This window comes from Rutilus rutilus (assembly GCF_951802725.1).
Source record: "Rutilus rutilus genome assembly, chromosome: 21".
In the NCBI taxonomy this organism is placed as follows: domain Eukaryota; kingdom Metazoa; phylum Chordata; class Actinopteri; order Cypriniformes; family Leuciscidae; genus Rutilus; species Rutilus rutilus.
This window is the reverse complement of record NC_140226.1, coordinates 32546609-32690787: the sequence shown is the minus strand read 5'-3', so window position 1 is coordinate 32690787 and position 144179 is coordinate 32546609. Positions and strand designations below refer to the sequence as shown.

Here is a 144179-nt window from a genome sequence, read left to right as displayed (position 1 = left end):
TAACACTGACAACTGATGTGGCTTTAAAGAAGACATGAGGAAAAACTAAACATTTCCTCAGACCAGTTCTGCACTGTTGTATGACTGAGAAATATCAATATTCATGTGGGCAAGTCAGTTATGTGATGTAATTATGCCACTTACAATGTTAGTCAAGTTGCTTATGTGCATTTAAGATGTTTCGCATGTAGAATAAAGTTTCTAACGGTCACGTGTTGATGTTTGCATGGGTTTAGTTGCAATAAATGTGTTTTGAAGATCAATGAAACTTTTGATAGAAGATATGAAGCGTTGTATTTTTTTCCCTCTGTAAGTGAAACTCATAATGATGCTTTCTCTAGTGATAAATGTGTCAGAGTAACTGGTTCGCTTGTGAGCAGATGATGGTTCATTATTGCAATAGCTGTCAAAAAACCTGAGCAATAATGAATAGCGCGGTCGTCAAATGTAGCCTACTTTTAATTTGATGTTAAACTTTTTCCCAGCACAGACACACTAAAACTTCAAAGTAGATTAACAGCAAGTACACTGCAGTATTTCTAGTGTTTATAATTCAGTTCTTCAGTGTAATCAGTACCGTTTTCCTCAGTATATGATGTAAACTTACCCACATGAGCCGTTATATTCAAATTTGCCTTGGTTGAGCTGCATCGCCAAATCTACAGAAAACAACAATCAAACTGAAGATCAGTACAGTGTTAACCCCAAATGATGTTTGCTGAAATCAATTATAAAATCATAATAATAATAATAGTAAAAAAACAAATAAAATTACAAATTAACCTAATATATTGCAATGCATGTATTAATCTTTGTAATATTAGTCTACATTTTATATTTTACTTCAAAATCAAAAAGACAGAAATAAGTATTATCAGTTTTAAATGTCTGACATTTAATTTGCTAATGAATAAGATAATAAAATACATTATTGTAATAAATAAAAATAAACTCACTAGTAATAATAATAATAAAACCAAAAGAATGAACCTCATTTTTTATACTTTATTATTATTATTTTTCTAAATTTCATATTTTACATCAAATTAAAAAGACAGAAATAAGTATTATTGGTATTATAAATAAGCATTATAATAAGTATTATTGCTAATAAAATAATTATATGTATTGATTTAATAAATACAAATAAATTCACTAATAATAACAACAAAACAAAATAAAAATAAAACATATCATGCATTTTTGTATTTTTTGTTACTTTTTTAATATTTCATATTTTACTCAAATCAAATAAGTAATAAGACAGAAATAATCATTATCAGTACTGAATGTTTGACATTTAATTTGCTATTAAATAAAATAATGAAATGTATTATTGTAATAAATAAAAATAAACTCACTAATAAAAATAATAATAATAATAACCCCCCCCCCCCCCCCCCAAAAAAAAGACCTAATATATTACCATGCATTTTCTTTTGACTTTTTTATTATTATATTTCTAAATTTCATATTTTACACCAAATTCAAAACACAGAAATAAGTATTATCGGTATTATAAATAAGTATTATAATAAGCATTATTGCTAATTATTAATAATATATATTTATGTAATAAATAAAAATAAATTCACTAAATAATGAAATGACAAAAATGGAATAAAAAATAAATTCACTAATAATAACAACAAAACATAGTATCATGCATTTTTTTGTTACTTTTTTTAATATTTCATATTTTACTCAAATCAAATAAGTAATAAGACAGAAATAAGTATCATCAGTATTAAATGTAATAAAAAAATGGCACACTTAGAAGGGCTGAGACTTATTCTCATTATTAAAATGCTAGTTTATTTGAGTGATGTGGAACTGGGATTAAACTGGACATCATGACGGACACATCAAACCCTCTCCAGCCGACAGCAACAGAACAAACCAATCACTGACGGGTGTTTGAGGAGGACACACACCGCCAGAGTCTCCACGTGTGTTCAGATCACACACAGATCTTCAATATTTCAGCAGTGTGAAGACGCAGAATCACAATAACTGAGGGAATCCGATCAGTGAGAATCGTCACATCCAAATATATCCTCATTTTTACTCCAGAATTCTGTGATTTTTACATTGTTCAGTCGATTGCTCTCACAAAGAGACAATTAACAAGTTTGGAGTCAGTAGAATAATAAAAAAAAGAAACTAATATTTTTTTATTCACCAAAGATGCATTAAATTGATCAAAAGTGACAGTAAAGACATTTATAATGATTCTGTTTTAAATAAATGCTGTTCTTTTAGAACTTTCTATTCATTAAAGAATCCAAACTTTTTTTTTTTTTATGGTTTCCACACATATATGAATCAGCACAACTGTTTTCATCATTGATAATAATCAAATGTTTATTGAGCATCGAATGATTTGTGAAGGATCATGTGACCCTGAAGACTGGAGTAATGATGCTGAAATTCAGGTTTGATCACAGGAATAAATTACACTTTACTGTATATTCACATAGAAAACTGTGATTTTAAAGTGTAATAATATTTTACAATATTTATGTTTTACTTTTGATCAAATAAATGCAGCCTTGGTGAGCAGAAGAGAAACTTTTGAACAGTAGTGTACATTTATATTTGTTGTAGATTCATTATTTGTTGTATTTTTTCATCACAACCACAATGTTTAAAAATCTCTGTTTCAGTGTATTTTGTGTGTGTGTGTGTGTGTGTGTGTGTGTGTGTGTGTGTGTGATGGGTAGGTTTAATGTGTGTGTGTGTGTGTGTGTGTGATGGGTAGGTTTAGTGGTAGAGTTAGTGTGTTGTCTGTGTGTGTGTGTGTGTGTGTGTGTGTGTGTGTGTGTGTGTGTGTGTGTGTGTGTGTGAGAGAGATGGGTAGGTTTAGTGGTAGGTTTAGTGTGTGTGTGTGATGGGTAGGTTTAGTAGTAGAGTTAGTGTGTTGTCTGTGTGTGTGTGTGTGTGTGTGTGTGTGTGTGTGTGTGTGTGTGTGTGTGTGTGTGTGTGTGTGTGTGTGAGTGATCGGTAGGTTGAGTGGTAGGGTTTGTGTGTGTGTGAGTGTGTGTGTGTGTGTGTGTGTGTGTGTGTGTGTGTGTGATGGGCAGGTTTAGGGGTAGGGTTAGTGTAATGGGAGAGAATATACAGTTTGTACAGTATAAAAACCATTACGTCTATGGAAAGTCCTCATAAAACATGAAAACACAAAAAGTGTGTGTGTGTCTCTCTCTCTCTCTCTCTCTCCCTCTCTCTATGTGTGTGCGTGTCTCTCTCTCTCTCTCTCTGTGTGTGTGTTTCTCTCTCTCTCTCTCTGTGTGTGTGTGTCTCTCTCTCTTTGTGTGTGTGTGTGTGTGTGTGTGTGTCTCTCTCTCTTTGTGCGTGTGTGTCTCTCTCTCTCTCTCTCTCTCTCTCTCTGCGTGTGTGTGTGTTCCGCAGTACCTGGGGTCTGGAAGTTCAGAGACACCATCTGGCAGCCTGCGTTCCAGAAGATCTGTGGCATGTAATTACTGGAGTCCACTCGTCCTCCTTTCGGGTAGATGCGACTCATCTGACGCTTGTTGTAGCTGCGCATCTCATTCAAGGAAACTCAAACGCAAAGCTTTCGGGGATTTGTGGGTCTTAGTGCTGCGCACTTTAAACTTCATCCTTGAAGGCGTCCTCACACTGTAGGTCTGCTGTTTTCACAGTACAAACGCTCTTTGAAACACACTCTTCTGGATGAGAACAGAGATATGACGGATCTCTCATTATAAACCTCTAGACCCTCAGTCAGGCTTCTCATGTGTTTCAGAAGCTTTCCTCTTAGTTTCAAGGACCCAACACACACACACACACACACACACACACACACACACACACACACACACACACACTCACCTCACAAACGTCACACTGTCTGACTTCATACATCTGCTAAAAAAATCACCAAAACACCAGCTGATTAAAAGACATCGAGATCAAAAAGCCATTTCTTCAACAACCTCTTTTCTTCATAATTCTGAAAGATGATAAAAGATCCTGCAGCGTTTGAAAACAGATCATACTTGATTTATTCTTGTGTTCTCTAATGATCCAGAGAGATTCGGTGTGACTTAAATGTCCAAGTAATAGTTTGGCCACTTATTAATGAACAAAATACTCTAAAAAGAGCTCAAATCTAAAGGTGAATAAAAGTCATTAAAACTTTAGGGTTCAGTATTAAATTTATAATATTTAATTTGCTAACAGCTAAAATATTTAATAAATAAAAATTAATTCACTAATAAGAAAAAACAAACAAACGTAATAAAAATAAAAAATAAATCACAAAAAAAAGGAGAAACTATGATATTTTATTTTATTGATATGATTTAATTTGTTAATAAATAAACAAAACTATGATATTACCTCAATATTTTATTCACCTCTAACCTCTAAAATCTAGAGGTGAATAAAAGGAATTAAAACTTTAGGGTTCAGTATTAAACTAAAATAATTCAATGTAATAAAATAAATGTAATAAATAAAAATGAATTCAATAATAAAAAAATGAAATGATAAAAATGTAACAAAAAATATATAAATGAAAATAAATTCAGAAATAAAAAAGTAAAAAAAAGAAATAATGAAAAAAAAGAAAAGAAAAAGATAAACTATAATATTTTATTTTAATCACGATTTAAATTGCTAAAAAAATATATAAATAAAATTAACATTTACAAACAAAATAAACAAATCTATGATATTACCTCTATATAAATTCACAAATAAAAAATAAAAATAAAAGAAAAACTATGATATGATAAAATATTTTATTTTAATGATATGATTTAATTAGCTATAAATGACAAATAGATGTAATAAATTGAATAAACAAAATTAAAATTCACAAATAAAATAAATGAGACTATGATATTACCTCTTTATATGTTATCCCCCTCTATGATATTGCCATGTATTTTTTATTTTTTTTTTGAAAATCAAATAAAAAATCTAGAGGTGAATAAAAGGCATTAAAACTGTACTTGCAAAAAAAAAAAAATAAAATAAAATTCTACAAACTGTTTCCAACCATCCATCTTATTTTTTGCACCCACACGCCCCCTGGGAACAGAGAAGTAAACTACAACTTCAACAGCAAAAAACTCATGAAAGAAAACTAAATATAACAAAAGTTAAAGGTGCACCATGTCAGATTTACAACTGTAAAAATGTTTAAAAAAAAGACATGAATAATACCAAATAAATGTTTTTAAAATGAGACACCTGTTTTATTCTATGGTGCGGCCAGTCACATAGCTAAATACTTTAACTCTTATATGAGACACTTTAATGCAGAATACATTATTCATAAGTGACAGATAAGCAGATAAAGTTTAAACGAGACCCATAAGACGGACATTTAGATGTTTTAAAGGCAGATACAAGAGCATGAGACATGGCTTAGCATGCAAAAGAAAGGATACTTCACGAATTCGATGGCGTTTGTCCTTAAATATCCCAAACCGACAGACTCGTTGAAGGAAGACATGTTGTGATGAATATTGTTTTCTGTGGACAAACAGAGAAGAGGTGGAGGTGATATAACAGTCCTGTGTGATAGAAACACTCTTGTAGAAAGAATCTGTATTCACTGGGGATATTTATCCTCAACTAAAAATATTTAATTCATTCATTTAATATGAAATTCTAGAACAATATTTGAAATCAAGATGAAATAAAATATAGCAATATCAGATGATAAACTTCAAACAAAAAATAGAAATGTTAAAATAGAAAAAAGCACTAAAAATAACTAAATGCAATTGAATAAAACCTAAAACTGAACAAAAGCTAAAACTGTAACAACCTAAATGTCAATGACAGAAGCACATAACATAATTAAAAATTTTTTTTAACAATTTCAAATGAAAAATAAAATGTCAAAAAATTCACTAATAAAAAAAATTAACATTTAATAATAAAAAAAGTATTCACAAAAAAAAAGAGAGAAACTATGATATTTTATTTTAAATATATGATTTAATTTGCTAGTAAATAAACAAAACTGATATTACCTCTATATTTTATTTACCTCTAAAATCTAGAGGTGAATAAAATGCATTAAATCTTTAGGGGTTAGTATTAAATTTCTAATATTAAATTGTCTAACAACTAAAAAGTTGTAATAAAAAAATTATGTAATAAAATAAATGTAATAAAATGAATTTACTAATAAAAAAATAAATGATGAAAATGTTATAAAATAAATGTAAATGACAATAAATTTACAAATAAAAAAGTAAAAAATTATGAAATTATAAAATAAAAAAAATAAACTGATATTTTATTTTAATGACATGATTTAACTTGCTACTAAATATTTCATAATTAAAAATAAAATTTACAAACAAAATAAACAAAACTATGATATTACCTCTATAAATTCACAAATAAAAAATTAAGAGAAACTACATTTCGTTTTAATGATATGATTTAATTTGTTACTAAATAAAACTGATACAATTTAATAAATGAAATAAAAATTCACAAATAAAATAAACATATCTATGATGTCACCTCTATATTTTATTCATATATAAATTATAATAGTACATAAATGATACTTGTGTAGAATGTTTCAGGCCTAACTATCAATATATTTCCATCCACCTATTTTTATGCAATACAAACTATTTTAAAAAGTGCTGGATGGAAAAGCCAAGATGTGGATAAATAGAAAAAATGTGGATAAAAAGTTTAATTTGAGGTGGATCTTTTTTTTTTTTTAATCTGATATGAAGTCATGTGCATAAACTAGGATGGAAATACATTTACTGATTAAATCTGGTGACACTGCCTCAGCGGAGGCTGTGATTGGATAACTGGACTAACCAGTGGACCAATGGCGGAGTCAAAGTCTGTCATCAGAATGATTTGGTTTAACTCCCTCCAGAAGCGTCTCACATGACTGTGTTCCCAAACACCAGCATCCGAACGCAAGAGAACACGACAGTGTTTATTGTGTTTCGTCTGACGCTCGGAGAACTAACATGAACAATGTAATGTATTGTTATTTCATGTTACACTCATTTATGATGGAGGGAAAAGAGCCCAATTGCAGCAACTTACATTTTTATTACAGATATTTTGCGCCAATTTCCCAGGAAGTGATGATTTTGTTTGAACAGATGAGATGGAAACGTATCGTTTTATGCGATATTCCAGTTAAAATTCACAACTTTGGATGGAAACATGGCTAATGTCTTTTTAGTGCAAAATGTACTTGCCCTCGGCTTCATCAAAGCCTATGAACTTGACGGCCTGAGCGTAGTTGACTATACTGGACAGATACGGGTGGATGTTAGTAGTGGCCGCCACATACGTGTACGACTGAATCAATGCGAGTTCATCTGCCACATTCGTCTCGCCCGCCTGCAAAACAAACACCAGTGAATGCATGACAACAATACAAACTAGAATGTACATTTCCTGAAGAAAATGTGAGTGGTGCTTGCAGTGGCAAAACTCGCCACTCGCTTGCTAGGGTGTTGTACATGATTGCAAACGAGCCAACAACCATGTATGTACGATGTTCTGGTGCTGAGATATAGCTTATTCATGGGTTTGTATGGTTACTAGGGTACTCTATATGGTTGCTATGGTGTGCTTATACAGTTTATGGGATGATATTTAAAGACTAGTCTTTTTCTAGTCTGAGTAAAAAAAAAACTCCATGTTTCTACAATTTTCTGGAGTTGAAATATGGCTTGTAAATGTTGTTTTATGGTTGCTAGGGTGCCCTAAGTGGTTGCTAGGGCGTGGCTATGAAATTGTTATGTCACTACTTATTGGCTACTTGATAGGCTGAGTCAAAAGAGCCCAACCCCAAGTCTCTATTACCTTCTGAGCCAAAGATATGATTTTACAAATTTTGTGCCAATGTTAAGTCTATGGGACATTTTTCGGCTGATTTTTCGCCCCCGCCGGACGAACATCGTACACCCGATCGCTTAGAAAAGACATAGCTCACCTCTCCTCAATAAACCAGTCGATTTGACACCTCATTCATGGGTCTACGAGAAACGGTGCGGGAGGAGTAGCGTGCCGAAGTACACAATACAGAAGAAGAAGAAAATGTGTGTGCTGTGTACGTCCAGGCAAATCTCACCAGCTCAGAAGTGGTTGTAATTCTAAGTTAGACTTATTTAGACTTATTTTCTTTCTTTATGCATGTAGATGAGAGTGTGTCTGCGAGATTCCCATCATCATAAGTAAAAAAGACAGTAATGGGTAAATCTGGCAGAAATATAAACGCTTCTCCAGCCCATTATCATGATAAGAGGCTTGAAGTGAATTGTGTGTTAGTTCTGAACTCTGCGTCACATTCACGACAATCCTCACCAAATCACAGAAAACACAGACTGTCTCCATTCCCTGTTCTGGATGACATGATCTTTGAAGAAGAAAAGAACTGCCAGAAGCTTTGATGTAAAATTCATTAAGCAAACAGGGGCAAGTTTTAAAAATGTATTTAAACCATATAGCAGTAATAACTTCTTTAAAAGCAATAGTTCACTCAGTGGAAAAGTTCTTCTGTGGAAAAAAAAGATGTTTAACAGGATTTTTCTTTACAATGATTTCAGTTTTCATTTTTGTTTAGTTTAACTTGAAGTACTAAAAATAAAATTTCCTAAAAACAATATAGACATATAAAAATATATATATACTAAAACAAACTAAAATTAAAATGAAAACTAATTCAATATTAATAAAACAATTATTAATATTGAATATCAATGATGCTAAAATAACACTGATAAGCACCATAAAAGCAAATAAGTAGATATTTGTATTATGATATTTGTATTACACTACACAACAAATAACGGCACTTGTTCATATGCATTGAAGCAATAGCGAAGATTAAAAAGAGTTTGGTTAACAGAAAATACATTGTTATTTTCCAACATCCCTAATTTTATGATGTTCTTTGTACTGTATTGATCTGTCCACCTAAAACATATTTTTGGTGAAAAGGATGAGGATGAAGATGAAGGGAGGAGATGCTGGATGACAGGATTTTGTTTGAATAAGAAATGAATGCATGAAATCCAAAAGTTATAATATATATAAGCTTTGACGTAGTTAATCTGGTTCTTTTATTTTCTTTGTTTTGACTAGTAGAATTTCTGAATGGCCGGGAACTTAAAAATGTAGTAGCCAAATTGGCTGGTGAGTGAAAAAGATCATTTCAAACCCTGGTTGTAGATGCACTAAGACTCTTTTTGAAAAATGCCTTTTTTCCCATCAAAACAAATTACAGCAAACCGGCAAATGATACGAGTGTGAGTAAATGTTGATTAGTGTGTGAATTATCCCTGTAATGGTCATTATGTAAGAATGATGAAAGAACCTTTCTGGGTCTGAGCAGAACCTCTTCCTCCCGATTCTCTTCCTCCGTGATCAGACATCCGTGAATCCGCTCGGGATGAGCTTCGTTTAACAGCTCTGCTAAAGATGAAGAAAATACATTACTCAAAAAAACTGAATGTGAAATCAATGTACAGACTACAAACAAAAAACAAGAGTACTTTAAGGTGACATGATAAAAAAAAAAATATTCCAAATATACCATTATGCAAAGGATAGTCATGGTGGAAAATATTTGCATACAGTACAAATCCTCCAGTTAAACAGTTCTGAGACAGTGTTATTTTAATATTATTTACATACTATTACAGTATTTATTAATATTTTGAATTAGCTTTCATCTTTACATTTTCCTTTTAATTTTTATATAATAAAATGCTGAATATATATTTTCAGTTCTAATTTAAGTTTTGGTAAATTTGTTATGTGCTCTTTGTAATTGTTATTAGTTTTCCTTATATTTCTATTTAGCATTAATCTATTTCTTTATTTAGTTTAAGCTTTAGTAATTTTATTACTGAAACTTATTTTATTTCAGTTAATTGCCAAGGCAACATTTATAAAGTTTTTCAAGTTTAAGATTTTAATCTCAAATTTATATTTTATTTCTGCTTTCTTTCAATTAACGAGCATTATATGTAATAGTTTTAGTTACAGATAACAGCATGTTAATGAGAGAGAGTGAAAAATAGTCATGAACATCTAAATTAAATGTAGTAGAATATGCAGAAATATATCACCCTTTTACACCTTGTAACTAGAAGCTTTTATAATAGTTTAAAACTGCAAAGCATTATATATGTAAATAGGGCATTGGGGTCGATTGACAGGGAATTAATTAATTGAAAAACTGAATAGCCTGAATGTAATTTAAGACACTTTGGATAAATGTAGTTATTTGTTATTAGTATGCAAGGAAACAGATTATAGACTACCTCTAGTTTAAAAGTATTGCCACCAAGCAAATAATTACATTATATCATCATAAATGACAGCATATGATGATTGTATGCCCAGGTACAGACTTAAATAAGAGGATGTGCTTTGCATTTTTATGCAAAATTCACTTTTACATGGTGTTTGAACATAATGTGTCGGCAGTGTTACACAACCACCCTATAATGGTACAAATCCACCCACACCTTTTTATATTCCCATAAATCATAAACAGTGTCTCAAAATACATGTTTTTTTATACAACTGTTAGCTTAGCTCCTCCCCTGAGTTGCACAAGGCCCCACCCTCTTCTGAAAAGGGGGTGGGGAGCAGCAGCTCATTTGCATTTAAAGATACACATGAGAACAGTGTGTTTTTGCTTTCAGCCAAAAAGGGGCATTAACAACATGCTATAATAAATTTTTTGTGGGGTATTTTGATCTGAAACTTCACAAAGACACACTGTGGAGACACCTGAGACTTATACTTCATCTTGTAAAAAGGGGTCACAATAGGTCCCGTTTAATGGCTCTTCCTCACCGGTGGACGTCTCCTCCTCATTCTCATCTTCAGACATGTTTGTGGAGATGCTGGGCTCTCCGGCCTCCATGTGCTTCCTGAAGTGCTCCAGCTGTTCTGTGGATTTAAAACCACGTTTGACAAAACTCATTAAATACACATCAGTTTTTAATGAGGACCTTGATAATTAAGTTTGTAACTACTTCTTCCCAAACAAAAATCCACTGAACAAAATTATAAACGCAACACTTTTGTTTTTGCCCCCATTTTTCATGAGCTGAACTCAAAGATCTAATGATCTAATGGTCACACCAGATACTGACTGGTTTTCGAACCCCCCACCCAATACAGTAAAACTGCATATTTTAGAGTGGCCTTTTATTGTGGCCAGCCTAAGGCACACCTGTGCAATAATCATGCTGTCTAATCAGCATCTTGATATGCCACACCTGTGAGGTGGATGGATCATCTCAGCAAAGGAGAAGTGCTCACTAACACAGATTTAGACAGATTTGTGAACAATATTTGAGAGAAATAGGCCTTTTGTGTACATAGAAAAAGTCTTAGATCTTTGAGTTCAGCTCATGAAAAATGGGGGCAAAAACAAAAGTGTTGCATTTATAATTTTGTTCAGTGTACAATTTACCATGGTTTCTGCCAAAATACCATACTTATGCTGTATTTACGGCATGCCGTCGTAACCACATGACAACCCGTGACCGAGCTCTCAGAAAATTCAGAGTTTACAAGTTGTAATTACAAGTTCTACGAGTTCTAAGTCGGAATCTGATAATTACGGTAATTCCAACATGGTGTGAACACAGCTTTACTTCAGTTATGATGACCAGAATTTCAGAGACTTTTGCATAAAAAAAAAAAAAAAAACACTTTATGTTTTCTTCAGAAAATATAAAAATATATTTGCTACATTCAACTTTTTTCAAAGTTTAAAGAAAAAGATGCCATATTAATTACACGTAGTAACTATGGTGTTTTGGTAGAAATGAATATCACTACTTTTTTCAACGTCAGGTTTTAATCTTCTGTTCTTGATGAGGATTTTTCCTCGGAGTTCATTTGGAGACGGCAGCGGACATCCGGCCTCCATCTGAGAGAGCATGCAAGAAAAAACATTAGCAGGTAACTGTGTTACGAGCTCTGGAATAAACACACACACAATGAAACACAAACACACTTACTGGGAAATCATCTAATGGTTGTTTAAGGAGAAAATCTCCAAAAATGTCTTCACAGTAGCGCGCCAGTTTATACTGCTGATGTTTCCTGACAGAAAGGTGAAATTACAGTGTGTTTATTGAGCATTTCTTTATATAGTTTGTGAGATATTAATGAGGACCTGGATAAATTGTTCCCATTAACAAAGCGCATACGTACGTGCAGTGGTTTTCGAAGGACAGAATCACAGGGTACTCAGATGTCATGAAGGCCGTCTCTTTAATTCCCTGAATGACGTCCTGCATATAACATACTGTAAATGTTTTTCAGTCTAAATATTAACAAACAAGGCATTCATAATGACTGGTATAACTGGACTGGATTTACTTGACTATTTAAAGCTCCAGAGAAAGGGATGATATCACATAAGATTGTTCTGGAACATTCACTGAAGAAACAACACAAGAGGGGAGTGTGTGTGTGTGTGTTCACCTTGAACAGGACGTCTGTGCACATGGCCTTGCCGTGAGTGATTATGGGCTCCTGATCTTCACCTTTTCCATCCCAGCAGTCCAGCTCAACACACCTGCCAACACAACAATACACACACCCTCACACATTGGCAACGATATATTCAAAATGACAGACGTTACTTTGCATCAATTTTAAGTATGGTTTTAAGTATGGCTTTATAACATATGCTGCAAAAATCACATTCTCTATCAGTATTCAGTATATCAATATTGACCTACACATCAACAACCTACAGTAAAATACAAAATTGCAAAGTATTGTTTCATGTTCTGTTGAGAGAATTATTACTAAACATCCACTTTATATTATTTCTTATTTTCATGTAGCCATTATTCAAAATGTACTGTCAGTAAAATATCCTTGTTCACTTTCTAATTTTTGTAAGTTATCACTTTTCCAATTTATAATATTTGATAATACTTTGTAATAACTCTAACTGATAAGGCATTTTTTTCAAACAATATATAATGCTTTACAGAATAATAGATGTATCAATAATGCTTAAAAATATATGAATCAAAGTAGATTTTTATTTTATTTTATGTATTTTATTGTTTTGTTTTTTAACAAATGATCTCATAATAATGCAATGTTTGTTTTTAAAGAAAGTTGTAAGTGTTACCCATTTAAAAATACCCAAATAAATAAACAAACAAATGATATTGTAAATGCAACATAAACAGACTAACATTTTACATTAGCATTCTCATTTTTGTTAGAATCTGTATTTTATCAAAATGGTATTTTCAAATAATATATTATTATGAATCTAAAACATATGAATAAAAGTTGATGAGTGGTATTTTTTGTCATTTAAAAAGCTCTAACAAATGATCTCACAATGATGAAATAATATTTGTTATTGTTATCACTTTTAATGTTTGTTAATGTTATTGTTATTAATGAAAGTTAATTTGATACCAGATAAATAAGTCATGAAGCGTTGTGGGAAATATGCACTGTATACCTGCATCCGGTCAGCAGCACCTGTCTGTACATCTCCACTGAAGACCTTCCTCCAAACTGTCTGCCGCTCAGGTAAGTGTTGTGAGACGAGTTGATGAAGTAATGAGACAGCGGATGATCCATCTCCTGATAAACCTCCAACCGGTCCAGAAACACAGGAGCGTTCTCATCAGACATCAGATACCGACAGAATCCGTCACATGACATCAGACCTGCACAAACACACACATTCATCCACGCATAAACAAATGAGATCATGTTTAAGACAGTCCTTTAATATCTGTAAGTTACTGTACTTCGACACTAGAGGGTGCTGCAAGATTACAAAACTGTATTTACATAATCAGAAATGAACTATGAGAACATGACAGTAAATGTTATATTCTTAAACAGCTACTTGTAAAATAAATAAATAAACTAGGCCTAAAAAGTGTTTGCCTTGAACAACTGTCAGTTATACTTGGTAACACTTTATTTTACAGTGTCCTTGTTACATATGTTACATGTACTTACTATAGTAATAACAGCAAATTATGCATAATTACATGCAAAACACCCTCAACCAAACCCTAACCCTATAGTAAGTACATGTAATTAATATTACTCAGTACTTAAATATATAATTACACTGTAACAATGACACCTTAAAATAAAGTGTAACCTTATATTTATATATTATGTATTGACTGTACAATGCCAGCCCTGACCAATCACAATCAAGTATTCAGGAGAGACATATAATAAATAGCAATAATATAAGACATGTTGCACAAAAAAAGACATTAGTCACATATACAGTAAACATAACACACACCTTTCATCTTCAGTGTTTCATCAGGTTCATATCGCTCTATGATTTGGAACGCGCATTTACAGTCAAAGAACGGGAAGAGGATCTCATTCAGACGTGGATCTCTCTGATTCTACACAAGAGGAAAAACCCTGCAGGTTACATTAACTAGATCAAGGCTCCCGAGAAATGTGTTCTCTCTAATATACACATGCTCAAAGTTAAGCAAAAGGAACAAGCAGCTTCTTTGAAGAAGTGAAGAATAAAGACTTCAAAGAGCAAGAGTTAAAATCATATATGATCTGATGTTTATTGTTCCTTCAGGATGCATAAACTCTAATGACATGCAGGATATTAAAAGTTAATAAAATTGCTTACTTCATTCAAAAAGTGGACTAACCGGTCGACACTTATATAGTCGCTTTTGTCTCCTTTGCTGAAAAGAAAAGCAGCGCATGCAAAACTTCAGAAATGTTTCTATTGTTCCAGTGAATGATTCATCCGTGACGTCACTCCATTCACAGCTCACTCGACTACATGTTTCTCATTCAGTCTAGTTAGATTAATGGTTTAATATTACAGCTCCTCAGGCAATGCCTGTTGAAATATAACAGTGTTTAGTTTAGTGTTGTGCGGCTCGTGGGAAAAACTCTCGACCCGACATGACAGAAAACTACTGTACGTCACTGAAGAGGTTTTCATCAGGGATATCTTTCTTAAAACCATTCACAAACCATTTCACTTACATAATGTGACATATTTACAAAGAAAACAGTCATTTTGCAGGTTTAAGTTATTACATTTCAATAAAAAGATTATAGAGATATTTGATATACTGATAAATTATGTATTAGAGGTGTGGTTACAAGTGCATGATATAAATGTTAATTTTCTTTTTGGAGATGAAAAAAATATTTTATAAATATTTTTATTTTTTTATTGTCTTTATATTTGGTGGTGGGTATTATTAACACAAAAAAAAGAAAATCAAAAGAAAGGAGAAGAAAAAAATAATACTGAGGGAAAGAATACAAATTTTAAATCACATAATACTAAGACTTTTCTTAGGAATAAAATCCCATGTGTTAAGAAAAAGAGGGTCAATTTAACTTCATAATGACTATAATAGATATTAATAACAGATAAAAATCCATATATTACTATTTACAAATCATTTATCAAAATACTAAAAGAAACTTCATTTGTTTGGACGAGCAATACGCTCACAATACCTCGTATGATTTCACACGTTTTGAATAATAAAGCTTTATATTTGTTGCTCATATTTCATTTAATATACTGTATATTTAAAATAATTAAAAATTAAAAAGCTGATTTAGGTAATTTACCTCAAGAGCTAACAAAATCAGAGAAGTATCTTCTGTCAATACTATTAGCTGGTGCAAAGAAAGCCATAACACGCAAATGGCTGTGTGAAGATGTTCCCTCCAAAACAGACTGGTTTCAGATCATCACAGACATTCGCGAAATGGAAAGACTCACATTCTCAATAAGGTTGGCCTCGGACAAATGTAAACATTATTGGAAAAAATGGGACAGTTATATGAAGCAGAACTCTGCCTTAAGGTATTGACAAGTATTACTCTAGTTTATTATGCTGAAATATTAAGTGTAATAGTCTAATGGTATTGTGTGTGTGCAAACTAGATGCTCTGTGTTTCTGTTTTTGTTTTGTGGTCTGCTGTTTTGTTATTTTTGTAAAATAACATTTGTGAAAAATAAAGTTAAAAAAAAAAAAAAAAAAAAAAATTTAAAAGCTAAAGTGCAGGTTGCATGCTTACAATTTCCTGAAGAGTTCTTCAATATCAGTTCTGGGACAAATCTTCTGCGTCAGGCTGTAGAACTTGTCAAAGGTGAAGATCTCATGCTCAATCTCATCGTTCTGGTAAAAGACATGAAAATGAATCATATGTCAGTCAATCAGAAACAAACCAGCTGGATGGGTTACAATTCATTAGTACCAGATATTAGTAAGCATAATAGCATACTACTACTCAAACTATTGCTGCATGTATGCATGTTGACAAAGAGAGAACATGGAGCATCAAGAGGTCATGTGACGACAAATGTAGAATATAATCATTGCATATTGCGTGCTGTGCAGTATGCAGTAAACATTAATATTCATTTCATCGCCATCATGCTAAAACAGGGTTTAATAACAGGTTTTTACAAAAACAAAAACTCACATTTCAGCCTTTAAAACATTTTTATATATTATTGTCATAATTGTTTGGAATTTAAGAATGCATTAATTATCTTTTCAAAAAAAAAAAAAAAAAGCAATTCTACTTTCTGACAGTAGGTGGCGCTTATGAAACAGCAGAAATATAGCGGTTACCCTGGCATCGCTTTTTAGAAATGCGATGTGTTTGCAGGTCTGACATAAACACCATAAGGTAAACATTATCATAATTCATCAACAGTAGATCAATAAACAATCTATTGTGAACTGAAAGTGCGAGCCTGTAAAAGCCTGTTTTATTATTACCTTAAGGCCTGGTTTCACAGACAGGGTTTAGATTAAGCCAGGATTAGTTCAACTAGGACATTTAAGAAGCTTTTATAAACGTGCCGTAGAAAAATGACGTGTGCATCTTGAGACAAAACAATGCACTGATATATTTTAAGATCTGTCAGTGCAAGTTGCTTTTAGTTAAAACAGCTCAAACATGCATTTAATGTAACATGTACGGTCTATGTAATAAAAGTAAACTTGAGACTTTTAAAGACTTTTTAAGCACCCACAGAAAACCTGTAAAAACAATCTAAAACAACATGTGGCTCACATCAACATCTGTACAATTATATCATTGTTAATATCTCTATCCTGGATCTTCAAAACCAGTCACGAGTCGCACGGGTATATTTGTGGCAATAGCCAACAATACACTTGGTATGGGTCAAAATTATCCATTTTTCTTTTATGCCAAATATCATTAGGATATTAAGTAAAGATGATGTTGCAAGAATATATTGTGTAAATTTCCTACTGTAAATATATAAAACATTTATTTTTGTGAGTGAATGCAGCACAATCGTGAACATAAATGAATAACTTTAAAGATTTTCTCAATGTTTCGATTTTTTTGCACCGTCAGATTCCAGATTTTCAATAGTTGTATCTCGGCCAAATATTGTCCTATCCTCAGACACCATACATCAATGGAGAGCGTATTTATTCAGCTTTCATGCGATGTATAAATCTCAATTTCAACAAACTGACCCATGTGACTGGTTTTGTGGTCCAGGGTCACATACAGTATGTGATGATATCTGAGAGAAAGTAAGTGCTGTTAAAAATTACCTTTCCGCTGGGTAAACCAAGATCCTTCAGTGCCTGGAAAATACCTTTCTCCGTTTTGCCCGAGGCAAAGGTTCTAGTGATACTGAAGAAAATCAGACACGTTCAACACTTATTAAAGATAGACTTCACTCTTTTAAATATGTGAATGTCCTTCAGTAGATCCAGTGTCTGGTATCAGTATCAGCATCTCTCAAACACAGCAGGATTGTTTCTCTTTATCAGATCTATTGATTTATTTCAAACTGAAAATAATTATGTTTGCTTGTGCATCTTCATGTAGTGTATAGTGTATCATCTAAACACACAGAGATATAGAAATGTGCTCACATTTTAGTTTAGGGTCCAATTCTCTTACCTAACTATTAAGTTACAACTTTTAATAATAACTTTATTTTTATATAGCACCTTTAAGCAGCTTCTCAAGGCACTTAACATAATAGAACAAGCAAATAAAAATACAACACAGAATTTTAAAATAAAAGATAAAAAAAAAAAACAGATTAGAATATAAAAATCAGGACAAGCAAGGAAAAGCCAAACTAGATTCATTAGATTCATCTAAACAACTTTTTCCTCAAACTCCTAATCACTGCTTACTAATAGTTAGTAAGGTAGTTGTTAAGTTTAGGATTAAGAAATGTAGTGTGTTGTCATGCAGAACAAGGCATTAATATGTGCTTTATTAATACAGTACTAATAAACAGCCAATATACTAGTAATATGGATGCTAATAGGCAATTAGTTAATAGTGAGAATTGGACCCTAAACTAAAGTGTTACCAGAAATGTGATATTTTGTTATCAAATTCACCGTTCTGACATTTTTAAGTGGAACTGAAGTCTATTATTCACTGTATGAACAATAATCACTGTAATATATACAGATATGTGATCTCTTACTGTGCAGAAAGCATTACTAAACATCACCAAAAGCATGTGAAAACCTCGTCACATTAATGAGAATGCTGGAAGTACCTCCTGACGGGGATTTTTCCATTCACGTTGGTCAAAAATGACAACCGCATCCAACTGCAGAAAATAAATCAGAACACAAACAATGGACAAACAAGAACATGAAGGTGACGAGACACATCTGCATTACACAAACCGGTAACACTGTATTATCATATTACACTGTAATAATGACACAAAATAAAGTGTAACCTAAAAATCTTCTAGATTGTCATAAACAGTTCATTCAGATACAACAGTATTCACACCGCAAAAAAACTGCCGTAAATAACATGTATTTTCCTGTGGAATTAATAGATGCTTCATATTTCTGCTTTGAAACCATCTTTAACGTCTTGCCTCATAGACTTTGACTTTAAGAGCATTACTCTTGTGCTTGTTTATACAAACTGAGGGATCAGAGAAAATTATTTATCAGTGGTATTTTTCAGCACACTGACTTCAACCAAGAATATACTTTAAATAATTTTCTCTTTAAATAATGTTTTTCTGGGTAATTAGCTTATATAAGTAATTAGACTGAAATACGGCTGCCGGCTGAATCATTTCCTTGAATACTTCATGCAATCTTTAAAATGACTTGACAGTGCATTAGCCGGCTGAAACTGCTAACGGCTTGTATTAGCTGTGACGTATTAGCTGTGATTTAATAGCTGTGATTGATGTATTAGCTGTGATGTATTAGCTGTGAGGTGTTAGCTGTGATGTATTAGCTGTGATTTAATAGCTGTGATTGATGTATTAGCTGTGATGTATTAGCTGTGATGTATTAGCTGTGAGGTGTTAGCTGTGAGGTGTTAGATGTGATATATTAGCTGTGATTGATGTGTTAGCTGTGATGTATTAGCTGTGATTTAATAGCTGTGATTGATGTATTAGCTGTGATGTATTAGCTGTGAGGTGTTAGATGTGATATATTAGCTGTGATTGATGTATTAGCTGTGATGTATTAGTTATGACTGATGTATTAGCTGTGCTGTATTAGCTGTGCTGTATTAGCTGTGATTGATGTATTAGCTGTGCTGTATTAGCTGTGCTGTATTTGCTGTGCTGTATTAGCTGTGAGGTATTAGCTGTGATTGATGTATTAGCTGTGCTGTATTAGCTGTGATTGATGTATTAGCTGTGCTGTATTAGCTGTGCTGTATTAGCTGTGCTGTATTTGCTGTGCTGTATTAGCTGTGAGGTATTAGCTGTGATTGATGTATTAGCTGTGCTGTATTAGCTGTGATTGATGTATTAGCTGTGCTGTATTAGCTGTGCTGTATTAGCTGTGATTGATGTATTAGCTGTGCTGTATTAGCTGTGCTGTATTTGCTGTGCTGTATTAGCTGTGAGGTATTAGCTGTGAGGTATTAGCTGTGAGGGATTAGCTGTGAGGTATTAGCTGTGATTGATGTATTAGCTGTGATTGATGTATTAGCTGTGCTGTATTAGCTGTGCTGTATTAGCTGTGAGGTATTAGCTGTGAGGGATTAGCTGTGAGGTATTAGCTGTGAGGTATTAGCTGTGATTGATGTATTAGCTGTGATTGATGTATTAGCTGTGAGGTATTAGCTGTGCTGTATTAGCTGTGAGGGATTAGCTGTGAGGTATTAGCTGTGAGGGATTAGCTGTGAGGTATTAGCTGTGATTGATGTATTAGCTGTGATTGATGTATTAGCTGTGAGGTATTAGCTGTGAGGTATTAGCTGTGAGGGATTAGCTGTGAGGTATTAGCTGTGATTGATGTATTAGCTGTGATTGATGTATTAGCTGTGATTGATGTATTAGCTGTGAGGTATTAGCTGTGAGGGATTAGCTGTGAGGGATTAGCTGTGATTGATGTATTAGCTGTGATTGATGTATTAGCTGTGATTGATGTATTAGCTGTTATGTATTAGCTGTGATATATTAGCTGTGATGTATTAGCTGTGATGTATTAGCTGTGATGTATTAGCTGTGAGGTATTAGCTGTGATGTATTAGCTGTGAGGGATTAGCTGTGATTGATGTATTAGCTGTGATTGATGTATTAGCTGTGAGGTATTAGCTGTGAGGGATTAGCTGTGATGTATTAGCTGTGATTGATGTATTAGCTGTGATTGATGTATTAGCTGTGATGTATTAGCTGTTATGTATTAGCTGTTATGTATTAGCTGTGATATATTAGCTGTTATGTATTAGCTGTGATGTATTAGCTGTTATGTATTAGCTGTGATGTATTAGCTGTTATGTATTAGCTGTGATATATTAGCTGTGATATATTAGCTGTGATATATTAGCTGTGATGTATTAGCTGGTGGCACTCACTGTTTTCTCAGGCAGGTCATCGGACACACGTTATTCGCTCGAGAGTTCTGAATCAGTGACCGCAAGCCGTCTGTCCATTTCTGCAAACATGCACAAGCAAATAAGGGTAAAACTTAAAATGTCACTGAGTTTCCAGTCTATTCATGGCCAAAATGACTGAGACAAACAAAAATATGAAACCAAAACAAATGCACGGTTCTACTGAGCTAACACGACGATCGATTTTTCGATTCAGATTTTAGTTTCTCGGAAAGACACATCAGATGTATTGCTCAAACAGTAGAGCATGACACTATAGCTTCGATTCCCAAGGAAAGCAAAAACTGATCAAATTTCATGATATTTCAAACCCATATTTCTTTCTTCATTCAGTGGAATGCATTACATTTCCATTTATGCATTTACGACTTGCATTGCTAAGTATATATTTTATCAGTTCATACATTTCCTGGGAATCAAACCCATGACCCCGGAGTTGCATATTCTTAAGTGTCATCATACTTTTATGATGCTTTTTTGTTTATTTTCCATGCTTTGTTGCTTTTTAGAGCTTGACAGAGCCTCTTTGATTGTATTGGAAAAAGATAACAGAATGATAATAGGGTAAATGAGTAAGTAATGGAAGAATGTTGATTTCTGGGTAAACAAACCTTTAATAATGCACTGGGGAAAACTCATAAAACGATTGAGCCTGAAAGGTTGCATGAATGAATGAATGAATGAATGAATGAATGAATGAATGAATGGAAGATGTGCTGTTTTGTAAACATGTTTTTCTCTCTTAGCGTTTTATGAGTGCGCTATTTTTACACCAGATTCCAGGACATAAAGGATGTCACTTCTAATTCTCTCCTAATGCAAACACTCTTGCTTCCTGGAAATCTAATAATGAATCAAGCACATGTTTCAGACAAAACATGAAGCCGAGACCAAACAGAGTCCCAAAACAGCAGATGCTTGCTAGTTCAACACAAGTGCACACGTCCCAGGGGTCATGAGCGGACCCTCGAGAGGAGCCGATGTAAGTGGTGACGGCGGTGACAGGCAGACGTCAGGAAATGGAATTAGATGTGAGTTTGATGACCTTCCTTCAGCTGAAATCCTTCAGGGACAGCTGAATCATCAGATGGTCAGATTTTCTATATATCATTTAACAGATTTTAGAAATATAATGTAAAACATTAAAGGGGTGGTATAATGCCCTTTTCACAAGATGTAAAATAAGTCTCTGATGTCCCCAGAGTGTGTATGTGAAGTTTTAGATCAAAATACCCCACAGATGTTTTTATATTTTTAAAATTGTCACTTTTTGAGGGTGAGCAAAAACGCACCATTTTGTGTCTGTTCCTTTAAATGCAAATGAGCTGCTGCTCCCGGCACAGGGGGCGGAGCTACAACAGCTTGTGTCCTTTTACCTCACACACACATGCACTGAAAATTTCAAAAACTTTTAGCCTTTTATGTTCAAACCGGAGTCAGACAATGATGGAGAGACTCAAGAAGAAGTGACAACATGTAGAAGCAACAGGACATTTCTGAATGGATTTATGTAGCTTATGTGTAGTTATCTTCTAGATAGCAACATTACACACTAACTAAAGTTAGAAAAGTCAAATCATAATCAACCACCCCTTTAATATTTATATAAATATAATATATATAATATATATATATATATGTGTGTGTGTGTGTGTTGTAAGATATATTTTATATATGTGTGTAAGACTGTTAGCAATTAGTTTGCAACAATCTTGTATTTTAAGTCGCTTCACATAAAAGCGTCGGCTAAATGAGTAAATGTACATTCAAATTAACACAGTTCATGCTAGATTTGTTAATATTTATAATGAAAATGTTACACATTATTTTGATCTCTGTGGTGTTAACGCAGTGAGTGGAAGTCAAAGAAAACACATTATGTACTTAAATATATAATTACACTGTGACAATGACACCTTAAAATAAAATGTAACAGGGGTTGGTTAAGGGTTAGTTACTTGTAAGTACGCATTTCCTGTTATTACTATAGTAAGTACATGTAGTAACGTGTAACTACTGTACATCACTTTAAAATAAAGTATTACCTGTAGTTTTGGTAACCTATAATAACCCTGGCCTGCTCACAGCGAGCGTTACCTTGGCAGCGTTGACGTTTTGCGTGACCATGTACATGAAGCTCAGGTTAACCAGGTCTGTGCCGCTGCATATGCAGATGATTCGGCCCTCCAGGTTAGTTTCGCACTTTCCCGCGGCCTCCAACGCTGAGAGAATCTTTGGGTCCTGCGGAGAGTTTGGGAGACGAGAGCACTAAAAAACCATCATCATCATCATAACCACTCAAACCACAACCTCGTCAAAATGTACATTTATAATGTTCATTAAAGAGCTGTGAGTTTTGTGGAAAATTGTATTTATTTAAGAACACCTGCGTGATGAACGAAACTAGATATTTAATGAAAAAAAAAACAGAGTAGCACTTAATTTCTTAAGAGCTGTTATTAAGATGACAAAGACAAATCATTTTTCTTTAGAAAAAAAGGTTTTACCTTTGGCACACTGATATCACGTATACTGTTGATCAGGGAAAACTCTAATACTTGACCCTCCTATATGAAAAAGACATGAAACAAATCAAAATTATGATAAGGCATGCTTTTTTTTGCACTATAGATGAAGAGTTTTCAATGTTTTAGAAAATCAAGCTTTTAATGTTGTTTATATGTCTATGTGGTGTTTTTAATATGCTTTACGACAAACCATGTGCAGATTCATAAGTCAACACTATTGCTGAGTATTTGCTCCTTAAAACTGCAGTGAACCAAAGCATGGGACGGGCCCAGTGGAGGTTAGGCCGGTTTACTCCTGGTATTAAGATGCGTTTTGGTCGATCGGATCACAAGTGGAGGACTCTAAATACAGGTGTAAACGGGGTCTAAAATGTTTCGAGCTTGTCCACTTCCAAACACTTCCAGAGGTCGAAAGCACTTTCGTAGAGTAAACGCTCATGTGTTCAAACAGGCAAAAGACCGTCTACTCTCCGCCTACTGACTTAATGCATGAACGTTATGGGAAGCGTGCTAGCCAGACGGGAGTTCAACTTTGTCGGCTGAAGACCCAAGTCATGTTTAAAGATGAAAAACGTAAAGCTCAATGTTCTCTATTCGGCTGGTCTCGCGGCTTCAGAGCAGAAACGAAAGTATGTTTTTCCGTCTTGTATGTAAATTGTGCAAGCTTATTTTGTCCTTTAGATCGAAAGATCTGAAAAAGCCCATACATTTACCCACCCATAGACCCTACTCTCAAAGAAATCAGAACAGAAGTGGTTGAAAGTGGACAGAAACGGATTAAACACTCTTAGGTCAGTCCGTTGGCGATTGCCTTCGGGGTGGAGGGGGGCTGTTAATGTCTCGGAGTGGGTTCCCCTCGGTCTGTTCGCGAGCGCTTTTGGCTTAACCCTTTTAAACCGGCTGTGTCGTCGCCGACACATACCAACAAGCTGTATTCATTCCGTAACTCTTCAACCGTCTGCACTATCAAAACCATTCAAATTGCCACAGGGTTAGTTTACCCAAAAATGAAAATTCTGTCATTAATGACTCACCCAGCAAGCAATTTTGCGTTTAAAAGACGTCTGATAGCCGTCCAAAGACAGCCCTGACGTCTAGGCTAAAACAAGGCAGAATTTGGGCTGTCATTGAAAATTGAATAGAAGTCCACAGACCATAGCCCAAGAATAGACCAGTCACCAATTAGATAACAAAGAAATGAAATGAGTGAAGAAATAAAACCAAACACCTTGTAATCACTGTTTACTTTGCTTACACGATGGACGATCATACATCTCGCAAGTTGTTTTGGCAAAACCAACATGTAACCAAATTCAAGGTTATTTTGGCAAGAAGTGCGTTATTCATAGCTGGACTATATCGGGTCTATAGTTAACATAGATGGTGAAATGACGGCTATTGCTTGCTAGGAACCCTCATGTCGTTCCAAACCCGTAAGACCTTCGTTCAGAACACAAATTGAGATATTTTGATGAAATCTGAGAGCTTTCTGACCCCCCTGTTGGCCTCACTATTGGCCAGCTTCTGCATCAGCATCACACGCATGTGTCGTGGTGATCACATGACCAGCGTCAGAGACCGAGTGGATCAGGTAATCTGATGTGTGGGAGGCGGGGCTAATTTGCATATTCATGGACTGCTTATACTACATGAAGCAAGGGTGGAGAGTTAAATTCAAGCTTTTTGAAGGCATTGAGAAATTATATTTACAGGAAAAAATAACATTTTGATGATCAAAAATGATAAATTATTGTCTGCAGTGGGACTTTAATGCAATGTAATAATGTGATGCGTCATACTACATACTCAAACATATGTACGTTTATAATAAATGTTGTTTATAATCAGGGTTTGAAATGAACAGCCGCCAAATGCGGGTAAAAATCACCTGTATCGGGTAACGCTGTAAAATCACTGGACAATTTGTTATGTGTTACTTATTATGTTCACTCACTTTGCTGGAGAAGTTTGTGTAAGCCAAATCTGTGCAGATTTAGAGCAAATACTCCACTCGTGATTCATCATGATATATTAAATACAGCGTATTGCGCAGAATTGTTCATTTGCATTGAAGATATAGAGAAGATTAAAAAGCGTTTGCTTAACAGAAAAGACAGTGATTTTACAACATCCTACATGTTCTTTGTACTGTATTGATCTGTCCACTTAAAACACATTTTTGGTGAAAAGGATGAGGATGAAGATGAAGGGAGGAGATGCTGGATTCATGAAATGAATGTATGAAATACAAATTTTATTATATATATATAATCCTATAAACTGTGACGCAGTAAATCTGGTTAATTTCTTTTTTTTTTCTGGCTAGTAGTAGTTCTGAATGGCCGGTAACTTAAAAATTTAGTAGCCAAATTGGCCGGTTGGTAAAAAAGTTCATTTCAAACCCTGTTTATAATGAAAGCCACTATAATTTGTGTTTGTTTTATACTTATATTTTTTATTCCTGTTCTGTTCTGAACACTGTTAAATTTAAAGTATTTGTTGTGAAGTGAGGTGAACTAAAATCCATGTTTATAAACGTATTTCACATGATTTCTGAATGTACAGTAATAGTAAAACGTGACTTATCCACCAATGCGACTTATCTATGTGTTTTTTTCTCTCTCAACATTGTAATTTTGACCCAGTGTGACTTATTTTCCAGAAAATATGATGCTTTCACGTCACCAGTGAAGTACATTACTATACTTTTAAAGTACAGCACATGCAGTGGAAACGACTAGAATGCATTACATTCTCATTCTCACACAGGTTGTACCTTTCCTTCACTTTTCCACGTCAGGAAGAATCCGAAAGCATCCGCTTTGAAAAAACAGTTCGATTCAAAGACAAACGGATCCTGCAAAACAGAAGTAAAGCAGAGGCATAAACACTGTTCCGGGTCAGCTGAGATTGAGCTTCATTTGAACACGTTTGCATGTGACTGTAATATTTATAGCACTTTATAATCTTGTTTTATAAATGTATAAACAAGCACATCATATTAAGGATCACTGAAAGAGCTGCTATTAGAAACTCCACATTAGAAAGAAAGAAAGAAAGAAACTCCTTGTTGCATCTTGGGAAGAAATAAACATAGTAAAATAAACCACCTTCATAATGTCAACATAATAAATTTCAGTATTCAAGAGATAATGGCAAAGATATTATGATAACAAACAAATAAAGCTGAATTTCATCTCATTTCAATAGAGAGGGAGACCTCCAAGTGCTCTGAAAGCCTCATGGGAAATCTGTACGCTGGTTTAACAGCTCAGATCCCGTCTCTGACACGTCGTTCATGAGAATACATCCTTTCAGAAAACTTTTATTCCAAGATAAACTTCTCCAGCCCGAGCGAATGTTCCCAGGGGACGAGTGTCTTTGAGAACACAGATGTTCACAATATCCTCTGCGATTCAAGTCGCCATGAGCATCTTCTTAGCGAATGAATGATGACATTACTTCAAACGTAACATAAAACATGGTATATTTAGAGCGGCTACGCTATTCTGTTTTCTTTGGTATCTTGAATGAATCCGGGTACCAGAAAAATGTAGAAATTAATAAAGCACATTTTCCCTAACGCATTCTCTTCACTGAAATGCTTCGAGGAGATTTAAAATGGTAGTTTTTAAAATGACTAACTTTTTAGTGCATTACCATTAAAACAATGCAATATAATGAACCTTTTATTCCAGTCAGCAAAACAATAAGGCAGTGCAACACAGGGTTATTTTAGTTACACTAAAAATAAAACCATAAGAAACATTTCCGTTACTTGAAACTCATTATGGTCCCTAATGGTATAAAAATTAGAAGAAGAAAAATATTTTTCATTTTTATCATTTTAAAGGAAATTATATATTATGCATATATTTATATATCTCATATAATATATAATATATATATATATATATATAAAATATCATGCATTTATATATATATCACACACATATAAATGCATGATTATATATTCTTGGATTTAGTACCTTCCTCTTCTATATATCTATAACTATATTCCATGATTTAACACATATTAATAAACACATTTTTCAGCAAACAACAAAGACAATGAATCTGAGAAATATTCATACCTCATCAAATCTGTCAAAATATGCCCCTTCCTGCATGAAATGAGGAACGGACCTTTGCCAGTTGAACTTGTACGGTTTCGCCATTTGACCTTCAGGATGGAGAACAAGACAACAGCGTTCAGTGCTGGAGAATGAGGAGAGGAGATCTCTGTCCTGTATAAACCAGCCCGACTACATCTCAGAAGACCAGCCCAAAAGTTATCCGACCAACAGAGCATGTGCATTTATTACTATTAGCATTATTATTTTCAGAAACTTCAGAATCAATATTGTTATTATCGCTCATTGCAAGAGTTTTGCACGGTCACATATTCTACTGAATTTTTTTTTTTTTTTTTTTTGCTGTTCCACGGATCAGAAATATCTTCAACTTTAAATAATTTCATCTTAAGATCTTCCCAAATAAAAATAGCCAAACAAATTATCCATAACATGCAAAAATAACACTCTATCAGTCTGTTCTCACCGTTTTACACATTAAGATAATGAGACTACTTTATTTTTATGGCAAATGGGTTTAATTCTCGTAAAAAATATATAATATTCTCCTAAATACAATATAAAACAAACAGATCAATTCCAATACGGTCTTCACACCATCAGTGCTCTGGCCCTAAAAATGAAAAAAATATTGTTAAAATTCATTATGATATTTAATGGTCTATAGGGTTACACAACAATGATGTACTGGAACGGAAACGGTTTTCCTTTTTGAAAAGTTTTGCGTACAGACGACAACGTTGTTGTTCAAAGTGGATCCACAAAAACATTATCATTTTAAGGGAATGATGCACTTTTGCAATTATGCATATTTCTCAGGTTATGCAAAATTCTCAGGTTTAGTAGTTTGTTTTTTTTTATAGAAGAAAAATAGCACTCTGTTCTCCTGAAAACACTCTGACACTCAGGTTCTCATGGTTAATGAATCACACGTTAAGGATTGCACACGGAAACTGCTCATGTCTGCTTGAAAATCATCAATGAACAGCAGCTGAGCTCAAATATCTCCCAGAAAACACCACAGATACAACACAGAGACCATCACAGAGAGAGAGAGAGAATGAAGAAACAAATCCCAAAACATGTCATGACTTCAGAAAACACATGGACACAATTACACGAGTATCTTTACTCTTGTTCAGATCTTTATGCCATTAAAGCACAAGATTTGTAAATTTGGCAGTAAAATGTTATGTTGATAAAATGATCTGTATTTGGGTAATCACATTCAGTTCTAAAACTATTATAATCTAAAACATCTTTATTCTTTAGCAAAATACACACGCAGTATTGCGGAGCTCTTTAAATGACAGTGAACTGAATGAATAAATAAATCCACACTCACACATTCAGACAGGACTCATTAATGAAGCCCGTGTCAATTGAAATGCTGAACTTTGAACTCTGTACAAGAATAATTCATATTAATGGCAGGGCGGGGCAAGTTGCCACATGCGTTTTAAATGTTGTACACTTATACATTTTGTTAACTACAATATTTGTTCACAGATGTTACTTTTTACACTTACTTCTTGTAGCATATTTGCTTTTCTTCCAAAATGTTGCTGAAAATCCTATAATACACTGTTTAAAGTCAGATTCCTATTGTGACAACATGCCCCACTGTTAGGTTAAATATTTTTTTATTAATTAATTAATTAAAGGAAAATATAAATGGAAATGTAAAAAAGTTTTTTTTTTTGTGCATATACTCTCACTAAAGTAAAAGTGTGACAACTAGCCCCGGTGTACCCTACGGTGTGGGATCTGATGTTTACATGTAACTTATGTAACGCAAGACTTTTGTAACGCAAGACAATTACTGATACATTTACTATAACTTATAATGTTCTGCATTAAATCGCTTTACAGCATAAAACAAACAAACGACAGATTCACAAAAAACGCGTGAATAAAACGCTCTGATTGAATCAGTTTGTCTCAAATCAGATGATTGACGGACAGATGTTGTTGTCGAGTTGATTTAATCGCAACAATCCGAACTAATCGAGTAATTCGTCGGATATTTAACAGATGATGTCTCATTGTTAAGAGTTTACATCATTTAATTTGGTAAAAGTTGAGTTTGAGTTCACTCACCCGCTGTCCTGCTGCTCCAGTGGGATTGATTTTCCCTTTAATGCCTGATGGGAATGATGCCCGTTCATATGACTGAACAGCGACACCCACAGGCCGCATTCTGCATTACATCTACACACTGTACAAATCATATAATATAGACCTAATCCTGGTTTCAGCCCTGTCTGTGAAACCATGTTCTTTAAATATCATTAATAACACTTTATAATAACCAATTATGGTAAAAAAAAAAAAAAAAACATTAACCATCATATAGTGCCTTAAAAGGTCAAAGCAAACTGTATCAGCCAGACTGCTGACTTTTCCTAATCTTATGATAAATGATCATAAACAAGAATGCAGTTTGATTATTCGCTTGTCCTCCATAAAATTGCTTACTTGATTTACTGTATCAGATATTAAATATATGAATAAATTACATTTTCTCAGGCTCTGATACACTCTGTAGCAGAACATCCATCCCGGCTCGCCTGATGTCATTTTATTGTTCTTTTTCTTGTCTTGTCTTTTTTTGCATTTCTGATGCTTACCCGTTTTATATAATAGGGTTGAAGCTTCAATAATATCTGAGAACAGACGCGTTTGAAGCCATTGTCAATTACTCTGTGACCTCATTACATCAGTATTACCAAAGTTCCTTTCAAATCATATTTCAAATCAGCAACAAATTCTGACACGAACTGTCCCATAAATGTTTCTTATGCTAAAAAAAAAGCTATTTTTTTCAGGCTAGACTAGTCAAAGCACATGTGTAGGTTAGCGCGAGTCGCACTTAGTGACGCAATGACTTTACCAATCAGCGATTGGCTGTTTTAATTAAAAAGCGGGACGTTTTCCGCCATATTGCGCGTTGCAGTTTCTCCTACTCATAAGTAATAGGAGTGAAGTTTGGCCACTGCAATAAATATTAAAATACATATATTTTATGGACCGTTTTATAAAAGCAATAAGCTCCAAGAAACCATGGTTATAAGGGGAAACTAATAGGAAATAAGTATAAAAGGAAATAAAAGTAAATCTCAACAGAACATTTAAATAATTCAATTTAGTAGGGCTATACTGTAAAAAATGTGCGGACTTAAAATTTTTGTACAATCAACTAACATTTTTAAACTAGGTACATTAAACTGACTTAAAAATAAGTTGAATCTATAACTTACAACATTTTGTTAAAGCAATGTAAAAGCATGTTGTCATAACTTATTAATCATACAATTTTTTTTACAGTGTATTATGAAAGTTTAATACATTAATGCACATCATCAGTGAGAGTGACAGTCGGTAAAATAGGTCTGAAAGGCCATAAAACCTTTATTTCACACTCACAACACATTAAAGTTATGACCAAAATGAGCATTATTGTTCAAAGCCCAAAGTTCACAAGAACAATTTTATTAAAACCAATGCACAACACGAGCACAACTTACATTCAACAATATTTGTCTTCCAAAGATCTTGATATTTGTCAAACTAATAACAGAAGTGGACAAAATCAAATGTCATTCAATGTTAAATAGGGATCTTTTCTGTCAATAGACGTTGAAAATAATAAAGTGGCATTCAGTATAGCATCCATGACCAATAGTCTGACACGTCATATCTAGCCTATCTAATTCTGTAGTAGTATAAATATCTTAAAAGTGCGCTTACGGTAAAGGTTTATACAAAAAATGAGCTCTATTCATCAACACTTTTTACATTCCACATCTAACATATAGATTCAACATTCAAAGGCACGGGACTTCACTTCAAAACGATCGAAAATATTCTTGAGTCATAAAAGTAATTCAAGTAATCTTACATTGCAAAAAAGATTTTGGTGGAAAGGAACCGATGGCACAGAATCGTGTAGTAAAAATTCAATTACACTACTGGAAGTGGATATACAAGATTCATGTCACATGTAAACTAGTGATTATGGGGAAATGAAGTGGTTGAGTAAACCATAAACACGCTTTAGCTGCAACTGCTTCCCAATGATGATCCAGACTCTTTTCAAAGCAAAGTGATATTATGCAAGGTTTCAACATTTGTGTTTGAAGACGGTTTACTCAAAGCAATCTGTCCCCGGCTTTGAAAAGAAAGTGAAAGGAAACACATTTTGGCCCTTTGTAAGTATCTCACGTCGATCCGATTGAGCATAATAAATATCGAAACCTTGCAAATATACAGAAAACGAAATCCATTACTTACTTGGAAATACATAACTAACCCAATTGGAGCAGATTAAAAAGATATAGTTAAAAAAAGTAAAAATTCTTAGTTAAATTAAAATCTAGAAGTAGCAAGTAGAAATAACAGATAAAGAAATAATTCATTATAGACGAATGGCATAAAGTAGAAAAAAAAATGAACAATCAAATATCACTTGGCATAAAAATCCTTAAACATATCCTACATCCAAAACTGAATATAATAAAAAGGAAATATTACATGCTTTCTGACTTATGTAGAAAGATTGCATAATACCTCGGGACATCCAAAGTGCATATCCATTTTTTTTTTTTTTTTTTTTTTTGCCTTCATCTGCATTACTAATTTTATTTATAACTAAGGTGAATCTCACGAAATCCACGTCCAGGTCACATTTTACCCCAAATAAATAATGACTATAAAAATATTACGTAACATTTTCATGACATTAAAGCACATCGTCCCCTGCCAAGAATGTCATTACCGTAATGCAAAAAAAATAACAATAAAAAATTATGTATGCATCGTTTTTGACTTTATATAATGCCTTTTATACTGAAACAAGAGTCTATTCTGGTCATTTCAATTTGTCATTGATTTTGGGGTGAAAAGTGTCCTGGTCATGTTTCGACGAGATTCACTCAGTGATTAAAGTGACCTATTGATGCTAACCGGGAAATTCTGCCCGTACGACAAACTGTAGGAGCAAAAGACAGAATTAAAGCAGTTTCCAATAGACAGAAACTGGAGGAAATGAAATGGTCCCTTAATACAGCAAATAAAACACTCTATGCATTTATACTTTTTTTTTTTTTTAAACGACCTATGGGTTCAAAAAAGAAATAGAGCTTATAACTTGAAACACGTCTTCACAAATTGATAATAGTTCATCACATTACAACACAAGCTATATTGCTGACATTTACAAATGTGTAGAAGCACGAACGCTGGGCTGACTGCAAGCATGCATCCCTGAAACTGTTCCAGGTCAGTGTTGGACAGGCTTACAGCACCTCAGACCAGTGTGTTTCATCAGTACAGGTGGACAAATCAATCCTGTAATATATATATACAGCAAGCACTCAGACTCAAACCAAACCAACAGCAGCAACTTTAGCAAGAAGATGAATCCAATAATCATCATCCGTTTCAGTGCAAATAAACCACGAACCTTTCAGAAACTCTCATGTCTGTTAAAGGCCCGTTCAAACCAAGAACGAGAACTATAAAGATAACGATATCGCTCCGAGCAGTTTTGTCGTCTACAGCTTTAAGTGCTCTAGCTCTGAAAGCAAGATGGATTATGATTGGCTGTAAATATTTGAATCCTTCAAAGATCGTTCTGAAAGTGATTCTTGCGATATTGTTTCTGTGTGGTGTGAACTGTGGTTTTCAAACTAAAGATGCGTCCCAATTCACATATACAAATGCAATATGTCAAAGCCATTTCGTAGGATAAATAGTGTATTGTGTTCACACGGAAAATTCCAAAAGGAAAAAGTGCACTTTAAATACCCGTATGGTGCACTTAATTAACCGAAAATACACTGGAATCACGTACTTCCCTACTATATAGTAGGCCAATAAAACAGTATGTGACAAAAGAAGTATGTCTGAATTCACAGTACTCATAAAAGAGAAGGCAAAAAGTACCCAGACGATCAACTTCTGTCGAGATTCTGAAGTGTGCATACTAGAGATGCACGATATATCGGTATCGGCTGATATCGGTTCATTTTTAATGTTATCGTTATCGGCCCGATAAGATTTGGCCGATATATTAAAGCGGATAAATAATGGATTATGTCCTTCAGCTGAGACGCTTCAGATGCGCACTGTTCAACATGATGGCTTTGATTTGCTTGAAATATGATAGGAATAATTTCAAAAAGGAAAATACAGTAAAGTGCAACATGTGCATTATAAAATTATAACGAGAACATTATAATTGTGTGTTTGGGACATGGCTTTTAATGGTGAGACTATTACTTTTGTAATCAGGCTCTCAAAAATTATGTAAAAATTTGGTTTTAGATTTATCGGCCAATATATCGGTTATCGGCGTTCAAATATAAAGAATTATCGGTTATCGGCGCATCCCTAGCGTATACGATGGACACTTTACTATCCCATGAGGACACGGGAGAGGGTTTATGAATGCAACTAATGCTGGATGGTCACATGATAATGACATCATGGCGAATGTAGCGGAGGGGGAGGGGCTTCAGACTCAAATGTTGAATGACAAAATAACCTTATAAAGTTCATTCAATACAGTAAAGTACATACTTTATAGTGCATCATTCGGGACACATCTTAAATCTTTATCGTTACGGCTATCGTCCTTGATGTGAACGGGCCTTAAGAGTGAATCTCACAAAGCCTGTCGTGAACACATCCGGGTCATACGTCATCCCAAAAACTCCAAGGCTTTGTCTGAAATCGTCCCTTTTCCCCTAAATAGGGCATTACTTGAGGGAACAGCCATTTGTAGTGGTGTCCGAAACCAAAGAGGACGTTATCGAGTGCACTCAATCAATCCCACAATGCACTGCATTAACGAGTGTACAACATTCAGTACCCATAATGCACTGTGAGAGAATTCCCGTGTCTGACCAGAAGATGGCGTCGCAGCTCAATCATCCATCCATCCATTTTCCAAACCGCTGGTCCAATGTGGCTACAGTGTAATATCATACATGTATAACTTCCTTTATAAATGATTATTAAATAGTTTAATGAAGGTTTATACATGACAGAGTTCAAGATAAATCTTTCCATTACTACTGAAGCTGCAAGTTTGCTAAGTTTCAAATGATTATTATCAAGAGGACGATATTAGTGGATTAACGCAGGGAATATTGAACAGAATGAGGTGAAATATGACTCGGATTGTTTTGATGTTTTTGTGAGATTCATCTATTAAAGATAATTGGTCGCTACAGAATCATGACCTGCATTCTCTTCCATTTTGTTTTCACTCATTATTATGCGAAGCACATCAACAGGACATTAGAAATAATTCATATTTAAACTTTAGTGTGTACCCAGCCGAGTAGAATACACAAACTGAAATAAAATAACTCCCAGCGTGACATTAGGCCATGTTTCTCCTCCATCAGCTGTCCGTATCTCTCGGAGCGAAACTGAAAGAACGTAAAAGTGAAGTGGGAAGAGATCCTGAAGGTTTGGGACAGGGTCGGATCAGTCTTTCTTCTCCTCTTCTGTGTCGTCTTCAGATTGTGCGCTCTTCTGCATGAGTTTCTCCAGCGTGGAAGAGGAAGAAGGAAGAACTTCTTGCTCTACATCCTCAGTCTTTCTCTTGGTGCTTTCCTGCACGAACTCCTGGATCTCCAATGGAAGCCGCCGGAATTTATCCTGGTATTCCTGATCCAGGTCGTTCTGAAGCTGAGAACATAGGTCAAAATATCAGTCTACAGGAAATCAAAACTGATCATTAGCGCACGTTATCCAAAATAATAACAGTCCCCGAGAACGCTCCCAAAATGTTAGTTTTTGGTTCCCAGAACGTTCTTCATGGTTTGTTTTTGGTTAGTCAGGAAAGATTTCTTAACGGAAATAGTAGGCATTTTGATTGATCTAATTTCTACATTTTTATTAAATGCTCTATTAAACTAATTTCAGAGCTCTGTATAGGTCATTGCACAAAAACATCTGCAACGTTGTAATTGGAAGGTTAGTTTACATGGTTTTAAAAAGAACCATTAGGGAACGTTCTGCATAAGTTATTTACAAATAACCTTTCTGCAAAGTTCTGGGAACGTTATTTTATGGTTGCAAAAAAATAAAACCTATAACGAATGTTCTCGGAACGCTATTATTTGGTTCTCAAAAACCAAACAGGTTAACCAACAATAAGAAACAAATAAATAATAAAAATGTGGAAATGTCTATGAAAGAAACAAATAGCAGCATGTTTAATTGCAAGAGTCAGAGAGAGGGTGGAAAAAAATGTATATAAAAAAAAATCACCTGTTTTTGGTGCAAAAAACAAACAAACATTGATTTTTATATATATATATATACATACAGTATACAGTATATATATATATATATATATATATATATATATATATGTAAGCAATAGCATGTTTAATCGTAGAGTCAGAGAAAGGGTGCGGAAAATGATCCTGAAAAGAAAACAAAAACTTATAAATAATATAACTTAAATGATAATTATTTTAAATTAGAAATAAATCTAATGATACATTTAAAATAAAATATTTTTTATGAGAAACAATAAAATGTGGGAAAAGTCCATGAAAAAAGCAAATAACCGCATGTTTAACTGTAAGAGTCAGAGAGAGAGAGAGAGAGAGAGAGAGAGAGAGAGAGAAATGAAAATGATCCTGAAATATTTGTATTTATTTATTTAAATATCATTTAATAATAATATTAAATGTATTATAGACTGAAAATAAATGTAACGATAAATGTAAAATAAATTTGGTGCAAAAAACTAAACATTATTAGAGGACTAAAAAGTAAATTGAAAGAATGAAAAATAATGATATGATGCCAGTAAACCTCATCATTGTAAACATGCTTTAATAATAATATGGTCATGTAGCAATACTAATATCATAAACTGCAAACGTGCTGTGGTTCAGTGAGTGAGTGTGTGTCACCGTGAGCGAGGAGTCGATGCTATGAACGGGTCAGTAGTGTGACATGTGATGGTATTGACAGATCCGGATCAATATTCACTAATGCTGCAGCAGATCCGGGCCGATCCGGGCCGATCAACAAATGCATGGAGATATCTCCCCAGATTCCTTTATAGATACGAATGCACTCATATTAATTTTGTTACGCACATAAAACACTGAATTTGGAGAGTTATAAGCTTGGGGAGGGAGTCTTGACTCCATGTAAAATGATTGGTCAGGTCTGAAGTGAGTGACAGTTCGTAAGCCAATCAAAGAGCTGCAGTTTTCACACATCTGAATCCAGTCGGATCTCTGTGTTGAACATTAAAAAGCACATTTGTTCTGTTTCTGCATCTAAAAATGTGCCGCATCACAATGAAATTCTCCAAATCATATAATCCTCCTGACAGCTTATGAAATATTCAAAGGGCTGAATTGAAACGGTCATCATTTACTCGCGCTCATCGCAGTGCAAACCCGCAGAAAGTCTTAACAGGACTTAATGGACTTTCGAAGATGAGTGAGAGAACTATTCCTCAACCTCATGAAGCCTACTGTATCATATTTGATATGCACATATTTAAGGCCTCTAAATGATCAGCATGATCTGAAAAACCTTTCACACAATCGGCCTTCTGTCGCCTGAGTGATAGTTTTACTTTTGCAGCATGAAAAAGCCTTTTAAGTGTAATTGTACAAACGTCAAACCTTCAGCTCGTGGGTTGCATGAAATCTGCACTGATTTTTAGTCAGTTAGTAATATTTCAAGATTAACACTTACTGAACCGAAGTATCTTAGGTTTACATGATTATCTATGCATCATTTTTTAGTAAAATCATGTTCATATGTGAGACTCAAATATGATCATCAGGCTTTTGAGGCTTATTAATGTGCATTTTATGTTAGTATCTGCCATAATGTTAGAAAGATCTCATTGATTTAAATTACAATCATCAGAATTTCATTTCAACAGGAATTGTTGTCCACATAAATATCAGAATCTGCATCAAATTGCATATTTTTGCTCAGTTTGAGTCTCTGAATAAAACTGAGGCGTTTTATTCTGTCATATTCTCACTTTATCATATATGAGACCGGATGGATAAATATAAAAACCTGATCGATCAAATATGAAACTGAACGAAAACCTTTATTTTAGTTAAAAAAAAAAAAAAAAAAAAAAAAAAAAACATTATTTTTTTTAAATCTGTCAGGCTTTACACTACAGGGTTAAAGTTAAACAACTGATGCTGAGCATAAAGGCATGATAGTGAATGACAGATGCAGAAAATCAATGACGTTTGTGAAATATGTATTGATGCGACACACTCTACAGACGCTGTAAGTGTATCAGACTGTAATGTAACTTCCCAGAAAGCAACAGCACACACATTCACAGCAATAACAGTGACAGCGCTAGTAATAATAATATCTCTCATTCTGCAGTGTTCATTTATGTGACGTTTGAGATGAGAGATAAAAGCGCTCTAGTACCATGGTATGTATCCAAAACAAGGTATTACTATGGTACCATATCATTTTTATTTGTTAAGTCTTACCTTGGGTTTCTCATCTAATATCTGTTGCAGAATGCTTTTATGGGTTTCAACAAGCTTCTCGTGTCTTTTAGTCTGAGCGTCTTCCAGCTAGTGACGAAAAAGACAAAAAGTGTGAAGATTCATATTTATTCTCATGTATGATCTTGAGAAGTGGGGAAACTCTTTTACCCTCTTAATGTGCTGGACCACGTCGTTCACATAAGACCGGTTGATCTCCAGTTTCTCCCTGAGAGAGAGAGAGAGAGAGAGAGAGAGATACAGAGAGAGTAAAAACATTTATCAGTGTTTTATTGCCCTCTAGAGGCCAGTTTTATAAAGAATAATATAATTCTTTCCTTTCCTTTAATTGCCTCCCAGAACATTAATGAAAATAACCTTAAATGAATCTTCTTTTTTGTCTCCAAATCGATTCATGATTAGTTTGGCGTAAGTGGATATCTCGAGGGTCAATGATGTAAGCATCTTTATAGCTTACAGTATTTTTAATACCAATGATGCTCACAACTCCCCTCACAGAATCACCTGAATGAAACTGTGTGTAGTCAGTTGCACACTTTACTCATTTGACACAGATTTTATATAAGCACTTCACTTTTGAGTCTGCATTATTTCTTATAAATCCATCTCTACTGATATGAACCCAGATCTTTTTGTGTCAAATTTGTGCATTTTCATGTATGCATTTGGCAGATGCTTTTATCTAGAGTGACTTGCATTGCATTCAAGTTATTTATTCTCTTATTTTGAAAAACACACCAATTTTAAATCTCTATGATGTGCTGAAGTGTGTATTTCTGTGGAAATCTTCACTCATTCACTGCATCTGAACATATTGTTCAACATGTTTAGGCTGCGACTACATTTGTTAAATGTGTACAAATAGTAGGCACACACCAGTATAAATATAGGATATAATATATATACAGGGCTTAAAGTTATCAGTCAGCAAGCTGCAAATGCGAGAAAAAAACTAATCTGTGTTGGTGAGTATATGAAACAGTATTAATCACCAGTTAGCTTTTTGCAATTTTATCAATGCAATGTTGTGAGAACATGAACGGAATCAAACATCCACGACACTCGTGACATTGTGACATCGTCGCAAGAGTTTAAGCCTTGGTAATTAAATATTCAAGTGAAATATTCAATATTCAACTAACGACACCCAGTTCCCGGAATGCACTAATATTGTGTTGGTCGTACCAGTTTGCAACAATTATTAGTTAACACTAAGTTGTCAACACTTCGGGAAAAATAATAATTCGTCGTTACACTACATCCTTATGCATCGCTTTCTGCCAGGACTTTTACCTGCTTTTCCCAAACCACTGAAGTGACGTCGACGTCCGGGTTAGCGGTAGCATGAGCCGTCAGGCAAGTGTTATTTACATAAACTCCTGATGTACTTACAAACTTTCCAATGCCTCGTTTTATGAGTACAGAACCTATTTGTACTACTGTAGAAGTTTGGTATCATTCTGGGCATTATTAGTGGGGTAATTTACGAGATATAGCCTTGGATCCATTAGCGCCTGCACTAAGCCATCCGGCTGATATCTCTAAATAAGCTCTAACTTTAATAATGTTCAACCAAGGGAAAAAAGGCTTCTGGGGGGTGTTTGGCTCGAGGTCATGGTGCAAAGGACCCTAGGTTGATTTTACTCCGAACCATCTCTTTAAGTAACCGGTCATTGGCATGTGTGGCAAAAACTTAGTTTTAGGCCCTGAATATATATCTATTGGTACATTATGTGTCACATGACTAAACATGCGTCATCGTTTTCAAAACCTCTGTTTTCAGACTCTACACTACAGTGAGGAAACAGCGTTTTCAAATTTAGCCATTCTTCAAAAATCTCAATTTTTGAAAGGCAAAACGCCGTCTCAGTGCGGACAGAAGTCCAAAACGTGGAGAAAGATGTGTGTTTTCAAATGTATCTGGATTAGTGTGGATGCTAGAAGAATTATTTCAACCAAACACACATTTTATCCAGGAAATGATGAACAGATGAACTCTTACTCTTCAGTCAAGTGCTTCTCCTTTGATTTGGCTTCATTGATCTTCTCTTGTCTCTTCTTGTCCATTTTCTTTTTCAGTTCTTTCTTTTCTCTGTAAACACAGACGGAACAGCGAGGTTGACGCTACATGACCTCATGAATTATGAAAGGACGCTTGTGATGTTGGTAACGGACTCACTTCTCACACAGCTCCTTGATTTTCTTCATTTGGTTGCTCTGACTTTCCTCAGCGATGCCGGTCAGCTTCTCGATAACCTGCGAACACGCCATCAGAACACACCATCAGAACACACCATCAGAACACACCATCAGAACACGCCATCAGACCACGCCATCAGACCACACCATCGGAACACACCATCAGAACTCACCATCAGACCACACCATCAGACCACACCATCAGAACACACCATCAGACCACGCCATCAGAACACACCCCCAGAACACACCATCAGAACACACCATCAGAACACACCATCAGAACACACCATCAGAACACACCATCAGACCACACCATCAGAACACACCATCAGACCACGCCATCAGAACACACCCCCAGAACACACCATCAGACCACGCCATCAGAACACGCCATCAGACCACACCATCAGAACACACCCCCAGAACACGCCATCAGACCACGCCATCAGAACACGCCATCAGACCACGCCATCAGAACACACCATCAGAACACACCCCCAGAACACGCCATCAGACCACGCCATCAGAACACGCCATCAGACCACACCATCAGACCACACCATCAGACCACGCCATCAGAACACGCCATCAGACCACGCCATCAGAACACACCATCAGAACACACCCCCAGAACACACCATCAGAACACACCATCAGAACACGCCATCAGACCACACCATCAGACCACACCATCAGACCACGCCATCAGAACACGCCATCAGACCACACCATCAGAACACACCCCCAGAACACGCCATCAGAACACACCATCAGAACACACCATCAGAACACGCCATCAGAACACACCATCAGAACACACCATCAGACCACACCATCAGAACACACCCCCAGAACACACCATCAGAACACACCATCAGAACACACCATCAGACCACGCCATCAGACCACGCCATCAGAACACGCCATCAGACCACACCATCAGAACACACCCCCAGAACACACCATCAGAACACACCATCAGAACACACCATCAGAACACGCCATCAGAACACACCATCAGAACACACCATCAGACCACACCATCAGACCACGCCATCAGAACACACCATCAGACCACACCATCAGACCACACCATCAGACCACACCATCAGAACACACCATCAGAACACGCCATCAGAACACGCCATCTGAACACGCCATCAGACCACACCATCAGAACACACCATCAGACCACGCCATCAGAACACGCCATCAGACCACGCCATCAGACCACGCCATCAGAACACGCCATCAGAACACGCCATCAGAACACGCCATCAGAACACGCCATCAGACCACGCCATCAGAACACGCCATCAGACCACGCCATCAGACCACGCCATCAGAACACGCCATCAGAACACGCCATCAGAACACGCCATCAGACCACGCCATCAGAACACGCCATCAGAACACGCCATCAGAACACACCATCAGACCACACCATCAGAACACACCATCAGACCACACCATCAGAACACACCATCAGACCACACCATCAGACCACACCATCAGACCACACCATCAGACCACACCATCAGAACACACCATCAGAACACACCATCAGAACACACCATCAGACCACACCATCAGACCACACCATCAGACCACACCATCAGACCACACCATCAGAACACACCATCAGAACACACCATCAGAACACACCATCAGAACACACCATCAGAACACACCATCAGACCACACCATCAGAACACACCATCAGACCACACCATCAGACCACACCATCAGACCACACCATCAGAACACACCATCAGAACACACCATCAGACCACACCATCAGAACACACCATCAGACCACACCATCAGAACACACCATCAGAACACACCATCAGAACACACCATCAGAACACACCATCAGACCACACCATCAGAACACACCATCAGACCACACCATCAGAACACACCATCAGACCACACCATCAGAACACACCATCAGACCACACCATCAGAACACACCATCAGAACACACCATCAGACCACACCATCAGAACACACCATCAGACCACACCATCAGAACACACCATCAGAACACACAATCAGAACACACCATCAGACCACACCATCAGACCACACCATCAGACCACACCATCAGAACACACCATCAGACCACACCATCAGAACACACCATCAGGCTTCATGACCCATTCATTAAAAACAACTTTAAAGAGGTTTTCTAAAGTTGTATATCAGAAATGTGTACATTTATACTTGATTTCTCACATAAAGTAAGCAAAAAATAGCTTATTTCTAGATGCAGACATTTACATTGCACATTTGGCTGGTTTATATTTTTATATTTACATATTTATATTTTTATTTTTATCAAAAGCAACTTAAAAAAAGTGAAAAACTTGCTATGATTTGTTTATTGAATTACTATCTGTATATGTGTAATATGTAATATTCATATAGTACATATTCATATATTATTACATTTTTTATATATTTATGTTTATATTTAAGATATATATAAATTATATTAAACTGACTTGAATCTTGTATAATTTATTTTTAAAAAAAGTTTAAAATTGCTTAAAAGTTGAAAATGTAAAAAGCACAAGTTGCAATGACTTACTGAGTTATTTGAGAGTCTTTAAAGAGTAATTTGCAAATAATTTAGTTTGAGTTGTGTATTCCCGCTGTTCACCTGTTTAATGTGTTCCTTCTTCAGATATTTCTCGCTGTAATACTGTTCCTGCCGGAGGTTCAGGAGCTGCTGTTGCTGCTGCTCTTTGAGGTCGGACAGCTTCTGTCCGCTGTCCTGATCCAGAGTGTTCAGTTCCTGCTCGAAGAACGAGGGTCCGTGTTCAGGACTGGAGGACAGGCACCTGACGGCAGACCCAGTGTGTGAGACGTCTGCTCAGCGGATGTTTGGACACACACTCCCACACAGCAGTCGATCAGAGGACGTCTACCTACCTCTTCTTACCGTCTCGTTTTGCAGATTTCAGCAGGACGGCCCGTTTGCGGAGGTAGTCGTGCTGGATCTCGTTGTATTTGGCCGTGTGCTCCTTGATCATCTCAGTGGTTTTCTTGTGATGTTTCTTCACCAGGTCCTTCATCTCTTTATAGTGTCGTCTCTGCTCTCGAACGAAGCCCTTCTGCTGTTTGAGCTCCTCCACGGTTTGCGCCTCCATCTCTGAGGAACAGGGTTTTATGGACTGTGAAATTACTCCTTTATATTCCACCTCCATATTTTTATTAACCTTTTCTGAAGCTCATGTCAATGGATTTTCTAAATCTGCACATCAGAAGTGTTTAAATAATTTATAGTGAACCTTCGAAATGATTTAGACTCAACAGCCTAATAAAACAGAATTTTATTTGATGTCTCATATAAGATAAGCAAAATATAGCTTCTTATTGCACACTTGACATTATTTAACATTTTAATATATATATATAAAAAATAACCTGCTATTGTTTATTCTTATATATATATATCATTTATATATATATATATAAATATATATATATATAGAGAGAGAGAGAGAGAGAAAATTTAGTCTATTATTTTATGTTAATATATTTAATTTTTTTTAAATAACCTGCTATTGTTTATTCTATTATTTATGTTTACAAAAACAAAATCATATGTATTAAATTTCTTATGTTATTTTATGTTAATATATTTTAATTATTTTTGAAATATTGTTTATTCTAAAATGTATGTTTACAAAACACACACACACGCACACACACACACGCACACACACACACGCACACACACACACACACACACACACATGCCGAGACACACACATACACATATATATATGTGTGTGTGTGTGTGTAGAATATTATTTACATAGTATTTATATTTAATATTAAATTTGCCATGGATTGTTTATTCTGTTATTTTCTCTATATGTGTAATATGAAAAAAACATCAGTTCATCATATAAAATTATATATATTAATATAAACCATGCAGTTACTTCAGATTTTTATTTCACTGAATCGGGTCTCTTTCACATCTTTTAAACAGGTGATAAAAAGCCATTAGAAGTGTTTAACACTGACCGGTGAGGACGCTATGAATGAGATCTTCAGTCTTTGCCGCTGGTTTCGTTGAGCCTGAAACATATCCAGATAAGATCTCATCAGATATGATTCATGCATATCTAATAACATTCATCATGTTTCTGTCCTGTCTTGTCCGATGTGTGAATGTGTGAAACACCTTAAAGCTACAATATGTCATTTTTTTCGCCACTAGGGGTCGCTAACCTCTTACAATAAGGTAGGTTGATGACGCAGTGATAAGCGGAATTATGGAACTTGTCGTCATGCCGATGGATCTAATAATGTTTATGGATGAGTGAAAACATTGATGTTTTGAACATGACTGTGGTGTGAAGCAGGGCGCGATTGCTAATGAGAGACAGATATCAGCGCCACACGCGAGTCCCGCGGATATAAAGGAATGAGGACATTTCATTCTACTGAACACAAGTGCTGAATAATACTCACACAGGTCAGTTTATTAAATGAATGTGAGGTAACGCAGCGCTGTTTCACTTGGTCACACTAAACTGCATTCGAGTGTGTTGAAAGTTATAAGGTTATTCTATGTGTTTGTCTGTATGAGACTAGCAGTGAGCGAGATCAACATTAGAATAACATACTGATCATATTCTAACATTTCATCATGTTGAGCTATATAAAATTGATTTGTTTTATGTACATTTGCTCACCTGTCTAATAAAGCTCATCGCCACACCGATATTGATCCTCGTTTTATTTCTCCTTTTGTCCCAAAGTCTGCTTGCCATCGTCCATAATGTTTGAACGAAACAACAGCGTGAGCGCGCCGCTAGACGTTACGCAGCTGTCCACGTCTGTCGCCATGGTTACTACGGCAGTACGAGCGGAAACCAGGGATAACGCGGATATTACGTCATTGACAGACGACAATGAACAGTGATGAGCCATTATTTAAAATTGGAATTTCTCTGAAATTAAAAATCTTTGGGAACTTTTGGGATATTGTAAGCACACAACTGCAGGAAAGATATCACTGTGCACGTGATTTTTGGATATTTCATTACAAAAACCGTACATATTGTAGCTTTAATACAAACGACAGTAATGATGTGTAGTTCAGATCACACCTGTAGCAGATGAGAAGGTGTGTGAAGGTCTGACCTGTGGACTGAGGCTGTGTGCTGATCTGGGACGCTGGTTTAGGAGCCGCGCTGGGAGCGTGACTCACTCCGTTCTCAACCGGGGCGGGTTTGGGTTCGCTTTTAACCTCCGAGGGGTTTTCAACTCCTGGATCCGCCTGAACAACAAGAAACATCACCAAATACCATTCTCTGCCAAACACAGGCCGTTTGACAGCAAGCATGAAGGAAAAAAACTCATTCGAAAGATGACTTAATTCATAAGTAAATGAATGGGAATGTGATTAGAGTTTACACAGAGTAATTAGTGAAGTGATCCCATTATAAATCTAGCACTAACTGATGCTCATGTATATTACATCTGAGGTTAATTAATTTTAATATATGACATTTACCTCTTTTAAAGCGTTTTTTCTTATACATTTTTAAGGCTCTTTTCTTATATAATTGAATAAATAAACACGCGTGCGCGCACACACACACACACACACACACACACACACACACACACACACACACACACACACACACACACACACACACACTCACTAGTGGCCAAAACTGATGTCTGGCTTAGGAAAATTTTCATCTTCAGCCTTTATTCAAATATTATTAAAAAACTGTTAAAGGTTTTTAAAGCACATTGCGTAGTTGTGCCTGGAGTTGATCATTTTATTTATGATAACTCTATGAAACCTGCCAAACTGAGCCGACATAATTGCTTTGTCAGGCTTTCATTCAAAGAAATTATGAACACATGAAAAAAAAAAAAAAAAAAACATGCAAGAAAGCATCCAATGAAATATTAATAACAGATTAAGTTATAGTTTTTTCCAGTGAGATTTTTGTTTTTCTATGCATTTCTTTTTTGCATTCTTGCATTCTTCCCTCATATTTAAAAAAAATATAATGCATTTCTTCATATTTTGATGGTTTAATAGAATTTGTAGGGTCATAATTTCACTCTCCAACGTTCAGGTCTGAAGATTTGTAGTGCGAATCTGAATCTGAACCTCTTTAGTGTCCTTCTCCTCTTCTCCTTCCTCTAAAGTGAGCGCTGCCAGCTGTTTGGATCTCTGCTCCATTAAGTTGACGTATCTGATGGGATTGGACAGCGCTTCAATGACATCTGTTCAACACAGAAACACACCGTCAGTCACGTCAAACACACATACCAGTCTCTGCTTTAGATACTGTGAGCTAAAGTCACTTTAGTTAGTTAACAACTGTAATGTTTTCACAATATTTTGCAACTTCAATCTTTTTTTCTTAAACATGCAAAATAATAACCCAAGAAATTTGAATAGATATGACATTATGCTGTGCCCTTTTTAAAGACCTTCTTCTTGCAGTGACATTTCACTCTTACATCTGAAGTTTCATTACAGCTAGAAACCCTTAATTAAGAGACATTTTTGATGATGTTTTGTTGTCTTGGCATTTTATAGGTCATTTCATCTTTTAAAAAGGCCTTCATACACTGTTAGATTCAATATTTTCTAAAGAAAAGTTTCTGATGATTAGTTATTAACATGAAATAAAAGTTGTGACATCTTCTGTGGGGTCTGTATCACTTTGTATATTTGCATATTTAACAAGTGATGCTCCATTTTAGCTTTAAATAGATGAGGTCACTGTTTTTATGTGGCTTTAATAAGGCAAAGTTTCCATTTAAAGTAAACAAAGGAAAAAAAAGTCGTCTCTAAAGATCGTCCCATCAGTGTTTGTGTCTGACAGGAAAACAGACGAGTAGAAACAAACGTGTGAAACGCTGCTGAGAAGGTCAGTGTTGTTGTTCCTCTGCGCTGTAACACTTTTTAACACAAACAGGAGCTTTCTGGGTATTGGAGACGTGAATCGGTCCCAAAATCCCCCATCTCATAGTTTCGGTATGCAAATAAGCACAAAACCACCGCTGGGATGACGATGGAAAAGCTCCTCACATAAAGCACAAGGAAGGTATCAGACGGCAATACCACGGTACTCTGATGTATGCCACGGTACTGGTGAGTCAGAATTCACACTGAATATATTTGTCACATATGTTGTAAATAATGCAAAGCAGCTTGAATGCAAAGCACTCATATTTACTATGGTATTCATATGGACACCACAGTAGTACTGTGGTAATTCTAGCGCTTTTTGCGAGTAGCAGATGCTAAAACAGCCAGATGTTTCAGATGGCGGGTGATTATAGTAATGAACTTCTTACCAGCGAATGTATCCGGTACGTAGTCTTTGACCTCGATGTACACGAATATAGCAGGAAGAGTTAGAGCTTGATTCTTTTCATTTCTCAAACCGATGTAACGATAACCTGTGAGAATATGAGAAAATTATTGTTTAATACAATAAACCCCTCTGCATTTGCATGTTGCAGCCTTAAATGTATCTAAAAGAATAAATTACTAATTATATGCTAAAATATTCTAACTCTAATCTACGTAAATTCAAATAAATGTTTTTTTTAAACAAAAAAATAAGATGAAATCATATTTCTATATTTCCTTCAACAACTATTATTTAATGAAAAACATACTGTAGGTAATTAAATCAACACTCAGCATATATGGGTTAAATATAGCCTATATATTGAATATTGTGTTCGACCTTCAAGTCAAAAAAGTTGAGAACCACTAGTTTAAACTGTATAAAGAAAATGCCACATCATAAATGCCATTTGATGTCGTGATGATGCAACACAACACCATTTTTGCAATGTAAAGGCGACTAAATAAATGCAAGAAAAAAAGACCAATCACATATCAGTATGCAAATACTATGATGAGATCACGGTTTATAAAGAACAAAAATGACAGAACATCTCAAACTGGAATTAGTCTATAAGTAAAGTGTTCAGGCTAATTTAATGTGCCCTGCTATGCTTTTTAAATATTTCCTTTTATGTGGTGTGTAATAGAGCTGTTTGTGAATGTAAAACCTCTGCAAAGTTTCAAAGAGTCTCCTAAAAGAAAGAGTCGTCAGTAATTCAGTCTCACTTCCTGCTGAACCTGCGTAGGTTTGTAACTAATTTGCATAATGTCACCCCATTGGCTGCCGGATGAACAGCGTCTCTTTGCCCGCCCTCAAACACTGTAGTTTATCTGAGACTGGAAGAGTTTGGTTCGTGTTGTTCATGTTGAGAAGACGCTGTTTTCTGCTGTTAAAGAATATAAACTGATGAGACTGATATGGTAAAACCCACGCCGTCGTTACTGTTCGTACCACTGTGTATCAAGAGCTGAGATTCAGATATGATAATGAGCGTTTGGTTTCTGACCAATCACAACAGACTGGGTCATCTGACCAATCAGAGCAGAGAGGCGGAGCTTAGAGAGACTGAATCCTTAAACGAACCGTTTCAGACACTGAGAGAAATGCATGTAAATCTATTGCAGGAGACTCCAAAACTCAATTAGGGACCTTTAACATAGAATAATAGGGGCACTTTAATAAACATGACTGAGATTCTCACCGGGACGAATGGCTGAGACGGGAATGATCCGATGACCAATGAACTTCCCTCCCTCCTCAAACACGGCTATCCTCAGGGAAGCGAGGGTGGGCAACACAACCTGACAAACAAACAACACAAATATAGATCTCATGCTCTCCGGCCATCTGATGATTATAACAGCAAAAACATCACATACTTTTTTAAAGACGATGGGCTCCTCGTCCCACACAGGGTTGATGGCGTTGCTTTGGGACGTCTTTGTCTTGAAAGCTTTTCGTCTCGTGTCAACTGGAAGTCCAAACATGTCAATCTCCACATAAACGCCCACCTTCTTGTCAGTCAGGAACTGTCCTGATATGATCTAATGGAAGACGGGATGACATTTTTCTTGCACAAAAACATCAAAATGCAACATATATATTAACACATAGGGCCCTATCTTACACCCGGCGCAGTGCAGCGCCAAGGTGTTTTTTGCTAGTTTCAGCCTGAAGCAGTTATCATTTTCACGTCCTGCGCCACGTTTTTTAAATAGCAAATGCATTTGCGCCCATCTGTGTGCCCATGGGCTGCTGGTCTGAAAACCAGGTGTGTGTTCTGGCGCATTGTTGGAGCGTTGCTATTTTGAGGAAACTTAAATAGACTGAGCCATTGACCAACTGAAACCTGCTCTAAAGTCAATGGTGCAGTATTATTATTTTTTTGTTATTTAAAGAGCGCGTTAGTAATGTGCGCCTATAGGCGGGTCCTTACACTCTGCTTATTACACACACTCTGCTTATTACACACACTCTGCTTATTACGCACAGCACAGCACACAAACATGCCTAATATTAAAAATAAAAGGATTACAATGTAAAAGATGATTATTGTGTACATAAAGATATGGTGAATCCGGCTTGTCCTGTAGATGTTCTGCTTGTGCTTTAACCTCACACACACACACACACAAACAGCTTTAACGCTTTAGCTTGCGCACGAGCAGATCCATTTGCGCTCTGGAGACGTGTTCGGTTTTTCCACTATCAAATTCCGTCATGTAAATAGCGAATCTGCCAAGGCGCGAGCGCAACTGGCTTTTAAAGGGAATGGGAGGTGACTCTGATTGGTTTAACGCATGTAAATTCCAAAACACATCGATTACTCATTATGAGAATAGGGACATGCGCCGCGAGCGCCAACCATTTTTCCCATCATTCACTAGTTCACACTTACAAATAAGTTAGATAGAATAAATGCGTATTTGGCGTGCTGTCCGAGGAGAGGGCTCCGGGCTCGGTATTCGGCCCGAACCCAGAGTACTCCCCCCGTATTCCTGGCTGTAAAGATTAAGCCAAGAGTGAGGAGTCGGGGTGGTGGAGGGATGCTGAAAAACTGTCAAGGAATATTAGGTGAGTTGACAGTGTGGATATATATATACTTCTAGTCATGCTGATTAGGGTAGACATAATTGTTTGATGACGAGTAGATTGGATTGCTTATTTGAACGTGCTCCTCCCGAACTTTGTTTATAAAACATCATTTAAACTAGCAATTCGGACATGACCTAAGTGCACTTGCGCCCTGCACTTTAGACCATGAGCTTAGATCCTTAAAATAGGGCCCTAAATGCATCAAATTAAAAAAACAAGCAGATAGATTGCATCAAAATAGTGCATTGCAAATGAGTTTTGGCAACAGTCACATGTTCCAGCTAAAAGTCATAATTCTAGTGAGTGTAATAAACCTGACCTTCACTGATAAGGTATTGGCTACGATCCCATCCACTGTGCTCTCTGTGAAGGGGTCAAAATTCTTGTCCGGTCGCCTCATGAACTCCGGCTTGAGTCTGTAGCCACTTTTCCCGTTGTACTCGTACATGCCGAGGTTCAGCTGCATGGACAGATCTGAGAGAGCGAGTAAAACACAAAATTACACTTGACATTTCATATCGCAGTTAAGCCCTATTTGAACAAGTCTTGTTATTGATCTGCTCACCGATGGTCTGAAAGTTGAGTGCGACGAGCTGACAGCCGGCGTTCCAGAACACCTGTGGCATGTAGTTGGAGGAGTCCACTCGAGTTCCTTTAGGATAGATTCTGCTCAGCTGAAATTTGTTGTATCTACATGTACATAGTTAAGGGACTGACGCAATGAACGGCACCGATAAATCTAGAAATCACAACTAGCACATACATCCCCAAAACAGAGTGAATCTGACAACACATGTCTGTGTAATATTATAAAAAATGTGAAATATTAAAGATATTATTTTTGTCATAAAGACTTTTTCGCTATGTGACATTTTTTTATTGGCATGAGAAATAATCATATTCGTCTGGATGTGTGTGTGTGTGACTGTGTGTATATATATATATATATTACCCCAAAATATATTACATATTTAGTTTGGGATATATTATATATTATGGATGGATGGATGGATGGATGGATGGATGGATGGATGGATAGTGAAATTAACACTTTTTTTCAGCAAGTAAAAAACAAACAAAAAAAGTAAATTAGAAACATTGCTTTGACAACTAACTGAACTAAGTTATTCTAAAATGACTGAAATAAGAAATAAAATGAATAAAAAATACATTGAACTATATAGAAATATTAAAAAAGCAACCCCAATTTTTTTTTCCCATGTAGAATTTGCAACAAACTGAAATAAGTTAATTAATTAATTAATTAAAGCTTTGTAGAAATATAAAACAATATAATTTAAAATAATTGTAAAAATCAAAAAGGTTTCTATTTCAAATAAAGGCTCTCAAATAAAAACGTTCTAAATAAAATAAATGAAAAAGTAAAACAATAAATGTGAAATAATAATAATAATTATTATAATAATAATAATATTATATATATATTGATATATGAAAATGATATATATATATATATATAGATAGATAGATACCGGTATATATACACTTTGCAATTTAAATAACACATTATTGTTTTTCACAATATATTGAGGGTGAAAATGTACTTAATTGTCAATAAAAGGCCCTAAAAATAGGCTTTGTTTTGTTTAATCCAAATGTAAATTTCTTATTCATTTATTTAATTTGTATTTGTGGTGAAATGTGACCCAGACATGTATTGGCAGGTTTTGTGAGACGCACTCAAAAAAACAAAAAATGGCATAAAATGGAAACAATATCCTTTCATAAAAGAAATCTAATTCACTCTTCCACACATTCGAGCCTGTCGTGACTCGTGATCGCTGTGTGTCGTTGATGATCTGATATTGTAAAGTCTGAATATGTGAGCATTTTCAGTCCATTCTTCACACAAACCTATGAAACAGCTTCAGAACAGTCATATGGACTAGAGTTCTGCAATGTTCCTGACAGATGTGATTATTTGGGTCATAAGTTATGGCATTAATAATAGATGCACTTGTCCTGGTTTCCTGTCATGTGTCTGACGGGTTATGTGGGTTGTGTGTGACGTCGCTACAGAACGAGACACACTCCTCCCGGAGGATCTCGGGTAAAGGATGCTCCACAAACTCCACCGGGGTCTTGGTCAGCTGCTCCAGGGCTTTGGTCTCCACAAACGATGACATCTGATAACTGCGTTTGGTTTCTGAAAGCAGACACGGCGAGTGTGAGCGAGATCTTCAAGTCAGCGCATGTTATCGCGTGCAGTCGTACTCACTCTTGGAAACCTCGAAGGAGTGGAACTTTGTGGGCTGGATGTAATTGACCAGCGTGGACATTTCTTCAGTGGCAAAGGCTTCAGATCCTGCTGTACCCTGAGAAAACACAAACACACCTCACACTTTTAGGAAAAAAAATATTTTTGTAACAGTTTCAAACCCTATTTTGTACTAAATTGGTGGCAAAGTATACCTGGAACTGACATTTTATTTACACAGAAATCAGCTTCTGCTGAATTAAACAGCTCGACTGATTTATCCGAGTGTTGTTAATGTCAACTAAAACTATAATTTTCAGTCTTTTTAATAAAGCTGAAATAAAATGTAAATATAAGCGGAAAAACTTAAATTAGAAATGAAGGGAATAAATGGAAATTTTGCCTTGGCAACTGACTGAAATAAAATTAAATAAATAAATAAATACAATTTAATTTAAATTAATTAATTTAAAAAAGAATAAAACCTTGCAGAAATGAAAGCTACATAGAAATACAAAAAAAAGAAGACGACAAAGGCACATAATAAAATTCCTGAAACTTAAACAAAAAATCTAAAACTGAAAATAAAAATTAAGCCATACAGAAATATAGAGGGAAAAACAACATAAAAATAGAATAATTATTAAAAATAGAAATTGGAAACATTGCCTTGGCAACTAATTGAAATAAGTCTAAATACCAAAATTACTAAAATAAAAAGATTCTAAAATCAATAAATACATTGAAGCTATATATAAATATTTTAAAAGAAACCAACAAAAACTAGAAATGAGAAATATTGCCTTTGCAACACACTGAAATAAAATAAAATATAATAAAAAATAAATAAAAACTAGAAATGAGAAACATTGCCATGGCAACTAATTGAAATAAGTTGAATTGCTAAAATGACTAAAAAACAAAAAATATATAAATAAAAAAATATTTTAAAAGAAACCAACAAAAAATAGAAATATTCCTGTTGCAAAAAAACTGAAATAAATAAATAAATAAATAAATACTAGAAATTAGAAGCATTGCCATGGCAACTAACTGAAATACGTTTAAGTACTAATTTATTTCTCTATTTATTTACTAAAATACCATGTTTTTATTAAATTAATAAAAATATTTTGACGCTATATAAAAAATATATATTAAAAGAAACCAACAAAAATACAAATGAGAAATGTTGCCTTTCCAACTAACTGAAATAAGTTTAGGTTGAAGCTCTAAATAAAATTACTAAAACTAAAACTGAAATAAAAATAAATTAAAGCTAAAACTTCTAAACTAAAATGAAAACAGAAAATCTAAAAACAAAAGCAATTATAGCATTAATAAATACTATCATTGTACATAAATAACACTTATTTATCGATGCACATCTGTCAATAAAAGCACAAACTCTTACTGACCTCGTCCATGGACTTCTTACAGTCGTCATCGTCATCATCTTCATCCTCGTCTTCCTCAGCCTCCACCTCTGCAGGTGCTAAACCACACAAATACAATTATAAATCCCAGAGCAAACATGCGCATCTAAAGCAGACGGCGGAGAGTCAGTTCTGCCATCGCCAATATAAGCAGAGCTGGTGTGAGATCAGATTGAGACCGGTTAATCTCATGATAAAGAGTGAGTGTGTGTGTGTGTGTGTGTGTCTTTAAGATGCGAAGACTTAATCAATGAGTCTGAGACACACCAGACCTTCACGACCTGCTGGTTTAAAGGGACAGTTCATGCTCAACTAAAAATTCACTCATCATTTACTCATGAACTCTTTCAGCAGACAGTTTACAAAAAACACCATGGGCCCTATTTTAACGATCTGAAACGCAAGTATCAAACGCGAAACACAAGTAACTTTGTGGGCGGATCTCGGCGCAAATCTAAAATGTGTTGGTCTGAAGTCGCTTCATTACTCATAGGTGTGGTTTGGGCGTAACGTGAAATAAACCAATCAGAGCGTCATCTCACATTCCCTTTAAGAGCAGGCGCGCTTGTTCCATGGCGGATTGCTATTATAACGGCGGATTTGCCAGACGCACGCCAGGAGCGGTTCACAGCCGAGGAGACCGACGTTCTCGTCAGGGCCGTAAAACACAGAGAAGTGACATTGGGGATGGAGAAACACACCCAAATTAGCTTCGGTTAAACAGGCGTATAATAATTTGGGTAAATGTGTAAGCTAGATTTATGGCTATTTTTTCACATCTTCATGGACACCACAATGATTTCCCTCGTGTGGAATATTTTTCTTTGTATTTATGTATGGTTTGCAAAAATGTAAACTGCTTCTGTGTAGATGAGAGAAGCAAAGTGTATGTGCGTTGTGCACACGCTACATTATGGCCAAGCATGCACCCTTAAAATAGCATCTGAACGTGCCACTGACTTTAGACGAGGTTTCTCCTGGTCTGTGGAGGAATTGTTTTCTGAAACTGCAAAATAGCACCAGGGAACGTTTGCGCCGGAACACGCCTCCTCTTTTCGCTGAACCGCTCCCGGGAGCGCAAGTTCATTCCCTAATTTACCGACGTGCGTCTGTGGAGGGAAAAGTCCGCTGTGTGTCGGGTGCAAAATAGGAATGAAACATGCGTCGGTGTATGAAGTCAATTGCGCTGGGTGAAAGATAGGGCCCTTGTGTTCCAATGAAAATTTCCTACAGGTTTGTAACAACATTGTCATTTTTGGGTGATATTCAAAACACCAGTCAAATGTTTGGTTGAATTAAGATTCTTGAAAGAAGTCTCTTCTGCTCACTGAGCCTGCATTTATTTGAGCACAAACACAGTAAAAACTGTAATATTGGGAAATATTTTTAGAATTCAAAATAGCAGTTCTCTATGTGAATATATAGTAAAGTGTAATTTATTCCTGTGATCAAAGCTGAATTTTCAGCATCATTACTCCAGTCTTCAGTGTCACATGATCCTTCACAAATCACTCTAATATGATGATTTGATGATCAAGAAACATGTCTCTTTATTATCAATGTTGAACACAGTTGTGCTGATTCATATTTGTTTCCAAATCGTGATACACTACCATATTTAAAGTAATATAAAAATAAAAATAAAAACAGAAATGAACACTTTTATTCAGCAAGGACGCATTAAATTGATCAAAAGTGACAGTAAAGACATTTATAATGTTACAAAAGATTCTAATGCTGTTCTTTTGAACTTTCTATTCATTAAAGAATCCTGAAAGAAAAAATGCATCACAATTTCCACAAAAATGTAAACATTAAAAATAAAATAAAAAAATCCTCATATTAGAATGATTTGTGAAGGATCATGTGACACTGAAGACTGGAGTAATGATGCTGAAAATTCAGCTTTGATCACAGGAATAAATCACACTTTACTGTATATTCACATAGAAAAAAGCAAATTTGAATTAAAAAAATATTTTACAATATTACTGTTTTACTGTATTTGTGATATGCAGCTGTGGTGAGCAGAAGAGGTGACAGGTCTTGTAACAGGTGTATTCCTCTACCGATGCGTTTTTAAGCTTTATTTGGTTCTGAAATGATCATGTGCTCATTACTCTCTGCTTCTGAAAGGCAGTGTGGTCGTGAACGAGTCGAGCTCAGCATGATTTCAGACGTTCAGGTTCAGGTCTCTGCAGGAATCCACACCCAGCTGTTCAACATCTGCTTTCTGCATGAATGCTGTCTGGATTCAACCTTTACAAACCTCTGGCATCCATCAGCGGCTCCGACGCCTCTGTCAGACATGAACACACACGTCTCTGACCTGCGGAGGGTCTGTCGGAAATGAACACACACGTCTCTGACCAGCGGAGGGTCTGAAATGTCAGACGCTTGACTCTCCACATGAGGCTGAACACAGAGACCGGCTCACGGCGGACCTAATCGAGCTGATGACGAGTTACTGACGTTTACTGGGCTTTCTTTCTTTCTTTCCTTTCACTAAAGATAGATGTGTGACATATCAAGGGTTTTCATTTCACTTAAGAGAAGTTTCAAATAAGAAGGTTGAGTATACTGCATGCTGTTACACACGTCAGATGTCATATTCATTTACTTGGATCCAGTTATAGACTTACTGGTGTCTGTGGCATTATTGTTCAACATCTATCAAACCATTATCAAACAGTTAATATACCAAACGAACCAAGCTATTGTATTATATTATATTATATTTTTTAGAAATGACTAAAAATAATTATATAAATAAAACAATAATGTAAAAATAATATAATAATGTTTTAAATATTATATAATAATAGAAAATTATAATTTATCAGCAGAAAAGCATTAAAAAAAAAGCCCGTAAAAGTCCTGCAGAAAGCGATGCATAAGGATGTAGTGTAACGTCGCCCAGTTCCAGGAATGCACTAATATTGTGTTGGTAGTACCAGTTTATAACATTTATTAGTTAACACTAAGTTGCCAACATTCGGAAAAAATAATAATTTGTCGTTACACTACATCCTTATGCATCGCTTTCTGCCAGGACTTCTACGTGCTTTTCCCAAACCCCTGAAGTGACGTCGACGTGCGGGTTAGCGGTAGCATGAGCCGTCAGGCAAGTGTTATTTACATAAACTCCTGATGTACTTACAAACTTTCCAATGCCTTGTTTTATGAGTACAGAACCTATTAGTACTACTGTAGAAGTTTGGTGCCATTCTGGGCATTATTAGTGGGGTAATTTACCAGATACAGCCTTGGATCCATTAGCGCCTGCACTAAGACATCCGGCTGATATCTCTAAATAAGCTCTAACTTCAATAATGTTCAACCAAGGGAAAAAGGCTTCTGGGGGGTGTTTGGCTCGAGGTCATGGTGCAAAGGACCCTAGGTTGAAATTACTCCGAACCATCCCTTTAAACTAGCAAAAGTGGATTCGGACACGACCTAAGTACACTTTCGCTTTAGACCCTGAGCTTAGATCCTTCAAATAGGGCCCAGTGAGTTTTCTGGACATGCAGATTTGAAGGTACAACGATGTGTAACATGAGCAGTACCTGCAGGTCCAGCACTGGGTGACGACGGCTCAAAGACGCTGGACGAGTCGCTGTTGGTGTTGGACACTTGCTCGGACAGCTTCTTCTTCGTGCTCCCGTCGGACGGTTTCGGGTGAGATTTCTTGTTCTTGATGAGGATCTTTCCCATGAGCTCTTGAGGGCTTGGCAGAGGAACTCCTGATTCCAGCTGAGACAGAATTTCTCATGAGAACATTGTCTCGACTGCAAAGAGAGCACCAGTGGATGTGGGAGTGATGAACTTACAGGATATTTCTCAAGCGGCTCGGTCAAAAGAGCGTCCCCGAATATCGATCTGCAATATTCGGCCATTTTGGCTTGCTGTTTGGGGCTGCGATTCAAGATCAACAAAATTAGAGCTGTCATAAAACAACCATCACAACAGCGTTTGCATGCATCTCATTCCGGGGAAACTACGAGTCCTTCTGCGACTGATATGAAATTCCCAGACTGCGAAACACATCATGTCATCTTTGATTTTCAGAATATAAAGCCGCCACATCTCAAACAATGATGACTGAAAACAAATTATGCGTTTCAGAGACGGTTATAATCGCTGTCCTCCGTGTTGCCATAGTTGCAGGCGCTACGGGACGAGAGTATCAGAGGAACGTGTGTGTGTGTGTGTGTGAGTGTGTGTGTGTCTTCACTTACGAGTCCACATGATTCTCGAAGGACAGGATGACAGGGAAAGGAGACGTTTTAAAAGCGCACTCCGCTATGGCTTCGATCACTTCCTGCAAAACAAGAACACATTGAACTGAATTTAAATGTGTAAATATTTAGATATAGTGCAATAGCTTTATTTATAGTGATTATTTATAATATTTTATTGCACTTATAACAGTGAATGCTATGCACACTGACTTTTTATTATTGTACTTTCTATATCACTTGTTATATATGTTATTATACATTTTGTGGAATTCTGCAGAACAAATTTAAATATGGTAATTAATTAAATGTACTTAACTCTTTAAATATATATATATATTATTAAATGTATAATAAAATTGAACAAGCACTAACTTCTGCAGACACACTTAGCATTGATTGCGTATCAGTCAGTGAAAAAATGACTCAGTAAACCTTTTGAATTATTGGTTATTTTTTACAGAAACCAAGGTAAGCACCACTTAACTGCAGGCCCTGATGAAAAGCAGTGTGAAAACTCAAGACTGACCCCAGGCTCTCGTGTGTGTGTGTGTGTGTGTGTGTGTGTGTGTGTGTGTTGGGCTGCGGTCACCTTGAAGCAGATTTCCGAGGTCATGGTGAACCCGTGTGTGATGACGGGCTCCTCCTCCGCTGTTCGGCCCTTCCAGCAGTCGAGCTCCACACACCGACAACCAGACAGAAGAGTCTGACGATACATCTCCACTGAGGAGTTCCCCGCGAGCTGACCCGCTGACCACACACACACACACACACACACACACACACACACTTGTTTTTATATTTTTACACAGACTTTCCATAGACGTAATGGTTTTTATACTGTACAAACTGTATATTCTCTCCCATTACACTAACCCTACCCCTAAACCTGCCCATCACACACACACACTCACTAACCCGACCCCTAAACCTGCCCATCACACACACACTCACTAACCCGACCCCTAAACCTGCCCATCACACACACACTCACTAACCCGACCCCTAAACCTGCCCATCACACACACACACTCACTAACCCGACCCCTAAACCTGCCCATCACACACACACTCACTAACCCGACCCCTAAACCTGCCCATCACACACACACACTCACTAACCCGACCCCTAAACCTGCCCATCACACACACACACTCACTAACCCGACCCCTAAACCTGCCCATCACACACACACTCACTAACCCGACCCCTAAACCTGCCCATCACACACACACTCACTAACCCGACCCCTAAACCTACCCATCACACACACACACTAACCCGACCCCTAAACCTACCCATCACACACACACACTAACCCGACCCCTAAACCTACCCATCACACACACACACACACACACTAACCCGACCCCTAAACCTACCCATCACACTATCTATCACACTATCTATCACACTATCTATCACACTATCTATCACACTATCTATCACACTATCTATCTATCTATCTATCTATCTATCTATCTATCTATCTATCTATCTATCTATCTATCTATCTATCTATCTCTCTCTCTCTCATCTATCTATTTATCTATCTATCTATCTATCTATCTATCTATCTATCTATCTATCTATCTCTCATCTATCTATTTATCTATCTATCTATCTATCTATCTATCTATCTATCTATCTATCTATCTATCTATCTATCTATCTATCTATCTATCTATCTATCTATCTATCTCTCTATCTATCTATCTATCTCTCTCTCATCTATCTATCTATCTATCTATCTATCTATCTATCTATCTATCTATCTATCTCTCTCTCTATCTATCTATCTCTCTATCTATCTATCTATCTATCTATCTATCTATCTATCTCTCTCTCATCTATCTATCTATCTATCTATCTATCTATCTCTCTCTCATCTATCTATTTATCTATCTATCTATCTATCTATCTATCTATCTATCTATCTATCTATCTATCTCTCTCTCTCTCATCTATCTATTTATCTATCTATCTATCTATCTATCTATCTATCTCTCTCTCATCTATCTACCATCTATCTATCTATCTATCTATCTATCTATCTATCTATCTATCTATCTATCTCTCATCTATCTACCATCTATCTACCATCTATCTATCTATCTATCTATCTATCTATCTATCTATCTATCTATCTATCTATCTATCTATCTATCTATCTATCTATCTATCTATCTATCTCTCATCCATCTATCTATCTATCTATCTATCTCTCTATCTATCTCTCTATCTATCTCTCATCTATCTATCTATCTCTCAATCTATCTATCTATCTATCTATCATCTATATTCTCTCCTCTTAACCCGACCCCTACATTAACACACCCATCACACACACACTCACTCCCACAAACCTCAAACCTCATCAAATGATGGGAAGAACACTGACTTAATGCAGAAACTAATATGCACTCAAACAAGTACTTTGCTTGACCCGTATGAACTGCGTTATGAACTTTTCAAGGGATTTTTTGTCTTTTTTGAACTTCACTCCTCATGCTTTTTATGGAAGAAAAAACAATACATCAGCTATATCATCTTGGAACAAGATAAAGGTAAAAAAGAAGAAGATCTGTGTGTGAGTTGTGTCATGTGGTGGAGTGTGTTCTCCAGCAGATCTGCACTCCTGCTCCGGCTGAGCTTTAGATTGATACATTAGCAGGACATTCACTGTAATTGCATTTATAATTCATTTCTGTGTGGTTTTTGAGGCCTAGCTGAACATGCGCCGTATTCTCAGCTCTCTCCTGATAATTGGCTCTTACGTGATGTAATGCACTTTCCCGTAAGTAGGCTTAAATGTAAATGTACTAATTTGTGCAAAACATTGCCAAATGAGGAAATATCATTATAGAGTTTTCAAGGCAGCTCTGCTTCTGTGCAATTTATATTATTCATAGAATGTTTCGATCAGTCAGTCTTAAATGTCTATTATGAAATTTTGCAACTTTATGCATTAATGAATTGAGTTCGGTATCATTTCTTGCTTATTGCGCGTGCATGCGATGTGTTTGACGTGAGTATGGCGCTACCTGTGAGGTAGGTGTTGTGGGAGGAGTTGATGAAGTACTGGGAGAGTGGGAAGGTCATGTCTTCACTCTGGTCCAGTTTTTCGGCAGGAATGACGCTGTTCTCTTGACTGATCAGATATCTGGAGAAGCCCTCCACTGAGATCTGCCCTGTTACACAGATATCACAACACATCACAACACGAGGAGCATGCCTGCGTGCAATTTAAATCATATTTGTGGGTAACACTTTATTTTACAGTGTCCTTGTTACACATGTTACATGTACTTACCATAGTAAATTATGCATAATTGCATGCAACTAACCCTCAACCAAATCCTAATCCTACCCTAACCCTATAGTAAGTACATGTTCTCAATTAATATTACTCAGTACTTAAATATATAATTACACTGTGACAATGACACCTTAAAATGTAGTGTAACCTATATGCAATTTAAAATATCTGTTTTCTATAATTGTCATTTATTCCTGTGATCAAAGCTGAATTTTCAGCATCATTACTCCAGTCTTCAGTGTCACATGATCCTTCACAAATCATTCTGATATGTGACCCTGGATCACAAAACCAGTCACATGTCACACGGGCATATCAATAGCCAACAATACATTGTATGGGCCAAATTTCGATTTTTCCTTTATGCCAAAAATCATTAGGATATTAAGTAAAGATCATGTTCCATGAAGATATTTTGTACATTTCCTACTGTAAATATATAAAACATTTATTTTTGTGAGTGAATGCAGCACAAATGCAAACATAAATGAACAACTTTAAAGGATATTTTCTCAAATGCACCGTCAGATTCCAGATGTTCAATAGTTGTATCTCGGCCAAATATTGTCCTATCCTAACAAACCACACACCAATGGGAAGCTTATTTATTCAGCTTTTAGATGATGTATAAATCTCAATTTAAAAAAATTTACCCATGTGTCTGGTTCTGTGGTCCAGGGTCACATATGTTGTTCAAGAAACATCTCTGATTATCATAAAATTTGAAAACAGTTGCGATTCATTTTCTTTTAGGATTCTTTGATGGATAAAACATTAAAAATAACATTTATATGACGGAATTCTTACGGAACAGTCATTTTTAAACAATTTAATAAAGAAAAAAAAGCTTCTGAACGGCAGTGTAGTTTTCCGGCGGGATCATTATGGCACCAAAGTGACTAAATAAAGAGGGCATTGTGTTCTATTCACCTTCATCTGCGAGCAACAGAGGTTCTTTCACCTCGGAAAATTATCCCTCTCTTTCGCACCTAAACTAACAACTTGTCTCATCGAGTAAATTAGCACTGCAACTGCAAACAGACTTCAAATTAAAGTGGAGCCGGAAGATCAGTGTTCCCTGAACAGCACTCGCGCTCGGAGAGAAGACACTGGGGGACGAGCGTCCTCTGAGACTAATTCTCATCAGCAGTTTACATTCATTAAGCTCATTCTTTGCTGAGCTCCAAAGGTAATTAACCGTGGCCCTTTTTTTCCGGCTGGAAGACACTGCTCGGGATCGCGATCGGGATCTGTCACTCCAAAGCAAACAACCTTTGATTTGCACACCGAAATAACACGAACCACCTCGCTGTCTCCAAAGGGGAGTCGAAAGCTTTCTAAAGACTACAATTACCGCACACTGCTGAAATTCTGCAATTGTCTTGTCGAGTTAAATGGAGAACGAACGAACAGGAACGAGATAAGAATGTAGATTGCATCTGTTGTCACAGTCCTGCATCCTAAGGTGCTGTTCTGCTCGTTTTTACACTGGATTGGTCAGGCTGGAAGACTAGACGCTATTACGTTAAGAGTTGAGCAAAAATAAGCTAGCTAGTGGAAAATCAGTCTAACTTTTCATTCTCCAATTTGGCCAAAAGAAGATTTTATGCAAGTGACTTTTAAAGAAAAATCTTTAAGTGTAATTGTACAATTCCCCATCAGCTTGTGCTACCAAGTCTTTTTATTGTGTAAAAATCTGATTTTTATTAAGTAAACATAACTTTTATATCATTAGTAATATTTAAAGATCAACACTTTCTGGACTGAAGTAGCTTCGGTTTACATGATTATTCATACATCATTTTATAGTAAAGTCATGTTCAAATGTGAGTCCTAAATATGATCATCAGGCTTTTGAGGAAGGTTTATCTGTTCATCTCTCAGTCATCATTGTGTTGCATTGCATTATATGTTTTAAAACTACAGAGATTTGATCATAAAACTAAGCATTTAAATATCATCTTACTAAGACATATTGACAGATATAGAGAGATGACTGATATTTACATGCATTTTATGTTAGTATCTGTTACACTGTAATAAAGATCTCATTGATTTACATTACAAGCATCAGAATTTCATCTCACTTTTGGTTCATATAAATATCAGCATTCATATTTTTGCTAAAAAAATACATTTGAGCAGTTTTCCCCTCCATATTCTCACTATATTAAACAATATGAGCCATAAAAGTGTATCTGATGTATCAAATATGATGCTCAACAAAACATATGCAAACTCTTTTTCCATTTCAAAACACTAGATTTATCTGATCATTATTTCATATGTATAGATGATAGTTTATGCAACTGGTCCCAGATAAAACAGCTAAGACCAGCAAACCGTTTTTTAAAGAAAAGAAACATGATTATTGTTTTTTTAACAGCCATTTCTGTCGAACAACGAATGTCTCTCAGACACAGTGCAATCCTGCGTTACAACCCAGTCGTTCTTCCAAATCCACAATCAATACTATGCAGATATCAGCGTGTGGCTGGCGTGGGCGTTCGACTGTCCGCCGCCTGTCTGTGAGATTACACTGAGAAAATAGAGTCGTAATCTGTATGACAGCGGCGTGTCGTGGCAGAACCGCGAGCTAAAGAGCCTCATGATCATCCTCATCTATCGCCATCACTGGCTGATCAATCTCCTGTCACGGACCCGATCTCCACTTCGCCCGTGGAGCCTTGTGCTCGCACAGATATAAATAAACCGGCGCGACTGCATCTCGGGAGTTATTGTTGCTATGGCAATGAAAAGTGGAGAACGGGATGGAGGTTTTGTTTTCTTTCCATAGAATAAATATAAGAAAACTCAAAAACTCAAGTGCACTTCTTTGCTGTCTACCTCCTACTTAGGCAACATCCAGACTGACAGACAGACCCCTGTGAGTTAGATAAATACATCCTGCACAAAAAAAGTTTGGTAATTGTATTAATTATACTTTTCCGTATAGAATGATTATGTTTAGAATGAACATTAATTAGTGTATTGATATACTTATTATAAAAGATACTTATTGGGGCTGTCAAATCGATTAATCGCGATTAATCACATCTAAAATAAAAATTGTGTGTTTATGTAATATAATATTATATATATACACTCTAAAAAATGCTGGGTTGTTTTAACCCAATGTTGGGTCAGATATGGACTAACCCAACGTTGGGTTAAAAATGCAATTTAAAAATGGACAAACCCAGCCGTTGGGTTACATTTTTAATGTAACCAATGCAATTTGTCCATTTTTTTATTGCATTTTTGTCCATTTTTGATTTTGTCCAAAATGCAATTTGTCCATTTTTAAACTGCATTTTTTAACCCAACGTTGGGTTAGTCCATATTTGACCCAACATTGGGATAAAACAACCCAGCGTTTTTTAGAGTGTATTCTTTTGAGTTTAGCATGAATTAGTACATTAGTTTTAGTATATTAATTAGTATATTTATATACTAATTACATACATAATTTACTAAAACCGATAATACACTCATTAATTAGCATATTAAATCAGTGAATTTACAGTTGCCTTATACAGGCAATAACTCAGACTGAAACAGATCATTAAAAATGTGAGATTGTTTAATTAATATTCATGAGCCTGTGTGCTGATTCGCTGACAAAAAGCAAATCTCCAGAGGAGGGAAAAGACGTAAACAAACAGATGAATGACTGAGAATATCTGATGAAATGTACATTTTTATATTTGGTTGTTGCTATAATGTTTCAGGCCTGATTACTAAACATTTTAATGACAAAAAGTAAAGTTGTAACTGTTTTTAGGCCTCCCAACGGTTTCTGATATGAGTGTATCAGGCATTTAAAACTGATGGGATCTATAAGGTGTCTCTTTTCCTGATGCTGAGGTATTTGCTGTTTGAAGCGACAGACAACACTGAAAAACACTGTTTAATGCTGCTGTCACTCAACAAGTTGGGTGGAAAAATTAATGAGGGATTATATTTCATATTAGTATGATGACAGGAACTGACGGCGTTCTGTTAGAAAGCCCTCATCAAACCTCATGGGAACGCAGGGCCGAAACCTCCCACAGAATCATCAGAGATAATCAATCACACTCCAGCTGTCTATCAGCGATCGATACATAAACTGAGCTAATTCTCGTCTGATCGCCGGGGATGATGGGATACTGAGAAAACCTGATCCTGACAGTGGTCTGAGCTGCTGGATTAAAACATTTACTGACGGCAAAGTTCACTCCCACTCCCGTCACCGGTCGAACAACGATTGCCGTGCATCTCAACATCAGATGTTCAGTGAATAATGACTACATTTGGGTCTTTCTCTCACACAAAGCGTCATGTGACTTCAGAGGATTTAGGATAGCGAATGAGTCATATGAACTTCTGTTATGGTGTTATGAATGATGAATCTAAATGAAATCAATACTGAGATGCGGCTTAGTGCGATTTAATTGAATAAATATATCGGTTTTGGAGTGGAGCGCGGCACTGTGTTCATTTACTACTTCAGTTTGAAGCATTAATTAAGCATTTGTACCTGTAGCCAACAAAGGAGAGAATATGAAGACAGAAATATTAGTATTGTAATTTTACAGTTGTATTATTATTTTTTTCTGCTGCAACAATATGTATTGTGAAAAGCGCTATGTGAAATGTGAATTGTAATATAAAATTATTATTCATTATTTTACAGTGAAATAATATTAGAACAATATTAATATATTCCTTATTTTGTCATTTTATATTTATTAATAATAATAATAATAATAAATAATAATAATAATATTATTATTATTATTATAATTTTTATTGTTGGTTTTAGTCATATTGATATATAGCCTAATCACATTATGATTTTTTTTTTATCCAAATTGTGCAACCCAACACATAATTACAGCAAACTTGGAGCTCTTTATATATGTATTTTTTTTATAAATAATATTTTTCTTTTTGTCATTTTACAGTTGCTTTGTAAAATAATAATAATCATTATTAAATTCTTGTTTTTTTTATTTTACACTGAAATTATACATTGTAACAATAGTAATATTTTCCTTTTTTTATTTATTTGTTTTATAATACATATTTATTAATACATTTTTACAAATATTTTATTTAATAAAAAAAAGATTAGGTTAAAGCAACATACAAGCTTTGCAAACTTACTTGGAGCTCTTTTTATATAATCACTTTTTAAATCTTGAAATTATCAGATTTTTTTTTTTTAGTAGATTTTTAGTAGATAATTAGATTTTTTGGTGACACTTTATTTTAAGGTTACATAGTTACATTGTAATATATATATAATATATTCATTAACGACATGTACTTACTAAAGAGTTACAGTTAGGGTTTGGTTTAGGGTTAGTTACTTGTAATTATGCATAATTTACTGTTAATAAGTACATGTAATAATATGTAACTACATCACCTTAAAAAAAGTGTTTTTTCCCCCCAAATCGTTCAGCCCTACTGTGAACGTAATGTGAAAAACTTCATCAGTGTTCTCCTTTAGAGTTTGCAACGAGCTGATGGCGATTAAAGGATGGCATTAGTCTCAGACAGACCTTTCTGAATCATTCCTGGGTTGGGCTCAAACTTCTCCATGAGCATCTGGGTTTGCTCCGGCTTCAGCGGCGGGTACAAGATCTCGTTCAGGCGAGGGTCTCGCTGCTTGTTGTTGATGAAGTCAGTCAGCTCATCCATGGTGAGGAAGTTTCTGCTCTTCGCTCCACTGGACAGAGACGGCGAGAGATGTGTGCGAGAGATCGTGAGACACAGAAAAAGAGTGAGAATCATGACAATAAGATGAGCAGAAACATCCCAGTGTGCAAATGACACAATGACTTTCAGGAGGGTTGTTTTTGTTTTTAACGTCTCGGTTATGATCAACGCTAATTATCTTTCATTATTATTATTTTTAATTGTAACATGCGCTCATGCGCTCGTCTCATACAGATCATTCCAGCATGACTTGAAGGCATCATTAGCTATACATATTAAATAAAATAAAAAACATGAAAATGATAAATAAAAAGAATGTATTAGAAAATAAATGTATAAATATATAACAAACAGATAAAAATACAATAGATAAAACACTTAAACATAAGAAATAAATACAGATAAAATTAGAAAAAGATAAATACAATTAAGATAAATAAATAATAAATAGTTAAAAACAGAAAAATAATAAATAAAAACAGTGTATAAAAATGACTAAACACAAATAAAAAATAACTAAACAAATAGAAAAAATAAAAGATAAAAACAGATAAATTAAATAAATAGATAAAAACTAAAAAAACGGTAAATAAAAACAGTTTATAAAATAAATGTATAAATAAATAAAAAACAGCTTAATAAATAGATAAAAAAGATAAAACAATAAATAAATAAACTGATAAATATGGAAAAACAGATAAATAAAAAATGATAAAGATAGAAGTATAAAGAAAGAAAGAAAGAAGGAAAGAATACATTAAATACATATATAAAAACAGATAAATAAAAAATAAAGTATACAAAATAAATAAATAAATAAATAAAAAGATTAAAAAGTAAATAAAATAAAAAAAAAATTTTTTTACTAAATGGCTAAATAAAAACAATGCATAAACGATTAAATAAAATAAATTCGAAAAAAAGATAAAAACAGATAAATAAATAAATAAATAAGAAACAGATTAAATAGATGACAGAAAAGACGACAAATAAAAACAATGTATAAAAACAAATGTATGAATGAATAAATAAATAAACAGATAAACCAATAAATAAACAAACAAATAAATATTTTTGTATTTTATTGAAGGCATCATTAGCTAAAGCTTCATAAGGACTTACAGATCAGCAAATATCTGGTTGATCTCAGATCGCGGGCAGAGATGATTGATGAACACTTTGTAAATGTCAGGGGTCAAATCCTCCAACGGGATGGAGTCATTCTGCAGAGACAACCAAATAATGAAATACATATTCATATATTTATTACACAGCATCCATTAAGTCCAGACAGAGTCTTTAACCATGAGTCGAAACAATTAATCACCTAAAATAGAGGAGCCAAACCAGCTTTTAATAACATGTGCTCTCATATTAATAAAAACAAATATAGTCTACTTAAGCTGGCCTCCATATTAATTAGTTCTTTCCATCCTAAGAGAAGCATCTAGTCCGAATCAATTGGTTTGTTGCGACAAACTCAATAACGGACATCAGTCAATGTCATCCGCACGCTGTTAGACATTCATCTCCCGCAGGAAACATCCGAAACACTGAGTCTGGAAGGCCACGCCGGCGCCCGAGGCTGATGAATGCTTTGTTGGTCAAAATATAAAGCAGCAAACAAAAAAGAGAAAGGCATGAAAGGATGCGAATGCGAGTGAGTCAGACGAGGAGGGCAGCGAGAGTAAACCCATGATGATTTCTCATTAGCTGCACACTTTTTTCCCTCGCGAGTCTCCCGAGGCCTTTTAACATTATGGATTTTGAAAATCTCCCTGTGTCCGCCGCTCAACCTTTATATTTGCCGTTAAAACGACAAGGCAAACAAATTGACTCCCCTTGTTGCTGGGAATGAAAAGGCAAGATGTCATTTGTCAGGCGTTTAGAAAGGCGACGCGCTTCAGTCTGAAACCGCAGGTTTTCTGGTAAAATCCCTCACTGGCTTCCTCTCTGCCAGTGGGTTTCTGGAGCGATTAACCCAACATATGCTCACCCGGCCTGACGGAAGATTACAGCTCTCCAGTGCCGTTTCCACACGCTTCCGGTCAGTGGAGAAAATGCGGAATATGCTGCAGAACGAGAGGGAAGCGTTAGGATGACTGAATCTGTTCGTGTTTTATCAGGTGGAAACGGTCGGTGTCTTACTTCTTCACTGGGACACGACCCTCTTGGTTGGGCTGCAGCTTGAGTCTCGTGAAGCTGGTGAGAAACACAACAAGTTCATTGAAAAGTTACATCAGTCATTCTCTGGGAACGATGCCATTGTTTGGACTCGTGTCTCCATATCTTACTATTGATGAACTGGATACTGAACTAATGTAATGTAAAGGTTTTTCACCAGAATGTCAGATCATTTAAAGAGCCCATTCATCACTTGTACATTTTTATTGGATGGATGGATGGATGGATGGATGAATGGATGAATGGAGAGATAGATAGATAGATAGATAGATAGATAGATAGATAGATAGATAGATAGATAGATAGATAGATAGATAGAGGGAGGGATGGATGGATGGATGGATGGAGGGGATGGAGGAATGGATGAAGGGAGGGGATGGATGGATAAGTGGATGGTAGGAGGGATGGATGAAGAGAGGGGATGGATGGATGATGGATGGATGGATGAATGGATGGATGGAGGAATGGATGAAGGGAGGGGATGGATGGATAAGTGGATGATAGGAGGGATGGATGAAGGGAGGGGATGGATGGATGCATGGATGGATGGATGGATGGAGGGGATGGAGGAATGGATGAAGGGGGGATGGATGGATAAGTGGATGGTAGGAGGGATGGATGAAGAGAGGGGATGGATGGATGATGGATGGAGGGGATAGATTGATAGATGGATGGATGGATGAAGGGGATGGATGGATGGAGGAATGGATGAAGGTAGGGGATGGATGGATGGATGGATGGATGGATGATGGATGAAGGGAGGGGATAGATGGATAAGTGGATGGAAGGAGGGATGGATGAAGGGAGGGAGGGGATGTATGGATGGAGGGAGGGAAGGATGAAGGGAGGGGATGGATGGATGGATGGATGAAGGGAGGGGATGGAGGATGAATGGAGAGATGGATGGATAGATAGAGGGAGGGAGGGATGGATGGATGGATGGATGGATGGAGGGAGGGGATGGATGGATGGATTGATGAAGGGAGGGGATAGATTGATAGATGGATGGATGGATGGATGGATGGATGGATGGATGGATAAATATGGATGGATGGAACAAATAAATAAATAGACAAAAAATAAATAAATGCATGTATTGTTTTTCGATAATACTAGGCAAGGCAAGGCAAGGCAAGGCAAGTTTATTTATATAGCACATTTCATACACAATGGCAATTCAAAGTGCTTTACATAGAAGAAATTAAAATAATAAAAAGAAATAAGAATAATTAAAACAGTTTAGAAAAATAAAAAATAAAATACAGTACAAACAGTCGGACGAACAGTGGCACAGTGCTCATTCAGTAATGCATAGCTAAACAGATGTGTTTTGAGTCTGGATTTGAATGTGACTACTGTAGGAGCACGTCTGATCTCCTCTGGAAGCTGGTTCCAGCTGCGGCTGGCATAATAGCTAAAAGCAGACTCGCCATGCTTAGAGTGAACCCTTGGTATTTCAAGCTGATATGATCCTAATGATCTGAGTGATCTGTTGGGTTTATATTCAGTGAGCATATCTGCAATGTATTGAGGTCCTAGGCCATTGAATGATTTATATACCAGTAATAATACTTTAAAATCAATCCTAAATCTAACTGGGAGCCAGTGTAAAGACCTGAGGACTGGTGTGATATGTTCATATTTTCTGGTTCTGCTCAGAATCCTGGCGGCAGCGTTCTGTATGAGCTGCAACTGTCTTATGGTCTTTTTGGGAAGGCCAGTGAGGAGTCCATTACAGTAATCCACCCTGCTGGTGATGAAAGCATGCACAAGTTTCTCTAGGTCTTGTCTGGAAACAAAACATCTAATTCTTGCAATATTTTTCAGATGATAGTATGCTGATTTAGTTATTGCTTTGACATGACTACTGAAACTAAGCTCTGACTCTAGTGTCACACCAAGATTCCTGACTTGATGTTTGGTTGTTTGACCCCTAGAGTGAAGGTATGCGTTCACCTTGAGAACTTCATCTTTGTTTCCAAACGCAATGACTTCAGTTTTGTCTTTGTTTAACTGAAGAAAGTTTTGACACATCCAACTGTTGACTTTATCAATGCATTGGCACAGGGAGTCAATGGGGCTATAATACTACAATAAGGTCTAATTTGTTAACATTATGTAATGTATTAACATGAACTAACCATGATGCATTTGTTACAGTATTTAATCTTTGTTCATGTTAGTTAATAAAAATAGTCATTAATTGTTTGTTCATATTAGTTCACAGTGCATTTACTAATACTAACAAATACAACTTTTAATTTTAACAATGCATTAGTAAATGTTAAAATAAACAATAAGATAATTAAATGCTGTAGAAGTGCAGTTCATTATTAGTTCATGTTAACTATACATTTCAAAACCTATTTATTAAAAACTATTATTCAACAATTAATTTCATGAATTTCATGAGTGATCTGCAGGTACTCACGCTTTCTCCAGACAGGACTCTCTGCCCATGTTCTGAGCGAGTAGGTTAGACGCCAGACTAAACAGCTCATCTGCCCACTCCTTTATCAATGACAAAGCACAAACAAAACATGCCATTTTCATTCAGAACTATTCAGGTCAAGTATCCTGACTGAAATGAATGCTGCACAAATATCTCACTGACAGAAATATATATCATGCTCTCAGGGCTTGACTTTAACTTTTTGGTTAAAAGTGGTTTTCCAAAGTTACGAGCCACTCCGCATTTTCACTGGCCACAACTTTGACAATGATACAATGGGGAAAAACCGCCATATAGATATTTTTAATATTATCTCATAATTTGGCAGCAGGAATATTAGGCTGCTGTCCCTTTAAGATCTGACGCACAGATCCATTACACTGTTACACATGCATTTACTTTCTCAACTGTTTATGTTCACTTAAAACATCACTGTGTTTACATGAATTACGTGAATACACTCCAAGACTGGTGTTTTTGTGGGTGTATTTGACTGTTTAAGTGCAAAAAGCAGTGAAAAAGAACTTAATTTAGTACTGAGAGGAGGCTTTATGTGACGCACTTTGGGTGTTTGAGCACAAAATCTGCAGGAATGAGTCAAATTATGTGCAATACTGAAATTCACGTCCTGGAACAGCAACAATATTCATCCGGAGCAAAAGAAAAGAGTGAGTGAGTGAGTGAGAAGAGGCGGGTTTGTGTGTCACTCGCTGTCGGAGATATTAGAGAGAAAGAGCTGCTGGTTTTGTGAATCAGTTCTGTGGGAAATTAATATAGAAAGCATTTCAGATATTTCAGTATCGACATGTATCGAAAAATCAATTTTTTTTACAACACTTTTGCACTGAGTTGATCATTTTCGATTGCCTTTTTAAAAGACCACAATTGAAAAATGTATATATAACCCGCCAAAGTGTGTAGTAGGAGTGACTGTAACTGCTGTAATACACCCGCGGTTGGTGTTAATGTCAAGCCCCGCATGCGCTACTTATTTATCAGATGTTCTGATGCTGATGAAACACCTTGGCGACTTCTTCTTGGAAGGCCATGAAGTTCAGGTACTGGATATTGACCATGTCGGGTCCCGTCACCACCGTCAGCATCCGGTTCTCTATCCGTCCCACCAGATTGCCCACATCCAGGAGCTCCCGGAGCTTTGCTTCCTGAGGGAAAACAATAATGAAGCCTCGCTGCCATAAAACATCTCAAGTAAGCCAGTAAGCCTCTTTACGGCTGATCTCGCCCACAACCGTTTCCCACGAGCGCTTTATCCGTACGATAAAAACTGCTGAACACCTGCTGATGATGGAAGAACATTCAACATATCCGCTGGTTTCACTTCAGGACCCAAACACATTCACATTTAGAAACCGGAACCCAAAAATGACATTTATAAGTTAAAACTGGATTCAGTTTGGATCTAGACCTGCAAAGACTTCAGATGATGCCAACTCTGGCTCTATTTAGAAAAAATTACAAAATGTTATCCTTTTATTGTAATATTATCTTTATATTGTAATAATTATTATAATCAAGGCCTGTTCATAACAAGGACGATAACTATAAATATTATAGTTAAAGATATTAAAGAATAACAGAGTTCACACCACAACTATAAAGACAGAAGCACAGAGAATCCATTGACAGCCAATCAGAATCCATCCTGCTTTAAAGAGCTCGAGCATTTAAAGTGGCAGATGACAAAACTGCAGTGCACTTATAATAAACAGAACAATATCAATATAGCTAATATAGTTATCGTTATAGTTATCTTTCTTGGTTTGAAGATTGTGTCTGCTTAACTGAATACATGACTTTTATTATAGATATAATACATGACGCCACTATTATAGCTGTAAATTACTGGCATTTGGACATTACCTTGACACACTTATCTCTGGCTGATTACAGAATACTATGAAAGCTAGTTTCTGCCAGGGAATGAAAAAAAAAAAATCTTTTAATCTCACAAGTTAGATTTTTTTTTTCTCCCCTTGCTATTCTGCTTTTATATCTCACAATTCTCAAATGTCAAAATTGCAAGTTATAAACTCAAAATTGAGAGGTACAGTATAAACTATACCACAATTATTTGTTTAAATCTCAAGAAATCTTACTTTTTTTACTCGCAATTCTGTGAAAGTAAAACAAGTAATAAAAACTCAGTGAGTGTTTTAGCGCAATTTTCTCACGTCATGGGATCACAACACTAAGAGATAGCAAATGAAAGAGAAAATAAGTTGCTCGAGAATATAACTTTCTCTTGAAATTCAAATGAACTTTCTGAAATCAAATCAGCAATGGATAATAAAAAAGGCACAATCACTTGACTAGTTGAACATTATTATTTTTTATTAGCTCATTATTTTTTACATCTTGTGTTCACTCAATATCCTCGATTTTCTCTGTATCTTTTCTGTTTTGTCCTCTTCAGATTCTTCCTTCTTTTCTGCTTGACTATTGGCTTGTGACTTTGTAAACTCTTCTGCTTTCGAGATATTTGCCAAAACATCCTCTGAAAGCCACGAGTCATCGTAGAAATCAGATACGCCTGATGAGGAAGCCGTTGGTGTGGATGTCGCCATCTTTTGTCGCTTTGCTGAACGTTCTTCCATTTATTTTGCAACAACCTCTTGTCGTTTTCTCATATATTCTTGCTCCTTCTCCAAATCTTGATCGATACCTTCATTGATTTCTTGCCGTAATTCAGTGGAATTAATTGTGCTCATGACTCTTGTGAATACCTTCCTTACGTATTTCTGTGGAACAATAGTTTTATAGGTGAAAAGGCAATATTTTTCTTATTTCCCTTCAAATAAAGTTTTAATTAATTTTTGAAGCATAAAGGAAAGTTTTTTGATCAATTCTTTTTTTTCTAATATTATTGTACATTTTAGAAGCTATCGATTGCAATTTGTTTCAACTCAGCTATTATGGTTGCCGAGAAATTTGCAAAAAACTGATTTTTTTCTGGAATTTCCAGGAAATCCAAAATCTTTTCCTGGATTTTTTTTTGTGTGTTCCCGAGATTAGACCTTCCTTAACAATAATGCCGAAAACCCGAAGTCTCTAGGTGGTCTGGTTGATGAGTAGATAGAAGTGCAAGATTGGCAGACAGAACAGAAATCATGAGTTGTTAATCGCAATTTTGTCCGGTGGAAAATTGCGCAAAATATTGCGAGATATACACTTGCAAAAACATTTTCTTCTAGATCTTCTATTCAGCCGAAACAAACTTTGTTGCATTATTTCCCTGTTATCACTGTAAAGCTGATTTGAAACAATCTGTATTGTAAAAAGCGCTATATAAATAAAGGTGACTTGACTTGTATCTCGCAATAACCTTTTTAACAGACTTTTTTCAGCAGAAAAATCTGCTTTGAGAGAAAAACGGTGCAATTAACCTTTTTTAGTTGTTTTATTCCGAGGCGAAAAACAAAAGTGCACAGAATACTTCCTAAATCGTGCCACTGAAAAACAAGCATTTTCTGTAAGGCTGCATTGGAACAATTTATATAGTGGAAAAGTGTTATGCAAATAAACTTGATGAAATGCATATGCTCACACAGGAATATAATTTCCTATAAATGTGAAATGTAAAAATAAAACAGTGTCTGGTTGCTTTGCATGCAGATCAGATGCTCTGTTCCCGTCCAAGTGGGCGTTTGTTGGCAAGAACAAGCTGCAATGTGGACCTGATGTTATGCCAAAAAAGCCTTCGCGTCTGTAGCTCTGATGCCTGGAGTGTTGCTCAGGTAGAGAGCATGTCTCTAGTTTTGGAGCTGATATTTCATCTGAAGCGTCGTCCAACAAGTGTGTGTCTGCGCGCGCACATGCAGCTGTGCAACAGGTGTGTGTGTGGCCTCTCAGCTGTCAGCAATTACAAGCCAAAGCAGTGACTCTCCAATCAAGCGCTGATGAGCGAGTGCCATCCGTGCCACAGCAGAACCAATGCTTCAACAAATATAATCCAGCATAAAAACACTCGCTGCCAAACGAGAACGAGAAACTGCGCACAGCAAATCCCATGAGCACAGGAGCACTTCCCCGAGAACAAATGGAAAAAGACACCCGACGGTTTTCCATCAAGAAAAATCTAATGTTTTATCAATTTCGGCTGTGACTCGCAAAAAACAATAAACCTACAATAACACACCCCAGAGGAAACCGAAGCCATTAAAGAGTCTAAACCCATCAATGCTCACGGAGAGCTTTGGTAATTTCAACGATGGTTCAATGAGTAATATTACATTTTGAATTGTCTTCTTGCCACTTGAGGGAGCGAATGATTGAATGGCGCCACCAATGTCTCGCTCCAAACTAGCATTTAGATGCATTGCTAAATGATGCTCGTAAATATTTGATTCGGTCGCATTCAATCGAAACGACGTGCAAACACTGAATAGACTTGCACACTCAACACAGAGTATATCAAAGAATCCAACGTAAAGGGATGGTTCATATAAAAATGGAAAATCTGTCATCATTTACACTCCCTCGAGTTGTTTCAAACCTGTATGAGTTTCGGTCTTCTGTTGAACACAAAATAATATAATGTTGGTAATGACGGCACACATTGACATAGTATTTGTTTCCTACTATGGAAGTCAATGGGGTCCATCAACTGTCTGGTTACCAACATTCTTCAAAATGTCTTCTTTTGTGTTCAACAGAAGACAGAAACTCACACAGGTTTGGAACAACTTGAGGGTGAGTAAATTATGACAGAATTTTCATTTTTAAGTGAACTGTTCCTTTAAGGCCGCTTGTCCAAAAACATACCAAAGAACTGAATGAAGCCTGTCAATGAAGGACCGAACAAAATAGAGCCGGAGCAAAGAGAATTCATGCAGGTTTGAAACAACATAAGGGTGAGTAAAGGATGACAATATTTTCATTTTTGGGTGAACTATCCCTTTAAGTTAAGTATTCAACTTCAGCGTGTGGGAGAGAGTTGTGCTGGTACTTTACTATGAAATACATGATTTTCACCTGCTGGACCATAAAACAGATTTAAATAAAATCCCACAGATACACACTGAAGGACCTGAGTCATAGAGACCAGAAGATTAATTCACGAGAACAACCTAGCAACTATCTCAGCAACCACTTAGCAACACCCTGGGCTGACCAATCTGTGAAATCTGTAATTGCGATTTTTTTTCTGATACAAACTGTGAATGTGTTTTTAAAAAGAAAATCCAGGTTTGCTCGGCTTGATTATAGGGATGTACAATTTGGCCAGACTTTTGTTATTATGTATCAATATGACTATACGATTATAGTTAATATTATTAAATAGCTCAAACAGTAGAGCGTTGGCGCTTGCAACACCAAGGTCATGCGTTCGATTCCCCAGGGAAAGCAAGAACTGATAAGAGTGTACATGTGTAGCCTGAAATGAAATGTAAGTCGCTTTGGATAAAAGCGTCTGCCAAATGCATAAAAATTTCACTGTAAAATAAAAACATCAAGTATTTAAAGGAGTCATAACCTGCAATTTTCACTTTTCCACGAGAATCAATGTATGTTATGATCGACTAACGATTATACACTGGCCGGGAAGCCGATATTTAAAAGTGAAGCGTTTGTTTACCTCAGGGTAAATAAACCAGCGCGCGTGCACGCGCACTCAAATACGAGATTTTGATTTCAGCTCCCTCTTGACGTCATGAGGTAGTAGGATATACCATATATGGACACCGCAGCAGGAAGTCCGCCCTTCCCCTCTCCCCCTCATATTCAGTTCAGTCGAGAAATATGGAGAAACCGAGTGCACACCGGACTTGCTCTGTGGTTGATTGCCATAAAAAACATGTAAATGTGTTTTATCTCCCAAAATCGGACGAAACTATCAGGGACCAGTGGATGAAATTCATTTTTAATGACGCTGTCCCAACAACCATTTCAACTGGCGTGCAGAGCCATATAGAGCGTCCACGATAGCCAAAACATCGCATTGATCTCGCGAGACAATAATGCCTTCAGAAATAAGGGTAAAAGTAGGTCTGTGTTTATTTTTTTTCCACTTTTCTTTTTTAGAAGGGCCTGAAAGACTATAATACAGCAGTAGGTATCCAATGTAATACTAGGTTATGACTCCTTTAAGAAAAATAATACAATACTAATTTAACTATAATGCTAAATGTGTGGCTGTCTTAATTTCTCCATCTTCAAATGTTAAACCATCAAACTTTTATTTTTAAATTGTATTATTCTTAAAGCTTCTCTTTTGTTAATAAGAGCTGCTTATTACAAGTACACTTAAAAAATAATAATAATAACATCCATAATTTCAAAAATTTGACATCCCTGAAGCAACCTATATAAACCAATGTATACCAACGTTAATTAACATTAGTTAATGCATTATTGTAAAGTGTTACTTAAATCAGTATGTGTTCAGTCAGCAGAAACAGCTCTTTAAGGTCATAATAGCAGGTGAAGCTCATAATGAGAAGCGTTTACTGAATCGAGCCGCTCTGAGACTCTGTGTTTATTTCCTAAAACTGTTTTAATTATTCTTATTTATTTTGATTATTTTAATTGCTTCTATGTAAAGCACTTTGAATTACCATTGTGTATGAAATGTGCAATATAAATAAACTTGCCTTTTCTTGCTTTGTAAATAAACACAGTGTCATGCTTCAACCTGAAACACGCAGCGCATATATTAATATCATTATCACAGCCTATACGATTTGATAATCACATTAAGCCATAAGGCGATTCCAGTTTGATTTCAATGAGTCGTGCAGCCCTACTGGTAACCATTCAACAACCTAGCGCTGTGGTGCCGACTTTTGCACGTGAAAAAAGAACAATATTTTTTAATAATAACACAATTTGCATGCAATACTTTTCTGTGCACATGTAAAGCTTCCAATAAAGGAGAACGAGTGTGCCGCACACATCCTGAAAAATGATCGCCCCCTGGTGGCTGGCAGCAGTATAGGTCATCAACCCCGTCCTGTCCGTCACATCGAATGCGACACTAGAGAGACTAAAAAAATCTAATTACACTTCAAATAATTTTTTCCCAAAGATGGTTTCTGTCAATTTAGGAAGTTTTTCCAATAAGTTTGGTTTTAGTTTGCCATTCGATGCTATAAAATGTTCCGAATGATTTCATCGGCAATGACCGTTTCTAGGATATGTTGGCTTCATTTTTCAACAACAAAAGGAAGTGGAAAAGTCCATCTTTATTACGGTCTGTGGAAGAGACACCTCTTGGCTTTGTTTCAGACGGGATCTTCCTGTAACCTCATGACTCATGATTGGGTTCGGGCCCCGGGGCCCTTACAGCCAGACTACCGTTACACTTTTATTTAAAGCAGTTTCCACCGACAGCATGACAGATGACACGGGTTCATTAGTGAAAGACTCTGTGTGTACTGCAGATACGGGCTCTGAATAGCACATGAATAATACATGCAGTTATTGAATATTAAATTGAATCTTTAAAAGGGGAGTTCTGTGTGAACTGGACAGATGTGTGAGAGACTGGCTCTAAAAAAAGATCAAGTCTGTAAATAGCCGACTCGTTGCATGATTATTTCCATTGCATTAAATTTTTCTGCGTTTTGCGTGTAGTATTTTTAACATTTTTGGTTTAGTGCGCAAAACTATTCTCACCACCGCCATGCTCTTATGCATTTCAACACGTCAAGCTCATGAACGCAGGCATTATTATCTCTGTAAACTCTCTCACGTGTGCATGTTTCATGCAAATCTGCGTTTTATATTCTCTGCAGGACGCCTGGGCAGAATGAAAGGTCCTGTTGAGAGGGAAATAAATTGGATTTAGATTTATCTGCACACCTGCATATATTACAGCACTCCAGCACACTGACAGATGCAGACGTGCAGACGCTCTTTTGTAATGAGAGACCTCTACATTTTCTATTTGTCTGATGGAATTCAGCGCTGTGATAAAACAATTCATCCTTGATCATCACAGTGAAAAATCAAGAGCGAGTTAATTGCTTTCGGCAGCAGAATTTAAACATGCTCTTTAAAAGAATAATATGAAAATAAGTGGTGCTTGGCCCTGCTAAATCATTATCATGATGTTACGGTTGCTACTGTAGGTGGTTGTTAAGTAGTTTTTGGATGGTTGCTAAGGTGTTGTTATGATGATCTGGGTGGTTGTTATGGTGGTTACTTATTACCAGCCAAATCCGAAAGAGTGTTTTCCCATCTGTTCAGTGCAAGTGGGATTTTATTGTCTGCTAATTAGGGCTGCATGATTCATCACAATTAAAGTGAAATTGCAATATGGCTTAGTACGATTACAAAATCACAAAAGCTGGGATATAATAAGTGAATATATGCGCTGTGTTTTTCAGAGTGAAGTGCAGCATTGTGTGCTTCTACACATGTGCAGCTCATGATACAGTGAACCTTACAACATTTACTCTTTCCCTGCCAATGACGGACTTTTCCAGCTTTCCGAGTTTTCACTGATGTACTGTAATGTTATTACGCATCTTCTGAAAGAGTAGAGAATCTTCTGATCAAAACACAGAAGAAGCAGAAACAAGTAATATAAGCATTGCTTATGCAACATTTAATCTGGCATAAATGTGATTTTCTCAGCTTTTTGTTTAAAATGTTGCTTTTTTATGAAACGTACATTCAAGGGTTGATAAAAGCTAGAATAAAAGCTTTTTTTCTTCTTCTTTTTTTTAAGTAGAGGCTCTGTTCTTTCTTTTGATATTGCATGTTCAGATATTCATACAACACAATATTCTGGGGGCCATGAAATTATTGTAAAAATTATAAAAAACGTTGGCGGCAGCTAAAAAAATAAAAATAAAAATAAAATAAAAAGAGTTAATACTGTTATTTTCCTGTTTATTAATGTCAAGTTGCTTTGAACAATTGTATAATATTGTATAGTATAATATAAAATTTGATTAAATAACAATAATATAATTATAATAATAATAGTCATATTGATTTATAATCACAAAATTTGGGGCCAAATTGGCCAAAAAAAAAGCATTTTAAATCAATTTTTATCGGGAAAATAATTTATTTACATGTAAGCAGCATACATGTAAATCAGAGCAGTTTGGTTTTATTTTTTATTTTTTTCAGTTAAAATTTACAATAGTAATAGGCTATTTGAAGACATGCAAAAAAAACTCTAAGTTTCTGTTAAATGAGCTGTTTTTAAATCAAGCTCATATGTTTAGGTTCAGTAATTTCACTTCAATGGCAATGAAAAGATTATTAGTCAGTTACTGTAATGCCTTATTTTCAAAAATCTTAGAGGTTTTTTGCATCCGAAATCTTAATTTTCTGTTTCGTTTAAAAAACATATAATAATATCTATATTATTTTAATTTTAGGGGCAAAAAGCATTTTAAATCACAATATTTAACAGGAAAATCATAATTCGATCCGTCCCCCCAAATCTGCCCAACTGAAATCCTAAGGTTACTGGGTTTGTTCAAATCCCTGAATAGTAACATTGATGCTTTCCCAAGCAAACACCATTAACAATGGCTCCAGACACACTCAGTCCACCTACACTTGCGATAATCACGGTCCCTGTAGTCTGTCTCCCTTTAGGCCTGGAAAGAATGCTCTGAAAAATGCATATTCATTAATAATGATGGCGGAGCTGTGAAGGAGGAGGTTTTAAATGAGATGAGTCAGCGTGGATGAGCCCGCAGGCGAGCCGGTTCCCGGTCTCCGCTCCAGAGCCGTGTCATTGTTGTCACCTTGTCCTCCGCGCCATGTTGGATGCCCTTTCTCAACCTCATTAGCTCCGCTGCCTTTGGCTTTGGTCACATACAGGGAGCCTTTCCACAAGAGTTTCTATGGCAACATGCATCAAGACCTCGCTGCCTTCGGGAGCCGGATTTAACCGAACCACGTCGTATCAAAGTAAAGGGCCACGGTGCATCTGCTCTGACCACAATCATCAGCTTTGTGCTCGCTGGATCTCTTTCAACCACCAAAGACACGTGAATGACCTCGCGGACAATGAGATTCACCGTGACGTCGAGTCGAGCCTTTTCATGCCGCTGATAAGCAATTTAAACAAGCGTGGTGTGTTAGTACATTTATTTGCGTGGCGCTTTTAACAATCGTTTCGGGGCAGCTTCACAGAAAGTCATCTGTGTCAGTGTGACTATAAATAAATCATGAATAAATAAAAACATTAATGAGTGAGATTTAAAAAAAAAAAAAAAAAAAAAGTTTGATCATGAAAAAGCTCCAGTTCTTCTCTATATCAGTGTCAGTGTTTCTGAACTCCTGAAACGCCTCCATTGTAGTCTTGAGTTTCTTCCGGGAACGAACACGTCACAATATTCCTCATTATAATAATTCATATGCAGAATAAAGGGGCGGGGCCTGGTTGAGTTAGTTAGTAGTGTGTTAAACTGGCGGTTATGGTAAGGGGCGGGACATTTCCCAAACACACTCGAAGCGCTCGACCAATCACAACACACTGCTCCAGCCGACCAATCAGAGCACAGTGTGCTTTTCAGAAGGAGGGGCTTCATAGAGACAGGAACTAAACAGAGCGTTACTGACAGACTGGGAAGAGAGGAGCCGCAACAATGGAGAATATGAGGAAAATAATCAACATTCAAGCAGGAAAACCTGTTCTAGTAGAGCCTGAAAACAACACCGAGACTTTGTAAAGGGCTCTTTAAAACTGTTCACTGAAAGGTTCTTCGGGGAACCAAAACATTTTTCTTCTATGGCATTCCTGTGAAAACCCTTAAACTTCATTTTTAAGAGTGTAAGAATGAGCAACAGTGACTAATTACAGCACATTATCACCTGAGTTTCACACACACCGTGAGCATGGATTGTAAAGTAAGCCTGCGAGTGGGTGTAAGTGTGTTGGGATCAGAAGTGTGTCTGCAGAAGGAGGACTGGTGTTGTGGAGCTGATCCTCCAGGCACTGGGTTGGGTTGAGAAGTGGGCAGGAATCAAAGGCTATCCTCTTGGTTCTGGCTGAAGTCCCACTGATTCTTCTGTCTGCTTCATGCTTGAACGGCTCATTACCCAAAGAAAAAAGGGGTGGTGCCTTTATCTGAACTAAAAATATATGCAGTTGCATGGATAAGAGCAAATTGCACCGGCTGATAGCGCAGTTATTTGCAATGCAGACAACACTATCCAGCACACATAAGAAACAACACAACTGAACACAATATATTATATATTTATATCAAGTATTATATAGTATTTATAAGTATACCCTAGTGAAAAAAAAGAATACTTTATTGTATTTGAAATGTATTCCCTTTTTCAATGGTACATCGCAAATATACTAACAACAATTCTTTAAAAGTATATTAGCATCATGCTTTTACCTATTATCACAATAAAACTTTTAACACACTTTAAAATAATTGTACTTTAGTATATTTTCTACAAAATTATACTTTAGAAAAATATACTTTAAGTGAAAATTCTGTTTATTTTTTAAAAGTGTATTTATTTGCACTTTATTAAAAATATATTTTAGGTATATTTTAACTGTGTGCTGGAAATGATCATTGTAACAATGCATTGAAAGTATACTTTCAAAATGCATTATAGTATACAATAATATTTTGTATAGCTACGTTTTATTTGTCTAATAATGTACAATTGTTATTGAAGGCAAAGTATGCTTATTTTTCAAATATGCAAAAAAATGCTGGAAAAAGGAAGAATTTTCGGGATCTGGAGGATTTTTCTGAGGAACATTGGTCATCACAAAACATGGAAACAGCCGTGGATCATCCGGGTAACGACACACAGTATTAAGAATCAAGGGTTCATAAACTTTTAACGGGGTAAATTTTTATAAAATCAGATTTTTTTTTCCTTTTTTTTTTTTTTTGTGGACTATATGTAACCCTCTTTTATGTAAAATATCTTATTCAGGACAGTACTAAATAAAAAATAACATGCATTTTGTATGATCCCTCTTATATTGTTACAATAATTAACATTTTGCAGATTCTAGGTGTATGTAAACTTTAGAGCACGAATGTATATGACATAAAATGTATATATATATATATCATTTCTTTTTTTAACTTTAGATTTGTTTATACATTATATATATAAACAAATATAAAATAAAAAAGAAATGATATATAATTATATAAAAAAATATATAATTATAAAATGATATATATACACATGTATATATATATATATATATATATATATATGTATATATATATATAAACAAATATAAAGTAAAAAAAAGAAATTATATATAATATATTCTTTTATACAATTATATATATAAACAAATATAAAGTAAAAAAAGAAATTATATATAATTATATAAAAAAATATATCATTATAAAATGATATATATACACACACATATATATATATATAAACAAATATAAAGTAAAAAAAAGAAATTATATATAATTATATAAAAAAATATTATACAATTATATATATATATATATATATATATATATACATACTGTATATATATATAAACAAATATAAAGTAAAAAAGGTATGTAAGTATATGTATATATATATATATATATATATATATATATATATATATATATATATATATATATATATATATATATATAAATTTGCCCTTTAAAATTTGGAGATAAATATGTCATTAATATGCAGACTTGGACAAACTACAGAGCACTTGAGAGACTCATGGCAGAACGGGAACAGTCTTTCCATGAAGCATATGGTCATTAACAACAGCAGTGCCATTAGCAAAGCTCTGGTTGCTTTTCAACAGATGGATGCGTGTAAACAACCACCACTTATTGAGACGATCTGCTTGGTTTTAAGATGCATCATATACATTTATGACATAAACATCTTGTTATCTTCTCCATTTTTCAATGGAATAATTATCAGGATGTCATTGTTCTCGCTGTGTGCTTTAACGAGCAGCCAAGAACCCCGAACGTTAAAGATCTGGTGAACGAGGGAAAGATGCACAGTTCTTCTGCTCTATTCTGTATTCATCTGCCGTCGGCTTCACAAGCGCACAACAACTCAATACGATCCTTCTTCTTTTCAATTAACAACACATCTTTAATGACTTACATAAACAAGCAATTCCAAACAAAAGCAGCAGGATATTTTTCATGGTCTCAGCGTACTAGTGATTAAAATCTCATTCAAATCCCTTTCTCAATAAAGCAGTAAAGGTGAACAGCTTGCACTTAGGAGGCACCGGCTACTTTGGGACGAACAAAAACCCAAAAGATTACGTTAGAAGAGTTAGTGAGCTAACAATATATATATATTGTAAAATGCAATTTATTCCTGTGAGCAAAGCTGAATTTTCAGCATCATTACTTCATATTTTTCAGGACTCAAGTGGACTATATTAGTGGAGTAATGTAGGGAATAGTGAATGAGGGTATGGGGGGGTGATTTCGAACACAGGCCTCATTTTCAGTTGTTTATCAGATCTCGTCTATAGTAAAGTGGTTGTTCTTCTTGTATTCCTGAAGAAGTGTTATAAGGGTTAAAGCAGAGTTTAGTTTGTAATAGCATTTCTCCAGCATGCATTATGTCTTATTGGGTGCTGAGTGGCTCAATCGATCATTCGAGCATCGCTCCTTCACTCTCTCAGAATGATACAGCGTCTCATTTTCAGTCTGAGTAAATGGCTTCGACCTCTTCATCCAGGGGTGGATGGACGGTCTGTTGTGGCTCGTGAACGCCGTCATATAAACGCTCCGCTGCAAGATTTATTCATCTGGCTTTGACACCAGCACACTGCGTTTCCCAGAATCACTCTCAGTCATGACACTCGAGTCACGAAGATGCACTCGCACTCGCTCGCAGAAGATGCTTTATATCATGAGAGAGAGAGAGAGAGACCGGGCTAATCTCCACCTCAGTACAAGCAGATTTAGAGAAATTAACAAATAATAACCCATACACACGACTGGTCAAAAGTTTGGAATAAGTAAAGATTTACAGTATATAGTAAAACCATTATATTGTGAAATATTATTACCATTTATTACCATTTTGGTATTATTGGTATTATTGGTATTGGTATTATTACCATTGGTAAATGGTAATAATATTTCACAATATAATGGTTTTACTATATACTGTAAATCTTTACTTATTCTTAACTTTTGACCAGTCTTGTGTATGGGTTATTATTTGTTAATTTCTCTAAATCTGAATTTTCAGCATCATTACTCCAGTCTTCAGTGTTACATGATCATGATAACAAACAAGTATTCATTACTTCAATGAGCTCATTGTTTCTGCATTAAAATTATTACATTGTTTAAAGCGGTGGTATAATGCCCTTTTCACAAGATGTAAAATTCGTATTTAATGTCCCCAGAGTGTGTGTGTGAAGTTTTAGATCAAAATACCCCACAGATATTTTTATACAGCATGTTAAAATTGTCACTTTTTGAGGGAGAGCAAAAACGCACCGTTTGTGTCTGTTCCTTTAAATGCAAATGAGCTGCTGCTTCCGGCACAGGGGGCGGAGCTTCAAAAGCTCGATCTTAGCAGCTTCCATTACCTCACACATACATGCACTGAAAATGTCAAAAACGTTTGGCCTTTTTTGTTCAAACCGGAGTCAGACAAAATGGAGAGACTCGAGAAGAAGTGACAACATGTAGAAGCAACAGGACATTTCTGAATGGTTAGTTGATGAATTTATGTCGCTGATGTGTAGTTATCTTCTAGTCATTGATTAGCATATTCTGTCTTGATCATCTATAAATCGTGTTCAGGGGGCGGGGTTTATGTAAATTTAGGGTTTGTGATGTCACTAACCCTGGAGGAATGTCGTGTAGTCTCTACCAGTCGTTTGTTGTAGTTCTTAAAAAGCGATTTCTTTAAAATAAAATATCTCCCTTTGCTTTGAACTTTGAGCGTCGTAACTTTGCAGATGTTGTTTATGCTCAAACAGCAACATTACACACTAACTAAAGTTAGAAAAGTCAAATCATAATCAACCACCCCTTTAAATTAATACCTTTTTTGCTACATTTCTAGCTTAGACAGTTACCTCTGATAACAGATCACTCTGAATTGTAATGTGGACTCATGCATTTTCTGTAAAGCTGCTTTGAAATGATGTGTATTGTGAAAAGCGCTATACAAATAAATGTGAATTGAATTGAATTACCATGCCAAACACTCAGAGATATTCTCATTTAAACCATGAAAAACTGGAAAGCACAACTAGACCACCTAAAACGGATGCCTACACCAGAGCTTCTTTCTGCAAGCGTTGAAATATTCGTAATTTTCGGCTGCGTGATCAACCACTTTCCCAAACGCTTGCATATCTCCTCAACATCCTTTTGATGGACCATCCACAACAAAATCAATGGATCTGCAGCGTAAACTCGAGCTAAAGCAGGCCTTCTGTTGACGACCACTGTGACGTTACGCATGAAATGACTCTTCATAGCATTTGTGCGTTTCGTTTGGCACCAGTGCCTGTTCTCTCATCTCACACACACAAATAACGTCCATGAGCGTCAGGAAAGAGTTCACCTGGGAGACCCGCAGCCCACGGGCTCCATATTTAGATCCAGATATAGCGTGGGTGCAGATGTCTGTCTGCCTGTGGCCATTCCACACCAGATTGCACAGACCATTACCCTCATAGAGAGATGCTTATCACCCACAAGAGCTATTAACCTATATAGGGCCTGGGAAACGGAGCACAATGCCGTAGTAACAGCTAAACCTCCATTACAAGGACATACTTACAAACGGATGCAAGCGAATGAAGGAGAATGGATAGAAAGTTACTGGTGTTACTAATCCTGCAACTCTAATAGTGACACCCATCTTTTCCAGCATCCCACAAGTATTTTTCTCATTTATTTACTCCGCTGACATCTTAAAAATGCGTTCAAGTTATAAGCCAAAATATCCAGTGCCGAGATTATTTAAAACATTAAAATATTTTAGTTTTGACAGTGCATTTCTTTTCTTGTTGAACAACACTATTCCAGCACTGTGAATGAACTAATCACGCAAAATTAAACTATTGACTTGAAAACATTGACTGATGTATAAATACTATATAATTAAAGTTCATCGCAACATTATCAAAATATATATAAACATCCACCTTATTTTACACCGCAGAAGTAATCTATTTTCGGTGAATGTGCGACACGTTTCATTAGCCATTAAATTACTAGAAGCATAACAAAGTGCAGAAAATTGTAAGACTATTTGCACTGCAAACCACTGTGTTTATAATAATTTAAAATTATGATAAGAAATACCGGTTTGCAGTATCAAGCAGCATAACATAAGCATAAAAGCATAAAAGTAACAAAGTGTCACACATTCAAGTTACAAATGGCCGCTCCCCTTGCGTTTGAAGGGGTGGTATAATGCCCCTTTCACAAGATGTAAAATAAGTCTCTGATGTCCCCAGAGTGTGTATGTGAAGTTTTAGCTCAAAATACCACACAGATATTTTTGAGGGTGAGCAAAAATGCACCGTTTTTGTGTGTGTCCCTTTAAATGCAAATGAGCTGCTGCTCCCGGCACAGGGGGCGGAGCTTCGACAGCTTGTGTCCTTTTACCGCACAGACATGCACTGATAATTTCTAAAACTTTTAACCTTTTATGTTCAAACCAGAGTCAGACAATGATGGAGAGACTCAAGAAGAAGTGACAACATGTAGAAGCAACAAGACATTTCTGAATGGTTAGTTGATGAATTTATGTAGCTTATGTGTAGTTATCTTCTAGTCATTGATTAGCATATTCTGTCTTGATAATCTATAAATCGTGTTCAGGGGGCGGGGTTTGTGTAAATGTTAGGGTTAGTGATGTCACTAACCCGGGAGGAATGTGGTGTAGTCTCTACCAGCCGTTTGTTGTAGTCATTAAAAAGTGATTTCTTTAAAAGCAAATATCTCTCTTTGCTCTGAACTTTGAGCGTCGTAATTTTGCAGACGTTGTTTATGCTCAAACAGCAACATTACACACTAACTAAAGCTAGAAAAGTGAAATCAGAATCAACCACCCCTTTAAAGATGGCAATAGTTTTTTCTTCCTTGTTGTGACGTACATCTGAGTGAAACGTCTTCTTGAACAAGAACAAATGTAAAGGGTGGGTCTTGATTTTGTCCATTTGGGAGTTGATTGAATGGTTGTGGTTTGCTATTGGTCGATCTCATGTGACTGACAGGTTACCCCGCCCTCACGACAGTAAACAAGTCATCAGAAAAACAAAACAAGAACTGTCCATTTTGATTTCATGTTGACTTTAAAAGGTGGATAAGAAGTTGACTTGAACTCAGGATTTGCTTGTGTCACTGCTGAACTTTCCTTATTCAGTTTTAAAACACGTTGGAAATATCATTGCTATTGTTTAGCATGCTGTTTGGCATAGTTTGTTTAATAATAGCAGGATGCATTGAATATGGTCTTACCTTTGGCGTTTTGGTGCATTTCCCCGTTCTTGCATCTTTGATGTAGTTGATGTCCAACAGGTCTGTTTCCTGAGAGAGGGAGGGCAGATTTAATGTCACAGCTCACAAAAACAATTTCATGCTGTTGGAGTAAATCAATATTATGTTAAATGTCACAAAAGCCATTCAGATGTCACACAAGGCAACAGCATGGAAAAGTGTTGACAGAGAAAACACTGATGGAAAATCCAGGATTAATAATTTAGCAGATGTAAAACACATTGTTTAATTTACACACTAGATCCAGATCAAAGAAAGATTCGAACGACTCTCTTAAAAATAAATTCCTAAGGAAATGATGCAGGGCCAGAGCGCCGCATTATTTGCGTCTGCAGTGTGTAATGGGCACGCTGATAGATATGCTTTCTGACAGCTGCAGCAGAACCGAAAGCTGACGGCATTCTGCTGGCATGGCTGAGCTACAACTGAGCTGGAACAAAACAAAGAGGCATTTGCTCTTTATTCTCATTTATGCAACACAGCAATGAATGAGGATAAAAATAGAACATCATTTTTATGATGGTAAAACCTGAATATCCTCGTATGCTCCAGGGAACAACATTTGTAACACATGGGGGATGTAACCGTGCCCTGTAGTGACACCCTACTCCAAAAACTAAGCATTTTTCAAATTCCTTTATTTTAATTATGCATGCTTTTTATGATCTCATAGTAAACGAGGTCTATACTTTAAGAGAAAATAATGTTGTCACACCACAGAGATACTTAAATCAGCCAAACCCTATTTAAGCATTTAAGCACAGGGAGTGCTGTTTCCGAATATTGTGTTTGCAATATGCCTCATTTCAATAAACAAGAAGTTAATATTGAGACACCTACATTTTAGACACAGTATCACCAGATACAATCTGTTTTCCCTCCATTATCGAAAACTGTTCCGAACAAACACAACAGAACTGCCGTAGGATTTTGTCTGTGTCCTGTCAATTAGTTTGGTTCTGTGTTTTTCCGCCCCCTGCCTGTTTGTTTCTATGGCGTTTGATTGATTGTTAGTTCAGTTCAGGTGTTGTCTTGTTCATTTGCTCTTCAGTTCTGTCTGTGTAAACCCTGTGTTCTGTCTGGTTCTTTGTCAGTTATTAACGTTACTTGTTTTGGTTGTTCTGTTCCCGATCTCGTCCCTGAGTATCCGCTTGAGTTTGACTTTGAGTTTGATAAAGCTGCTGCACGTTAGGGATGGACAAATGAAGCCTCATGAAGCACTGAGGCTTTCCCTTGAATGTTTCGGGAAAAGATTCGAAGCATCAAGAGTGTCGAAAACAGCGCCATCTTGTGGCAGGTCAAATTTATGAGCAGCTGAGTGCGCACGCAGCGCGTTGTTTTATCCATTAAGCACAAATAAAACCCTGGCAACGCTAAATGTTCAATTTTCTGATCATATAATTCACATATTAAAGTGTGGCAATAAAATAAATGTAACAATTATATTAATACTATATAGAAATAAAAGTTGCTTGATGCAAGTAAATGTTGGTCTAATTATTTTATGGTTTCTATGCTGTTTATGTGTCAGAATATATGATCATGTAACATAGGCTGTAGGCTTATTTATATATATTACAAAAAAAGTAAATGGACTTAAACTTCCAAAAACCTGTAGAGTAGTGAACTGGGTTCAAGCATTCCGACACGCAAAGTGAAGCATTCACGTGACTGGAAAGAAAGTGAGGCTTCGTTTTTCGTAGATCACGTGTTTCTCTGAAAACAATACGTGCTCCGGCACGGAGAAATTGCGCTGCTCGATGCGCTTTGAAGCTTCAGTGTCAAGTAACATCACTACTGCACGTCCTGCTTCCTCCATCTCCGCAACTGGTTCTAACAGCAACACACTTTTGTGGTGTTTTGTTCTGGGATGATCCAATGAGTCGGTTGAGTGAACGATTCAATGACTCAACACGGTTGAACTTCATTCCTGAATGAATCAGTATTTTTGAACAAATCTGCGTTTGCATCCAAAATCTATGTAGTAAGACTATACAGTAAGCAAAAAACAGTATGTGAAAAAAATAAAAAAATAAAAGTATTTTCGAATTTACAGTACTCATAAAAGAGTAGGTGAAAGTACCCGGGTGATCGACTACTTCCGGTGAGATTCTTCAGTGTGCATCTGATGGACACTTTACAGTCCCATGAGGCCTCAGGAGAGGATTTGTGAATGACAGAGAAGCGACACCTGATGCTGGAAGGTCACATGACAATGACAACATGGCGGATGTAGGTCATATGGATTACATTCATAGTACGAATGTAATCCAGACTTCATACTATATAGAACATACTTTTTTAGCGTAATAAGTACCTATTCAAGAGAGTCTGCGATTTCAGCCTGTGTTTTAGTCAGTTATTTCTCACATCTATCTCGCTAACTTCCCTCCGTCTCGTTCACTCGAATGAACGTCATTGACACAAGTGCCTGCTACTGGTGGCATTCTTGCTATGGGTTTACAGTAAATGAAACCAGAATACTCACCCACACCAAGCGTTCTGCACATATTACCCCAATTCTGCATGATCTTCACTGGCTTCCTGTGGCTTACTAGCCTAGAAATCTAGACGCACCCTAGCGGCAGCAAAATGTATTTTGCAGCCAGGTGGGTCTAGACACTCTCAATAGACCTTCTAGCTGCAAAAACCCAAATTGGGTCAGGCCAATCACAACGCGTATAGAGTAGGCGGGGCGGGCTTAACATAATGACGACAGAGATGTGACGGTTCCCTGGCTTGAAAACAAAGAATGGCTGCTGGCGAACAGTCTTTCGAATCGGCTTTGGCCGCGACTCTGGAGGACTTGGAGTTAAGTTTTTCTTTGAGAAAAGAGCAAAGAACGGCACTTAAGTCATTCTTTAAAAAGGAAGATGTGTTCGTAGTTTTGCCGGTGTTACACCAGATTCTGTGACCGTCATAATATGTGACCGTAGTGGGTGCGGTTGTCACTGCGTGCTCCGTGATCTACGCAAACAGCGTAACTTCTGACTATAAGCCAAAAGTGAAGTATTTACGACACGTTTGTTTAGAAATGCTTTTTTTTGCCTGTCAGATATGGCAAAAGTTGAATCTATCATCTAACGTTAGCTCAGCTGTTGGGAAAACGCTCTGGCTGGTTGTAGCGCTGTCCTATTGCGTGCAGAGGGAATTTGAAAGACAGCCGTTTATCCCGCCCCTCGGATTGAGCGTGTCTATGGTGAGTTTCCAGACCTAACATCTTGATGTAGGTCTGGCTTGCCAGGCTAGTGGCTTACCGTATTAAATTCAAAATTCTCCTTCTCACTTTTGAATCTCTGCACAGCTTGGCTCCCCCCTATCTCTGTAACCTGCTCCTCCCCTACACCCCGACTCGCACTTTACGATTCTCTGATTCTAGCATTCTCGTCGTCCCTCGGCATCGCCTTGCTTCAATGGGGGGCAGATCATTCAGTGTTGTTGCACCCAAAATGTGGAACTCTCTCCCCCGATCACTCTGTTCTGTTAACACTATTTCTGAATTCAAATCCATGCTCAAAACTCACCTATTTTCTGAATGTCATAATTCTTACGTTTTTTTTTTTTCTTTTTTCTCTAAAGTTATATCTGTTTGTATTCTGCTGGTTGCCGCCCCATCTCTACCTAATTTTCATTTACTGTACTTACACACTCATCTACCTACTGTTGTTTTGTCTGCTGTCTTTGTCAATTGCCTTTATTGTTGTTTGTTTATTGTAAAGCGTCCTTGAGCCCTGGAACTATATAAATAAAACGTATTGTTATTATTATTATTATATGCACATTTAAAAAAAACATATCGGTTGACTACAGGTGATTAAAAACTTTCCCTTTAAACTGACATAATAATCAATTATAATTTCAAAATCCGTCCATTATCATTATTTCTATATTATACTTCTGTTCATTCCTGAAACGCATTTTGGATGGGCTGCAATCCCCACCCCTCGCTGACACACTTTTGCGTGTGTGGTGACACAGTCGAGGATGAGGACAAGCAGACTCCAGGAGATTATATAAAGACAACCTGGATGTTATTTGTTCAGCGCTTTGACCTAAAACACTTACACAAGAACGTCTCCTTTAATATTCACTAGGCCACGAGGTCAATCCCAACTCAACTCACATTTACTTCAGACCGTCAGATAACTTCGAAATGAAAACATGATGCACAAACGACATTGAGGAGAAACCGAACAATGCCTGTAGGATATTTTTATGCAGTTTTATATTTTCTGATCATGTGAAGGTGCCTGTAAAACGTGCAACTATAACGCCATGCAATTCAACGCTCCCCATAATATGACTATATAATATTTATGATAATTGCAAGTAACTGCCAAGGCTATCTGAATAATGAAAGCATCTCTGCAGTCAACCGGCTCAAATATGAAAATTGGAGTACGGTGGCGAGCGCTTCACCAGCGCCATGGCAACAGGGGATGGAGGTGGTCTGTGACGGGGAGTTGGGCTAAAGCAATTTGAAGACAGGCACCAGGCACCGTGAAATCAGCTTGCAGAAGACGTCGCCGACTCAGACTCCTGCTTCTGTGCTCGCTGAAAATCCATTGAGACTACATGATCAAATATCTGATAGTTCAGCAGAGCAAACCGCAGTCTATTGACTCTCTATCCACAGAAAACTCACAAACGTGCAGCAATGTTCAATAATGAAGCCGGTTGTAAGTGACTGTAATGATTTCCTCGTCTCTCGCTGGCGACAATCCGGCCTGCAGTGCATCTAAATATAGAAAATCATGTATTGATTCAATAGATGCTTGCTTTGCATAACAATCCTGGATGCTTTTACATTACTATTGGCCAGAGGCGGCTGTTCTGGAATTCCTCACGTATTTTATGGACAGGAAAAACTGTCGGTTTGTTTTCATTGCTTTCATTGATTTGCAAGTAGAATGTTATCTAAAAAAACAACTGTGACCTCTGGTTTCTCTGTCCATGTGCATGTATATTATACACATGATATCAGGGTGAACAACAAGAATGCGTTAATATTTATGTGAATTTAAGTGTGACCTAGACATGCTTTTGTATAGAGCCCTATGAAATCCATAAACATTTTTCCCAAATTTCCCCAGTTGAAATTTTTTCGGACTCCATTTTAATGGTTAAATTCAATTTTAGAAATCAAAAAACATGATCAAAAAACAAACAACAATTTATTAAAAGTTTAACAAAAATTAAATGTTTAGGGCTCTATGAAAAAAAAAAAAAAAAATCCCTCAAATTCCGTTTTTCTGTTTTAAATTTTCTGGATTCCATTTTCATGGTTAATTTTAATAATCCAAAAGCATGTCTAATTAACTGAATTCATAAAAAGTTTATTATTATTATTTGTTGTATTATTTTTAATTTTCTGGCAATCAATCAAATAAAGGCCTAAAAACATTCCTTTAATTTATCTTTTAATAATATGAAATTAAACTAACTCTTTTTTTGCATAACTGAGTTTTACTGTTATGCAACAGCTTAAGAAAATTTGTGATTATTCCTTAAAAAATAAAGTTTTAATAATAATGTATTGTTATAATTCTACTGTAGAACAGTAATATATTTCTGTCATAATTTCTTCAAGTTAAACCGAACTTTTTGACGGGTTGCCGTGAAGACCTTTGAGTTTCTGTCTGTTTATGATATGATGATACAGTAGTTTTTCTCAAATGAAAAGCAAATATGCTCATTAAATGACTCTCAAAGCAGCTCTGGGGATGAAGTTCATGCATTTATGGACCTGCTTTTTATTCATTCATGAAAAATTTGACAAATGCAATAAAATCCTTGTTATATAGTAAATTCCGTTTTTATGACTGATTCTGCGATTCCGTCAGTGTTCATAGGGCCCTACTTTTGTTTTCATCAATATCTATAAGCACAGATACTGTGCTTTAGGCAATAATTCAACACAGTTTTGGTGTCCTTCAGAGTCCGTCACAATTAGCTATGTTTTATTCAATACCATCTGGTCTCAGAAGATTGAGTCACTCTTATGAACATTATTCTGATATTACTCACTGCTGCTTTCACACATTCTGTACTTGACTCACATGACAAATGATATGATGGAGTTTGCTGGAATACACTTGTACTCGACTGAATCATAATCGATTCTCTTATATAAAAGGGCAAGAGGGGAAAAAGAGAATATGCTGCCAAATCCACACTCAACTGACATGACCTCACTTCCTGTTGCCTTCGCTGTAGATCAACTTATGCATACATTTACACCGTAATTGTAATGCATTTTTTCAGTCTACAGGTTTCAAGACTTTTTTTCCCTGAATTAACATGCAAGACCAGAAACATGCATTATGAAAGTGGATAGGGTCAGTTTTGAATTTATGTTAAGTTGCATAATAAAAAAAGAAAAAACATAAAAGCCAGTTTAGGCTCATCAAAAGAGGTGAATTAAAGGATTAGTTCACTTTCAAAAAATATTTTGCTGATAATTTACTCACCCCGATGTCATCCAAGATATCCATGTCTTTCTTTCTTCAGTCGAAAATAAATTAAGGCTTTTGAGGAAAACATTCCAGGATTTTTCTCCATATAATGGACTTCAATGGCAACCAACTATTCCAATGTTCAAAGAAGGTTCAAATGTCCGTCTCAATGCAGCTTCAAAGTCTCGACACGATCCCAGTCCTGAATTAAGGGTCTTATCTAGCGAAACGATCGGTCATTTTCGATAAAAAGAAATATATATACTTTTTAACCACAAATGCCCGTCGTGTACCATCTCTGAGATGTGCCACGTATTGCGTCATCACGTCATCTAAGTTATTTGTCTGTGTACTCCGGTTCAGAAAGGTTAGGAAGGACGAAAAACTCCATCTCATTTTCTCTTCCAACTTCAAAATCGACCGACATCTTTGTTTTAATTTATAAAAAAAAAAAAATTCGTGACCTTTCCAACGTGATGACACAATGCGTGGCGCATCTCAGAGATGGTACACAACGGGTATTTGTGGTTAAAAAGTATATATATATATTTATTTATTTATTTTTAGAAAATGACAGATCGTTTCGCTAGATAAGACCCGGGATCGTGTCGAGACTTTGAAGCTGCACTGAGACGGACATTTGAACCTTCTTTGAACATTGGAATAGTTGGTTGCCATTGAAGTCCATTCTGTGTAGAAAAATCCTGGAATGGTTTCCTCAAAAGCCTTAATTTCTTTTCGACTGAAGAAAGAAAGACATGGATATCTTGGATGACATCGGGGTGAGTAAATTATCAGCAAAACATTTTTTGTACATCCTTTAACATACTTTTACAGTTCAAAATCAATGTTTTTTTTTTCAGTGTGTGGCAGGTGAGCACTTCATTTGCTGAAACCATTTAATCAGCTCAATGAGCTTAAATTATTATGATAAGATAAGATTGTGTTCTCTGACGCTTTCACTGCTGCTGTACTGATGTTATCTTACCAAACGTGCTTGTGATTGAGTTATTATTGTCTGGCGTCCCATAGAGCAGTTCTGCCTTTTAATACTATGTGACTTCCTGTTCTGCTCCTCACCCACACGCAACTCTATTCAGATCATTGCAGAGCAATTACTATTGAGCACAATCTATTAGATGCTGTTTATCAAATCTGCAGCTCCAGGTACATAAATCAATTGCAGAAAGCGATGGACAGACAGAAACACTTCAAATTAAAAATTCATGAAAATACTTCGATGAAAAGCTTTCATTGAAAGTGGGACGCCTCTATTAGCCAAACTCTGAGGCTATGTGAGCATTTGGCTGTCAGTGCTCCATCTGGACAATAGACTCAACCTCATTCCCTACAGACAGACATTGGAAAGTGACACCACACCAGATAAAATGAACAGTTTTGCTCTGATGAGATGTGCATTGTGTGTAATGTCTCTTTTTAATGCACTTAAGGGTCTCTTTAGCCCACAGACCAGTGTTTTTATCATTAACTAAAACTAAAAATACTAAAAACATGTATGCTAGATGACATAAATGACACGACAAGATGTAAAAATACATGTAATGTTAATTGAAATAAATTAGATGTTAAAGGTAGGGTAGGTAATCCTGTTCAGAAACACTTTTTTTTATACTGGGTGAAATGGTCCTTCCATCCTGATAGTAGTCAATACATTATGTGTTTAGAAAAAGGAATGAAAAAAATCAGACCTCTGTAGCAGCTGCAGGACAGTAAAAACTCTGACCTATCACTGCCATTCGGTGCGAATGTAAAGAACCAATCAGATGCCTTCATGTCTCGTGCCCGAGCCCCACTGCGCGCGCTGCCCTGCGTGCACTCATCACATGTCACCGTTCCCGGAAATATTCAGCTCAAAGCACCTGCATATGCAGTCAACGAAGGCAAACAAGGCAAAAACTACTTCCTCGGACCCTGCCCGCACTCTTGAACGACCTCCTCTGCTTCGCCCTCAACCCCGGACCTGTCCTCGAACCGACGATGCGGTACTTGTCTCCGGACTCGGAGTGTACGTTAGTCTTCATTAGAGTCAACAATGCTTTCATCATGGAAACTCTTACATGCAAAACACCGTATATGTTATGAATCTTACACGAAATTCACCTTCATCACAGTGTAACTGATGGTAATGGAAAAACGTGTATCAATGCAACCTGTTTTTAGTTTTGCCTTATAAATATAGCTCGTTACCGAATGAAACTTTACCAGTATCGATATGCTAGCTTGATAGTGAGTACTAAAAGAAATCTTATTTGTTTATATTCATAGTGATAAAGTTAGGTATTTTATTACATGTGATTCTGACATGATGTCACTGTATGTACTGCGCTCCTTCCTCTCCACTCGTCTCAGGTAATAAATGCGTCTTCCAGCTGAGCCTGAGCGTTTGGCGTCGCGCGTTCATGTGTTTTGGGGGCGTGGCTTTGGAAGGAGCTCAGAAGGGAGGGGGTGGGAGTGAATGGAAATAATGAGCTGTGTTTATTGCAGATTAAAAGGTCTACAGTCACTCGATTTTTATATTTTCTTTTTCAGAGTACTTACATTTTAATTATGTATTGGTATATAAAGACAGTTTAAACAAATTTGGAATGTTTTTTTTTTAGAAAAAGGATTACCTACCCAACCTTTAAATAAATAAAAATAAATAAATAAATATAATGTTAATTGAAATAAATGAGATGTTAAATAAATAAAATAAATACATGTAAAGTTAATTGAAATAAATTAGATGTTGAATGAATAAATAAATGCAATGTTAAAGGGGTCGTGAAATGAGAAACCAAATTTTCCTTGAGCTTTTGACATATAAGAGGTCATCATACTATAAGAAATCCTGTAAGTTTCAGAACTGAAAACTTCCTTGTTAGTCCAAAAACAGCTTTTATCGTAACCAGGCCAAGAGAACGACTCGCTGTGGAATGTGAAAGTCCACCTCTGCAGAAGAAGATCCACGACTACTTCATCATCGCAACTTTACCCCCGGTGTTAAACACTGGTGTTTTAGTGGGATGAGGAGGAGAGAAGAGCGATACAGCATCACTGGACTAAAAATAACATTACTAAATCCTAATGCTAGGAATGTAGTTATTTATTTTCAACAATGTGAATGTGTCAGTTGAGCATTATTTATTTGTATTCTGTACATTTCACGGTGGATTCTTTGGTAAATCAGTCGCTATTTCGGCGCAGGCTTTACAAACAGACTTTTACGATATGGACTCGACAGTAATGCGACAACATGCAAGTTACCATGTTCATTCTAATGCCTGATCTGTGACCAGTGATTTCTGATGTGTAATTCATGTACAGTCAGATGTTTTTTGTCTATGTGTTGGTAAATCAAACCAGTGACCTAACGGTCAACTTCACATTGGTTCACTTAGTATGAAAATAATTAGTTATTTAAAAAACACAGTTCTTTAAACTGTGATTAAATTATATATAGAAAGCGATCAAAGAACGCTACCTTTGCAATCGCTGGAGCTGTCAATCAAACAGCGCGACTTTATCAGTGACTGAGCTATAGACCTAAATATAGACTGAGCTATAGACCTAAATATAATGCTATAATCACACTTTCCACAATTAGTTAACCTTGAGAGCTATATTAGTAAAAACGTGTTAAAAGTTTTCGAGAGAGTTCCACATGTAATACTCAGCTATTTTATATGCAAAGCTGTTAGCCAATCACAGCAGTGGGCGTTTACATTGACGTCTCACAAAGACACGCCCCTTCAAACAGAGGATAAAATCAGGCTAGGAAAATGCCTTTTATTTCTAAATTATGACAATTTTTGATGTAAAAATCATACTAACATTATAAGTGCACCCCAAGAAACGTTATAAAACAATGAAAAAATGCAGTTCATGACCCCTTTCATTGAAGTAAAATGTTAAATAAATAGAAATAAATAAATGTAATGTTAATAATAAAAAAAGTTAAATAAATGAATAAATAAATAAATAAATAATGTAATGTTAATTGAAATAAAATGTTAAATAAATAAAAATAAATGAATGTAATGCTAACTGAAATAAATAAATAAATAAATAAATAAATGTTCATTTAAATAAATTACATAACAGGAATATTCTAAAAAACTTTCTGTTAGTTCTAAAGACAAAATGTACCAATTTTTTTTTTACTAAAACTAAACTTTAAATAAAAATGAATAAAAAATAAATAGGCATATTAAAAAAACTAATCAAAACAACAAAATTACTAAAGAATTAACCAAAACTAACAAATAATAAGATAATAGTAACGATACTAAAATAACTCTGACAACCTGATCAACAAATATCGCACACAAAACTGGGAAGCACTTGTGTAAATAAACAAATAATAATAATCCTCACACACGCTTCAATCACACTGCACTGGTTTCTGATTTGAGAAATGTTACCTTATTCTGATCGGTCCAGTACAGGAAGTATCCCTGCGGATCGACGCGCAACGTCACTGGAGTCACAGTAGAAGAATCCTGAACAGAGAAATGACATTTTTAAGTCTACATACACAGCAGATATAATATAAACATGGTTATGGACAAACATATTCACAGCATGCATTAAAGGTCCCGCGAAAAGATCACTTTTTTCCAGCATTGACATCCTATTGGAACAGGGTTGAAATTCAAGACGCTGGAAGAATGAAGTAATCTCCCTGCCTTCTCAAAATACTTAAATATATGCATCTTTAAATGTTTTATATTTCTCTATTTTTAATTTGATTAGGCTGTTTGCAATGCTTCATGGGATTGTAGTTCTTTCCCTCATTAAAGCTGTTAATTATGCAGTCTTTATTCAAGCACTTTTTTGCTTCAAATCAAAGTTCTCCTTGAAGCTGGTTGGTTTGGCTTATGGCTTATAACGCTTCAACCAAGACTTTTTTGAAATCCCCATGGAAAAAATATACTGAAAAAGTGGACAGGCACTGTTGACCTCTAAACCTTTAGTTTACATGAGCCATGATTTACTGCTTGCACAATCTTGGACAATCCACATCATGCATTTATGGATCTGAATGCAAAACGATGTCATCGGTACAGCTGGAGGAGAGAGATATCATTTCAAATGCTAAAAGTTTCCTTTCACTCCGGCATACAGAAGAGCTCAGAGCTAACCGATGGAATATAACCCATGATTTTGATATCAAGGGTCTGTAAAGTCGACTGCAGGAGGAGTTATTTTAAGCACACTGAACAAAAAGCGCAGCAAAATCAAAGTCTTCAGTGAACCGACGTCATGTTTCTGTGGGAGGTAAAGCCTAATCTTGCCTCGCGCAAGAAAAACACATGGGATTTCTGTGGCAATCCACTTGAAAACATGTTTCTCGATGCGGTCTCGGGACGGACCGAAAGTCGAGGTTTGACTCAGACATTGCATAAGTGCTCTATATTAGCGTGATTCATGCTGGCTTGTGATAACTTCCCACTGGTGGAAGTCACAGAATTTCAAGAGGCAGGAAACGAGACGTCGGTCCCGTTTTAAACGCTTTTAAGCGGATCATCTGAACAGACAAGCAGCTGTGCTGTGAGGAGAGACGTCCCTTCAGAAAGAGATCTGGAATTGATTGTGTTATTTTAGATCTTGCGTGGGTCTGCACACATTCTAACTGCACATCTAAGTTGGGCGGCGCAGCATGTCTTAATGTAAGGCAGGCCAGGAAGACGGGAATATAAAGCATGAAAGTTGCCATAGCAACAGGCCAAGATTTCCAGTTTTTATTTGCAGTGAAAAGCTTTTAAACGTCAACATTTTCAGCATAAGCTCATGTAAAGCTGTATGGCATTATGATGCTGATAGCAGTCAGACTCCTCCAGAATACTGCATTTATTTGAAGTGATTTAAGCTTGTAAAGGAACGCAAAATACATCAGACCTCGTTGAAAATATGGGGGTTTTGTTACTTTTAAACCTGGATGAAGTAAAACCAAGAATAGTAAGAAATATTTCAGATCCTGCACTATTTCTAGGTCAAATAATTAGATGGAGATATTGACGGTCAGATTTTCTGAAGAACATGATCTTCAGGTTTTGTTCATGCATCTCCATTTGCTGAAGAGAAACACGCCAAAACATTCACAAATGCATGCTAATGTTTCTTGTCTGCTGACAAAATGCTGAAAATGGTATCAGAATTAAATGCACTACCAAGAGTTGCACTAATAGCAGCTTTTTTGGACCAAATTTCTAAAAGGAATGTTGCCTGTGTGATTAAAATAACCAATAATGGCTTTTATATTTCGCTTTAAAGCATTACCAAATAGGCAAAAGTACTGATGTTCCCAACATCAACAAATGTTTAACTTTGGATAATTTTACCGAACCACATCAAAACCTCTTAATAGTTGAGTTACAGTTAATGTTTGATTGAAAATAGAACCAAATATTCAAGCTCTGATAAAAGTCCAAGAATTGGTCATTAAAAACATAGTTGATCAACCATGAAATGCAATATTGGGGAGGACATTCCAATCCTGTAACAAAATAAAGCCTGTGCAATATAAGACAAACTGAAATCTTGTCAATGCATGCTTTAGAACAAACATTTGACAATTGTCTCTTATCAACGTGTCTCAATTCTCAGAGTGCAGTGAGTTTCTCCTGCTGGCAAACTCTCATCCAACAGGTGAATGTGAACATCCAGTGCTGGTTCTCAATCAATGCTCATGCAGCACTCACACAAAATGCGACACATTCAGTCTCCAAATGCATGCTTCTTTGTTAAGGTTTTCATATTACAGAACACAGTGAGGAATCATCTGAGCTTGTTGCATTAGTGCATTAGGTTTCTGTGAAGTGACAGCAGGGCTGGGATGCAGCGATACATGACTGCACATAAAGTAACCTGATGTCATTCTCATGAACCTCTGCAGAGACTCGGACAGATGGAGTCTGTGAAACATGCTGATGGACTTGAGAACTGGAAACCGATCTTATTGGCTCATTTCTCTCCCCTCTAACGCCAATAAAGGTCGATCGGGAGCTGACTGAGCGGGTCTGCGGCGTTTAATGTTGGACATGCTCATGTATAGGCTACAATGCAACATCCGCGCGAGCGATCAAACACACAAACAAACAAACAAACCAAACGCCACGCGCGTTCACCGCAGAAGCATCATCATCATCATGTGCATTCACCCTCTGACAGCCGCAGACACACAGGCTAATAGTGACTTACCTCATCCCATTTCATAAACCTACTGCCTCGCTTCAGACTCTCGGACACGCGCACCGGCTTGAGTTGAAGCGCATGAACGCCAGGTTGAGCTCCAGCCATTCAAGCTTCAACATTTACACCCAAAACAGCGTGGGGAAAATCAAGTCACTCTTCTTTCTTCTCCGGGAAGAAGCCAAAGCGGAGCGCACAGGAGGACAGCGGAACAGTTGTGGTGAATGGAAGCGCTTTACGCACGCGGATGCCCTTGGCATATGGACACATTACATGCCCGCGGTCTCACTCACTGAACGCCGCAGATTTGTGTTTCAGAACGGAAGGAGCAAATGAGCAGCAGAGAGAACCAGCGTTCATAAATGATGGAGAGAGAGAGTGTGTGTGTGTGTGTGTGTGTGTGTGTGTGAGTCCTCCGCACACTGACTCATGCGCGCGCTGAGATCCAGCGCCTCCTAGTGCGCAACGCGTCCCTCCCCTGCTCAACAAACCCTCACAATTAAACATTTCATAACACCTCTGCAAAGAGAATCCAGGCAGGACACGTTGGGAGATTTATTTTTCTAGCTATTTTAGCCCTATATAATTCGGCACTGAAGATATTGGTTTATTTATTACAACAATTGCAAATAAATCAAAGTTTATTAATGAAAAGCACAATACAGCATGCTGCAGTATTTAGAAGGGATATTATAATGTATGGGCTATAAACTGCCTCACTGTTTGCATGTAAATAGGCAGATACTTAAGAGTTTATGATTGCAGTGATTATTATGTTTCCAGCATTTTATCTGTTTGCCAGCAGTTCTTCTAACCCTGAAGACACATCATGGCCATATTCCAGGATGACAATGTCAAGATTCATCATGCTCAGATTGTGAAAGAATGGTTGTGAGGAACATGAAGAATCATTTTCACACATGAATCTGCTCCTCTGAGTCCAGATCTTAAACTCATTGAAAGTGTTTGGGATGTGCTGGAGGAGACTTTACAGAGTGCTGGACTCTTGCATTGGCCATACAAGATCTTGAGCAAACACTGATGCACCTCTTGATGGAAATACATGTTGTGATGTTATTTCCATCAAGATCTTATTTTGACAATGCAAGAGTATAGCACTCTGTAAAGTCTCCTCCAGCACAATCATATATAACATGCTAGAAACAAAATAATCAGAGCAATAATGATCCAACCAGACTCTTAAGTATTTGCCATTTATTCAGAATCTATTGTAATGTGAAAAAAATTAAGTGTTTATACAGTACATCATGGTATTTGTTTTACAGAATTCAATTTTTTTTTCTTTTGCTGTGAAAAAATACATGTGTCCTGAAAATATAATTCTCATTAATGTGATAAGCATATTTAGGGCAATAACAAAAAAAATATTTGTTATGGACAACATTATATATTTATCTTGTAATGTGATCACATTTAAATCATAAATATGTCCCAAAGTCTTTTTTTTTTTTTTTTTTTTTTTTTTTTGCTCCACATCTGGGAATCTAAATCCTATACAATTAAACACTGAATACAGTATATTAATATCTCCTCTTCTTTTATCACTTATAAACAAATCTAAGCTTATTTATCTAATGCAAAACAACAGGATTCATTTCTAGAAAATGGCCTTGTCCTTCATGTTCAGTTAATGAATGTTACAATTAGGCTGCACCAATATTAATTCAGACCAACAATAATAATTAGGCCCATGATATACTAATATTGTCAGATACACCATTACTGTTCATAACTATATAAGCCACATTCAAGCGTCTTGTTTCTCTGGGAATAAAAACAGCAATTATGTTATTGTTTTATATCAGCTTGCATTGACTAAAGTACATAAAGATGGATTTAGCTGTTATGTAATGATATATATGCTTCAGGTATGATTTAACAGAGGAGGTTAAAATTCTCACTGGAGCAAAATATATTACAATTTTTAGGCCAAAACGTCATCTGAGCATTTTGGTTTTTTATAATTTCTAAAGCAAACAGGTTTTTGCAAGTTACATACCAGTTGTGTTATGTAAGGCAGTTCCAGTACTCACATAGAGGAAATAACGTAACTTGGTGAAATCCACCCCTAATTCATAGTGTGTGGGTTAGATTAGATAACACACCCTGAAATAGGTTTCTCTGAGAACACTATTGTAAAGCCTATAGTTATATACTGTAGACACAGAATGGTTTCTTGCCACATTAACAACACATGTAAATCACCAAAATAGATCAGCCATCAAATTAAAACCTTTAAGAGCTCCTGGTTAACATAGAGTATTTTTTATATTATATTACATGAATAAAAATTAAAATGGTCATATATATATATATATATATTAAAGCTACAATATGTAAAAAATAAAAAAATAAAAAAATAAATCGCAGCTAGGGGTCGCTAACCTCTTACAATAACAAAGGCGTAGGTTGATGACGCAGTGATAAGCGGAATTATGGGACGCTCGATGGTGTTTTAAGCCCCCAATGGCTCCTTAGAGGCAGCTAACCCTACCCTCAACCTTAAACCTACCCATCCCCTCGCTGCCTGGAAGGCGCCGTTGGGGGCTTAAAACACCAAACACCTTATGGGACTTGCTGATGGATCTAATAATGTTTATGGATGAGTGAAAACATTGATGTTTTGAACATGACCGTGGTGTGAAGCAGGGCGCGATTGCTAATGAGAGACGTATATCAGCGCCACACGCGAGATCAACATTAGAATAACATACTGATCATATTCTAACATTTCATCATGTTGAGCAATATAAAATTGACTTGTTTTATGTACATTTGCTCACCTGTCTAATAAATTAAGTTTTATGTAACAAAGTTCAGGAGGAGCACGTTCAGGTAATCAACCAATCAGCTCAAGAGGAAGCCGGTATAAATAAAGTTTTTCCTCACTTTCTGTCTCACGACAAATTTCTCAGCATCCCTCCACCACCCCATCACCTCACACTCGGCTGGGTCTACCCCAGTATAGGGGGGGGGGGGGGGTACTCTGGGTTCGGGCAAAATTCCGAGCTCGGAGCCCTCCCCTGGACAGCAAGCCAAATACGCATAAATACTACATTAGATTTCATGTACGTGTGAACTCGTGAAAGTACATGCAAGAGCGGCGTCTCTGTCAAGTCGAAGTTAGCCGCGGACGCTAGCTCTCGGCATCTCGAAAACGCCACGCCGATATTGATCCTCGTTTTATTTCTCCTTTTGTCCCAAAGTCTGCTTGCCACGGTCCATAATGTTTGAACGAAACAACAACAGCGTGAGCGCGCCGCTAGACATAACGCAGTTGTTGCCATGGTTACTATGGCAGTATGAGCGGAAACCAGGGAAAACACAGATATTACGTCATTGAAAGGCAACTAGTAAACGGTGAAAATTGTGAATTTCTCTGAATTGACAAATTCTTGGAAACATTTAGGATAATGGAAGTACACAATTGAAAGAAATATATAACACTGTGCAAGTGGTTTTTGGATATTTTGATAAACAATTCTTAGATACTGAGTGTAATAATATTGTAATAATACATGTAATTAATTATGTGATAATAATAATAATATAGTAGTGATAATAATAATAATAATATAGTAAATGTATTTAATTGAATTATTATTTAACAATAATATAAAGATGAATGTGTATATAATAGTATAGTGTGTGTAGGCTCGTGTGTGTGTGTGCAGAAGCGCGTATAATCCTGCACATCTGTCGAGCTGTGCTTCTTCTGCTGTATTTCCTGCTTCTGCTGGATCATGTGCTCCTGCAGCGGCAATATGGCGGGACTGGCACGCGCTGAACTGCAGGAATATGAATATGGCAGAAGTTCATGTTTCATGTCTATCTCTGCTGTATTTCTGCTGCTCGTGTGTCGTGTAAACGCGCAGACCGAGGATACTCATGTGCTGACAGTGGCCGATGCGAACTGGACGCTCATTCTGCAGGGCGAGTGGATGATCAAATTGTGAGTATGTATGTGTGTGTGTGTGTGATCTCGGCAGGATTCTAGTGTGAATCATTGAGATGCGGTGATCAGATCATCCGCGCGCGATTCTATGACGCTTTGATCTGCCGCGCTGCAACAGTGTATCAGTTTATACTGTTACAGTGTGTCGAAATAATAACAATAACAATGTTTGTAATGCAGTGAAGTACGTGCTGAGCTGCAACCGGAAGTGTGTATAAACTCTGCTGCAATACTATACATGTAAATAAGCGCAAATCGTCATGTTATGCATTAAGTATCTACAAATATTAATATGCACAAATATTGTGGATGTTATTGTGTTTATACCGGCCTACAGTGAACATGATCACATCATCAGGGTTACGCCCACATTTACATCCAGAATGCAGGAAGTGAAATTATAGCCTGTGTTATTTATGCATGCATGCATGCATGCAAATGACTCACTGCTCTGTTTCATGTGTTTTATTACAGTTATGCACCGTGGTGCCCGGCGTGCCAACATTTACAAGCAGACTGGGACAATCTAGGAAGACAAAGTGAAAGTCTAGGCATATCAGTGGGCAGGGTGGACGTTACTCAACAACCAGGTCTGACTGACTAGCCATCTTTCTATCTTAGGGGCAGTGTGAAAAAAGAGTATGGATAATTTTATGGCATGCAAACAAAATATTTATTTTGCTACTTTATATGAAGTAACCATATGGTAATGCATATCAATTGGCTAATCCAGTGAATTAAATTATTTGATACACTATTTTAAGGTGATGTAGTTACATTGTAATTACTTATATTAATGACCTACATGTACTTACTATAGAGTTACGGTTAGGATTTGGTTTAGAGTTAGTTACTTGTAATTATGCATCATTTACTGTTATTACTATATTAAGTACATGTAGTACTGTTTAACTACACCTTAAAATAAAGTGTTACCGATTTTTGTGTGTGTGTGTGGGGGGGGGGTCGATGAATACAAGTCGTCTGATATCAATGCAAAAACATCTTCACATTAATGCAACAGTTGAGTTAAAACAAAAGCTAACACTATCAAACAGAATGAGCCGCATTCAGAGCTGTTGAATTGACAGTAATTCTGCGCGTGAATGCCTCGTGAATGCCTCGAGTGTGAATGCCTGGTTTGCTCATGGTTTGATCATCTGCAGTGTGTCTGGCGTTTCAGAGGGAAGGAACACTGCTGGATTGTTTGCACACACACACTGCTCTTTAGTCTTTACTGACTCGCTTTAAGAGCTGTCATGTGGCTCAAATTAACTCTAATACAGTTGTGCTTTAAACATGACTGATATCACTAAACTGAATTCCTACTGCAGTTATTATCAGCCATGTTTGTTGTGTACCATCATTGAGTGACATCATAAGCAGACGAAAGCCTTTAATATTAAAGAGGCCCTAGTATGCCCTTTTTCAAAGTGTTGATTCTGTTTTTGGACTCACAACACATTATTCTCCATTGTTGCGGCTCCTCTCTTCCCAGTCTGTCAGTAATGCTCTGTTTAGTTCCTGTCTCTATGAAGCCCCTCCTTCTGAAAAGCACACTGTGCTCTGATTGGTCGGCTGGATCAGTGTGTTGTGATTGGTCGAACGCTTCAAGTGTTTTTGGGAATTGTCCCGCCCCTTACCATAACCGCCAGTTTAACACACTACTAACTAACTCAACCAGGCCCCGCCCCTTTATTCTGCGTATGAATTATTTAAATGAGGAATATTGTGACGTGTTCGTTCCCGGAAGAAACTCAAGACTACAATGGAGGCGTTTCAGGAGTTCAGAAACACTGACACTGATATAGAGAAGAACTGGAGCTTTTTCATGATCAAACAGCAACATTACACACTAAAGAAAGAGGAACATGGGAAATAGCATGATAGGTCCTCTTTATATCCAAACCGGTTTAGACGATTCCCTTTTGAACACAATTGCAATTTAAAGACAAGCAAAGATTGCATTTAAGCCAGTAATGATGCAAATGTTGTCTTGTTCCTCCACCTTCAGCGGGTCTGGATGGTGTTTCTCAGAGAAAACGCCTTTTACTGTGTCTCGCTGTCAGAGAGCTGTCAGGCTTTCCTCATATTTCAGCTCCGCTATAGACCGTACACCGCCTTCCCATGCCGAAGGGAATTTTACGCCCAGTATAGGATGTGCTTGCATTCCTGCATCAATGCATCCGTCCTCTCTTCTTTTGTTCTGCAGGTCTGAGTGGGAGGTTTCTGGTTACAACACTGCCGACTATTTTTCAGTAAGTCCTCAGATGGCTGAATTTATATTCCCTCTGGTGTTATGTTACAAAACTCGCTTTCACGACTCGTTTAAAATGGACCATTTTTAAAAAATGAAAACAGTGCAAATGTATTTCACTGTAGTATAACAGAAAAACCCATCTCACCCACAGCGCTAAAGATGGGGATTTCCGCAAATATGTTTCATCGCGGACTATTGAGGATATCCAAGCTTATGTTGTGGACAGAAAGTGGGCGACGGTTGAGCCGGTGCCAGGATGGAAGTCACCATCCTCTCTTCTGTAAATAAAACCTTTCCTGTCTGCAAAAGAGCTGATGTGTTTGCATGATGAAATTCTGGAAATAACATTTTCTTCTTTTACAGAATGTCAGGAATGGCTAATCTGTTTCGTCTCTCCGTGTGGATCCGAGTAAGAAACATTTCTGCCATCAATTTATCATTCTAATCCCTTATGGCTTCATTTTCCCCATGGAACACAAAATAATATATTTTAAAGATCCAAAAAGGACGATAAACACCATAAAAATATCAAAGTAGTCCATATAACTATATTGATGCATCATTTTCCCAGTCTGCAGCAATACACTTGAGACATAGAGCACTACTTTTATTATTCATATTCAGGGTTTGAAATTAACTTTTTCACTCACCGGCCAATTTGGCTACAACATTTTAAAATTCCTGGCCATTCAGAACTTCTACTAGCCAATAAGAAATTAACCAGATTAACTACCTCACAGCTTAGTATATTTATATATATATCTATAAAGTTTTGGATTTCATACATTAATTAGCTTCCTCTTTCATCCTCATCACCCAAAAATATGTTTTAAGTGGACAGATCAATACAGTACAAAGAACATAAAAAATTATTAGGATGTTGTAAAATAACTGTCTTTTCTGTTGAGCAAACGCTTTTTAATCTTCGCTATTGCTTCAATGCAAATGAACAAGCGTGCCGTTATTTGTTGTGTAGTGACGTGTGTGTTCAAGTAAGCCAGATATGAGCAGATTCTGCGCAATACGCTGTATTTAATATATCATGATGAATCACGAGTGGAGTATTTGCTCTAAATCTGCACAGATTTGGCTTACACAAACTTCTCCAGCAAAGTGAGTGAACATAATAAGTAACACATAACAAATTGTCCAGTGATTTTACAGCGTTACCCGATACAGTTGATTTTTACCCGCATTTGGTGGCTGTTCATTTCAAACCCTGATTACATTAATAATTATTACTAGTGAATAATTGAACAGTTGACATGGTTTTCTATTTATTTAATGTCTTACATCAAGATACATTTATTTGAGAAGCAAAATGACATAAGACTGAAGAAGTCTTGTTTTCTGAAAAACATATCACCATAATTACTTGAGCTTATGCATAAAACAAGAAGAAAACAATCTGCCAAAGGGGTCAGAAAAATACATTTTAATTCAAAGGGAAAGCGAGATGACTCCACTGGCAGATCTTGTTTCTGGGTTTAAGCTAAGTTTCATTTCATTTTGATACATTTTTTAGAAAACAAGATTTATTATCTTCTTGAGTGAATGTTTCTTAATTTAAGAATGTTTAGATATTTGTACTGGAAAAAAAAAGACATTGAGTAAGACTTTTTTTTTTGCAGCGTAACATGATCTAACAATGAAAAATACTTCTAAAGCATTTATAAATCTCAGTTAATGTTAATTTCAACATTTACTAATACATGTTCTATCTGCTAATATAATTTAATGGACCTGAGCTGTCATGAACTAACAATGAACAGTTGTATTTTTATACTAATGTTAACAAAGATTAATAAATACTGTAACACATGTATTGCATGTTGTTAATGTAACTCAATGCATGTTCAATAATGCAATCTTATTGTAAAGTGTTACTGATACTTTTATGTCCTTTTTGGTGCTTTACGCTTTCATTCACTGAACGGAGCTTTATTTTATGAAAAAAAAAACTATATTTTACGCATATTGAATATATCCCTTTTTTGTCCATTTAACACAGCAAATCCACACGTACCTGACAAATGCTCTCGGCATTCCTTCTTGGGGTTCTTATGTGATATTTGCCATCATCACACTATTTATGGGACTGATACTCGGCCTGGTAAGTCTAAAAACATCATTTTCACAGTTTAGATGGGCTAATGTATTATTCATGTTTAAAGCATAAATTGATATACTTGACTCTATGCATGAAAGTATCTCATGCATAAATCTTCCCGCAAACGGACCATCCGTGGTACAGATCTAAAAAGACCGTTTACCAAAGGGACCCAACAAAGTGCACTTGACTTCATCTAATGCGAGCGCTCTATGAAGCAGATCGCACATACAGACACATGATGATTTGCTGCAGAAGGAATTATATAATGCATGTTGAAATAAAGATGTTCCTACATTATACAACTGAGTTGCGTAATACTGGTCGATTCTGCGGCTCTTTTGAGGATACTGTGGGTGGTTCTCGCATGTAGTGGATCAAACTTTTGAAAGTGAACTTCCACTGGTGGGTTTGAAATAATGACTCCATCTAATGGTAAATATCTCGATTAGATGCTGGTTCTGATCGCTGACTGCATTTGGCCATCCAGACCAAAGCGCAGAGAAGACAAAACAGGTGAGATTAGAAACACGTTTATTACTTATTGACTGTAAATGTTTTTACAGATGCTGCAATTTCTATATTGCATGAATATCACACTGCTGATTGAAACTTTTATCATTATATATTGCATGCTATTTTTGGTATCACATTACATAAGGTCCCATTAGTTAACAATAGTTTCGCAGTGATTTTAGCACATTATTGAATATGTCATAGTTAATGTATTTGATCTTGGCGGATTAGATCTGCTATGCTTCTGTTGATTATTGCAGCTGCTCCAGAGTAAGGATGGACATGCTTCTGCTAATAGATACACACACACACACACACACACACGCATAGACATAGACATACATGAATCCTGTAGCAGATCGAGGCAGGTGGAGCTGGGGAGGTGGAGGGGTTCAGAGGAACTCTGATAGTTGCTGCAGGACTAGATTACAGCAAACAATGAACAGACTATTCAAATGTTGAGCAAGTAATCTCATTGGCTGCAGGATCAGCAGAGGCCAATCAGCTTGTGCCATGCGCTAATGATGTGATTGCTGGCAGACTGTATGTAAAGGACGTATCATCCTGCGCCCTCTAGAGTTTCATGACTGAACGCATTAATTGACATGATAATTGGCGTTATTCATACAACTGTTCATGGTTAGATCATGTTAGCCCAGCTTTAGTAATAAATATGAAAAGATACAGCTTTTGATTTTAATAAAGTATTAGTATATGTTGCACTTAACAATTGCCTTAGAACTGTCATGTAAGCTCATGTTAACCAATGTATTTAACTAATGTTAACAAATGAATCCCTTATGTAAAGTGATACTATTTTTATTTTATTTTAAATATTCACTGATTTTGATGTTCTTTGTGTATATTTGTACTGGAAAATAACACTTTCTTAAATGAAGATACATTAATTAAAAAATTTAAATACATAAGATATTAATTCTTGTTTTCTGGAAGAACAAAAAGATAAAAAAAATAAGTAAGTTTAAGCTTAAAGAAAGAAACAATATCTGACAATGTGGTTAGAAAATTACATAATTCAAAGGGAAAATAAGTTTTTATGATAAGATTTTTTCTTGTTTTAAGAAAAAAGTCACTTAATTTGTATACTTTTTTCGAAAACAAGATTAATATTTTAATATTTTGCTTCTCAAGTAAATGTATCTTTATTTAATAATGTTTAGATATTTATACTGGGAAAAAAATACCATTTTATTTGTTTATTTTTTGCAGTATACGCTACAGTTTGTACTTAAGTCAAATATATATATGTACACTGAGTGATCGATTCACTGAAATTGACACTTTGAACTGATGAACAGATGGAAATATTGTTGCTATATTTTGAAATCACTGTAAATATATTGTGCATATTCAACGCCCAGCTCTACTTGTAAGTGCAACTTACTAAACTTGGTCAATAAAGTCGAGAGCCGATTCCCTATTACAATGAATCATTTCAATCTTTGTACCTCTGCAGTTGTGATTGTGAAAGAGGAAGTGTCAGAGGAAGAGGTGGAGGAGAAACACACGTCTGACCTGGACAACGAGAGTGAGAGAGTGTCTGGAGACGACTCGACTGAAGAAGAAGGAGTGATGACAGACGGAGCGGGCAGTGGCAGTGAGCAGATGCCGTCAGCAGAGAGTTCAGTGAGGAAACGCAAACCACAGGGACCGGACACTGCCGAGGGAACCTAATGTGCTCATCTCAACCGGGTGCGGTTACCGCCAAAAACAAGAGGAAGCAGCCATATCTGCAGATATGCAAAGCAACGCCAGCTATCGGCTGATCTCTGCGCCATGCAGAACACGGTTTGCCCATTTGACGCTTTCCTCGCATTTGACCTGCTTCTCGCTCCAGTTTAATTCATTTCAGTTTTTAAGACTAGTTGCTTAAAGTTAATGCTAAAAGTTGCCAAACATTGACAGACTTTCTATTTTCTACAAACACCAAAAATATGAGTCATTTTAATGCTGAAGATATGATTAAAACATGTTTACGATGTGTTTGGACAAATCTCACAAAATCTGTCAAGAAATATCTGTCTCATATTTTACCTCAAAATCAGAAGAAAAAAATGCAGCATATTAAGTATTATTATAAAAATTTTTTACATTGTGATATTTTTTATCATGATTAAGCACAAAATATCTATTCATCATGGTAGTATTTGTTGAACTGCCTATATACTGATTTTAATAAATTGTATAACTGTAATTTCTATATTTCTATATCTTTGCTGCAATATAATGTTTTAAACTGTAAAGCATTAAAAAAAATACTGTATAACAGTAATAAAAATAGAGGATTACAGAACTGTACTGATGCATTACAATAATGACTATATTAATATTAATATATTGGGAGAAATGTGCTTAACTGCATGACAATTTCACAATGCAAAACATTTTAATGATCCTATAAATATCTTTTTTTATTATTATTATTTAAAAATGTTAGTTAATTTAATTTAATTTTGAGTGAAATATGAAGGACATGTTCTTAGCAGGTTTAATGATTCATCCATTACACTGCTGTTTTACCACAATTTCTTAATTATTCTATATTTGCTGTAATAATGAACACTTCCATGTTTATTCATGTTTCACATTCCTGTGCCGAAACTGAATTCCTGCATTTACAATCCTGACTGTTTTTTAGAAGGAACGGTTCTCAAAGTATGATAAATATGAAGAGAATTTTTTGCACTATTGCATTCATCCACACATAATTCATAGTGTTTAACAGCACTGTCCGTAATCATCGTTACATAAACACGGCAGATTATCAGAAGGATGTTTTTGTGCACCAGGTCTCAGGATAAGTATTTCTCAATGGTATGATGACGTTGTTTTGTACAGTGTAGATTTATAATGTATTCCCTGTAATTGCAAATGAAATTCATAATTTGCACAGTAAAACATTGACAATGGCTTTGGTATTAAAATTGGTGCAGTCTTTGACTGGCGGCTCGACAGTCAATTGCCTTTCATTTTTTATACTATTGACAGACTGTTTAAATCCGTGTAGTGTAGCAAATAAATATTGGTGATTTTTGTCAGTTTTGTAACTGGAAACCAGCACAGAAACACACCAGTACATCTGTAAAATTCTTTGTATGCTGAATATCTGGTCAATTTCATTGTATTGTGTGACAGATTGTTTTATTCTTAATATTGTGTAATTTGGTCATAACTGATGGTTGTATGTGTTCATTAAACAGTTTGACTTGATACTAAGTGTTTTGGACTTTTAGTTTGCCATGTGAGCATTAAAACAAATAATAGCATTAATCCCAGTGCAATGTCTAAATCCCCTTAGACTTCCATTGTAATTGCATTACTGACTTAAACCTGACATCTATTTTGAAAGCATCACCAAAAGATTTTAACATTATGGGCCAGATTAACTAACAGTTTATAGCACAAACCCTCTTTTGGCGTTAAAAAACTACAGTCAGGATTTACTAAAGACACAGAGAAAATTAGGTCTGAAAAGGCATGGACAGTTGAATTTGCGTCTGACGTGATTGCATACGCATTCATTGGAGTTTCTTTGTAGATGAAAAATGTGTGGGCAGAGAGTAGCCTACTTAAATGAATAATGCAACGTGATTTACTAAGGTTTGCGGTAGTCAATGGCTGCGTTTAACTCCACTTTTTAGACACACTCGCGAACTTCCCGAAGCACTTCTCCTTGTGGGAATACCCGACTCCGGGGATTCATCAAGATTTGCCGCAAACTTCGTCAAGTGGATGAGGGAAGTTTATTTGGACAGACCCTCCGATTTTGACCGAGGTAACGTTAGTGGCAAAACCACATGGAGGCGACGATCTTGGCGGCACTCTCAAGAAAATCGCTACAGCTACAGTACATAATCAAATTCACAAATATTAGGCCTACACCATTTAAACATTATTCAAATACATAGGCTACTGAGTAACTAAAACAATCTTTGTTAAATAATACACTTGTTTGTTCACAGTTGTAACGTGCTTGTTTCCATTTGTTTAATTTCAAGATCTGAGGTGATCATTGTTACTTTTACAGCTACAAAGCTGGAGCACTAAGGAGCACTAAATGTTATTCAAAGTCACATTTCACGCTTTTAACATTAAATAAAGCACAACAGTAGCCTACCTGAGATTATCATCGCCACACTTTGTGTTTGTTGTTCCAGAGCGAAGTCGCAGAAAAATAGAAACCGTTTCTAAAATAGAATCGTCGCGGCTGGTTAGGACAAACACTCTGATTAACATGGAAAAGAACCTTTTATCGCACGTCGCGTGATACGAAAAAATCGTAACGGTAGCAGGAAGGAGACAAGAGGCCGTTTTTTAATGGATGTCAATGGAGGAGAGGCTTCACTACACGAATAAAACACTTTTGTGAGGAAATAGCAATCATTTAATGAATAGACAGCCCATCGGCTTTAACATATGTTTGCTCTTAAACATTTACACCAAAAAAATACTGTTTTATAAGAGAAGTCACGGACAATTTCACGGCAGGTAGGATTCGGTTCACAGCACTTCTCATTCATTTATGGTATCCCAAAACTGTCACACAACTCTGCATGAAAGACTCTACACATGCAAGACGATGTTGGACGTGGGAATATCCCAAATAAAATATCCCACTTCAGACCTCAGTGAGTAGCCTATGTCACATAATCATTCACATGTTGACCACATGATGTCGCCAGGACACAACGACAGCATGTCGTGATTTTGTGTCAATTATGGCAAAAACTGAATAAAAACAAAAAAAATTGCTTTGAAAACAGCTGACGAAAAACGAAGTTATTATTAAATAAACTTAATATCTAATGTTAAAGTTTGTTTTTACGTTTATGCTCATTGGAAGCAGGACATACATATCTTGGAAGTGACTTCGTGTCTCTCACCAGAGGTTGGGGTTGATCAGTGTACCCAGAGTTCAGAGGTCAATGTCCGAATTTAAAGGCCCACAAAAGTGCCTTGAAACGCGCAGCATTGTTCAATTAATTTCTGAAACAGGAGGACAGGGCGGGACATATCGAACAGCTCCTCCATTTTATAAAATAGTCTATATTGTTTCATTTATATCACAGCTCTGCCAGAGCCGTTGAGCTCCTTAAAGCTGCAGTTTCCTCCTAATCTCTAAACTTCTCCTCCTAATCTCCTCCATATCGCTTGAAAATACAGCATTCAAATGGGTCCGAATTCGATCATATCCGCTCTGTGCTGTAATGTACATTTTATAAAGGTCAATTCTGTCATCGTTTTGGAGCACACTAGCTTATAGATAACAGTAAGACTATTATATTCATCCTAAAAGCCCAAAAAAAACTTCGATTTTGATTTCATGGGGATTTTAAGTGGCGTTCCAGACATTACCTCCAAGAACGAGGTAGCGAGGGAAGGGCATAAAAAGTGGACCAAAACGCAACCATAGTAGTGGCATTTGCACCATTATTTATTGCCACAAAAAACAAAACAAAACTTTTGCATCTGACACGACATTGAATTTGCGCATTGTCAAACAGTAGCAGACCTTTCACAGACCCGCTAATTTGCCCTGTTAAGTAAATCTGGCCCATATATGTTTAAAATATACAAGAAAAACAATGATTACACGGAAAAACAAGTCAACCTACATCTATAAAAAGAGCTCAAGGGTTGCCTGGTACATGGGTCAGTTACTGAAGCTAATGTTAAACATCATAACTACATCAATCATAATTCAGCTGCAAAAAAGCATATTTACTTTGACAGGCATTCAAAAGCAGACATGTGTTTTGAATAATTAAACACTATTTTTCAAGCAAAAAACAAACAAAAATACAAAATGCAAGTATTTCACATATTATTTCTCAAAAAAGATCAAATGGACATTATTCTCCTCCAGCAATTTCCTCCACAAGCAAAGATAGCAGATTTAATTTCACATACAGTACAACATCCAACTGAAGGAATGCAAACAGTGTAGAAATTAAACAGTATTTAACTGCATTAACAGCAGAAACGTGGGTCTGATATGCAGTTAGTGTTACGAAGACAGTCTTTTATTCAACCCAGGTCTACCAATCAAACACACCTGATTCATTTTATGTTGTGATAGTGATGAAAACATAATCAGAAAAATAAGAAGCTCAAATATGTGACCCTGGATCATAAAACCAGTCACAAGCCTCACGGGTATATTTGTGGCAATAGCCAACAATACATTGTACGGGTCAAAATTATTGATTTTTCTTTTATGCCAAAAATCATTGGGATATTAAGTAAAGATCCAGGAAGATATTTTGTACATTTCCTACCGTAAATATATAAAACATTTATTTGTGTGAATGAATGCAGCACAATCGTGAATATAAATGAACAACTTTAAAGGAGATTTTCTCAGTGTTTAGATTTTTTTGCACCGTCAGATTCCAGATTTTCAATTATTGTATCTCGACCAATTATTGTCCTATCCTAACAAACCATACACCGATGGAAAGTGTATTTATTAAGCTTTCAGATGATGTATAAATCTCAATTGCAAAAAATGTACCCATGTGACTGGTTTTGTGGACCAGGGGTCCAGGGTTGTCACGTTTTCATCACATTCCCATACTTGAAAATTCCATGGAAGTTAATTATGAAGCAGTCAGTTTAATGAACACAGTAAACAACTGAGCATCTGATAGTTGGTGGACTGATCCTTTGATTCCATCAGTGATGGATGTCTGTGGAGTGATGTGAAGTTGAGTTGTGAAGCTCCGAGAAGCTGTTATGTAAAGCTGCAGAGGAGGCTCATCTGAACATCCTACACACACACACACACACTGAATCCGAACATACTGCCATCATTTAAACTTACGTCACGGAGAATCTCACCTAACCTGTCAGGAATTTGCAAAAAAAAAAAAAAAAAAAAAAAAGTTTTAAGATGAAGCTGAATAGAAAGAATAAAGCCTATTAAGACATTATATAACATTATTTGATGACACTTAAGACACACACACACACACACACACACACACACACACACACACACACACACAAAAAACATGTACTGTTAGAACTTATATATTAATTATTACATTTAAAGTAAGATTTGAATTAGTTTTTTGCTGATTTAAACACAAAAGCACATTTTAGCAACTGTAAAACATCATGAACACTGCAAACAATTATTTTCCTCCTGCTTTCCAGTACAAATATATTAAATCAAGAAGCATAATGACTTAAGATATTAAGTATAGTTTTCTGGAAACTGTACCAACATTTAAGTTAGTTTATGATTAAAACAAGAACAAATCAACTTAATTCAAAGGGAAACCAACATTATTTTTCTGACCCATTGGCAGATATTTCTTCTTGTTTTAAGCAAAAACTCACTTATTTTTTATACTTTTGTCAAAAAATAAGATTTATAATCTGAAGTAATTTTGCTTCTCAAGTAATGTTTTGATAGTTGTACTGGAAAACAAGACAAAAATGCTAAGATATTTTTTTTGTGCTTAACTGTCATAAAAAATAGAAGAAAAAACCCCTCAAACACACAATCCTTTTTCTGTCATATGCAATTGTTAATTTCATGCATATGAGTAATTGTAATGTTTTTGTTTTTTTTGACTAGAGCGTATTGATTTTTACTCAGTTTTGTGTTGGTTAATCACCTATTTGTGAGCAGAAGCCGCTATAGCTGTGTGTGACGGGGCAAAGGGACCGATGCTGGATAAACATTAGCAGAAAGTTCCCTTCAGAAGGTTAATTATTCATCAGTGGTGAAATACAGCGGGTTGAAGAGGTTTGAGTCTCATCAGTGGAATCATGTCAGACACGCTGGTGTGTGTTAGTGATTATGAGCTTCAAGCTCAAAGACTTTTGCCAAAGTCAGTATTCGATTATTATTTCTCAGGAGCCGACGAGCAGGAGACTCTGCGTGATAATGTAGCAGCGTTCGCCAGGTACGAGATCACTGTCATATAAGTGTCATTCGATTTTACAAGCGATGATTACAGATATAATAACATGTCCAGGTCATACGCTATAAAACTTTTTTTTTTTTCTAATTTGTAAGTAAAGCAATGAATATTGAAGCATGTTTTACAAGAAAATACTACTTCAGTTTGTACTACATGTGTTATTTGCTATTCCTTTGTAATTATTTGTAAAAATTTAACAATTTTTGAGTGAAAGTAAGGGTGTAATTATAGGACAAGAATGTACTAAAAAAGAAAATGTTTTTCCCTTTGTGTTTTTGAAAAGTTTCGTGCACAACAACATTATCAAAACGATCCCGTTTACACAGATCCACGAAACGCTGTATTATTCATGCCAGGCCAGTAGTTGGCGATGTCACTCTGTAAAGACACCTCAGACGATGCAAAAATCGTCATTTAGCTCATCTGAGGCTTTTTTTGTCCAGAGGCGAGAGACTACAGCCAGTAGTAGGAGCTCGTTCCGCATGTCTTCAACCCGCCCATAGGGGGATCTCACGATAAAACGCTGTCTTTTCAGTTTCGAGTCGACTAGTAGCCTAGTTGTATCATTTCTTCCGATACTGCCCTCTGTAACCGGTAGGCGTGGCTTGGGCGTGGCCTCGTAGGGCAGCGAAGCAAGTGCATTCTGGGAGTTGTTGTCTTTCATCCACATGAGCCAAAAATACATTTTCTGGCTTTTCTCAGTCTAGAAGGCCCCAACTTCTAAAATAATTTCACATTTCTACTACATAAATGACCCAATTTAAATACACATTCATTTTTCCAGCGGTGAAATATCCCTTTAATACACATGGCCAAAATTCGCCCCCAATACTCTCATTCACTATTCCCTACGTTAATCCAGTAATACAGTTCACTTGAAGGAGTGAATGAAAACGAGTGAGTGAATTCGGACAGCCGTTGAGCGTACATCGGCTGTACACTCATTATTACAGTGCATTGTGGGATTGAATAAGTGCACTCGATAATGTCCACTATGGTTTCGGACAAAATGGCTATTTATAGGGTATAGGGGGCGATTTCGGATTCGGACACCGTTTTCACAAATTCATGTTATTGTTGTTTACACAGTGACAATAAAGGTATAATTATCAAAAACTTGCACTTTGAAACTTGTTTTTAAACGTTTTTATTTTTAGGCTCCCAAAACACTAAATTAACGGCAAAAAGGCATAAAAAATTTTTTTAGTTGAAATGGTGACATGTAAACGGCCCCTCAATCTAACACCAAAGTCTATTTTAACTCAAATAAAGCCTATTTCTAAAAGCATTAACATGATTTTCAGTTGACTAAGCACAATTTTTTTCTAATTTATTGCTGTTTTACTTTGTATTTAAAGGAATGGTTCGGAGTAAAATCAACCTAGGGTCCTTTGCACCATGACCTCGAGCCAAACCAAGTGGTAATACCACTTTGCAACAATTATTAGTTAACACTAAGTTGTCAACACTTCAGAAAAAATAATAATTCGTCGTTACACTACATCCTTATGCATCGCTATCAACTTTTGAAAATCATTTTTGGGTCAACTATCCCTTTAAGAACAGATCAAGAATTTAAATGTCAGATCAACACAATGTTTCACAAAATAATGTTTAAAGATCAACTTCCATGAATCCTATTGAAGAGAATTATGTCACTGTTCAATCACAAATAATGCATCTTATACTCTGTACTAACAAGCTGTTTATGTAACTAAAAATGTATATAAGGCCTGGCTGCACAAAATAAACCCTTAGTTATAAATATAAACTGTTTACCACTAAGGGTTTTCTGAACTTATGGTTTTGTGCAACCAGATGCTGGTCTTGCAACCCAAGGGTTGAAGGTTCAAAGCCCTCGAGCAAAACACTAAACGGCCGTTTCTCCCGGTGAAATGCAAACATATTCCAAGCTGATCGAGACAATAAAGTGTCTGCTAAATCAAAAACAAATGCATAATCAAAAGACCCAATTATTATCTGATACAAAGACATCTAATAAGTGATACTGGGGCTAGTTGTCACAGTCAACAGTCAATGTCTCTCAGGGTGGATTTTAAAAAGTCAATCTCTGTACAGACACAAACCTTGACATCTGGACTGCAACAGACTGACCGTTTCTTTAAAATATTATTTACCTTAAAATTAGATCAAATTAGATAAAAAGTCAAAATTATGACAAACAAATACACTATCACGACATCGGTCTCATCAAAAAGTCTTAATTATGAGGTAAAGTCAAAATGATGGCAAACTAATTCATAATTATATAAAGGTTAAATTGAGAAAAAATTGACAAAAAGTTTTAAAATGATAAAAATATTCAAAACAAAATTACATTTTTAATGTTATCGTTATGACACAACCTCATAATTATGACTTAGCATGCAAAACTCTGGCTGTTCATCAAGTAAACAGTCAGTCTGTTATAGTTCGAGTCAGTCCATCAAAATGTTGACAAGTATTACACTTGTTCTTAAATGTTTTGGCCTAATTTTAGAGCAGTGTGGGCCAGGTATAATTGTGTGCGTTTATCTTGGCCTAAAGCGCGCGTGTGGGTGAGCAGACCTCAACGACTTACAGCACTGTCCAGATGAATAATGACACTTTATATTAGTCATATATATATACATATTTATAAAATGTGCAAACAAGACGTCCTTCAGGGTTACAGACACGCGTTGTGAAAGTTAAGCGAGCTGTGGTCAGACGACCCCATGAGTCATGAAATCAACACAAACATTAAAAGTCAAGGGTGAATTCATACGGCAATACGGTGCACTGGTAATACAGGACGAAATAAGCAAACATATGATCTATTTAAAAGCAGAGTTCCCACAAGCTGGTTGTAGTTGTGTTTCAGAATTGTTTTATTGAATACATTTAGCTGAAAATCACCTGGAATATATTTTAAATTCATGTTGTGGATTTGGGTTAGTTTTGACCTAGAAGAGATAGATAAACAAACAAACAAACAATAAATAAACAGTATGGGAACCAAACTTTCCAAATGATATAATATTGATGACTTTCAAAATACACATCATTTAATCAAAATTAAATAAAACAAGTTTTGAAAAGAGTTTTTAAGAGATATAACCATTTCACTTTAGATTGAATTTCATTTATCAACAGTGTGATGTGACAACATGCCCCACGGCAGGGGTAAATGTGTTAAAATAACCGTTTAAATAACAATTAATCTTTTTCTGAGCAATAACAGAAATGTTCAATAGCCTTTTTTTAGTCAAGGATAGTGTCTATAAGATATTACTGGAGTAAAAAGTCATTTTTCTCTTCATCATATAGTATAATATGAACCTCAATAATATGGAATATACTATACTACACACCACTATATACCCATATACTATAATCATCAACTTTTTAATCTCATAGTTTTGAATGAATATCATAATTTCACATCTCAGAATTCACTTTTGCTCATTATTCTAACTTTTTATTTCATACACTAAAAAAATGCTGGGTTGTATCAACACATGTTTGGGTCAAATATGGACTAACCCAACCGTTGGTTTAAACTTTTAAACCCAACGGTTGGGTTTGTCCATATTTGACCTAAACATGGAATGAAAAAACCCAGAATTCTTTTGTGTAATTATGGCATTTTGTGAAAATGAACCATCTACAATCATCTACATTTGTTATTTGTGAAGTATGAACTGTCTCTCTCTCTCTCTCTCTAGGTGGCGTCTTTACCCTCGTGTGCTCAGAGACGTGTCCTCAGTGGACATGTCCACCACAGTCCTGGGTCAGAGGGTCAGTATGCCCATCTGTGTGGCAGCTACAGCCATGCAGAGAATGGCACATCCCGACGGAGAGACGGCCACTGCCAGAGGTCAGACACCAGCAACTACATTTATTTGACATCACATGCAATTCCTATAAGCAACCACATGGTGGCGTCATCAGTCCTTCCTACATACTGCATTATCCCCTGCTCCCAATCACACTCTATTATCCCTTACAGTAATGAACAACATATTATGAGCTAATATACTGTGGTTTTGTGTGGCCATAGTATGGAAGCCCATTTCTGCCACACAAAAAAAATCATAATTTATGAGATAAAATATTGAAATTATGATAGACTATTATGACAGTTATAACTATAACAAAGTCAAAATTACAACACTAATTCATAATTATGAGACAAATTTCAAAATGATGGCATAAAAAGTCATAATTATGAGATAAAAAGTGAAAATTATTAAACTGATCATTTTGAGATGTAAAGTTAAAATTATGACTATTATGAGAAAAAGTCAATGTTATGACATTTATATTTATGAGGTATAAAGCTAAAATTAAGACATGTTAAATAATTATGAGGAAAAAAGCTAAAATTATGACATCATAATTGTGAGATAAAAAGTCAAAATGTATGTCTTAATATGACATAATTATAACAGTCAAAATTATGACACAGTCAATTGAGATAAATAGTCAAAATTATGTTATATGCGAAAAAAAAGTGAACAATCACGACAGTCATGATTATGACATAAAAGTCCAAATTACATACTAAGCCAATTATGAGATAAGTCAAATTAAGACAGTCATAATCATAGCAGTCAAAATTATGACACTAATTCATTATTATGAGACAATTGACATACAAGTCAGTTATGAGATAAAAAGTCAAAATTATATCATATGAGATCAAATGTTTAAAAAAAGAAAATTTTAACAGTCAAAATGACATTCTAGTCAATTATGAGATAAAATGACAAGATACTTTTTATCTCGTGATTTAAACCTTATACGTCATAATTGTGCATGTATTTTTTCCTTCTGTGGCAGACATGGGCTTCCACACTTATTGTCACCGTCAGGCGTCAGTATCAGTGAATACAAACTAGCCCAGTTTTACTGCAGTAATAATTCTCCTGACTGTAGTGCTCAGACTGAAACTTGTTAGCATGGCACTTTGTGATGGATCTAAATGATCTCTGAGTAGATCCTACATGATGGATCACTCCTTCCTGATGGTTTGAACCCAAGCCCAATCATGGTGTCCTGTTCTGACCTGTCCTCAGCCTGCCTGTCCTCGGACACGGGGATGATGTTGAGCTCCTGGTCCACCTCCACCATAGAGGAGGTCGCGGAGGCCTCACCTGGAGCCGTGCGCTGGATGCAGCTGTACATTTATAAAGACCGAGCGCTGACTCAGTCTCTGGTCAGGAGGGCAGAGGACGCTGGGTATAAGGGGATCTTTGTCACAGTGGACACACCTTATCTTGGCAGGCGACGTGATGACGTGCGCAACCGATTTAAGCTGCCCTCTCATTTGAGGTAAACGCAGAGACAACCACACGTGACGCGCGTGTGTGCCAGCTGCATGCTTTACAGACATCTCTGGCTGTGTGTGTTTGAGTGTGTGTGTGTGTGTGTGTGTGTCTGTGTGTGTAAACTCACCAACACTGTGAATTCTTCATCAGTAATAATGTGACTGCATCTCTTTAACAATCAACACCTGCTGATTAACTGTCACTCTCTCTGCTGCTCTGGAGATTTCAGACCTTATGTGTATCTATAACAAGGAATAAGTGATTTTTGCAATTTTAACAGCATCATATGACTGGACATATTATCATTGCATATTTGCTTACTCTGATCTTTTTTCTCTGATCATATCAACCACTTGGCAACAGCTTAGCAATCATACAGTTTAACAAGCTCACAGCCACTCAGAACACATAGAAACCACATAGTAACACCCTGGAAACCACTTGGCAACAGCTTATCAATCACATAACAAGCTCACGGCCACTCAGAACACCTAGAAACCACAGAGCAAAACCCTGGAAACCACTTGGCAACAGCTTAGCAATCACATAACCAGCTCATGGCCAATCAGAACACCTAGAAACCACATAGCAACACCCTGGAAACCACTTGGCAACAGCTTAGCAATCACATAACCAGCTCACGGCCAATCAGAACACCTAGAAACCACATAGCAACACCCTGGAAACCACTTGGCAACAGCTTAGCAATCACATAACAAGCTCAAGGCCACTCAGAACACATAGAAACCACATAGCAACACCCTGGAAACCACTTGGCAACAGCTTAGCAATCAAACAGTATAACAAACTCACAGCCACTCAGAACACCTAGAAACCACCTAGAAACACCCTGGAAACCACTTGGCAACAGCTTAGCAATCACATAACAAGCTCACAGCCACTCAGAGCACCTAGAAACCACATAGGAACACCCTGGAAACCACTTGGCAACAGCATAGCAATCACATTAGAAGCTCACAGCCACTCAGAACACCTAGAAACCACATAGCAACACCCTGGAAACCACTTGGCAACAGCATAGCAATCACATTAGAAGCTCACTGCCACTCAGAACACCTAGAAACCACATAGCAACACCCTGGAAATCACCCACAACACAACACTCAATTTTGCATGACATCACACCCCATTTTTATAGCATCAAATATCTAACTTAAACCAGACTTATTGGAAAACCGATAAGAACCAACATGCTGGATTTTTCTTCAGGGGCATGATAAAGAAAACTCACAAGACTGATCACATCAACTCTTTTTTTTACAATTCTTCTGAGGTTTCTCTATAAACAAAGCCTCAGTTTTCTCTCACTCATGGACATATTATTTTACTGATTTGTTGTCCCTTGAAAACCGACGCGCTCACTGAAGAGCTTTATGCATTTATGGAAACAGAAATCTCTCTCTTGAACACGGGAAGCGTTTACTGCCGCCGTACAGTCGATCACGCCGCTCATGGGGATTAATACTCACCGCTTCAGCTCCGTCAACACTCGCTACATTATACTTTTTATGTGGGGAAACATTCAGATATCAGCAGTTCTACAGATATATGCCAACAGCGGCCCGCTATAAAAATGCCCTCATGAAAGTAAAGCCTTCCTGCTCCGGATCCCACGAGAAGAATTATAGCAATTAGAAATCCAAAAAAGCATCACGGCCCCACCGTATATTTCAGCACAACTGCCTCCGTTTCCATCAGCAGTGACACAACATGAACTTCATCTCAACCCTCCCAGAGACCCCACAAATCAAAGCGCACCAGCGGCAACAAGGTGCCATTGAGCGCGAGCGCCCGTGTTTGGATAAAACCCCAGCTCAGTTTTCATACACTGACCAAAAACAACACTCGCAGGACTAATTCCATTTTGCACTCTCATTTTTTTTCCCACAGGATGGCCAATTTCGAATCCCCTGATTTAGCGTTCTCCTCAAAAGAGGGTTATGGGGAGGACAGCGGCCTGGCGGTGTACGTGACTCAGGCCATCGATGCCACGGTGAAATGGGACGACATCGCCTGGCTGAAGAGATTGACCTCCCTGCCGGTGGTGGTCAAGGGCGTTTTGACAGGTGAGGGATCCTCTTGTGTTTCGGGTCGTATACTGTGGTTGTGTGTCCGAAAGCTGTCCGGTAGGTCAGTGACTTCACAGGAAGAAAACTGGATTCAGACAGGCTTCCAATGCGCTATAACATCTGATTCTGAAACCAATTAAAGTGAGCTTTAGAGACAACCAAACAAAGATGTAGTGGCAATGTTTATTTTTAAATAAAATAAAATAAAATAAAACAAATAAAATAATAATAATAATAATAATGTAATATAAAAAATTAAAATTAAATAAAACAACAAATATACTGTAAAAAATAAACAGAAAATAAAGGAAATAATAAATATTAAATTATATTCAAACAAATATAAAATAAAAAATAAAGTAAAAAACTCAAATAAAAGTATTATAAAATACAAAAAATAACAACAGATATACTGTAAAAAATTAAGTAAACAAATAAATAAAATAACAAATATTAAGTTAACAAATATATACTAAAAAAGCTAAATAAAACAAATAAAAATTATATATTAAAGTAAAAATAAAAAACAAAAATACAGTAAAAATTTTTTATGACAAATGTTAAATTAAACTAAATTAATATTAATAAAAATAAAGTAATGAAGAAAAAATAAATAAAAATAAGTTGAATTAAGAGATGTTTATGAATACATTTAATTGACACCTACCGCCAAACTGCACACATCAGGATTGTGGGATAATTTAAGGGCAATGAAGAGCACATTGTGCCTGCAAACAGCAACCAGATGAATGCATGTTATGCAAACATTATATATTTAAAATGTGAAAACTTAGTTGTTGACCTCAAAACTTACAGACATGAACTAAAAGCTACAAAAGCTACATAAATGTTATTCAAGAAAGCATCTTCTTTTAAAAAACAACTTGAGTTGGTTATATGGTTCTTTTGAAATTAAAAGCATTCTTGATGTTGCATTATAAGTTTTTATGATCAATTTATAAACGCCATAGTTGTTTTCTAAAACACTACAGAATAAAAGTTCTGACTTTCTGGTTCTAATTAGAACCTTTACCTTTAAGAGTGTGGAATGTTCATCGTCACTGATATAGAACGAGCTATTTGCATAATATAATCAAAACGAAGCGGACGTTGACCCCCGTCTGTCAGCGAGGGGCCGCTAATTAAAGATAATGTGTCATTTATCTCGCGGGAGGAAGAGGCAGCCAGACCGTGAGCGGGGAGGTTATCTCGCAAACGTCTGCAAGCTTTACTGCTGTTATTGTGTCTTCAGATAAACTTTTATCTTCTCTCTGGCTCTGGAAATGGCACATTCTGTAAAAAAAAAAAAAAAAAGTATTTTAATTTCAGCACAGACCGAAAGATATAAATGTATTCCCTGACAAACTCGGGGAGGGGAGTAATTGGGGAACGCCATTAGTTATTTTAGCTCATGTGTGGAACATAATTTCCCTTGAAAAAGTGCATCCTTTCCTCTTGGCTTCGGCTTAAAGGAAAACGCTAGTTAATCTTTTTTTTGGGGGGACTTTTCCGAACAGAACAGACTTAAATTACAGTACACTACATGCAAAGCTAAATTTTCACCTTTTTTGAAGATAAAAAATTTCACTTTTCCAGTGAAAAAACTGGCGTCTGACTATTCTGCTTTTCTCCATGATCCTCTTTCTTTAGTGCGTAATGTTGCTGTTTGAGCATGAAAAAGCTCCAGTTCTTCTCTATATCAGTGTCAGTGTTTCTGAACTCCTGAAACGCCTCCATTGTAGTCTTGAGTTTCTTCCGGGAACGAACACGTCACAATATTCCTCATTTAAATAATTAATACGCAGGTTAAAGGGGCGGGGCCTGGTTGAGTTAGTTAGTAGTGTGTTAAACTGGCGGTTATGGTAAGGGGCGGGACATTTCCCAAACACACTCGAAGCGCTCGACCAATCACAACACACTGATCCAGCCGACCAATCAGAGCGCAGTGTGCTTTTCAGAAGGAGGGGCTTCATAGAGACAGGAACTAAACAGAGCGTTACTGACAGACTGGGAAGAGAGGAGCCGCAACAATGGAGAATGAGGAAAATAATCAACATTCAAGCAGGAAAACCTGTTCTAGTAGAGACAAAAACTCCTCTTTAAATGCAGATAAAGGCAGCACTGCACACCATAGCCATTCAAAAGACTTTGGCTTCAAATTGCAGCTCCCTTGCAGAATGAGCAAACGCAAAACTGCTTTAGAAGAACCACAGTAATTAATGTTCTGCTCATTGTGAATCTCGCCGTTTCAGCTGAAGATGCCAGAGAAGCTCTGAAGTATGGGGTGGATGGAATACTTGTGTCAAACCACGGAGCAAGACAACTCGATGGCGTCCCAGCCACCGTAAGTGTCTATTGAAGAAATGAGACCTCCAACCCACAAGTCCTCTTTGCAAACTATCCTCTGTGGCCTTCAAATTGCATCTTTGATAGTGTGAAATACAGTCACGGGTTTACCAAAGTGGTGCCAAACTAAGGTTTTATGAGCGCAGAACTCAAATGAGCGTGAAGAGATTTCTGAATATAGACGCAGATGTGGTGTATCTGCTCCTGGTCTTCTAACACTTATGTTTTATGTTATGATCTATAATTAGTGCTGAGTCGATCTACTGAGGCTCTATCCTTCTAGAAGTTTCTGACACCGTACCAGTACCACCGTACCAGAAGCACCAGATGTGACTTTTTGATACTTTAATGCACTACTATATTTGGAATAATTATGATTTTGTAAGAAGTCTCTTCTGCTCACCAAGGCTGCATTTATTTGATAAAAAATACAGTAAAAACTGTAATATTGTGTAATATTATTATTATCCAAATGAGCTGTTCTCTATGTGAATATAATGTATTCCTGTGATCAAAGCTGCATTTTCAGCATCATTACTCCAGTCTTCAGTGTCACATGATCCTTCACAAATCACTCTAATATGATGATTTGATGCTCAATTATTATTAATGGTTCTTATTTTTATCAATGCTGGAAACAGTTTTACTGCTTAAAATATTTGCGGAAATCATGATTTTTTTTTCAGGACTCTTTGATGAAAAGAAAGTTCAAAGAACAGCATTTATTTGAAATGTAATTATTTTGCATCATTATAAATATATATTTTTCATTATTTATTCAATTTCTTTCTTTCTCTCTTTCTTTCACTTTCTCTCTTTCTTTCTGTTTCTTTCTTTCATTTTCTCTTTCTTTGTTTCCTTTCTTTCTCTCTTTCTATTTCTTTCATTCTTTCTCTTTCTTTCACTTTCTCTTTCTTTCTGTTTCCTTCTTTCTCTTTCTTTCTATCTTTCTTTCTTTTTCTTTTTCTCTTTCTCACTTTCTTTCTTTCTTTCTCTCTCTCTCTCTCTTTCTTTCTTTCTGTTTCTCTTTTTCTTTCTTTCTCTCTTTCTCTCTTTCTTTCTTTCTTTCTTTCTTTCTTTCTTTCTTTCTTTCTTTCTTTCTTTCTTTCTTTCTTTCTTTCTTTCTTTCCCTAAACTTTTTAATGGTAGTGTAATGTTTCTTGAGCATCAAATCCTCATATTAGAGTGATTTGTGAAGGATCATGTGACACTGAAGACTGGAGTAATGATGCTGAAAACTCAGCTTTGATCACAGGAATAAATTAGGAATAAAACAGGAATAAAAAAATCATGATTATTGCAAACTTCTGACCGGTAGTGTACACCTGAGAATGAATAACATACAGTAATGTGCTGGTGTGTGCCAGTGCAGATCGACGCTCTGCCTGAGGTAGTGGAGGCTGTTGAAGGAAAGGTGGACGTCTTCATGGATGGAGGGGTTCGTAAGGGCACAGATGTGCTGAAGGCTCTGGCGCTGGGAGCAAAGGCTGTTTTTGTAGGAAGACCCATCCTGTGGGCGCTTGCCTGTGAGGTAAAACACTGTAAATATGCAATTACTGGACAAGCACGTTATTCCTAATGTCTAACAGGACATCAATCTTTCTGTTTGCAGGGTGACAAAGGAGTTACTAATGTTCTAGAGTTACTGCGAGAGGAACTTCACCTTGCATTGGCACTTACAGGTATGTTGGTTTGAGCATTAGTTTGTGCATGGGTGAACAAAACAAAACACAACACAACACAATAAATTAAAATAAAATAAAATAAAACATGATAAAATAAATGAATAAAACAAAATAATAATAAACAATAAAATAAAACAAACACAATAAAATAATAAAATAAAAAAACAAAATATAATAACACTATAAAATACATTACAATAAAATAAAATAAAACAATAAAATAAAATAAATTAATAAAATAAACAATAAAATAAAACACAATAAATTAATAAAATAAACACAATAACAAACACAATAAAATTAAAATAAAACAAACACAGTCAAATAAAAATACAATACAATAAAACAACAAATAAAAAATAAAACAAACAATACAATAATACAATAAGATACAATAAAATAAAATAACACAAAATAATACAATTCATTATTTGAATTAAATTAAAATAAGATAGAAAAATTACAATAAAGTAGAAACAGTACTGACCTACATAAAATAATATATCAAAATATTTAAAATGCTATATATATATATATATATAAAAGTTTCATAGATTCAGATGAATCAGTGTGATTGTATTTGGCATGTGATATTGTTTTTACAGTGTGTTGTCTTCTGGCAGGGTGTCGCTCACTGAAGGAAGTCAATAGATCCATTCTGAGAAGATCTGAGTTCATTTCGAGGATCTAATGAGCAGAACTGCAGAAGCATGCTGGGGGATTTCATGTGTGCCAGTGACTGGACCGACTTGTGCAGTTCAAATGAGCCCAGAGGATTCGGGCACGACAGATTTAGCATCATGAATAAAACATTTGTGTAAGTCATTTGTGTAAAGTTTTGAATAAATGCATCAAAAGCATGTGGTTTGTACAACCCTACCGTGCATGACAGCAGTAATCCTTCCTGTTTACTCCAGGCATGCAATGTTTAGAAACCCAAACCAGTTTTGTAACTCTTCCAATCTGCACAGGGACTATTTTCCTCACTGTCCGGACACTGGGAACAGAACGAAGAGGATATTTAAAGGAATATTTCACCTAAAAAAACAGGGTTTTTCTAGTTAAAACTAAAACCATAATAAACAAACATTTTTGCTCTTGAAATAAAAATTCAGCTAGTTGCCAAGGAAATATTTTTCATTTTCATTTAGTTTAAATGAAAATTCTTACATATATAGACTATGTAACTAATGCAAGTGATTTCATGATTTATGTGAATGCTTTTTCTTGCATGCACAGGAATTCAGAGCTCATATCACCACACCGTACTTGTCATTTACATTCCTCTATTTCATTACAGTAATGGTCAATTTGCTGTAAACAGGTTCCCTGCTTTCTCATGAATATGCATATACTCCCTCCACGGGGCCCGAAAGGCAAATAGGTTTGTGAGAGGTTCAGAAAGGTCACACACAAGGCATGGGATTTCTTTACTGGCTCTTTCCATGGCTGAACCACAGGACCTGAATGAAGCCATTATATGCATTGACTCTCCACAGGAAAACAAACTTTGTCAGGGCTCTGTTCATTAGCACCTAACACTTTGTTTGAAACGCCTACTTCTGCAGGGGCCAGAACGGGGAAGTGAACTCCTGCCGAAATCAAACAAAACCCACCGTTTATGAGGTTTTCTGAGGTTTTGCATTGTTTGCATGCACCCCAGATGCTTAGATGATAAATATAGTGGCCCCAAAAAGTATGTGGATCATGTTTTGCATTAGATAAAAATATATAAAAACAAGGGTGTAATGCATTACAAGTAATTAATTACTGTAATTGAATTACTTTTCCCTTGAAAAAGTAAGGTATTGCTCTTAATTTGTCTGCAATTTAATTACAGTTACTTCTGATGTAATTGCATCCTGTATACTGACTACTGAACAGTTCTATATGAAACAACGGTGGATTTAACATCAAAATTTAACATCTAATGTTAAAATGTATGCAACCTTCTCCCTTGAAGTATACTTTGGTCAGTTCAAGAATAATTTATGCAATTTTATTTTATTTATTTGAAATAATTAAAAGAGCTGTTCCATGTCTATCCCTGTATTGTTCAACTGGTTGAGATTGAACAGGTATTAGTAATAAGTAATTCAATACCTTTTAGAGATAGTAATACTTTGTTGAAGATATTACCCAACATTGAAAACAATTTGCATATGCATAAAAATTATGCATTTTTTTGCTGCCTATTGCTTTAATGGTTTGCCATCCAAAGCAATGACATTTACACATTTTTATGTGTGACCCAAGCATCCAAATACTTTTTTTTATTATTGCCTAGCTAACAGGGTTCAAAACGTTCTGGCAAGGTTCTCTCAGAGTTATGATCAAAACGTAACATTAGAACATTCGTTCAAAATGATCTGGTCTTGAGTAACGCATCTGAAGCTGTCAGATCACTAGTGCAGACACAGCAGGTCACCAGTTATCTCAATATAACCTCGCCTGCGCACCGCAGAAATACAGCTGCATTGAAGGATATCATTTTGAAACACTGTGTGGCCATGAAGAATCTAACCCAAAAGCGCCCGCATCACACAGCTGTTATTCTAATTTGTTTGAGCGTTTGCAAATAGCACCAAGACCGCATCACCCATAAAAGTTAGCAGAGGTTTTGCTTAACAAGGCGCTTTTGTCTGACCAGAGGAGGGCACTTGTTCAAACACACAAACCAAAGTGAAGAAAACAAAAGTGGCTCATCTAGAGAGAGAAGAAACTTTGTCCTCTCCTTACACCAGCCCTGCACGCAGATACTCAGAATGGCAATTTAATTAATTTTTGCTGGAATATTGTGGGAATGGAATATCTAATACCGGTATGTGAAAAATGTGCATGCAACCAAAGCGCGTTTGGGATAATGCATCCCACAATACAGTGCACTAAGCTTGACCTTACATTTCCAGTGCAGTGTCGTTGTGTTTAACTAAACTTAAAACTATAAAAAATAATTGAAATTGAAAAAACTTAAATGAAAAGTTAAAATAGTCATGTTTGGCATAGTAGTCAATGTGACAATGATATTCATATTCATATTCAATTATTGAATCATTGTCATATTCAATTATTGTTTTGTCTTGGCGAAATAGATCTGCTACACTACTGCTGCTGTTATTGCTGTTGATTATTGCTGCTGTTGCTGTTAATATTGCTGCTGCTGCTGGTGATTATTAGCCTAGAAATCTAGACGCACCCTAGCGGCAGCAAATTTTATTTTGCAGCCAGGGTAGTCTAGCAACTCTCCGTTGACTTTCGAGCTGGAAAAACCAAACTCTAGTCAGGCCAATCACATCGTGTATAGAGTCGGTGGGCGGGCTTAACATAATGACGACAGAGTTGCGACGGTTCCCTGCTACTTGAAAACAAAGAATGGCTGCTGTTGCTAGCGATCAGCGGTCTTTCGAATCGGCTTTGGCCACGACTCTGGAGGACTTGGAGTTGAGCTTTTCTTTGAGAAAAGAACAAAGAACGGTACTTAAGTCATTTTTAAAAAAGGAAGATGTGTTCGTAGGTTTGCCTACCAGATACGGCAAAAGTTTGATCTAGCTCCGCTGGTGAGAAAACGCTCTGGTTGGTTGAAGCGCTATCCTATTGCATGCAGAGGGAATTTGAAAGACCACCGTTTATCCCGGCCCTCGGATTGAGTCCTGCTAATGGGTGAGTTCCCAGAACTAACATCTTGATGTGTGTCTGGCTTGCCAGGCTAGGTGATTATTGCTGTTGCTGCAGAGCAAGTACAGGATTTGCTACTGCCAATCCATACAGGTGGAGCTGGGGATGGTGGAGTGTTTCTGAAAGCGCGCTGCACTGCCACAGCAAATGCTGACAAGTATTTGAAGGTTGAGCAGGGAGCTTATTGGCTACACATACAGCAGTAACCAATCAGCTGTGCCTTATATATAATGATGTGATTGCAAGCAGATTGAGTTAAGGACCCATCAGCCTGCGCCATCTAGAGTTTCATGACAGAACTTTGTATTTACATAGTACTAAAATAACACTGCTCCAGTGTGATGAATAAACTGTAAGCTCAAATATGTTTTCAGCTAAATCTACAGCACTATAAAATAAATATAAATAGATCAATGTGATATTTTTAGTGCCTATTCTTCCTCTGCATTTGATCAACAGTAATTACTTTCATTTCACTGGATTTCATATTTAGTAAAGAATCACTTTTACTATTTCTCATACTCAGGGTTACATATTTGAACAACCCCCTAATCATAAGTATCAAACTTTACAAACATTTTGGCTTGTGAAATAAGCCCTTGGTATCATATGCATCTCAGCTGTAGTCTGTTTAGATTTGTTCAGCCGTGATCTGGCAGGAGAAAAGCTGCAACGGTCTGCGTGTCTGTTTCTGAAATACAGCCTCTGGCTGTGGCCCAGCGTCTATGGCTTTAGCTTTGGTTTCTGCACACTGAAAGCCTTTGGGGGAAGGCAGTGTGGGACAGGGTGTGTCCCGCTGAAGCTGCGGTCGCTGTGACAAGACACTGGCTGAGCGTCTCTGCACACGGGGCCTGGAGAACCAGAGATCTGCACCTGTGTGTCTAGACAGCCACCCGACGAGAATAAGAGCGCGTCAAGGGACAACTTCTCACACGCTTTCTTTCCTCTTTGCTACAACTGATCATAAATATATACAGTAAAGTGAATATGGGAAATGCTGAGAGCATAATTCACTGGATTTTATTGCCTGTGCAAATCTCACTGAGTGCTGAGAGAGTTCGCCAAAGTGTTGTTGTGCGGTTGCTAAGGTGTACCAGGGCATGCCTGTCATGCAAAACTCTCCACCATGATGCTAAGGTGTTGATATGTGGTTGCTACGGTGTCCTGGGGGGCACTTAGGGTGTTGCTATGGTGTTCTACATGTTCTTAGGGCATTGCTATGCAGTTGCTAGGCTAGGGTGTTCTTGGTATTTACCAGGGCATGTTGGCCAATGCAAAACTCGTAACGATGCTGGGGTGTTGCTATCTTGTTCAGTGCATTCTTAGGGCATTGCTATACTGTTGCTAGCTTGTTCTGGGTCCAGGGTGTGCTTACCCATGCAAAACTCACTGACATGTTGCTAGGGCGTTGCTATGTGGTTCCAATGGTGTTCGATGCATTCTTAGGGCATTGCTATGCAGTAGCTAGGTTGTTATGGGTAGTTTCCAGGGCGTAATTGCCCATGCAAAACTCACCACCATGATGCTAGGGTGTTGCTATGTGGTTGCTATGGTGACCTGGGTGGTTCTTGCATGGGGCGTTGCTAGGGTGTTCTGGGTAGTTACCAGGGGTCTCATATGCTTGTTCTCTTCAACAAGCAAGTGCGATATCATTCATGCCTGTAGCACAATTGTTTTTTTGTACCCCAAACCCTTAGTCTGGCAATGCACCTCTAAAAATAAAATAATATAACTATCTGTGCATGGTCACAGCCTCAGATACCAACCAAAGCATTCAACTAAAACACTAATACACATAAAAATACTCAACACACACAAATACTGGGTAAAATAGTTCATATTTAATTTAGACTTCTTAGCATTGAATGAATTAATCAACATTTCTCAAGCTTCATCCATTCCATTTTTTTTAGCTTGTTTCAAAGCATTGAGGCTTTTGGTTTTCCATTAAAAATGCTGTGGCCAAAAGAACATATCTTAGAAGAACGTCTAATTATGCTGCCTACGTTCTGAAACGCACTTCACTCCAATAATGTCCTCCTACGTGGGACCTAAATATCTGCACCCTACTTACTGGATCATCAAGAAAATGATTCAAGTCATATATCCAGGAGAGGGCAATGTTTAGCTTCTCATCTCTGAAAAAAACGTCTGTCTGATTATTGGTTTTCCCCTGTAAAGACAAGCACGTTCTTATTTAAAACTACTGCATTGAGACAAACATCTTTTCCTCATTTTTCAGAAAACATCTTTGCAGGATGCGATCAATGCGCTCCAAATTAATGCTGCAGAGTGGGATTAAACAAATACGAATTAAACAAAACCGAAGCGCAGATTGTTGAGTTATACCCTCATTAAATGTCAACAAATGCATCTGATTAACTCTTTTATTGCTCTTTCAAGCCCAACTGTTGATGGAAAACCAGCCGAGTTAAAAGATCTGGCATGGGCGATACGGCAAACAGAACAAGGCAGTTCCTTCCTGTGGCACAGAATGTAATGGCCTGGAAAACCATATCAATGTGCAAGTAATTACTCCATCATACTTCCCACAGTAGTCATCTGCCCGGGGATCAGGCATGATTGTTAACCCACCAGAACTGATCTCAAACTAACACTCAGGGTCACTAAAACAACTTTGGACTGACACTAACACTCGGCCGTCAAGATGGTCTCGACACGTAGGGCATCCACAAGAAGAAACGAGAAGAAAAGAAGGGGAAAAAGAAAAACAAGCAGTGCATGCTGTGATTTCATAAGTTTAGGGACGGCTCTGCTTCTGAAGGCTTCCCACGTGTTTCGCAGATTTTCGCAGAGCAGTACACTAGCTCGCTGTATACTGCAAAGTGCATACTCGTTTTTAAGAATACAATGTACAACTGCCATTCCTGTAGCTAAAAAAGTAGAGCATGACTCTAGCAATGCCAAGGTCATGGGTTCGATATACCCTGAATGCAGGGCAAGTCACTTCGGATAAAAGCAATATGTATGCAAATATAATGCAAACAGTATCATGCCACATTGGTGCCACATGATTTCATTACGTTGAATGTGGTTGATATTAATGGAAGGTCAAGTCATGTGCATTGCATTAAGGGATACAGTATTACACACAGTGTGTGCTGGTTGTGTACTGCACATTTGAGCAAACCATGCATGCAATTCACACATCTTACCTACTGCTGAAATGCACTTGGTGAATGTTAGTAAGTTTCACAATTAATTACAAAGAAATGGCATTGAATTAAACATGAAATCCTACTCTGATAATCTTTGTTTTTTTTACAGTGTAGCGTGTGATTTCAAATACAGCCCACATTTTTTAGTTCATCAGACAGAACGCTCAAATTCTTTGTTTTCGTTCTCTACGTGTAAGAATGTGCGAGTTTTTCAAATGACCGTTTAAGTCGTACCAGGTGAAGAAATATGATTGCGGGGAAAGCAGTTTTGAAAACACTCTGTGTCTCTTTAACACTCAGTGACAATTGCCTCAAATTATCCATTTATTTTCGCACAGGCCTGGTGACAGTACGTGTTTTCAGATATGGAACTCACAGCTGCGTCCAATTAATAACAACTTCATGTGCAACGCTGCAGCAGGCCACAGCCGAGGGAGGGGGTTCGGTTCGAGTAAATTTAGTTTCAGAACAAGAGGAACGTTCAGACCAGAGAAAGAAAGAGGAGGGAAGGAGGAAAAAGCACACATCTGTTGACATCAAAATTGTGGAACCTTGAATTCTTCTTTTTTTCAGTCATTGTGGTGTTTTACTACCACGAGTCCGAGTCCAACATCTGGGCCTGTTGTTTTACGAAACATTTCCCACAGATCTTTCTGTTTTGTTTGTCAATTCACGGACGTTTAGTGCATGAATCCATAAGACATGAAAGCAAGAGCGTTGTATGTGGTCTCGCGCTCTCCGCCTGACGCAGCTGTGTCTGTTCGATATCCATCTAAAATCAATATCTGTTGATGATTACGGCCAACACTATTTATTCTTCTTGGGCTGGGATGTGGCCTTTGGTCAGCAGATGTTCGGCTGTGATTTGCATTCCTGTTTTCTTCCCATTTACCAGCAGATGTGCAGATGTTCAGAAATATTAAAGTTCTGTTCGTAGGCCTGGCTGCATTCTGAATAGCACACTACCATACTAGCCTTACTATTTGGACACTTAAGCCGCACTTAGACACAAGATATGAAGCCAAACATTTGATGAAAAGATGTTTATACATTCTGAAATGCTCTAGCACTGAACATGAAGATAGAAAGTATTGTGTCACACAGTGGAACATGTTGATGATCTACACCTGTGATTACACTGCTAGGACACCTGTGTGAACTTGAGATGAACTGACTTCATGCATCCACTAAAAAACCCCAAAATACCAGCTGACTCAAAGACATCGAGAAAAAATGATGAAGAAATGTGGATGAACTATGATTTCTGCCAAGATGTGCAGTATAAAACCACAACATACTGCATGGAATAGTGATGAACAAGTCAGCAGCAAATGTAACCGAAACTACTCGAACCGGCATGGGAGGCGTGCGCGCGCTAACAAGGATGCTAAAGACCCCAGTCACTAACATCAGTTGCTAGCGTGCTTCTTGAGGCCAGGGGAGTGAGGTTTACGTGCCCAGCTTTTACTTGCTTGCCTCTGTTACACTCACTCTCATCCGGGTCACGGCACCAAATGTAACCAGTCCTTCTCGCCCTGCTCCGAGCAGGATTCGAACCACCGGCATGGGAGGTGGGCGTGCTAACAAGGATGCTAAAGTCTCTAACGTCAGTCGCAAGCGCCTATTGAGGACAGGGGAGTGAGGTTTACGTGCCCAGCTCTTACTAGCTTGCCTCCGTTCCTCTCATTTCCATCCTAGTCATGGCACCAAATATAACCGGCCCTTCTCAAACCACTCAGAGCGGAATTCGAACCTCCGGCATGGGAGGCAGGCGTGCTAACAAGGTCCAAACCAAAGACCGCAGTCTCTAGCACCTCTTGAGGCCATGGGAGTGAGATTTACTCGCCCTGCCTCCGTTACACTCAACCCCCACTTAACCTTGCTCCTATCCGGGTCACTGCACCAAATGTAACCGGTCCTACTTGACCCGCTTGGAGTGGGATTTGAACCGGCGTCTCCGGAAGGTGGCCGGGCACGCTAACAAGGACGCTAAAGACTGCAGTCTCTAGCGTCAGTCACTAGCATGCTTCTTGAGATCAGGGGAGTGAAGTTTACTTGCCCAGCTCTTACTAGCTTCCCTCCATTACACTCACGTTCACCTGGGTCACGGCACCAATTTAACCAGTCTTACTCGACCCTCTCCAAGCAGGATTCAAACCTGTGTCTCCGACATGGCAGAGACGCTAAAGGCCACAGTCTCTAGCATCAGTCGCTAGCGCCTCTGGAGGCAAAGGGAATGAGGTTTACTCACAGAGCTCTTACTAGCTTGTCTCCGTTACAAAATATCAGCCAGACTTTTAACATCTTGTTCATGCCTCATTATTCAAGACATTACAGTATCATTACATTCAAGCGTACAGTATATACTGCACAATATTCAGTAAGTAAGCTAATACTTCATTCTGGACACAGCCTGTCTGCAGGTGGAATGTGTTCATGCAGTCCAAAGTTTAGAAAAGAATGAATTTATTAAATGAGCATGTTGATGCACTGCTTTAATTAGTTGAAATATTTTATAGGGCTTACTCATAACTGCAGACATACTCAAAAAGAAGACTTTTTGAAGAAAGATATTAAAGTGTCTCGTAAAGAAATGCTTTACTGTTATCCCTCTGAGAGTCTGGGACTGGAATATAACAAGCACGTTTAAATCATCTGAACTTCTCTGGTAGACTCGGCATGCTTGATTTAAGAAACATTCTCTGCAAAAAAAATAAACAGAAGAATTTGAAGTCATGAATAATGTTTTTAAAGCATGACATAATTAACATAACAAACGAGAACTACAGTCCTGCAACATATGTTATCATATGAATGAAAGATGAAAAACGAGATTGATGTTAGCATGTTGCAATGCAGTCGCTAGGGTGTTCTGGGAGATTGTCAATTCACCGTCATGATTCTAGTGTGTTATGGATGGTTGCCGAGGTGTTGCTAGGGTATTCAGCAAGTGGTTGTTAGTGAGTTCCGAAAGTCCACACATGCAAACAATGATAGCATGTTTATGGTTGGTTGCCATGGCGTGTCTATGCAGCTGTTCAGTTGTTTGGAGTGATTTTTAGCATGTTGCTATGCGGTTGCTAGGATGTTATTGATGGTTACTTACTGATTCAAGCAAAAAGAGTCCTGCACCCTCAAGTCGCTGTGATCTTCTGGTCTATAGAAATGGCAAAGAACAAAAAGCATCAAATGCTTAGAAAAGTACAATTTTATGCAGTAGTCAAGCCAGGATTTGCTAGGACCTCAAAACAGTTTCATTGTGCTTATAGACATTGATAAGCCATTCGTCCACGACTTGCTAAATGGCAGCTGTCCATTCATCTTGGCCAGAGGAGAACTGAGCTGACTAAGTCTGGTTTCTTCCAAGGTTTTTTTCTCCATTTCTGTCATCTGATGGAGTGTGGGTTCCTTGCCACTGTCGCCTTTAGCTTGCTTAGTTGGGGTTTAAAAGACGCTTAATATTTATTAATAATGCATTTATCAGTTTGACTGCTCTGACACTATTGGATAAGACCAAAAACTTGAAAAGAATTGAGCTGGACTGATGACACTACTATCTTCTGTAGAGCTGCTTTATGAATCGTGCGGAAGCTTGTTCCCGCCAATGAATAAAAAAGAAAAAAAAGAAAGGGAATTGTGACTTTTCTTGCAATTTCGGGTTTATATCTCGCAAATCTGACTTCTTTTCAGTCTTTTTTTCCTCAGAATTGGAGTTTATAAGTCGCAATTGCTGAGAAAATATATCACACAAAAGTCATAATTGTGAGATATATCTTCACAATTGTGAGAAAAAAAAGAATTCAAAAGAATTGCGTGATTAAAAAAAGATTTCAAAAAGTCCCAATTGCGAGAAAAAGTCTGAATATCGTGGAAAAAAAGTCAGAATTGCGAGAGAAAAAAGTCAGAATTGCAAGATATAAACTCACAATTGCAAGAAAAAAGTCAGAATTGCGAGAAAAAAAGTCAGAACTGTGAGAAAAAAATGTCAGAATGAGAGATAAAAAGTCGCAATTATCTTTTACATATTTTTTATTCCGTGGTGGAAACAAGTTTCCATAGAATCGACTTCGTTTTGCTGAAACAAATTTTGCAACATCAGCAGTTATTGAACTGAACTGAATCAACATTGAACTAACTCGACCTAAAACACTGTTGCCTTCTATTGTATTGCATTTGAATTCCAGTCTCGTATTTGCATTATTGATTCTGTTACTTTGATGTTTATTACTGTGAAGCTGCTTTGAAACAATCTGTATTGTATAAAGTGCTATAGAAATAAATGTGACTCGACATGACTTAATCATAAATGAAAGCTTTAGCATAAAGTTCTGCCGGGAAGACTTAATTGTTACGTCACTTTACCTTTCATCTATCCAATCACATTCTAACACTCGTGGTATAAAAGATCGGTACTTACTCATGTTTGAGTTCGCAGATGCTGACGCTCCAATTCACCACCATCCTCCCCACCACCTCCAAGTCGAATCATTCCCTCCATCCTCCCCACCACCACCACCACCAGGATGGTCTCTTCCATACCTCACAGCTGCGCCCCTGCCTTGATCTTCAGGCAGGATATGCAGAGTCCGGACCCTCAGATTGCGAGCTACGGACGGGGCCTACGCCAAAGAACTTTATTGCTTGCTGGGTTGTTAATAAATGGATAATTGTCACAGTATTTATTCTCCCGAGTCTTTCTGGTAGAAATATGAGGAATAGTAACTGTAGCGCTTGACTTAGCAAACACTCAGACAAACACATACATTCAGCTCATTGATCTCTCTGGTTGTTCAAAAGGCTTCTCCCACACTTAATTGATATGACACACTAATCTGGCTTTTGTTTTGCGGTTTTGCCCTACGAGGAAGTAAATTCACTTAACAAGCTATTATCGTGTGATGTGATGTGACAGTGGTTTGGACGAGTGTCAACAGAAAGTGATGCAGGCCAGATAAAGCCTGTGCATATGTTTATGGCGTAATGGTTGATTATGAACTATACGCTTGCTGCCTTCAGGTCATGATGTGTGAGTCCATTACCTGAGTTAGACTTTGGCAGACGTGCTATTGCCCTGAAGGAAAACATACACTTACACACACACACACACACACACACACACACAACATGTATCCACAACAACAAACAAATTGGGGTGGGACTGTTTGCAAGGAAAAACTGAGACGTGTGGACATTGGCTCTCGGGCAATATTGCGCATAAACAAACCCAGAGGAAGAGACCATCAGCCATCGTACACAAATAAACGTAAACTACACAGCTGGGCGTCTTTGGCTCTGCACCAGAATGAGAGGTACAAAAATATTTAGACAGGCAGTGTTGGATTTCAAGAACTAAACGAATAGTAGCCGTAACTATAAAATGTTAAACCGTTCTTGGCACTCTGAAACTGAGATTTATTTCACAGAACCATCTCTATCATACTATTGCATAAATTGGAAATTATTCAGGAAATAAATCCCTAGAGAAAAATGTTATTGCTCAGAGTTGAAATAAGATATTCGATGAGGGGGGGAAATAGGGTGGGATGTGATTATATCCATCAGGAATTGATTGGAAGGTGAAAAATGTTGATGACATCAGCTGAAAAGAAAGCTTAGAAACAGTAATTATCTTTGAAAAAACACGCACAAGAAACATGGATATAAGTTTGTAATATTAAAAAATATGTAATATTATTATATAATTAATAATAATATAAAAATTAAGGAAATAATAATAAAAATATAAACAGTTGTCTGCTGAAACTGAAGGACACTTCAGCAAAATCTCCATTTAATCTCGATTTAATATATTATTGCTGTATAGGAGAAATGGGAGAATATCTCTAATCTCTAATGAGATCTCTAAGATAATTTTTCTTTACTATGAAAAATGTATGCATCCACATCAGAGCCATATACAGAATGCATGCATTAGTATACAGTATACAGGAAAATTGACCTTCACCCTTTATTCAAATATTATCAAAAATGTGTTAAAGATTTTATGAGCATATTGTGTGCTTGGAGTCTATTTTATTTGTGCGGACATAGTTTTGACATAAATTGTGGCCATATCATTTTTGGCCAGGCTCGTATACAAAGAACATGCAAAAACA

The 144179-nt window shown here is 36.5% G+C and overlaps 4 protein-coding genes across 5 annotated transcripts in view; 2 read left to right on the top strand and 2 right to left on the bottom strand.

The window, feature by feature from the left end:
• The window catches only part of plcb4a (phospholipase C, beta 4a), a 50968-nt gene extending 21233 nt beyond the window's left edge, over positions 1-29735 (bottom strand). Inside the window, exons 1-22 of the mRNA XM_084393567.1 lie at positions 29639-29735; positions 27539-27627; positions 26221-26301; positions 23424-23483; positions 23014-23157; positions 20878-20957; positions 18590-18643; positions 17616-17697; positions 16090-16190; positions 14666-14723; positions 14312-14420; positions 13499-13709; positions 12490-12583; positions 12217-12296; positions 12021-12105; positions 11839-11929; positions 10843-10938; positions 9350-9447; positions 7224-7368; positions 5421-5505; positions 3415-3539; positions 608-659 (exon numbers count right to left, since the gene is read on the bottom strand). Coding sequence (XP_084249693.1) covers positions 608-659; positions 3415-3539; positions 5421-5505; positions 7224-7368; positions 9350-9447; positions 10843-10938; positions 11839-11929; positions 12021-12105; positions 12217-12296; positions 12490-12583; positions 13499-13709; positions 14312-14420; positions 14666-14723; positions 16090-16190; positions 17616-17697; positions 18590-18643; positions 20878-20957; positions 23014-23157; positions 23424-23483; positions 26221-26301; positions 27539-27622 — 2015 coding nt within the window. The 5' untranslated portion in view covers positions 27623-27627; positions 29639-29735. The remainder of the gene's footprint in view (positions 1-607; positions 660-3414; positions 3540-5420; positions 5506-7223; positions 7369-9349; positions 9448-10842; positions 10939-11838; positions 11930-12020; positions 12106-12216; positions 12297-12489; positions 12584-13498; positions 13710-14311; positions 14421-14665; positions 14724-16089; positions 16191-17615; positions 17698-18589; positions 18644-20877; positions 20958-23013; positions 23158-23423; positions 23484-26220; positions 26302-27538; positions 27628-29638) is intronic.
• Positions 29736-34910: 5175 nt separating this feature from the next.
• plcb1 (phospholipase C beta 1) lies at positions 34911-103383 on the bottom strand. 2 transcript variants are annotated; one of them, XM_084393568.1, is made up of 32 exons: positions 102969-103383; positions 100190-100267; positions 89272-89340; positions 72877-73017; positions 71834-71913; positions 69367-69420; positions 69215-69290; positions 68341-68441; positions 67062-67228; positions 61235-61381; positions 58782-58939; positions 58190-58272; positions 57782-57866; positions 57518-57704; positions 53934-54010; positions 52537-52633; positions 52380-52464; positions 50863-50987; positions 50617-50771; positions 49082-49246; positions 48904-49003; positions 47641-47745; positions 46442-46557; positions 45451-45586; positions 44326-44379; positions 43222-43441; positions 42950-43130; positions 40259-40335; positions 40082-40171; positions 38230-38287; positions 38062-38148; positions 34911-35239 (listed from the first exon to the last, which is right to left on the bottom strand). In XM_084393568.1, exons 1-32 carry the CDS (start codon positions 103065-103067, stop codon positions 35036-35038), a joined length of 3657 nt encoding a protein of 1218 aa, XP_084249694.1. In that variant the 5' UTR covers positions 103068-103383; the 3' UTR covers positions 34911-35035. The 2 variants fall into 2 exon arrangements, with proteins under 2 accessions (XP_084249694.1, XP_084249695.1); XM_084393569.1 differs by lacking the exons at positions 34911-35239; positions 38062-38148; positions 38230-38287; positions 40082-40171; positions 40259-40335 and having other exon boundaries at positions 42960-43130; positions 43232-43441; positions 102969-103190.
• A 3331-nt stretch (positions 103384-106714) lies between these two features.
• On the top strand, positions 106715-115052 carry tmx4 (thioredoxin-related transmembrane protein 4). The gene is made up of 8 exons (XM_084394365.1): positions 106715-106932; positions 107410-107525; positions 109148-109193; positions 109347-109475; positions 109559-109604; positions 111207-111308; positions 111758-111821; positions 113299-115052. Exons 1-8 carry the CDS (start codon positions 106724-106726, stop codon positions 113514-113516), a joined length of 930 nt encoding a protein of 309 aa, XP_084250491.1. The 5' UTR covers positions 106715-106723; the 3' UTR covers positions 113517-115052.
• A 4416-nt stretch (positions 115053-119468) lies between these two features.
• Positions 119469-132337, top strand: hao1 (hydroxyacid oxidase (glycolate oxidase) 1). Its single transcript, XM_084394364.1, has 8 exons — positions 119469-119758; positions 123484-123635; positions 124837-125092; positions 127000-127175; positions 129431-129522; positions 130897-131055; positions 131137-131206; positions 131833-132337. Exons 1-8 carry the CDS (start codon positions 119622-119624, stop codon positions 131898-131900), a joined length of 1110 nt encoding a protein of 369 aa, XP_084250490.1. The 5' UTR covers positions 119469-119621; the 3' UTR covers positions 131901-132337.
• The last annotated feature ends 11842 nt before the right edge of the window (positions 132338-144179 follow it).

What these genes read in the sequence shown, in the direction of transcription:
- plcb1 (XM_084393568.1), bottom strand. Translation starts at nt 103,067, where the DNA reads ATGGCTGGAGCTCAACCTGGCGTTCATGCGCTTCAACTCAAGCCGGTG. An exon ending in TTCGAGAATCATGTGGACTC is followed by an intron (nt 57,867 to 58,189) that starts GTAAGTGAAGAC and finishes CTTGAATCGCAG; the next exon opens with CCCCAAACAGCAAGCCAAAA. An exon ending in CGTACCGGATACATTCGCTG is followed by an intron (nt 46,558 to 47,640) that starts GTAAGAAGTTCA and finishes TGTGTTGAACAG; the next exon opens with ATGTCATTGAAGCGCTGTCC.
- hao1 (XM_084394364.1), top strand. Translation starts at nt 119,622, where the DNA reads ATGTCAGACACGCTGGTGTGTGTTAGTGATTATGAGCTTCAAGCTCAA. An exon ending in TCGATGGCGTCCCAGCCACC is followed by an intron (nt 129,523 to 130,896) that starts GTAAGTGTCTAT and finishes GTGCCAGTGCAG; the next exon opens with ATCGACGCTCTGCCTGAGGT. An exon ending in TGTGGGCGCTTGCCTGTGAG is followed by an intron (nt 131,056 to 131,136) that starts GTAAAACACTGT and finishes TTCTGTTTGCAG; the next exon opens with GGTGACAAAGGAGTTACTAA.
- tmx4 (XM_084394365.1), top strand. Translation starts at nt 106,724, where the DNA reads ATGTGCTCCTGCAGCGGCAATATGGCGGGACTGGCACGCGCTGAACTG. An exon ending in ACACTGCCGACTATTTTTCA is followed by an intron (nt 109,194 to 109,346) that starts GTAAGTCCTCAG and finishes TCTCACCCACAG; the next exon opens with CGCTAAAGATGGGGATTTCC. An exon ending in AAGTCACCATCCTCTCTTCT is followed by an intron (nt 109,476 to 109,558) that starts GTAAATAAAACC and finishes CTTCTTTTACAG; the next exon opens with AATGTCAGGAATGGCTAATC.